The sequence below is a fragment of the Oenanthe melanoleuca genome, chromosome 3, assembly GCF_029582105.1.
Source record: "Oenanthe melanoleuca isolate GR-GAL-2019-014 chromosome 3, OMel1.0, whole genome shotgun sequence".
Classification (NCBI taxonomy): domain Eukaryota; kingdom Metazoa; phylum Chordata; class Aves; order Passeriformes; family Muscicapidae; genus Oenanthe; species Oenanthe melanoleuca.
This window is the reverse complement of record NC_079336.1, coordinates 13,754,969-13,898,663: the sequence shown is the minus strand read 5'-3', so window position 1 is coordinate 13,898,663 and position 143,695 is coordinate 13,754,969. Positions and strand designations below refer to the sequence as shown.

The window sequence follows — 143,695 nt, the reverse complement described above, 5'->3', positions numbered from 1 at the left end:
GATGCATTGTGGTCTCTTAAAAATGTAAATTGAATAATCCACTGATGAATCTGTGGTGCAGATTTAGCATATTGATGAAGAGGATTTCAGGTGCATCACTGAAGCAATTTCTTTTTTACAGCATGCATTTGGTTATTACTGATTCTTGGTGAGGAAAGGCTGTATGGTGGGATCTCCTTGGTCATCATGGCAAGTTCCACATCAATGGCTTTGCCTGCATTCAGCTGGGTTGCAGTCTAAGGATCAAACATCATACCCAGCCCCAACAGGACACCTGAGATCTGCACATCTGTTTTAGAATCAGCCCTCTGTGCCCTCTGAATGTCTGAGCCAGTGTAGTCTAATGCAGCTAGGTGAGTTTAATAGACATTTGATCTTTGGCTACTATTGGGTCTTCCCTGACTTCCATATCTTTGAATTTGGATATTTTTCTGCCTATCCATAGGTGCTGTCTAGTAAGAAGTAAATTTCCTAATCTTCCCACATAGTCAGTGGAACAGGAAAAGACTTGACTCCTTCTCAAACTGCTTTTATCTCCATTATCTCTGTTGTGATCCTAAGAGAGGTGCAATCCTACTTTAGGTACTTAAAGATTACATTGGATGCATTTAGACTTGATTTCCATTCTCTCTTTGGTCACAGCATTTCACCCTCTAAAGAATGAAAGATTTCTGTTAGAGTGCTAATATTGTAGCACATCCTTTAGGAGAAACTGAAAGGCAGAAAACAACAGTGATCACAAATGAAAAAGGAAAGCACAGTTGCTAGCAGCAGAAAAATAACTTCCACCCATCCTCCCATCCTGAGTTGTCAGCCTGCCACTAGACCTCCCTGCCCACTCACTTCTGCCTCCTCTGCTGGGCTGGGCAGCAGTTTTCCTTCTTTTCTTTATTTTTTCAGTAGAGTTACAGAAATCAGTGCAGTAAGAAAAGGAAGAGAGAGAAGGAAATGATGAAGAGACATGGGTGACAGTTAGAGGGTGGAAGTGAAAGTGTGGGTGTGAATGCTAGAATGAGAAAAAGAAAGAGATTGCCTTTTAAAAACAGGAAAGAGCAGATAAATAACCCTGAGTAAAGCCATGAGTACAGGAAAGAGTAGAGTAGAGATGGAGAACACAGATCAAATGAAGAAGAAAATAAATTCAAATGAAGAATTAATAAGAAGAGTAAGACAAGAAAACTGAGTTTGGATCAGCGAATTTTATTTACACTTCCAAATAAAACGTCCTGAAGACGTCCTACATCACAGTTAAAAACAACAAACAAAGCAAACAAGTGATGTCAGGCAGATAAGGATGACAACTCACACTGCCTGCCTTCTTCAGTCTTCACAATAAACATATGCAAATGGCTCTAAGCATGGAAATCCTTCTGCAGAAATCCACTTCTGCCAGAAGCCCTGCAGTGGAGAGACTGCAACACGGATAAGCCAGGCATGTATCCCACTTCATCTTGCCTCCTTTTTCAGGTACATCTATAAAAATGATTGAGAGGAACATGGGGGCAGATGGATACAAGAAATCAATACTTTGATAGAAAGCCGTGGCTTGTGGCTGGGTGTATTTATCTCAGCTCCCTGGGCTTTCAGAGACTTTCCTCTTCCAACCTGCTTTTGCTGCTGCTTTTCCCTTGAAGGAATGCTAGGTTACTGCTGCAGATTTTTTAAAACAGTGGTGTGAAATATCCTGCTTCTGTCACTATTGCCTAGTTGATGCTTTTCCTAAGACTCCTTGAATTAGTTGGAGCAGGGCCAGCTGGGACTTATTGACAATTATTCTGAGGGAAGAATTGAATTCTTCCCATCTTCCCTCACTACAAATAAAGCTGGCCAGAGGGAAAGGGAGCTATTTATGTATCAGGTAACAGTGTTTGATGAAAGATAAGCAGAAACAATCAGAGTTTCTATTTCTTGAAAGAAAAGTAGCCTTGTCTACCAGCTTTTACTAACTATAGGACATTGGCTCCAAAAAATTACCTCCATAAAGATCTGCTCCAGACACACTGTAAACATCTGCAGATCATGCAGAAACAAGAAATAATGCCAGGGAAGAGGGAAACAAATGGCACCCTCTTTCATCTGGAAAAATGAAGAGAATGAGTAAAATTTTGCAACCCTTGGTAAAATGGTGCAGGAAAGATGAAGATTAAATATCACCCATAAAAATAAGCAAGACAAGCATAGAAGCAAAAAATTAATAACTAAATTCCTCTGATCTTGCCAAGCGCCTTTCATTTATGGTGTTTAGCCTTAGAAAAAAAAGGAGTCTATAATAAGAGGATAAGCCAATCTAGAATGCCTACAGCAGCTTTCCTGATATCAGTAGAAGATCTGCTCTGAGGAATGTGCCATGTTTTCCTGTGGTGACAAGCTGGTCATGACAATCCAACTGGAAGTTTGTTTGGTCTGGGGGTGGTGTGTTGAAAACCCTGTCTGTGGCAGGGGAACTCTGCTGCTCCCCTGTCAGCAGGCTGCTGGTCTCCTCCTAGGTGTGAGAAGCATGCACTTCAGTGTGTGTTCAACCTTCCCATGCATTAAACAGTCATACTTCCTCCTCCCAGGAAGTAAAAAGCAGGCTGCAAGCAGGCTTCTGTTCAGCCAGTTGAATTTTACCAGTTCTGTTTAAAAGATTGCCCCTACATCTTCTGAATTAGCTGGTTCGGGGGTCAGTGAGGCTTGTAAGGAGAACTGCTTTGGTTGGGTGACTTACCAAAAAGACAGTAACTACAGATTAGTTGTGTGTAAGATATGAATGGGAACATATTGACAAATTCCTCATGCATGGCTACAGTCCTGTTTCTTCCAGCAAAGCCACATGATAGTCGAGTTGCTGCTAAAACAATCCACATAGAGCTGGAGTCTTGGGATGATGGATTTGGGCAGATGTGCTCAGCATATCCAAGCCATTTGGAAAGGGTGATCTGTAGGTAGTTGTGAAATAAAGTGTTAAATCCAGCAAGTGCCAGCATGTAGGCTGGTGGGAGTCTGCTATTCTGGAATTCCTAGACACTCATTTTGTGGGCCACTCTTCCCCTGAAAATATCCTCACAGATCCTTGTTGATGCCATATTGATACATCTTGAATTCCAGCTCGGTTTGTCAGATGGTATCACATGCTATGCAGTCCAGGGAGACAGCCATGTTTTAATTTGTTCCCTCTTTCTCCTGCCCTCCCCACCTCCCAAAAAAGATATTCTTTACACTGCAGTCACCCCTTAAGTTTTTCATGATACTTTACTTTATTGTGCCTTTCAAGTAAGAAATCATGAGGACAAGCAGTTAATTTGGCTTTTATTTTAATGAGCTGACAAAACATTCTCATCTTCATCCATTCCTTTGGACTGTACCATGGAAATTTTATACTGATGCCATTTTTTCCCCCTTCTGGCTCTTCTAGTGTTTATTTTTGTCCCTTCTAGAGAGTATGAGCAGAGATCCCTTCTGTTGATATGTCTCAGGTTTTGTGCTGCACCAAACTTCTTTGTGAGGGTCTCTTCTTCCACATCATTTTAGCATGCATATGATTTAGCTGAATTTTCTCAAAGTTGCAATTTGAGCTGTGTTGATTCACATTCACTTCTGAGTTGTGTATGTGCAGAGATGAAGCTGTGCATTTTTTTTTCAAGACATGTTTATAGTTGTTTTTCTGACCGCAGATAGCTGACGGGGAGATTTCCTTGGAGATTGTTTAACTTTGAATGTGGTCAGTGGTGACACTGCAAGAGATGCAGACAACATACTGAGCTCTAACACAGTTGCTACAGCTCCCACAAGTGCAATTACTGAGTAATCTCAGTGTTAGCTGCTGTAAGCAGAGTAAGCTTGGTGTGGATGTGCCTAAAGCGAGTCCAAGTGCTGATGAGCACACCCAGGTTTGTATCACAAATGCTGTAATTACCAGCCAGGAGGAATTGGAACTGCTGACAGTGAACTGAGTCAACCCAATACTGCTAAGTGTGGACATGGATATGGCTGTGTGTTGGCATCAGAGCTGCAAGTCAACTTCTGAAAATACTGAGCTTTTGGAAATAGTTCTGTGACATGAAACTAGAATAGGAGAGAATTCAGAGCTTCTGAAGATGGATGAAAATTGGCAGCTTATACCTGGTTTCAATCTCCTAAATTACAGCTTACAGAATTGCTGTAGCTGAACCAATTAAGCAAGGCCTGACTTTGCTTAGAACATAGAAATAATCTGTGTCTGCCTGGTGTGGTGGCAGTCTTGGCTTTCTCCTGTTGGTTGTCCCAGCAAGCCTCCACATGTGCTGGGAACTTTAGCTGCCCCTGATGTCTCTAAAATATGTAGAAACTCAGCTCTCATGATGTGCTGGCTGAGTCCAGGTGATTAAAATAGAGCAGGAATTTCTGCTGTCCTGGGATCAGTGAATACAGATTATCCTGCTGCAAAGCAAGTTATCAAAAATCAGGGATGTGGTTTACTAATGTACAAGTAAAAAGCCTCAAACTGGATTTCTCTGGGGCAGAAGGAGTGATTAGTGTAAATTAATTGTGTGATGTCACCAAAGCTTAGAGGCTTGAAAAATAAGGGAAAGGAGGGGAAATATTTGGTTGCCACCAGACTAATAACTACAGTACTGCTACTGCAAGACAAGAAACTAAACCTGCACTATGCAGGGTGTAGATGTTTCAATCAAAGGGGAGTTTCATGCTCTCAGCACAGAGGTGGGATATGCTCTTTGCCTGACAGATACTGAGAGGGATAATTCCCTAGCAGCTTCCAAGTAAACAGAGGTGAAATTGAAGTTTGCACTGGGAGATCAAGCTGTATTAAGCAATAAAGTTTGTTCTGACACACTGTGAGTGCCTGTGCAGCCCCCAGGTGGGTGAGCACCACGGGGCAGCGCTGGGGCTGGGTGCCACCACTGCACCTTGTTTGTTCCTGTCACCATTCTTCCTGTCTCCCAAGCACTAAAGCCAACAGCAAATTAACCAAGAGTGACAAAAGTCACTTTGGCATGTCTCCAAATCCCTCCCACCAGCTGTAACTCATTGTGGCTTAATTTTGGGCCAATATTTCCTTCATGTTGAAAAATTGCCCAATTGCCCTACCTACCTTTGACCTATGGCTCAAAAAGCAGCAGCCTTGGTGCACTGGCACTTGATGAAGAGCTCTCCAAACAAAACTCTGTGCCTAAGCAGACAAAAGATACATATCTAAATAAAGCCTCTCCTGCTGCTTTTTTTTTTTTTTATTTTTTTTTTTTTTTGTGAAGTTTATTTAAAATGTAGGATTATTGATTTCTCTTCACATTAATTAGATTGAAAGGCAGTGGGTATTTTTCTCTTTTTTTTCCCCCCCAGAGTTATTATCCAAATTTCATCTAGATTCTTGTCAACTCAGTCCTGCTTCACATATTGGCTAGAATTTTTCATCCTCTTTGCACCACAGATTGCTGCACTCCTCAATGCCTCTTGCATTTCACTGGTTGCAACAAGTTGGAAAGCATAAGTAAAGAAATATTTTTGCTTCATTAAACTTGATTGCTGTTCAAACATAACCAACCATGCTGTTTGTTTAAGACACTATTGTTAGCATGACCTCATTAACTACAAATTTGTTTGTTATGTTCTCAGAAATCTGAAAAATCAATAGGTAAGGACCATGAACTCTGTTCATGTGGCACAGGATGGAAAAGCTGAAAATTGAGTAGTCTGGGGGATGTCAGAAATTAGGAAGTTCCCCCTCAAAAAAACTTTTCTAAAAATCTTTCTTGTGAAATGTTAAAACTTCTTTATCTTCTTTCCAGAAAATTTGAAAGAGGAAAAAAAAACTTTTTTAATTAAACATGACCTAATCAATGCATATGGAGAAGGGGAAAAATAGAAGAAAACATTAAAGGAATTTGATGAAGACACTAGAAAAATGGAATGTCTTAAAAGGTGTAAGCATGGGGTCAGAGGTTGCCATGCTTGTGAAAGTTTGGCTGTAAATGGCTAAAGGTAGGGAGAAGCAAGCTGGTTTTGTTTTGATTTGGTTTGTCTTTTCTATACTGAGAGCAGTCATAGTAAGAGTGAATTCACTGAAAAATGTAGCAACACATTGCATGAAAACTGTTTCTATTAAAATTTAGTTTTCTGAAAATTCTGTTGATCTGACCTGTAAAATAGGTGGGTGCTGAAAAAACAGGAAATCTTCTGGTTTGTGTTTTTCCCCCTCAAATGCTATCAAGACCCCCAAATTTTCAAAAGGAAGAGTGGTGGTAGTGCCAATGTGGTAACACACCACCCAGATGGTTCTTTCTAAAAACATTGATGCTGCATATATTACTATCCATAGCACATATTCTCATTCTGCTCTAGACACTTTCATTTGCTGCAGCTTCTTATAATAACCATGTGCTACTTGGGATTCTGTTACATGATGTGACTTATACGAATCACACTTCACTACTTCTTCTGTTCTTTTCTAAGGCAAGACACTTAGAGAGTAGGAGTTTTGCATATTGTGCTGCATACAGAGCATGAGGCTGTTGCAAAGCATTTCACAGGCAGTGCAGCCTGTGGAGTTGGTGGTTTGATAAAGGCTTCATTTTGTCCTGAACTAGCCCCAGAAATTTCCCTTTCTTCAACAGAGGAGGCTGTCACCAGTGAAGATGCCCTGGCTGGAGGTTCTCTGGGTTGGAGGAAGAAGGTGAATAGAGGTCTGCAGCCCAGAGCCCTACAGGAGGTTGCTCAGATGCCCTGAAGCACCTGCAGCATGAGTGATTAGGGTTTGGTGTGGGGAAGTTATTGTGTTTTGCTTGTTTGGTTGGTTGGTTTGGTTTGTTTTCCATCCAGTGAATATTGCAGAATGGAATAGTCTCAGTTGTGCCTACAACAAAAACGAGCTGTGCTGTAGGCATTGTTGAAATTAGCCTGACTATTATAAACCAGCTGAATAAACCTATCCAGTTTGTCTACTGAGGTACTGAGCATCAACAGAGATTTGTTGTGATCCTTCAGCATCATTCCTCTTTATTTGGGTTGTCTCAACTCTTTATGATCTTGCAGCTTTCCTGTGCTGTTACATATACCAGTATAAACTGTTACACCATGGAATGTCTGGGATGATGGTGTCATGAATAAATTGACAACATTTTCATGAAAATACACAAGGAAAGGTGTTTATGGAGAACTTGCCTTGCACAAACTGAAAATATTCTGGAGCACTGTGCTGGGAAGAGAAAGCAAGATATTAGTAGTATAGTTAGAGCAAACCTAGTCTAATCTGAATTTTTCTTGGATAGAGAAGGAAAGTTCTGTAGATGGTAACAAGTCCTTTGGCTTGGCACCAAGTGTGGACATAATATGGGTCCATGCTAGAACTATAACTGCTCTAGGTACAGGCATTTCTTTCCACTGAAGCTTTGTTGAACATTGCAAATTTAGAGTTGATTCCCAGCTGTGGAATTTGTGCTTCCTTTCTATGCAGACACAAAGTCCATCAGACAAAACAAATGTAAAATAAGGTAAACATCAAATTGGAAACATCATCTGTATTTCTTAGAAGCTACTCCCTCTCCTAACCTGAAGAGATAATGTTTTTCCTTTGGCCAATTATTTAAACTATTTATCCCATATTTGACCTCAGTAAAGCACTTGTATTTATTATATTGATTTTGTCTGTATTACTAGCTGTGAAGCTACAACACTGAATTACATCATATAGAAATTTCTAATTTTCTTTCCTGAAGACTTCTGTCCTGAACACTATCTCTGGCTCACAGGTTATCAACATATATTATTACTATGGGATTAGTTGGAAATTGTTCAGCAGATAATATATCATCATCTTAGATCACTTCAGTGGTTAAAGCTACCTTTCAGTTCTGCAGCATTTAAAGGATTTTCACAGTTCACTTCTAGGCATACCCAGTCCCTTTTCTTATCTTTATACAGCCATGGTTATAAATTGTGCAAGTCAGATCAATAAAAAAGGATTTTGAAGAAGGGTGAAAATAAATGTCATGCTTCGTAATTTCTTTTAAGACATCGCTATCTTTATTATTGTCACACCTACACTTTGCTAAAAATAAGCACAGGTTAGAAGCCAGAGTTAAATTCATTTTCAGATATGTCCTTTTCAGGTGTTCCCAAAGAAATGTTTGAAACTGATATTATGCACCACCACTTCTCCAAGTTATATGCCTTCAAAAACTCAGAAGCAAATCTTCTCCAGGCTTCCAGCCCAAAGGATTCGTGACACTATCACTCACTGTGAAATCCCCTGTGAGCCTTTCAGGCCCTAAAGCACTCTCAGAGGAGAAAACAGAGCCTGCTGCTGAATTTGGGGAGTAAAGTTGCTGGTGGTTCTTTTGGGTTTTCATGTTATAAACACCTGCTGGGAAGGAAGACAGAGGGGAGTAAGGAAGAGAAAGCCAGATGCTGATAGTGCAGGAGGCACTGGGTGGTCAAACTCTGGCACAGGTTGCCCAGAGAGGCTGTGGAGATACTGTGTTGGTGGAGACACTCAAAACCTGACTGCATATAGTCCTGAGCATCCTGCTCTGAAAAGGTGAGGTTGGATGAGGAGGATTCCAGGTACAAGGGGCTGAGGACAATTCCAGCCTCATCCATTTTGTGAGTCTGGAATTTCCCACTCCAGGAGCTGCATGTGTCTTGCAGATACCTTAACACATTGAAAGGGAAAGTGGAATTCAGCATCCCTTAAGAGAAATCTGTCAGTGAGTCTCCTTTCACAGGTGTGTGGAAACCTGTTTCCTTTGGAATACACAGCACACAGACTGAACACTTGCAGAGCTCATGTCTGAATGTACAAATATAAAAGCAGGGAGGGAAGAGGGAAATCTTGCTGGGCTGAAAGCTTTATTGTGAGTTATCATCTCCTGCAGTGATCAATGAAAGCAGAGGGAAGCCTCTCCCTGTTAGGAATTACCAGGTCAACCCCTTCATCTGTGAAGACTAAAGCTGTTGAGAGAAGCTGCAGAGGTTATATTAGAGTTATGGATTGATATCCCTTGTGTGACAGCTGGATACCTTTAGGTTTGCAGAGACATCTAATTTATAACATCAGGATTACATTCTTCTGAATATTCTTTGTGATCCAACTGCTGAGATGTAGTACAAATGCAAAAAAAAAAAAAAAAAAAAAAAAAAAAGAGATCTCAGCTCATTTAAATGCTCTTTTGGTGATTTTTCTGTCTTTTAAGGAAGGTAGGTTGATGTATGTATGTGGATACTTTTTGTTTTGAAGAGCCCTTCCTATACTTTTGTTACAGGTTTTATTGTGGTTTTACAGATGATGGGATAAAATAAAGTTTATTGAGTCTGGAAGAAAAATGAAAGCTAGAGAAACAGCACTTACTGGTGCTTCCTTGGTGGGTTCATGCCTGCTGCCCTGGTCTGGGGCACTGCTGTGTCCAGCAGCCTCACCAGACTGTTCCCAGCCCAGATGCTGCCTGTACAACACCAGGGTTGGAGGGGTGTGGAAAACAGACCTATGTGGGGACAGTGATGTGGGGGATGATTTGGAAATGTTTAGGAAGCTCTGCCTTCTTTAGTTTTACTTCCCATCTTTCTTTGTCCCAGGTAATCAATTGTGTCTGTTGCATTTGCTTTGCCAGGGGAAGTATTCCTCCCTGGAGTGCAGTGCAAGGAGAGATTCATGTCTTTGGTGGGGCTTGGCTGTCAGAATTTATTGGCTGAGGTGTGGGAGCATTTATCCTCACACCCCATTGTAATGGCAATTTCTGCATTTTCACACATGCTGCCCCCATTTGAGGTCATCTTGATGCACCTGATACATCTGACAGGCCATCAAAACAAGCCTTCAAATGACATCATCAGACAACTTGTCAGCTTCTGCAAATAATTATTTTGAGAATATCTTATGCACAAGGACTACTAATTAGGAGAAATTGAGACAGAGATGGGGAAGGAGGCATCAGATTGAGAGGCTGGGAGTGAAAGATGGATCCAAAGCAAACAGATGCCACCCATGCTGCCAAATTGTTTGTTTTAAGGAGGGGTTGGGATTTAGCATGTGTGAAAGCACAATACCCCTTCCACCTTGATAAACAATTCTGTTGTCTCCAGTAGACAAAGTTGGAGGGAATTCAGTGCACAGCAAGCCCACAAAATTGTCTGAAAATTAAGCCTGAGTGGAAAAGCCGAGAAATCCAGGATTGATCACAACACCCTGAGCTTAAATAAGATGGTCTGAGAGGAAATGTGATGGCTACAGGTACACAACAGGAAACAGTGAAGAGGTCAGGGATGGAGTATCACCATTAATGAGTGAACAGAACAAGGAATAATGGGCTCAGTGTGTGGCTGGACTCAAAGGTGACTACAAAAATGGCACAGTATCCAGGCAGTCTCTTTGTTTGTGATGTCTGAATGACTTTCCCAGGCACATAACTGCAGAGCAGGCTTTTACAGCGAGCTGATGCAGCCTCACTCTCTGCTCTGGCAGGATTTATTTGCAGCAGAGGCTCCCTTGGCAGGGGAACCTCTCAGCTTTTGCTGCTAGGCTGGATCTGCAAGAAGGCACAGGGTAGTGAGGGAGCAGGAGCCTGGCAAGGGGCAGGGGAGAGGGGGTGCCCTGTCCCCCAGATCAGCACATCACAGGGTGTAGACAGAGGTATACTGCAGAAGCCATGGAAAGAAGAAAAGAGGGAAATGGGCAGAGGGAGGGAAGAGAGGAGATAGCTTTAGGAAGGACAGCCAAGGGGACTGAATGGAGGGAGCTGGACAGCCCAGGAATAGGATGATTCCTGTGTAGGAATAGGATGATTCCTCTGTGTGTGTACACATTGCACTGCTTGGGGGGCTGAACTTGCTTTACACCAGGGCTCCTGGTGCTTACAGCAAAGCTGGGTGGGCAGCACTGGATGCAGAATTTAGTGCTGCTCTTTCCTCACTCCCCAGGGTCCAGGCTCCAATGGCGGGTTCAGAGATGGGTAGTCAGAATGCTCCTTGGGAGGTGGGCAAGCTCCCATTTTAGAAGCTTGGAATTACACTTTCTGAAAGCTTGTTTCCAGCTTCAGTAGCACTTAGTTGGGTTTCTTCCTATAGCAGACAATAGTGTCTCATTATTAAATACACTGATTGCTTTATATGGAGATGGGTGTTCCTTAGCTTGGCTACCCTGTCTCCAGGACTGGTAATCACTTACTTTTACACTATAAAATACTTTCCTTCTCTTTATGACTTGTCCTGTGATGTATTTATTTAGAAAGGGCAATCATATTTCTTCTCAGTCCAGGGTGAGCAAAACAAACCATCCTTTTTCACTCTTCATGACAAATTGTAATCTCCTGCTCATACCAGTTAACCTCCCTTTAAAACTACCTTGGTTTTAGCCCTTCTCTTCTGTGTGCAGTGGGCAAAACAAAGGTGCAGATTAAAGTTCATTTTCTAGTTCACAAACCAAAGGTTGTGAACCTGATGTATGGACTATGGAAATAATAATGGAAAATAGCAGAGCGTAGAGCTATTGGGGGCAGGGTGTCTAACTCCACAAACTGAGAATTTAAGGTAATTGGAGACTTTAAAGAGGAGTCTCAGACAGACTCAGTGGCATCTGCCAAGTTGTGTGTGCTGCCCAGTATGTTGTACAATAGTTCTTCCATATTCCCATTATTTTTCTGTGAGGAAAAGGAATGTTGTCCTTGCCATGTGATCTGTGTCTGGCTGGGCTCCTGTGGGGCTCTGAGCAGACAGGAAATCCCACTTCTACATGGAGCCCCTGGCCTGAACCAAGACATCTGATATCACCAGCAAGTGGCTGCATGGTACCTCCAGCAGCCAGGAAGCAGCTGCTTATCCTGAAGGAGATGGAAGACTCCAGGATGTAAAGCAATGCTCTTGCCAGGCTTGCCCTTTGGTGCACTTCAGCACTGCTTTCACAAATGCATAACTTAGGTCTCCAGTTCTAGAAATTCACTTTTCCAATATTTCCAATTATTTTAAAATAATTGTTTCTTTTTGGGAGGGTATTCTTTCTTGTTAATATTTCCCAGTAAGGTGGCACCTGGCCATATTTTAAGTCATTCTCAGGAGTGCAGGATCAACCAAAATACCTTCTGCAAAGTATGACTACACTATGCAATGTGATGCAATTTGATTCCCACTCTAGTGTCATCCTGAACAAACTTTTAATAAAGGAGAGCAGAGCTTGAAAAAAACCCAAAACCACATTCCCATTTCAGATTCTCCTGCACTACACATCCACAAAAAATTCAGGGTGTAGTTTTAGATGGGAGATGTGACCAGGGGTAAATGTTTTCTGGCATGTGCATGTGGTTTGTTTACCTGCATCCAGAGGAAGGACATGCCTAAAGAGATCAATTTGTGGCTGTGCAGACATCAGTAGATGCTTGTGTTTCCATTGCAAAGTTTTAGTGGTTCTGTATTGGACAGGTCCTTGAGTAATGGCAGGCAATCTCTTCCTCTGGGGAGGGTACTAATGGAGCTGCAATAAATTTTCCTCCCAGATTTTTGCTCCCAGAGCAGCCTATGAACATGGAGATAGTTGAGCTGCTGGTGCCTCCACCACAGCCAAGGGCATTGGAGCAGGATGGTGGCACAGCCTTCAGATGGAGCTTCCATGAATCTGGGATGAGGGCTGGAGGAGAAAGGCAGGTAAAAGTCTCTGGGAAACCAAGACATACTAGGAAAGAGGTTCTGGCAAATGTCCACCAAGGCTGCTGTTAGAAGGATGAGGACTGTGATCAGATTGAAGTAAAGATCTGAGATGACTGACATACCCCTGGGAGAGGAAATACTAATTTTTGAATGACTCAGTCTGTAATAGTATTGCCAATGGCTGTTTTGTTTCCTTAAACAACTGTTTGAATTTATGCAATACATTTAAAATCAGCTTTATGTAGAAATTATTTTAACAGCCATCAAAAGGCAAACAGGTACACCTAAAATATTTTTACAGGGTGAGTCATCTGCCTGTAAGGATGACCAATATAATATGACCATTTGGTAGCTGAAGGTATTATTGATTCAAACCCCTGTACCACATCCTGGATGTTGGCTGTACAAGGGACCATCTCCAGGATCTCCTGGCCTGGAATGATGAAGGTGCTGAACTGAGAGAACAGTCACAATCTAGGTTTGAGTTATATTCTTAGTCATTGAAATTACAGCCCCACCTAAATGATGACCATGACACTGGTAGTTGTAGCAGCATCTGAAGATACACCTCCTGAAAGGAGAGGAGACTTACACTTTTCTGTGAGTTGAGAAATCTCATACAGACCTGTAAAAAAAGGAATAATTTAATTTATGCAAATTTTACCCACTAATTTGCTCATTGTAGACTTCCAAGTGTAAGAATATCCCAAAAGGACAGATGATAATTCTATTGTAATATAAGACATAAACTCTTGCATCTTTTTGTTGAGCAATGTGAATGTACAAAAAATAATGAGTTGCAGAAACAGTGGAAGGCTGCCTCAGATATTTCCCCTTTTTAATATATATATCACTGGATTGTGGCAGTAAATTTAAAATTGATCTTCCTATATACACAACAGCATGAGTCAAACATCTTGGCAGGGCAATCCCCTCAAAATTACAAGGGAATTGATATTTTCAGCTCTTGAACTTGTGAAAATGTTGAGGCATGTCCAGGCAAAAGGTTGTTAAATGTCTTTTATCAGACAGGCTTTTAGGTGAACTTATTCACCACAATATTAGTTCGTTGAAGATTTTTTTCCTTCTCTAAGAGCATGCAAAACAATAGGGATGATGGACAGATACTTCATTCCTGAGTACTGTTAGCTTTTTCACAATAACCTGAGTACTTTCCTGTTATCATGTTCAATTTAGAAAAAAACCTGAATGTATGTGCTAAAATTTGACATGAAAATTAAGTTGAGTAAAGAAATGTTAGAAAAATACCCATTTAATGAGGCATATATTAGCTCTCCAATTCTGACTTCACATTTTCTTTTCAACAGTGTTCATACGTTTCAGGAATCTTTGGGTTAGAAGTGATTTGGTATTTTTATCTTCAGCTCCTGGCTGTCTCCACTTCTCAGAACTAATGGAAGTTGCTCCTCATTTCTTCTTGAAATTTGACAATGGAGAGACCTTTTTGCTTGTGTGTTAACCGAGTTCGACAGATCTTACAAACCTGCAAAATATTGATTTTGCAAATGGAGGGTGTCAAATTAATTTGAATTATCCCTTTGAAGAGCTTAGACACTGATTAAATATACTAAGTGACATTTAAAATAATATATTGCAGCTTTTTACAATTGCATATATTAATATAGCTGCATATTTTATGGTGGTAGAAAGGCATGCACAGCCATAGAAATGCACCCTCACTTAAGAGGAGTGGTTCAGCTTTGGTTTTAAGAGGTGTTCCTCATCCACACCCCAGAGATTTGAAGATGATACAGATGAGTGATCATGCATTATTTTGGACTGGAGAGGGTTACAAAGCCCAAGTCCACACTCAGCTCTCAGCAGCAGGGGTGTAGCTCTCCCTTCCTCTGCCCTGGCCCCTGCTCATGAAGGTCCCCACTGCTGCAGAGGCTTGCCCAGCTGGACTGCTTTGCAAGACAGGGCCCTTCCTATAAAACAATAAGGAGCAGTCCCATATCTGCCACAATTTCAATTTTTGATGCAAAAACCTGCACTTTGATGAATAGCTGCATAAAAACACCTTGAGTAGCTGAGCTGGTGTAAACCCAGTCCCCCTGGATGTGACCACTGGACCTTGCTGTTCCAGCACTGCAGACTCTCTGGGGTGCACCTGGGGTGCAGAGCTGAGCTGGAGAGCACAGCTGGCACCCTTAGGGTGAGGTCATGCTTGGCTCTCCGGTGTGGCTGTGTGTGCCACACCTGAAAGAACACTGCTGGCACTTGTCTGCATCAGCAGATGGCTGGAGCTGCCCAGGGATGCACATCCCCCTGTTGGCACAGACAGGGCAGCACTAATGGGATGGGGACTGCATCAGCTGGCTCTGGGTGTCCCACCCAGGCACGACAGATCCCAATGATTCTCTTGTGCTCTGTGCAAGAGAACTGATGCTTCTCACTGGATGATGCTGCAGGACAAAAACATAGCCATAGTCAAGGGCAGGAGGAGTCTGAATTGTCTTCTTGGTAGCTCTGCAATAAAGCACAGGGCAAGGCATAAGCATGAATGCTCTGTGTAGGACATTTATTCAGGCTGGTGGAGCTTTGTCCTCTTACTGTCATTATCTCTCTGATGTGCATTTGTACTATGGCTCCTCTTTGATACTGAGGACTTTGTGCTCTCTAAAGTTCTTGAGTGTGTCTTTTACAAGTGGAAACTAATGTTAAATACTCCCCTGACTTGGCTTGTCAGCATCTTAATGAGTCAGGAGAAGAAGGGCTGCAAAATGTTTCTGCCAGTGGAGTTTAGCCACTGGCTTTCCAGATTAGTGCAGAGCTGCTGGGATATCAGCCCACTGGCTGGTCTGGCAAACTGGTCTGGCTGTGATGTTCTGGTTTGAACCAAAGTGCTGGCATAGAATGTCATGTCACCGTGAAGCAGAGGAAATAGGTTTAGATTATACAGAAAGCCTCGCAAAAATATACCTCCTTTTTGTGATAAATATTTTCTAGCTTTCACTTCTTTGTAATTAAAATATATTCTCCAATTTCTAGCCCTCTCCTCCACCTAGTGCCTATTTTTCTATCTATCCAATATGACATTGTTCCTTAAGTAAATAAAAAGATTTAATGAAGTGCTATTCAGAGTAATCCCTTTCCCTTTGATGCCCCACTGTAATTTTCTTATGGAAAGAATATAATTAGGCCAAATAATATTCTTCTGACTCCTTCACATGTGATTGAGTTGTAACAATACCAAGTTTGTGGCGTGTGAGATGTCCCTTTGAGTCAATAAAGGAATGAAGTAAAGAGGAAAAAATAAATTATTCAGTGTGGTTCAGATTTGCTCATGCAAGCGAATAAGCTCAGAGCTCTGAAGTGTAGTAGCAGTCAGAAGTCCTGCTGCCAGCCTTCCTCTCTTAAAATCATCTGGTTTTTCCTCCCTGTATTCAATGTTGCATATAATGTGCACAGATTGGCAAGAAAACACTGCCTGCAAGGCTGAAAGCAGAGCATTGTGTGCACTAAAGTGCTTACTGAGCACTTTTAGGAGTATTTGAGTTCTTGACTCTTGCAGGTGATCTGTGGGAACTGAGTGTTGGATTCCCATATGCCCATTCCAGAGAGAGGGAAGGACCCTTAAAGAGATAGGCTAAAGCTGCTTTCCTTCCTTTTCCAAATTTTGGGAGCAGTGACTTTGCTTTGGAAGTAGGTGAAATTAGGTCTGCTCTCACTATAGATGGGGACACCTGTGGTGAGTAGACACCACCACCCTGGAGTCCAGGTTTGAAGGAAATTGAAGGGAGGGAAATAGGTTTCCTGTAGTATGGCCAGGAGAAAAAATGTCAGGAATGGTGTGGAAGGGGCTGACAAGGAATGAACCATTCAACAGTCCCTAACTAGAGCTTGTACTAGGGAAAAGACTAGGGTTCTCCCATATGGATTCCAAGGAAACTGGTTTAGAAATTCTGCAGGATGTGAGGGATGAAGCAGTATTTCAAAGTTAAAGCATGGACACAGTAGGAAGTGCTATGCCTTTGCTTACTCTTGCTAAAGAGCAACTCAGTCAGAGGAGCCAGCCATTTTCAGATCCATCTACTGTGATGGATCCCTCCAAAATCATGGGCCAGAATATCTGGAGCTCAAAGACTGGGTAGGGAGACGACAGCTCCCTACTCTCAAACCTTCATGGTGGCTTTAACTACTGCTCAATGGTACTTCTGGGAATCACAGAACTGAGAATATACTGAGTTGGAAGGGTCACACAAGTATTATCAAGTCCAGGTCCAAGGCCTGCACAGCCAAAAAACACACCAAAAACAGGACAGTCCAGAAAACCACATCACTGCCTGAGAGTATTGTGCAAGAGCTTGTTGAATTCCCTCAGGCTTGGTGCTGTGATCACTTCCCTGGGGAGCCTGTTCCAGTTCCTAACCCTCTGGATGAAGAACCTTTTTCTGACTATCAAACCTAAACCTGCCCTGACACAGCTTCAGGCCATTCCCCTGGGTTCTGTCCCTGTCACCCCAGAGCAGAGATCAGTGCCTGCCCCTCCTCTTCCCCTCCCAATGGAGCTGTAACTGCAGTGAGGTCTCCCCTCAGTCTCCTCCAGGCTGAACAGACCAAGCGACCTCAGCTGCTCCTCAAAATATTGAGTAGTTACATCTCTTCTGAAGATGAAGGTCAAAGTTTTATTTCTTTTCTATCATCTTTTGCAGATGGCATTCTGGCTTAATTCTGGTATTATTCCAACTTATGTGGCAGAGAATCACAGTTGACATTTACTCTGCAGAGAAGCCACATACAAGGAGCTAATTGAGAATAGCAGTTTAGTGTGAAGTTTGTCTTCCAATGAAGTTTGATGAGCTTCAAGACAAATGTGTGTGTGTGTGTGTGTGTGTATGTGAGAAAGGGTCCATTTAAATGTCTTATCAACCATGAACAGTGTAGGGTGAACATCTGCCTTCCAATCCCAGGTTAGCTGGTCCAAATCATGCTGCTTTACTGGGGCTTGAGAGGGCAGCTCAAGCCCCTCTGCAGAAAAGAAAGTATTTTCAGTCTCCAAGGGTGGCATCTCAGTATTTTTTGTAACATTTATTTAAATCACTTTAAAAGGTCTTTAAGAATTTACAGTAAGCCCTTGAGTTCTTCCACAAGCCACAAATTAATTAGCTGGCTCCTTAAATTCCAGCAAGTTAAGTGGAAATGCTTCAGAGGTTCGTTTCCTGGAAAATGTAAAGCATCCTTTGATTAACTCCCCACTTCATGATAATGAAGGCCTGGGGTTTTTTCAAAGAGCTTGATGTGATTTTTAAATTTAAGTATCAAAGTAGGGTTTTAGTCAGTGTTTGAGATTAAACTGGTACTTTACTCGAAGTTGGAGGGAAAGAATTTAGTTAGCCACCAACAAGGAGAGACCCTTCTGCCAATGAGAGATGGGCTATCCAGCTCTGCCTGCTGGCTGAGGCAGCTTGCAAAAAAAGCCCAAAGCAATGTACAAGTTACAGATAGAGACAGACCAGAGACTGGGGCTGCAAACCTTGGGGGTAGACAATATCATAGAAACATAGAATGGTTTGGGTTGAGAGGGACCTTAAAGATCACCCAGTCCTGACCCCCCTGCCATGGGCAGGGACACATTCCACTAGACCAGGTGGTTCAGATGCCCATCCAACCTGGCCTTGAGCACTTCCAGGGGTGGGGCATCCACTGTATCAAATCCACCTGTTAGCTCAGTCCTCACTCATGTCTGTGTCTGTCATGAGTCTAGAGAATGACCCATGGCTCAGCAGACTTTCCCCAGGACCAGACTACCCACATGTTCTATCAAACCATTTCATTACCCTGGTGGCCAGTCAAACCTCTTTCTTGACAGCCTCTGGAGATTTCAGGATCCTGATGTCTCCTCCTTGGGCTGCCTTTCCTTTAATGCTGTCCTAGGTTACAATGTAAAGGTGTGCCCAAAAGTACATATTCTACCACCATCTGCTGAAACCAGGTGGGGCAGTGATTTTCATCTCTGTGGGAGATATCTTCTGCTAATGGGTCATCTTTAAAACCAGGTGGGGCAATGTTCTTTATCTTTCCCATAACACATCCTCCCTCCAGGAAGATATCTTCTGTTAATGGGCCATTGAGTCCCACTGCATGACTGATAAAATTACATCATCCCATTGTGAGATGCTCCACCCAGGGGAAGGAGCCAAGCACTTCCTACCTAGATAAAAAACTGAGATTTGGAACACCAAAGCAGCCCTTATCCAATGGTTTCCAGAGGACAAGAGCTACCAGACCTTTCTACAGGATCACTGTGTCAAGAAGACCACTTCATCTGGACTGCTACCACCACCCTAACTAGCAGGGTGTCAGGTTGTATTCAGACTCTGTGGTTTTTCTTTTGTATTATCGCATGGATTTTATTTTTCTCTTTTTTCCTATTAAATTGTATTTCTGCCTTGGAGTCTCTCACTTTTGCTTTCAAAACCATTATAAGTGCACACACAATTGTCCATCTTTTTAAACTGCTCTCAATGGTACTGCCTTCCCTTCCCTTGGTGCTTGTTTCTATGTCCTGCTTGCTGGATCCCCTGCCTGGCAGATTTGAAGTCAGATCTCCTTATAGATGATAGTAAAGGGAAAATAAGCCTGTTGCTTAGGAAGCTGCTAAATGAAAAGGTCAGATAATATCTAAAGGGATTTGGGAGACTACAGAGTGAGAATGGTCTCCACACAGGTGCTGAAAAACACAAGCTGGCCCAGTTCCTGAGCAAAGAAATCATATTGTCATTTACCTGGAGATAAAATAGTGATGGGAAGGTGTTCTTTCTCGCAGAAGGTCTAATTCTAGCCATCCAGCTGAGGTAAGTTAATTGCCAGCTCCTCAGAGTAGGTCCTGTGGGTTTGGATCATGCATCCACAGAAACAGAGGTTGGACATTACACCAGTCCTGATACTGAAGCTTTCTCAGGCATGGCCTTGGAAGAGCTCTGCGGGCATACAGTGCAGTAGGGAATTGTCAGCAAGTGCAGATATGGCATATTTGTGCCAAAATACACAGCTTCACTGTACAACAGGCAGTGAGAACCATATATGGTCCTTGAGCCAGGGAATGGCTTCAAGCAAGGTCTGAAAGGGTTAGCAGAGTTTAAAAATGAAGTTTTCCCCACTACAGCCCTGTTCTCAGCACCTCTCTGCAGTGAGAGGTATGTCTATGGACTTCTGCATCCATGTTTACTTAATAACCTCAGTTCCAAGTCCTGGGGTCCCCAGTTCACTTCCACTAAATTCTGACAAGAAAATCTTCTGAGTTAACTGACATTTTTTGCTTTGTAAATCCTGAAATCCTTCCTGAGTTAGCATTATTACATTTCCAAAGTGGTAATATTTATTTTGTGCCAGTGAGCCCTGATTGTAGAAGACGACTCCACAAAACTAGGTGTATACCATTATGACCAGCTAGCTGAATTTGGAAAATAGGAGGTACTCTACAGTTCCTAAATGCTTAACATTCCTGCTGCCTCACAGGATCCAAATACATGTGTGCCCCCGTGACATAGGAGGGCTCATTCCCACTGTCTGAATGGTGATTGCCTTGCAGCCCATCACACTGCTCACCTCTCAACAGGCCCTGGGTGAGATATCCCTTGTCTCCTCCTTGCCCTTGTCTGCTTGATCCTCACCCCAGGTATTACATTTTTATCTTATGAAGTTGCAGGAGTGACTAGGCCTCACATTTTTGCCATCTCACTGAGATGATGAGTTTGCTTTCCTAGTATTAGCAAAACCTTTCTAACAATGCGTGGATCCTACCTGTCAATAACCTTGTTTTGGTTATGTAGTTTAATTTGGACAAGGCAAATCTTGGCCTTGATTTGTTCACTGTTAAGGAATGCTTGTTGTGTGTGCAGAGTGGGAAAACCTCTACAAACTCTACTGGTTGTTGTATCCTTAATGCACAAGTTACCATAGTATGGTGTCCAAAAAGGCTGTGTTGTTTTGCATGATGTTGGCTACTTAACACTAAAATCTCATTTCTGTAGAGGGGCAGTTTGGTTGAGTAAAGCAACTAACAACTAAACTTCAACTAAAGATTCTTCTAGTTACTTCATATGCCACAGAATTAAAAATGTGATGATTATCTGGCTCATATTAGACTTGCAGGAGGGAAATTTTTTATACCTGATCTTTGTTCATAGCTACCTAACAGATGATTTTGTTTTCTAGAGGAAACTAAGTAGGAAGTTGCAAAGGATGAAAAGATCTGGACAAAATACAGTTGAGGGGAAAGACAAGAGTGTAATAAACTGAAGCCTAATGAAAAGGTATCCTTAGAGAGTAGACAGAACAAATACTTGTGCAGTAGGTTATGAAAGCCTGGGGAAGATGATCAGCCCAGCAAAACACTGCTGCAAGGTGGTTGTTTCTGAATTACAGCTGTTTAGGCACTTTCATCCATCTTCAAAGTAGGGATAATGTAAACCTCTTTCATGCTCTCAGGTCAAAATGTACTGCCTTATTTTTCCTTCAGTGGAGACATTATGGAAAGTTATGAAGTAGAAAACATTGCCATGTTACTGCAGGAGAATTGAGTTCCTCTCCCTCTAATGACAGTTTTATAGTACATCTATGGTTTTATACCAGCCTACTGTTTTTTTTTATTTAGGCTATGACATAAGGCAGGATACAGATTGTGTATTTCAATGACTGTAGTACTATTTAAGGAGATAACAAAAGCCAAAGTAGTTGAGTGTAAAATACTCAACCTTATTTTAAAGGGAAAGCTTGCAAAGCAAGCGTGCTACAAGGAAAGGCAGTTCTATAGTCTCAGAAAGTAGGTTAGGGTACCCCAGAGACAATTTAAATGAGCTAGTAAGAAAAAACAGATCTGGGACTATTTTGAGATATTCCTCCGATAATATTGTAGAAATGAGTAAATCTAAGGGAAAAACCCAACACATTTCATATATACTGTTTCATTTTATTCTGTTGTGCTGATTTCTCAAGACCTCAGTGAAATGCTTTTATGTGAACTGTGGGAAGAGAGGATGCCAGGAGGAGACTAACATCTGTGACCCATACTATAGCACAATTTACAAGGAAAGACTGGGTTTTGTTTCTTATGATTGAATGTAGGAGAACCTTTTGGGGGTCTTTGTTTTTGCTGTGCCCAGTCTGCATCCCTGCTAAACTGTTATTGTTGCTATTAAGGTGGAAGAATAAAAGCCTGCCCTGACTGTGATGTCACAGTTTAGCAAGAACACAATTTATTGGGAGGGTGCAGGAGAAGGAGAGAATCATGGCACAAGTGAGATGAGGAACATGATTTGGGCATGTGGGCTGGCAAAAGCTCTGGCTAGGGCTGCTCTGAGCAGTGTCCTGTACAGAAACTCACGCTGTGTGAGTAGCAGACAAAAAGTGAAGCACTGCAAAATGCAAGCCATCAGTTTAGGCTCTTGCAAGCCAAAGGCAAGTCTCTGCCTGAGGCTGCTGATGGAGGGGGATTTAGGCAGTCCCTGCTGCAGTTTCTGGGGGTCTGGTGCTCTGGATGCTCTCATTCAGCAGAACAGGAGGAGTTCACAGCACAGTCAAGACTCAAATCTTTTAGGTCAGCAAGATGGTAATCTTTTCTCTTAATGCAGAAAGGATCCTTCATTTCAGACACAATAAATTGCTGACAGAATACAGGCAGAATATCCAGTGGTCCTAGAGCAGCTTTTATGCCTCTGTTCAGTTACGCTCTAATTGTTCCATCAGCTGAGAACCTGCCATAGGGGAAAACACCACTTATGCCCTGTCCTTATTCCTTTGTAGCGTCCCCAGGTGAACAACACAGTTTAAAAAAGCCCTCAGTATGACCTTCTATCTTCTTTATGACATGGCTCACTCACCTGAAAATAAGATTTTATCTGTTGGTAAAATTAAAAACATTTGTGTGAAGTCAAATTTATTTCTACAGCATTTTGTAATGACATTTATTTCATTTGGGATTAAATTCTGCAATTTCCAAAGCAGTAACTGTGAATACTGCTGAACCTTATATATCAGAACTACAATTCTAAGCCCACACAGGCTATGATAAAATTCCCAAATCAGCTGGGGCTAGATTTACAATATAGGAACAGGAACAACATACAGATTTTTATCCAGATGTCACCAGTTTTAACCATTTGGTCGTGTAACTATAGCGAAAGAAAGGGTGTGTGTATGCAAGTTTGCTTGCAAATGTTGATACTGATGTAAAAAACAGAATTCAAAAATTTGAATAAAAATCTTGAGGGAAAGCAGAGGTTAAAACCAGAGGAAGAACTCTGTCCAGCAGTGACAATCAGACTGATTTTCTTCAGGATTTCCAGAATCAAGTACTATTTATATTTCTACCTACTGGATGATAAGAAGGAGCAAGCAATTTTGTGGAAACCTGGTTTTCAGTGTACTTGTCTGCTGGTTGCCTGCTGGCCCAGTGGATGCCTTATCCTTAGGGAACAGAGGGACCTCATAGAAAGGCTCATGCAGCTGGCATTGAGTTGTGGGTGTGGACAACAGCTTTTCCATTTGTCAAGGCACTTACAGCATGTTTTCTTTCTTCACTAATTGCTCAGCCCTTGTACTTATGATACCCCAGGAACTGGAATCTCTCTGCACTTTTTCTCTTCTGTCAACTTCCGACTGGGATGAGCCAAAGGGTTCCGAAGTTATTAGAAGGAGACAAGAAGAAAGTGTGGAAGCATTAAGCCTTGTTCCCATAGAAACCTGTCTAAAAAGCATTTTTGTTGTCAGATGGCAGGCAGGGAGAGCTGGCTCGCTGCTCCTGAGAGCCCAGCCACAGGCAGGGGATATGCAGGTGCTCTCAGATTTGTGTCTTCAGTTCGTGTCAGTGAGTTGGGGGTCTCTGAATTCTTAAGAGAGAAATCAGAGTGCAGGGATTGAATTAAAGCTTTTGGATGGATTGCAGTATATTAAGCCACTCACACATAAGGTAGAGGTGTAAGTTGAAGTTTTAGGATAAGTGAGTCAGTAAGTTTTAGTATGAGCTCTAATGCTTTTAATAAGTAAAAGGTTTAGATACCAAAGCAGAAGTGTGAGTTCTAGTGAAGGCTGAAAAACATGCTGGTGTTTTCAGTGGAGGCTCCAGGACTGTAGTTTTAGACAGTGCTTAGACATAATAGAGCTATAGTAAGAATATTGCTTACATTTTTTGGATAGAAAAAGATAGATTGTGTGTGTAGTCTATACGTAACCTGGCATGTTAAGAAACTAGAATTCCAATAGGTTAAGGAGTGGTGGTCTGTGTTTTTGTCTTAGCTTGTTGGGAAGATTCTATGTAAGAGTTGGTATTGGAGAGAGTTAGTGCTTTTCTGCTTTTCCTGCCATTGCTTTTTTTTGCTTTTGCTCACCATCATGAGTCAACACCCAAGGAAAAGAGAGGAGCTGCTGCAGCAACATCAGCTTCCTGGTACCCTGACAAGGGCAGCTTCTGCTTCTATTTGGGATATTATACCAAAACTTAGCATGGACTTTGATGTCTGTGACTGTGCCGTATGAGACTGATGTGCTTCTGCAATAAATAACTTCTAGCAACTATTAGCTACTTTGCTTATTTTAGAAGATAACCCAATGAAGTTGGTCCTAGAGCACTGGAGGTTGTAACCTCACATCTTCATCTGCTCAATTCCATGTGCTGTCAGCAGGGCAAAACTAGCACCAGGATACTTCCTCTCCTTGCCTTCTTCTGGCTGCTGGTCCTGGGTGAGGTGGGGACCATGTTTTGGAAAAGGACTGCATGCCTGCACTCAGGTAAGGAAGGTGTGTTTTCAGCACAGCCTCACAGAGAGCCAGGAGTGGCCAAAGAGACCAGGCAACTACTGAGATAAGCATGTTTCCAACTGGATTCAGAGAAGAGAGACAGACTTCTCCTTAGGGCTCAGAGGGACTGCACAGAACTGCAAACTAAGAGCCTTGCTGAGGAGACCAAAGCTAGCCCAGAGGCTGGGATAGAACCACAGAATGGCCTGGATTGGAAGATCACCCACTTGCAACCCTCCCACAAGTGAAAGGACACCTTCACTAGACCAGATGGCTCAAAGCCCCATCCAATCTGGTCTTGAACTCATCCAGGAATGGAGCATCCACAACTTTTTTGGGCAACCTGTACAAGTGCCTCATCACCCTCACAGTAAAGAATTTCTTCCCAACATCCAACCTACACCTACTCTCTTTCAGTCTGAAGCCATTCCCTCTTGTCCTATCACTTCATGCCCTTGTAAAGCTCTCCTCCTATTCTCTTGTAGGAGCCCTTTGGGTTCTGGAGGGCTGCAATAATCTTACACCAGAACCTTCTCTTCAGGCTGAACAATCACAATTCTTTCAGCCTTTCTTTATAGGAGAGGTGTTCCATTCCCCTAATCATCTGACCTGCAAGGTCATGGATGGCACGGAAAATACTGGCTGACATCTTACCTGAAAGTTGATTTTTGCTACATACAATCTTATTTTGCACATGAAACAAAGTCTCAGAGTTGACACTCTCTTGTTGGTTTTGAGATCCACCTTTTAGTTTGTACTGTTTTGTGGTGAGCCAGTGCTTTGCCACTGCAGGGTTTCATTCCACTTGTCACTTAGCTTTAGCATAAAGAGGCACAGCAGCAGAGCATGGCTGCTTTGAGCTGGCAGAGGGAATGGTTTCACTGTGCCTTGTGTGGAGGACTCTGTTCCTAGTGAACACATTCTGCATGGGTGCCCTGTGGTCATTATGCTCTGTCACTGGGAATCTGGGGACTTTTCTCACTGTTTGTTGAGGTACACCAAGTGGAAGTTGGCCAGAATGAACAGAGTCTCTAAAAATTTGGGCCAAAGTCACATATTTCATCATTTGGTCTTTTAGAAAATTATAATCCAATGTCCAAGTCTTCACGTTGTACCAGGCAGCATACAGTGGCATTATGGAGAAACTTCTTTCCTCTAGGTCCTTCCACATTATTTCCCTCTAAGTCCTTCCACATTATTTCTCCTTGCCAAGCACAATATGCCCTAAAGTGTCTCATCTTGTTCTGCACACTGAGGGTCTCCTTTGCACTGCTGGCCACCTCATGTGCTGGGTCACTGAGCAGAGCAAAAAGATTATCTATTGAAGATGCAGGTTGTCAGCTCAGTTGAAAAGATTCTACTTGGGTCTGCATGAAGGGTATTTTCTGAAAAACCTGTGTAGGGTCTTCCCTGAACCCTTTAATAATGAGGAAAGAAAGGGAAACAAAGCCCAGACGAAATCTCCGAGAGGAGCACCACATTTTGTGTTTCCTCCATTGCTTTGCTGAATATCTATTTCCATGTATTACTAAAACCTTCTGGGGCCACATCCTGCTCAGTAAGCTCCTCATTTTGCCATCTACAGCAGGATTTCAGCTCTTAAATGTACTGCACTTAATATAAGTTGGCATTCTTGTACAAATCTGAGCTGACATTCCTGTACACGAGTGGTTACTGTGGTCATCTGGGCTCCTTTTGAAAACATTGTTCTTAAAGAACAGAGCAGCTGCAGTCTTGGAAATATGAGAAAGAGATGTGGAAGAATAATTAAAATGATAATTTAAAATCATAACAAGCCCAGTTCATGGTTTGAGGTGACTCCTGTTTCAATTTTGACAGTGTGATTCTCTTACAAATGTTCCTTTCTCTTTCCTCACTGGAATGATGTTACAGTCTGGTGCTGATCCAAGCTGGCAGGATTGAAATGCTGGACATTTCTATTCTCCTTACTTGCAGTACTGCATCAAAGATAAAGCCTTCCACGTATGTATATGTAGCTGTGGCTGACAGGTGAGCAGTTTGCACTCTGCTAAAGGCCTGATAATGCTGGGCCAATTAAAGATAATTCAGAATGTCTAGGTTTTGATTCAGCTACTGCAGGATGCCAACAGTTTCTGCAGTAAAGGAATAAATTTTCTTCCTCAACTATTTGAAGTTGTTGGGAAATTTGAAATTATTTTTGAAACAATTTCTTTAAGCATTGATCATTTTTTCCATCCATGTCAGTTGAATCTGATAGCTGCAGATTTATGTCAGACAAATTCTTGCTGCTTTACATTAAAGTTCTTGTAATGTGTTCTGTTGGTCTCTTTGAACCCTGAGGTTTTTTGTAACCTGCCTAAACTTGAGAAACTGAAGAAGACAACCAATTTAAATTTGCTTAGAGAAAATCTGGGTCAAAAGTTTTCACCTAAAATGTGCTGCTCCTTTTAAAAGTAATTTTTCCTTTATTAAATTCTCTAAAACATTGAAATGGAAATTTTAAGACTTCCAGAATGGCATTTCAAAGGCACAATGCTTTCTTAATATCAACAGTTGTTTTTGGGTGCAACTTGCATGTTTTGGAAAATTAGTTCACTTTCTTCCACAAGAGAATGTCTACAGTTTCCTCATGTAATGAAATGTGAAGCAAATACTGGAGAGAAAAGTCTTGCAGAAGGAGATGAAGTGAGTCACTTGTGTTGTGCCATTGGCCTGGATGCTTAGCTCTGGAGGGTCTCACCAATGCAGCTCCTTCAGTTCCCAGCTTGAATTGATGGATTTTAACTATAACTTCCAGCTGGAAAAAAGTGGATGGCTGTATCCTGTTGTGCTTCTGGAGGTGGTAGCAGCTTGGCAGGGCTGAGGGCAGTGTTGTTCTAATGCAAATTTTGGGGGTGTCATCTTTTGGTGTTTTAATTGTTTTCCTGTTAAGGGGTGTGCTGTGTGATCCATGGCTGAATGTAGCCACAGACCCATCTCATCAGCATTTCTACCCACCAACATCTTTAGTCTGCACTCAGAAATGGGAGCTATTTTAAAAATAGCCTATGAATACAGATTCCGTGATGTTGTTGTAATTACTGTACCAGACAAGATGGCTCATTTCAGGAAGGGGAAAGTAGTTAGAAATACAGCATTTCATAAAAGACTTTAATTAAGTTGAGAGGCAAAATATAATAACAGTCTTCTTAATGTAGACATGCTGTATCAAAAATCCTCTGATTCACAAGATTAAACTGGTTAAGGTTTCTACATCAACATAACTTTTGAATTCAGCACTTGCCAAAATAAGTAGGATCATAAAATAGGCAGGTTCTTATATAGCAAACTATGGAACGTTTACAGGATTCATTTTTTAATTTTAATTTGGATTAAGAAAGTTTTATTCACTGTGAATTGTGTACTAGTACATGCATTGGTATAATGAGAGATAAAAGATCCCTGAATTAATGAAAATTATACAGGTTCTACCTCACTTTTTCCTAACAGAGCTCAATCCTGGCCATATCTTTTTATTCATTTATACAGTGCTATTTATATGCAGACTACTCCCACTAAAGCACTGCCAGTCATAGTAGCAACTTCAGTGGCTTTTCCCATGTCCAGTGTGAATCCTTCAGTGGTGGTCCTGTGATGTTCCACACTAAAAATCTCACTGACCTTCCCAAAGTTCTCCAGCTCTTGTGCCTCTCTGGAGGTATCTTCACACCCTACCCCAGCTTGTACATGTTGAATTCTTTCATCTGTCTCTCAGTTTTTATTTATTCTCCATCTTTACAAAGTAACAGGGCTTCTCTTTGGAACTTGGAATACAAAAATAATCTCAGTGGAAGCAAATGAATTTTTTTCCAAATTCTTATTCTCCACATAAGAAACAGATTCCTTGTGTTATTTAGAAAGCCAGGCTGTGTTGGTTTGATCCCTAGGACTGCCCTTGGCATGAATGATCAATCTGGGCCAACTCTTGGGTGTCCCTTCTCCTTCTGTGACATTGTTGAAGCCCCTGGCCTTGGGTGCTCTAGCAGCAGATGGGAACATCAGGGACCAACACTGGAGCTTCTACCCCAGGAAGGAAAGGGTGAACTTTTCTGATCAAATAAGCACCAAGAGCCTCTTGTGCTCTGGACTGGTGCTGCCAAGTCTTTTAAACCTTGGACTTAAATCACAGACATCAATTCCCATCTTTGACACAGACTTTTTTCTAAGTCAGGTAGGTCTATGTCACTAAGGATAACTTTATAAGCCTGATTCCACTTGCAATGATAATTTCTGGTTAACTTCAGTGTGACTTAAGCATTTGGATCTAAATTTTCTATATTTATGAGATGTGGATCCTTAGCTTTCTATTTGCCAAAGTTGGCAAGTGTGTTCTTCTGTGCACATGAAATAATTTGTATATTAGGACACTGCTACAGTAATGCTGTTAAATTTTAGTGAAACTCTGGCACAGAATAGTAAATGAGGATTTTGAATCCCTATTTCCTTCAAGAACTTCACTGGGGCTTTAAAGTGGGGAGCAAACCAAGACTAAGATGCTCAATTTGATGCTTGACTGTCATTTCATGATAATTTTAATTATAATGGCCCTTTTGGATGAAATATATTTTGTGAATCAAAATATTATATGTAATCATTCAATATTTCAGAGCTACCCTGCTATTGCTGACTGTCATTACTGGGAAGAAGCAGGCCTTTTGGAATTCAGATGATATACAGAGAGCATCATTCACTGGGAGGGCTCCACTTTTGTTGGCAATCTATCAAATCTGCTGTCAGTGGGAGTCCAATTCTGTGAGATGAAGAACAGACAAATCCACTGCACCCCACACTGGTTTTCATCCAGGTTTGAGGATGGGTTCCCAAACATCCATTCTCAGTCACGGCTGGTGGTGGGGTTGATCGTGGCTGCTTGAAATTCTTTCAAAGGTGGGAATGTTTCACTGGCAACAGGAAAGATGCTGAAGGCTCCTGGACAAGGGTCTTGTTGCTACAGCATTTTCAGAAACATCCCCAGAAAAGCATTTTCTCTACCTGTAATATTTTAGTTGCTTGGGGTCTTTTTTGCTCATCAGGTTTGTTGGTAATGATCAGGTTTTTAATAATAATGTAAATAGCATCTCTTTTCACTATACTATGTGCACAGTACACTTGGGAGATAAGTGGCCTTTGTATGGTTAAGGGTTTGGTTTTATCTACATTTAAATAAGAATTTATAGGGTGCATTGTCTTGGTCTGGAGCCAGGAAGCAGTTTCCCTGGGCTGGGGTTTTCTGCATGTTTGGGTCCCACAGACAGGGACTCTTTAGGGCCTCTGGTTTCATGCAAAGGCTTCTCTGAATGACCCTTTACTGGGCTACCTGGGAAATCTCTCCTCAATCTGGCTGCTCTGCAGCTTTCATTCAGCTGTTTAACTTCTGGGGCTGGGTATGCCATGAGCATCTCTTTCCTGCTCTCCTTGGGGGGCCACATCCACCAGCTCACTCACATCCCCCCTGTCCCAGAGCCCCCTTTCCCAAACTGCCAGGAAAGCAAGGTCATGGCAAGGAAGGGGGAGGAAATGTTTTTCTTCCTATCTGTCAATCTCCACATTATTAACCTCTGAACTGTGTCCAGTGGTGGACAGTCTAGCTCATCTGAATTGGTTTCAGGCAAGTGCTTCTTGTTTTTCAGACCTAAATGCAGAGATCACTGTTCAGTTGTCTGTTTCCCTGACAGCAAAACACTAATTTTGTGAGCAGGGAAACACTTGAGAAGATTTAGATTGGGAACCTTTTGGCTATTAAACTTGCTGCATAAACAGTGTTTTGTTCCTGGCAGATGTTCTTAGCACAAGTCTTTAAGATGTGAAGTTGGGCTGTCACCAATGCCTGGGTGGTGCAGGGTGCTGCAGTGCCCTGGCAGAAATTGGGCTGGAGGAGAGGTGGCTCTGCCTCTCTGCAAAAAGTGCTTGAGAATTGATGAAAGAAAGAGCTAAATATGAGCCTGGTGATATTGTTCATGTTGTGAATGACACAGAACCAGAAAAAATTGAGAGAGTGAGGCACTCCTTTCTGTCCCTTACCCTCTCTCTTTGCCATCTTTGGCTGCCCTCTGCTCATCATGCCCTCCTGTCACACCCAGCAAACAGCTGCAGGCTCTGGCAGCCTTCCCAGCCCTCCTCCCCAGTCCTGCCACTGCAGCTGGACTGCAGCAAGGCTGCTGCTGGCCACACTGCCTGGATAAATACACTGCAGTCAATCAAGACTAGGTTATAACATTCTTTAAAAATAATGAGACTTAGATATGAAAGATCTTCTTGTGTCTCCAGCTGCACTTGCAGCTCTACAAATCCTTAAGCAGCAACGTGTCCCAGTGCTTGCTGTGGTAAGGTGTAGAAATAGCTCACTAATTTAAAGATGCAAACCCATTGCAATATTGCTAGGTTGTGTTTCTTATGGCTAAAAGCTGTTTTTATGTACTGTTGTCCATTTGGTTAATATTAATGCCTGGGTAGGTGAAAGGCAGTGTTGAGTTTCTGTTTTTCTAAGTTCCTTCTAAATTGCTGTCAGTTTGGAAATTTAAATACCATATGTGGGTAGAATTCCAGTCAAGCTGTAGAAGTCCCATTTTGGATGCTGAGTATCAGGGTTATTTTCTGATCTATGCAGATACTAAAATGTGCTTTGTGTGAGGGAGGCAGGCAGTGGTCAAGAATACTTGAATATTTTATGACTTATTTGATAACTGAATCTTTTCTTCCTATAGCAGCAATCAGACTAATATATTCAGTTTTCTGATTACTTTCTGAAACCATTCAGCAATTGCAAATGCTTAAGCACCTTCACAGATTTTGTTATCTGCAATACCAGAATTAAATGTATTAAATAGAAAAGTAAACATTGTGCTCTTCTCCATTAGAAGTATTCTCTATTTAATTTCTGAGATGCCACCAGTATCTGCATGATGCTGGTATCATACTTAGAGAATGGATTTTCCTGGTAAAACAAATAATAGCACAATACAGGTTACAGTTTCAGGCACAAGGAATTGCTCAAGTCCATAAACCAGCCTAGCTGATGATCCAGCCCTTCCCAGAAACTGGTTATTTTCAAAGTTATAGAAGAGTGAAGCAACAGAGTGAGCATGTGGTAACATGCTGACACCTTCTCTCCATCTGCACCTCCCATCTGTTAGAGGCACAGGTGGTATTTCTCCAGGTTGATACTCTTCAGTGGGCTCTTGTCCTCCTCCAGATTTGTGTAACCCCATTCTTTTTTTTGCACCCACAAGCTTTTCATAACCTGTGGCAAGGAGCTCTAGACATGTTGCATAATCAGGTATTTTCTGCTCTTTCAAAATTTTGTCCAGCTGAAGAGCATTAAATAAAACTGAGAGGAGAAATTATCACCCTTCTTGTCTTCTCTGTCCCACCTGAGCTTTGGAGCTCTCTGTGTGCCTCTGCTCTGTTGTCTCACTGACCTGAACACAACCAGTGTCTCCAGCCTCCCTGGCCCTGCCTGTGTCCCTCCCAGCTCACCAGTGCCCCTGACCCACACACCATCACCTGGAGCTGCTTTCTGCACTGCCCCAGCCCCACCAGGACAATTTATTTACTGTTCTTTGCTTCTCTCCTTATTTTTATGATCACTAATTCTAACTGTGACTGTGCTGAATTGTCCAAAAACTATCCCATCTATTAACCATAGGGAAAAAATAATTTAAAATTCATCTTTCGCAGGATTAGAATTTTTTCCATGTGTGCCACAATGTATTTTTCCATTAATCACCTACCAGCTTACTGCCCAAGTACTGCTCAGTGAGATCCTTCTGAAATGCTTCAATTTTTTCTTGTTCTAAATAACTCTGTGTCAGCAGCAACATTTTTTAATATCTTTATTCAAGCTCTTTACAGCTCATTACATCTATTATAACTTCAGCATCCTTTTCCTGAGCAGTAATGGATTGTTCAGAAACCACTATCATGGAAGTAAAGCAAGAGCTGTTCTTCTCTTGTCTGTTTATCCACATTGAATTTAATTTGTCATTACAGAAAATTATGTTGCGTTAAAAAACAGAAGATATGTATTTAAACCAGATTGTTTGAAGAAGCAAATAATGAAGTAGAAGATCTGTTTTGAGATATAGAATTGACAAGTGTATTAGGGCAGAACTTGCTATAATAGCTGAGAATTTAAGTTGATATAAATTAAATAGACTATTTAAGAAGGCCATTGCTTATTTTCAAAGCTAGAAGAAGAAAGATCATACAGCTCATAAAAATCACCACATAAGCATCTAAAACAAGGGGGGTTTTTGTCAAAAAAAAAGACAGTTTTAACAATTATTCCATCTCAGCAGGAATTCAGTAGGTTTTTTCAGCATGTTCATCTAGTTGAGCTCAAAGACAAATTAATTGAAAGCTGAAAAACTGTTTCAAAATAGGAAAAAACAAGTGTGATTTTTCTGTATTCTCATAGAAGTGGGATGTGAGGAGAGCAGTTTTAATGGTTTCAGTGTCTTGACAGACCCTGTGATTACTGATGGCCTGTTCAATTAATTTACCATAGAAAATGCCTATGTTTATAAATAAGAAATGTTTTCAATAGAAATCATGTTTCATTAAGGATTTAAGGACTATACAACCTAAATAATTTGTTTGGTTTTTATTTTTAAGTTGCTATTGTGCTATGTAGACAAATAAACTTGATCCAAATTATCTAGGAAAAAAAAGTCGCATGCAAAGAACAAATCTTCAACTCATATTTTAAAATAGGACATTATGAGCTACAATAAAAATTTACAAGCCAGATGTACAGGTAAAATTTATCTACTAGTCCTCAGATAGTACCTCATGTATCTCAATCTTTTGTTAAGTTTTAAAATGTTATATCCTGATGAATGCTAAAAAATAACATTTTTTTTAAGTTTAAGTAACTTATGCAAGATATGAATAAAATTGTTTCAATCTGCAGTTGACAGAACCTATTGAAACTGATGAAAATTGCAAATGGTCAGAGCCCACCCTTTAGGAAAGAGCTGTCACTGTGGTATCCTAATCTCATAATCTTGCTTCCAAGTCCTTGAGCATGGTATCACTAGAGCCAGAGTCACACACAATATTGGTTTATGGCAATAGGTTAAATAAAGGCAAGTGGCTGGGTACTCGAGTGTATTCTGGCTAAATCTTGATGCAATTTAGCAGCTATTCCAGCTAAACTTTGTAATTCATAACAGAGGTCTCCTGGTTTGGAACAAACCAGGTTTCCCTTCTTGGTAATGCCTCTGACACTCTGAACTTGGGCAAGGTTTGATTTCTAGGGACCTTGGCAGTGACATGCAAATGGCCATCAAGTGCTGCAGCTTCTGCTGGGTGAGCTCTGGCACTAAGAGCTCCCTTAACTTCCAGGGAATTTCCATGGGCTGCTCCTGGGCTCCTTCAGCACTGATCTGACTCTCAGTCAGAACAATTCCAGAACAAATCCAGAACCCCACTGATGGCAAGGAGGCTCATTGACAGCAGCATGGACTGAGCCTTGTTTGTGCACATGTGTGTTTTACCTCTAACATGAAAGAAACATGATAATTGTTCATTTTGGTAATTGCTCCTTTTGGTAATGGCTGCCCTTTTTCACCTACCCCCTGTGAGGTATGAATTGGCTTTCTTGCTTCTTCTCTGATGAGCTTAACAGGGTGGCCTTCCTGGAGGAGGATTCAATTAACATGCAAATATCAGATTGCATGGAGAATAGATGACACCTCTGTCTCAACCTTTGTGAACTTAATTCATAAAGCATTGTAAGCAAAATAATTGCTTCTTTTCTGAGTCTGTAATTGCCAAGTACACTATATTTGGTGTTCAGGAAGAAATTATCACTGTGCTATCAGATAAAAATCTGGAACTAATAGGGAACACAAAATTTCATGTCAGGGAAATACAAAACAAGGTCATGTAATTTCTGCACATAATTGTGATAATGTAAGGCCTAATTCTGCAAGACCATTGAATTTATCCACTGAACAGAAGTCCTGATCAGACAGGTAATTCTAGGAGTGGGTTCCTATTAAAATAACAATTGTGAATAACATTCCTAACTAGATTTCAGTTGGGATAACAAGGCACTGTGGTAAGCATCCAGATAAGACATGTTACATTTGATCATGAGATTCATATGTAGATAGGAATTTAAAAGTCTCAGTGAGTCAGCTGACTTGTTTTTGTCACATATGGCTTTTTAAAGCAACATATAAGAGACTGCCTGATTAGGGAGATAGTATCTCAGCTGCTGATTTGAGGCAGAACTTGGGAGCAGATGTTCTCACCCCAAATCAGTGATGTAGTACAGTCAGGCAGATTTCTTTTGACTGTGGTGTTTTTGTGGATGGACCAGATCAAGGAGATGGAGCTTCTCTTAAAAAGCAGATTAAACATGTAAAAACAAAAAACAAAACAAAAATTAAAAAAACACCCCACCTTTTAATCAAAGAAAATATGACTAGAATCAATGTGAAGGAAGGGTGCTAAATGCTGAAATTTCATGCACTAAACTTGCAAAAGCAAAAATACCTGTAATGGTGTTACCAGCTTCAAAACAAGCCTTGTGCTGGCAGTGTTGCCTCCTGAGTTAATGCAGTGCTCCTGCAACAGCTCAGGCAGCAGAACACTGACAAGGCTGATGTTTAAAAATATGAAATGAGGAGGAGAAAAAAAATCTCCCTTAATGCAAAACAGGAACAAGTAATGGCGTGGGATAAAATGAGAGGTAAGGACTAGAGTTCTGCACAGGTTCTGCCATTCAGAAAGGACCATGCCCTTCCCTGGGGGCAGCCCCCACCAGGCAGCAGCAAGGGATAGGTCCAAGTGCATGAGGATGTGTAAATGGATGTGGGGACAGGTGGAATCACAGCTGTGGTGGGAGCACTGCTGGAAACTCCCCATGTCCAGCTCTCCCAGCTGTGCCAGGGAGGGGACAGCTGCTAGCAAAGGGACCAGCCTGGCCACACATGGCTTGGCCCTTGAGGATCAGGTGAAGGTGCTTTGCAAGGGTGGATAAAAGCCAGGTGTCTGTGTCCACACCAAAGACACAATCTGCCACAGCAGCTGGGAGCCAGTAACTGAGCCAGCTTGGTGCCCAGCACTGAGCCCACCTGTCTTAGTGCAGAAATGTGCTCTGTGATGCCCTGATGTGCCACAGCTGCATTCCTTTTGGCAGGAGGCAGAAGCACCTCCTTTACTTTTCTTTTATTGATACAGCTTATAGAAGTGAGCAGGATCTTGCCTTGAACTAGGTGAGTAAGCAAGCTCTGCCACAAATGCTGCCAATTGAGAGCTAAGATTATGCCATGAGAGAGATTTTCATTGCTGTTAGATAAATCTAGCTAGGTTTCCTTGTGCTTGCCTATATGAGTGTGTTTGGATGGAGAAAAGACATGCTCCTTTTTCAGGATTCTCTTGCTGCTTGGCTCTGTGTGTGTCTGCCTGTCCTTCACCCACGTGTTGGTACCTGCTGGGAGCAGCCACAGCCTTTGCCAGCTGAAACTGCAGCTTCTCACACCACAGAGCCCCAAGTCAGGGCATCTGCGTGCTGCCACAGGGTCAACAGCAGCATATGGGTGGAGGTGCACAACGTAAGATTTGGGGAAAAGAGATGTTAATATGGGACATCCACCGTTGCACTCGTGAATTTCAGAAGCTGATACCATCTGCATATGCACACCATTCTGTAACTGGGATTATTGACAGCACTGACAGTGCTCTCAGAGTATTGGAGTGACATTGCAGTCATTTTCATCTCTTTCATTACCAACTCCAGAAAGAAAGGCTATCTCATGTCAGCATCTGCATTATTTGTAAGATGTTCTCACTATTCATCACTATAATTTTGTTCCTTCTCTCTTTCTGTGTATAAATGCAGCATATTAGCTTGGTTCCATGATTTTCTTTCTCTTATTGTTTCTTGGAATTGTATTTCTCTTCCACATAAGACTGACCGTGCAGTTTGATATTGCTTCCTTTCTGAGAGTATTAGATTTCTCAACAGATGAAATATAGACCCTATTAGATGGCATTGACTTTTGTAAAGCTGTAAGTAGTGGCTGATAAAATCAGTAACACAGATCATTTTAAGTGACCTTTCATCCTAATAATTCTTTGGCTTTGTCTGATACGGAAATTAATTTTACATAATGTGAGAAGATATATGTATGGAGTCTTGAACGGGCATATTTCCTTCTGAGTTACTGAAACTTGCAGCTGTATTTCCTCTTTGAAGTTTCTGTCATTCTTTGTGGTAAATGACTGAAGATGCTGTCAGGCTCTCTGTGCTAATATTCTGTGCAGTGGAAGATGTGGCTGTGCTGCAGTCACACTGTGTGAGTTTCACAGCTCTGTGGGGTCTGCAAGAGCCCATCTGCAGCTGTGTGAAGGGGAGGGTTCTCAGGGCTTTACTGTCAGAGACACCAACACCTACTCACCACAGAGATGTCAGCAAGGATGAAATCATGGAGGTGGAGTGGCAAAGGGGTCCCTGCAGTGCTGCAGTCCTCTCCAGGGCTGTGGCAGCAGCTGGAGAAAGTGTGTGTGGCTGAGGATGAGTGTGGTGGGATGAAACTGCCTGCCCAGGGGCTGTGCTGTGTAAAGAGCAAACTCAGGCACATGCATTTGGGGATGGTCCAGCAACCTGTGATCTGCAAGGAGAGAGGTTTGCATAGACAGCTGAAACAAGGTCCAGCAGATCCCTAGGCCAGAGGTACTGGGTTTTTCATTTACCATAGCAGGATGGGTAGAGTAGATCCCCAAATCCAGAAAAGCCAGTGCCCCAGCCTCCCCTGGAAAGGAGCTGCAGGTTCTCACTAAGTGGGAGACAGAGCTCCCACTCTTGTTCAGAGACTTTTGTCTCTGTCTGCACATGTGGGTTGGGAAAAGCATCCTGTGGCATTGGGATTGGGGTGGACATGGAGCCAGAGAGTGCAGCATTGCTGCTGTTGTGAGAGACTAATGGCACCTGCTTTGTATGAACCATGGAGATGGAAAGAGTGAGCTGGGGAAAAGCTGTGCTGCTGATAAAACAGAGATATTGTTGATTCATATTGTTGTAACATCCAGAGAGCAACTTTTGGGCGTTTCTCTGTTGGAGGCTGGATAAACATGTAATTGCCATCACCAAATGAGAGTAAATGTCAGCTTATTTGAGGAGAAAATCCCTTCCTAACTGAGGGTAAACTAAAGACATGAAAGGGCCACATTACTTGAAAATGTGGTGTTCTGCAGTATGGTGCAGGGTAATACAGAGAAACATGTTTTGTGAGTAACTGGGCATGGGATCCTGGAGCTGTAACACATGACCATGGCAGGTCTTCCATTGGCTTCTAAATCAATCTTAAACTTTTTTCTTTCAGAAACTGTAACTGGGAATTTAGGAGGGGCTAAAGATAACTGCTGACCAAAATCTGACTTTTTTTAATGACACTTGGGATAAACCTTGTTTAGTGTCTAATCTTTTATTTTACTAAATATGAAGATTATTACTTAGTAACTTTTATTTCATTACCTTTTCTCTGTGCTTCCGGACTCTTGGAAGAAAAGAACATTTTCATTTTCACAGCTGTGTGAATTTAGAATTACTGAACAATTTCCATTCTCAACTCCTGTTTTCAGTTGATTCTGCCTTGTCAAATAAGATTGAATCCAAATTAATTACAAATTATACTACCTTTCCCAGAGGTTGGTGGCTTTGCAAGCTTCAGCAAATTTGATCCATCAAATTTGGAAAAAGTCTGACACAAACCCGTTTAATTTCCTTAAGTCAGAATTCTTGGACCTCTTTAGCCTGAACTGCAGTGCCTCATTTTGGAGCAGGAAATGAAGCTCAGTAGGAGGGTTTGATTTGCAACTGGATCAGTTTTCATTTTTCCCTCTCCTCAAATCTGGCCAAGACATAAACCTCTGAAAAAAAAAAAAAATAAATCACTATTTCACTTACACTTTAGATATATGGTGCTGCAGATAAGTTCTCAGATGATTTCATCTCCAGACTTAAGGCTCCAGCCCAACACAGTCTCAGGAATCTTCCTCTGTAACTGGGCATTGGAGCCAAGGATGAAGGAATGCCACACTTGCAGTTCAAGCATATGGATGCATAAGGCTAAGCTGAGAAAATCAGGTGGAGACAGACTAGGGAGGGGAGAACAGATGTAGAGACAGACAGGGTAATCTGGATGGTAGGAATAGGAGCAGGGCAAAAAAGCACAGTAAGGAGCTGGGTTGTGAAACAAGAGAAGGTGGTGGAGGAGGTGGGTTTGTAATCAATGGAACATATGACCTTCTAGGATCAAATTCAGCATAGGTGAGTTTTTCAGCATCTTCCCCAACAAAAGGACTAGAAATAACATCAAGTAAAATGTGAATGTCTTCCTACACAGAAGGCGAGGGTTTGCTGTCAGCTCCATGAGCTGAGTTTGAAGGGATTCACAAATCAGCCCAGTGGGGTAAGGACTGCTTTGGGGTGGAGCACAGAGGGGATTGGGGTGCCTCACACACACAAGAGATGATGGGCTAGTGCATCAGAGGGAAGCAGAAAAGCACTGAGACATTTCAGTACAAGGTCTCCTACCCACTGAGTAGGACAAGCCACCACAGAGGAGCACTGCTGCCACATTAAGCAGACTAGTCTCTAGTGATAGCTTTTGAACAATACCATCAAAATGCTGGCAGACATGTTTCAGAACAATCTAATATCTTGTATAATGTCAGCTAAGGAATGAATTGCTTTTCCAAGCTTCATCAAGAGAGCTGGGACAGATTGGCAGAGCACATCATACTGCAGGATCTGTGACACTTTGAAGGAGAGCAGTACAGGAGACAGGATATACTGAACTTAACACCTTTTGTCTTAACCCTGACAGCAGAAAACAGAGTTCTGTGTGTGTCTATGCTAAACCTGAAGTGATCCATTCACCATGTATAATGAACCCTAGCATTTATTACCATCTGGGCTAAGGGTCTGTTTTCTCCTCGAGGAAAGGACTGAGAAGGGTTGTCAGCATTTGAGCAGGGTTGATGCAGAGACAAGCACAAGGCAGGTATTAAAATTAGTGTGTAGCTACAGGGCACTGATCACAGGAAAGTGACAGTCCTGCAGCTGGAGCACAGACTGAGTGTGATATCTTGGCTGGGAGAAGAAGTGGAAAGCTGGCAGAGGTGAGGGATGCAGCTGAGTCATGAAGGAAGGAGGATGGAGGGGTGTTGGGGTGCTTTGTGCTTCCACTCAGTGCCAGGGAGATGTGAGCAGCAGCATTTCAGCTGTGGATGACTGATGCAGGTTTGGTTTGAAGAAGTAGCCTTGAATCTCTGCAAAGTATTTTTTTGAGGTAACATTTGCAAGAGCCATACATTTCCAATATGAGCTCAGTGCTCTCAAATCCAGCTGTAGAGGCTTTTGTGGAAGATGATTCTCCTTGCAGGGAGTTCAGGTGCATCCTTGCTGGGGAATGAGGGCCAGGGACCACTGAGCAGTGTCAGCAGGCCCCAGAGCAGCAGCTGGGGGGATGCTGTCTCTCAGACCTCTCCTGAGTGCAGTCATGGCATTTGTACAGGGAAGGAACCTCCCCTGTGCTGCCATCCTGAGTTTGACCACCTTGATGGGATGCAATACAAACCCTCCCATGGTCACTGAATGGTTGTTTGTAGACTGTCAAAAAAAAAAAAAAAAAAAAAATTGGAAGAGCCAACTCAGTTAATTGAATTTACTCATTTGGAAATTTTTCCTGAAGCCTCATCTGAGATCTGCATGCATTTAGCATATGCATGTCTTGTAAGTGGCAGAAGAAATTGAATATGCAGGTCATGAAACAGACCTTTGGATGGCCTTTCAGGGAAACAAAGGCATATTTCAAGCAAGAGCAGTTTTCCCCAGGGCAATGTTTTTCTGGCAGAGATGGCCTAAACTGCCCTTTTTGATCACCATATCAATACAAAGGAGTGTGTTTAAAACTGGGGAGGTTTCAAAACCCTCAAATACTGGATTTAGCAGAAACATGTAATTTAACAATTTAATGTTAGTAATGTAAATTTCATATTGAGTGCTGCCTCTCCTCACTTAGACTAACTGGAGCAGTTCCTTGGCCCTGTCCCCTCCAGTCCCAGTCCCCAGGCTGGGAGCAAGCTCAGGGTTTCCTTCCTGCAGCTGGCATGAACCAGAGCATGGACTTGGACAATCTCTTAGTCCCTCCACACCCAACAGAGCCTTACAGATACTGTGTGCAGCACTCTGGGCATTTTCTTGCCTTGCAAAGGTCTGCATTAGAAAAACCAGCCTCAAGACACATTTTCAGTGTGGAAATATTGTGCTTAACATATCCAGAGAATAGGATTCATCCCTAAGTAACACTTCCCTGAAAACAGTTTCCATGGGACAGACTTTTCTTTGGAAATGTGATTCTAAAATTTTACTCATGTTCTTCATGTAAGTAAAAGAACATAAATTATGAGCTTTGGAGTGTGAGCCAGGGCAGAAAGGGAACACTTGAGAGGGTTTGCAAACTGGTTCTCCTGGTGGCTGCATCATATTTCTATAAATGCTGGTTTCAGTGCTGATATCATCAACATAGGCCTAATGAAGCAACATTGGGAAGGAAAAAAAAGAGAGAAGGGGAAAAAGAACTTCAGTTTGGAGATGAAATTTACTTTTCTTTCTTCTTCAAGGCTCATTGTTTTTGTATTGCTCATTTAATTCTGTGGTCACTTTTCAAGATCTCCTGCAGAGGATTTTGCTTCCTCCCCTTCCCTGGGAAGAAGGTTATGCAGGAATTTTCCAGCTATGCTCAAGTACTGAGCAAATATGAAATTTAAAAATGACAAATCCATCTTTTTAAAGGGTGAGAGCCAGATATCTTTGCACAGAGTTGCAGGAAATGATGGATGAAGTTTGGAAGGTTGTTATGAACATGAGTGGTGCTGCTGCCTGATCTATTTGTTATGTACTTAATTTGTGGCTTAGCTTTAAATGAAGCTAAATGCCAGAGCTGTCAATCTAGCTCAGAAATGGTACAAAATCTGGGATTCTGGCTGTAAAACTCGTGTTGCTCAAGGCAACCTGCATTAATAGTCTAAGGTAGCCCATCTAGCTTCTCCTACAACACAGTCAGCCATTTGGGTGATGTATGTGCTCCTGTCTACTGTAAGTGTTGGTGATACTTCCATGTAGAAAATGCTATCAGTGTGACAGATACTCACTGCCAGCACATCAAAATGGAAAGCCTGCTGCAATTCAAATAGAAAGATCCTGGGATGTTCTCAGTATGTTTGAGTTAAGGCAGGAAGAATAGATCAAATGTTTTTTTTCTTAGCTCAGTTAACTCCATGAGAACAGGACACAGCTGTGAGTCCCTTCAAGGCAGTACACTTGTCTGCCAAGTTAGAAGGCAATTATTCTTCATAAATCTGTCTTTTTAAATTCAAGCAGATCGATTGTCTCGTCCATCCTTTGCCTGTGCAAGCACCCTGAAAGGCTCTTTAGAACCACCTCTGACTAAGCACCCCTCTTTCAGAGAGCCACACCACGGAGCTGATGGAAGCCCTGGCAGCCCTGCATACTCCTTTACAATGGTGGATGTAAAGGTATGTTCATTTTTTGTGCTCTAACCAGGAAGTCTCTGTGCTGGTTTTAAACATCATCTTGGCTTTAGATATCTGACCTCTATGCAAAGAAATAGAACACTCCTAAAAATTTATTGTCTAGCTAACAGGCAGAAAAGTGTTGCAAGAAGACAGGGTGGTTTCCTTACGTGTACTGTCATGGTTGCATCAGTGTAGAGCTCCCAGAGCTGCACTAAAATTGGCTTGGTTACAAGGCAGTCATCTCCTAATAGCCCTATTCTGCCAAATCACTCAGGCTCTGAAAGTCAAAATGGCTTCTGCCCTTCCTGGTGACCTGTAATCACAGCTAGACATCCAGCAGATCCAGTGAAAGCAAAAGCTGTTTGCTGCAGTTGCAAGCCATATAAAAATATGTGCTCATTTTGATCTGAGTAACACACCAGTGATTTTCACTTTTTTTTTTTTATTCTTTCTGATAGAGAGAATGCTTTCAGTATTTGCAAAGTGCATCTTGAGATTGTTCTGACTACAGCCATTACTGCTGTGGTGTGTCTTCTCTGGCTGACATTTGGCCCTAAAACCCCAGCAAATGCTATAAGAAAGTGAGAGGAGTTGGCATAAATTGTTCTCTCCCATGCTGCTGTGGTGCAGCAATGAAAAAAAGGGTGTTCATTTTTATTTTCTTTAAATTTTATTTTAAAGACCATATTGATATATGTATCTATTCTGTTATCACAAAACAAAGTAAGGAAATGAGATGTTTGTCCTTATTAACAAGCCTCCAGACAGAATCCAGCAGGACAAATGAGCCAAGGAGAGGTGGGGGTGGGATGTGGTGTGGAACAGATTCAGCAGCAAAACCTGGGCCAGCTGCTCTGTGGCACTGGGTATGACTGGGGGAGCCTGGAGACACACCCTAACCACTGGCAATGTAAATACAGAGGAAAAGTATGTTCTAGGTATGAAAAAGTATGGGAAATTCTGCTGGCACTTAGGATTTTTCTGGTTTAACTCTGTTGGCATCATAGAACAGTCCTCTGCAGTCTTTGTCCCACCTCTGATCACAGCATGGCCAACTTAAAAGTTAGGTGAGATTGTCCACACCCTCATTCCACTGAATTTTGAAACTCTAGGGTGGAGAAAACATTTCTTCCCTGGGTAACATGCCCCATGCTGGACAATTCACCCTCATGATGAAAATATCTTGTTTGATTCCCCTGCTGCATCTCTGACCACTCTCCTTTATCCTTTTGAGGTGTATCTGTGAAGAGGTGAAGCACCTTCTGAGATGCTTTGTCTTTCCCTGTAACCCACCATGCTATTAAGCAGCAGGAGGCTGCTTCCCTCCAGAAAACCAAATGAAGAAATTAGACCTGAGCCAATATATTCATAATAGCTTCTGGGAGACTAAAAGGCCACATGAATCTCAATTTGTGAATCATTTCTGCTGCAAAAGCAGAACAAATTCACAAAAGTGAACAGCTTGGCATTGGCACCTCCAGAAGAAGAATTTGAGGGGGTTTTCTTTAATCTTGACTTTGAATAGACTTAGAGATTGACCAGGAATGATGAAAGAAAGAAGAGTTAAACAACGTGGAAGCTGAACAGAAACACTGCTCTTATTTTGACCCATCTGTAATTTGGTGTTTATATTTCAGCTCCACAAAAACAGAGAAAAGCTAGGAGCATTACTTTCTCATCTCCAGAGGAGACCAGAGCAGAACCTGCTGGTGGCTTCATGGGGGCTTTTCTCCTAAGGTTGTGAGGTGTCACTGGGCTTGGACAAGAGGGCTTTCACTTTCTCCCAGCATCTCCACTGTGGTGTAGGACAGTGGAACTACATTTTTAAACCATGACAATGTGGAAAACTGCAGCTGTGAATCCTCTGATAAATCACAGCAAAACAGGGCTAGAAAGAGTCACAAGGGCTCATTTCTTTTTTTCTCCAGCCTCAAGGCAGGTTGTAATTTTATACCACTTTATAATTTCTAACCACCCCCTGTCTGACCTGTATGTAGGATGGTGGAAATTTCAATCTCCCTAACTGCTCTCCTTACCTGCAGGATTTTTTCCCCCATGCATGCTCTGAATTTTTGCTTGCTTTAATTCAAGCTCATTGCCCCTGCTTATGGTAGACATCCATTTATGACAATATTTTACGTAGATGGAGGATTATGTTTCCCTTCAGGCTTCACATATTTAGGCTAAACCCCTATTCAGTCAGCCTCTGCTCCTGGGGTGTTTTCCACCTCTGCTTGGCAGCTGGGCTCTCTACAAGCCCCACTCCATGAGACACAGCTCATCACTCTGTCTGGTGTGGAAGGGTGATTTCCCATTGTATGGGCTCTTCTCCTATATATCCACACTAGGACATCTATGTTCTGCACAACAACATGAAATTGTTAAACCATGTTCACTCTGCAATCCACAACCACCCTCTCATCTCTTTTTTTGGCAGCTGAACCCAGGCTGTGTTTGCACAGCTGATTGTTCCTGCCTACCTCACACGCGTCTCTACTGAGCTGCATCCTTTTCCCAGGCCTTTTCCCCATCTTTTCATCATTGTTTTGAATTGTCATTCTGCCCTTTTCCTGCCCACAGCTCCCACCTACTTTGCTTTATCCATAAGCTGACAGGCATACTCTCCATCTCTCCATCATCTGAACGCTCAGCAGATGCTCTTCCCTTTAACTGACCCTAATGTTTTTGGACACAAGGGAAAAATATGTGATGCTTTACCTGCCACCCACTTCAGAGCTCTAAAAAGCTGACTTCCAGAGAAATGGATTTTGTTCTCTTTGGAGCAGGAACCCCACAGCAGAGCTGGAAGCATTTTTGACTGATACAGTAATTCTTGCTTCCTCTCTCCAGTTGCTTCAGGTCATGTCAAATAACTCCTGCACTTGCAAATGGAGGAGAGGATATCTGCTTATAATACATACCCCTCTTGTGCACATGGAATGGCAAGGGCACATAGGAGAGCCTTTTGCTTTGGAGGACACCAGTGCTCTTAGTATAAATGAAGTCTCTGGAAAATCACAGTTCACCACTATGAAAAGAGTCCTTGTTTGACAGTGTGCTATGGCAGTGCCCAGTAACTTTGGATTGGTAATGAATAATGCCATGGCAGGGAGCCTGTGGGAGCAGGAGCTGACACAGGACAGACCCCTCTGCCAATTCACACATATCTTCAGTCAGGAGGCATGACTGAAGTGCCTGGTGCCAAACAGAACACTGGAGAGTAAAACAGCTCCTCTGAAGATGTGATCATCTCCTTGTTGGTCTGTGAGTAGCCTGACACTTCTGGCTTGCATAAAACTGTATTCTGAGGTGATCAGCTGCTGTTACTAAGAAAAAACCAACAAGCTCCTGGCTCTCTGTGGGTATGTTCTTTTATCAGAAAACAAATAAAGGCAGACTTGGTCTGGGGGATCCTGTGCAGAGTATTGTGGGGTCCTCTGAGATGCTGAGGGCTCTGGGATTGCATGATGTCTGATAAACTAATCACTCAACACTGGCTCCTCCAGCACTCAATAAAACATGCCCAGTACACAGGCTGAGAACATGTGCTAGCACATAAACTATAAAAATCCCACATCTCCCTGCCTGAGGGGGATGAGTTAAATGGGCAGTCCCAAAGATTCAGCACCTAACTGTGCACTGTAATGACTGGCTTTAAACTTAGGAAAATGAAAAAAACTTCTGTGTTTGCTTGCTGGTGACTCAGGGCTCAGGATTTATGTTTTCAAACTTGCCATGAAAAATATGGACTAGAAGTATAACTGGTTAGGAAATTGAGGGTCTGTGTCTGCAAGCAACACATGAATCCCAGCATCTGGGGCTTTGAAGAAAAAAAAGTCTACATGTGATATGCTCCACAAACAAACTGGGATTTTGTGAACCAGTGGTAATGCAGTAGACAGGGCAGTACAAGCAGTGTAGAAGGGAAACAGGTTACACTAGCAAAATATATATATATAACAAAATATTTCAGAAAATATCACTCCCTATTTACAGCTGGGACATGAATGCTAACCTGAAACAATTGTACTCCTTTCTTTCATGCCTTCCCTACTACGAGGTGTTATTTTAGATTTCTACTCACTGTAGGGGCTTCTTTCTCTGCCTGGGCTGAATCCACCCCAGGAGGAGCTGTCTATAAGACTAGGCAGTTCTGCCAAGTCTGAATTTGATCCACTATGCTCAGCTGTCCTACTAATGCATCTGTCTTGGGTCCAAGTGCTCTCCTGGTTTGAACTATAATTATCTTAAAACTAGATTTTTCTAAATTTCATTCCCTTGTAGCTTTTTATAGTTCTGTGAATTAATTATTCAGAGCTGTAGAAGTTCTCAGCAGTGCTTTTCCATAGCTTTTATGGACATGGATGCATTTCACTCATGCAGAGCAGAGCATGCACTGGAACTTCAGGTGGGGACAAGGGAAAGACTTTGTCCAAATGTCAAACACTCTGAGTTCAGCATGTCCTCCTCCAACACCATCTCCTTGAATCTTTTGAGGCACAGACAATCTCTGAGGCTATTTGTATTCCCTCCCTGGCTTTTTTAGGGTTTAAAGTCCCCTTTTCCTGTTACAGGTTGGTGCTCCTGTAGCACTGTGGGGCTGCTGTGAGCATGAGGAGCAGTGTGGCTGCAGAGCTGAGCACTGCCAAAAACACCTCCACATTTTGGCTGACATGGGGTGAGGTGCAGCTGGGGTGCAGTGGAGACTGGAGGACACAGACTTCTAGCCTGGAACCAGAAGCTGGGGAGAAGTCAGCAAGCTCATTTTGCTGCTGAGTGAGTGGGTGTGTGTTTGGGGATGGCTGGGCACCTGGGCACATGTGAGAGGGCTGTCTCCAGCATGCAGGCTGGGGAAGATGAGTCCAAATAAAGCATAAAGCTTTGTTTGAATTTCACCTGAACAGGAAGTTAGTAGGAATAATTGAAGGTTGTGAGGGCATCAAATCACAGACCTGTGGGGCTGCTACTGGCACAGTTCTGGCTTGCTGTGGCCTGGCAGCCCCCAAAGCAGGTGTGTGAGGAGATGTGCCCACACTGAGGTGTAGCCCACCCCATCTTCCCAGAGACTCTTCTTTCACTGGACCCTTTCCTGGAAGGGCCACTCACACACTGGGGATTTCCATCACACAGAGCAGTGCAGGGAAAGGCTGTGCTGCAGCTGCCAGGCTCTGAGCAGGACTCTGGTTTCTCTGCTTTTGGCTCTGCAGAGGCAATACAGCAGCACCAGCACAGAGACTGAGCCTCTTCTGCCTCCCACACCCTCCTTTGGGTAAATGCAGAGTGTGTACTTTAATTAGTGATGGTACATGAGGGAGACAGGAGATCAAGCAACATTCAAATTAAGTATCTGCAGAGCTGGTAAGAAGGTAAATATGAGCTCCCAGACTTGGGGGAATTTTTTAGTCACTTCTTTTGCCAAAACAATTTTAATTTTGATTCAAAAAGCAAACAAGTCATTGTTGCAACATTTTTTTCCACCAAAAAGCATCTTTGAGGTCCACCTTGCAGGCCTCTGAGGTTTATGGCACTGCAAAGCCCAGGATAGGTTAGTGGGGTCCCCACTGCAGCTGGGGCCAGGCACAGCATCCCATCAGGCAAAGGGTTGTTCCAAACCCACAGTGAGGGTGGTGGGCTGACACCTGCACCAACCACCAGCCCTCTGACAGAGGCAAACCACTGCAGGTTTGGAGCTTGTCCTCAGCAGTAGAGGCTTTAGTGACCTGCTAGCTAGCCTGACTCCTCTCCATCCCTTTGCCCTGCCAGGGGGGCTGTGAGGGCACCTCTGCCCCCACCTCTGCCTGTATTTCTGCTCCCATGGTCAGGAATCAGTGCTCACAGTTCTGCACTTTGTACTTCTGCCCATCCTGGGACACCTGAACAGCTCACACTGCACACTGAGCATCCTCTTCCCTGCAGCCATGGACAAGCCTTCAGACTGAAAGGGTGTGGGATGCTGAGCACAAACATTACACAGGTGCCAGAAGGATAAATGAAGGCTTATTGAAGAATAAATTAACCTTACATCAAAAAATTATTTTCATAACTGCTAAACTTCATCTGTGTCCTATATGACATTTATATGATTTTTGTTTTCTTTTGTAAGTAATCTGGTATTTAATTATTAGACAAAGCATATTTCATAGCAAAATATGGGTTTTTTAAAGCATTTTGAACTGATAAACACCAAGTATTCACACCCCCTTTGCTATGATTTCACTTTAATAATGATTTTGGTGTTTCAGTATGAGTCAGGCAACAACAGAGGAATTGCTGAAGAAATTTTGCTAAAAAACCTCTCTGAAAAAGCATTTATGAGTCAGAGGAAACACAACTGAATTTTACTGGCTCAGGGCTGGCTTGGTTGAATCTGTAATTTCAGAAACCAAATTCCACATCTGGAGCTGTCTACAGTTTAGCTATTAATAGGATGTCTGTGTTTTTATTTCAATGCCACCACTGGGAGATGGGTCCTGCCCTGAGGAAAGGGTGGCTGACAGTGGCACAGAGAACCCCACTACAACAGGAGATTTCCTGCAGTCATGACTCAAAAGAAGCAGCCTTTTCTCCAATGGAAAAATGCATTGTCAGTGTGAAAGAAAAACTTAATTAGTAGATGCCAGAAAAGGAAGACACTGGAAGACCCCAAAAGCTCCAGAGCCCCTACTTTTGCTTTCTGCTCCTGCCAGTATAATTCATTTACCTATCTTTTTGTTACCAAAAATTAAATTTTATGTGCCATTAAAGGCTGATTGTTTCTGACAGGATCTCAAAGAAAATCAGCAGTTGTGTCATTCTTGTGTGGAAGGACAGATACATACTCTTTGCCTAGTTGAAGCCAAATTGTACATTAATTAATCAGTGCTGAAACTTTTATAGGAAAGGTGACCCAGTCCAACATTTTTAGGAATACACCTGATTTAGGAACTTATTGGGTGTTCTTTATCATTTCTCAGTCACTGCCAGCATAAAGGCATGCCTCTAAAACCTCTGTCAGAATAAAGTTAGCTCAGATACCACCAGCATGGAGTAAATATCTGAATTTCTCCTACTGGATATAATTTGATATGAAACAGGACACCTGGTATCATGATAATAAAAAATTGGGTGGTGTTTGCATGGCAATTGGAGCTCAGAGGAGCTGCTGTGGCTCCAGCAAGCTGTGCCTTTGAATGCTGCCAGGAGGATCAGCTGAGCTTGGCTGTACCTCACCAGAGCACTGATGGGATGCTGATAAACACAGTGTCACACACTGTCCAGGATCCTGCTAGTGGGCTCTTCTATTGGATTATTGTCTGTTTGGAGAAGGGAAAATATCCTCTGCTTGAGGCAGACTGCCTCGTGGTTTGTGTTGTGATAAAAGGTGGTCAAACATCCATGGAACTGTCAGACTTTTTAGCTGCAAAGTTTCTGCCTCTCTCTGTTGGTTTTGTGAAGAAAGGGCACGTTTTGGCAGTGCTGTGGCAAAGGCAGTGCAGGATGCTTGGCAAGGCTAGAAAGCAGCCTGCCCTGGGGAGAAGTGCTGCCATTCCAGCTGGGATCCTCCAGGCTTGGCTGTCCTGTCCCAGCAGGGCTCTGCTCCCCATGTGCCTGACACAAACTGCTGGGAAACACACATGAACCTTTCAGGCCAGTGGGTGAACGTGGCTGTCTGCATGCTTGGAATTAAGTGTCTTTGTCACTACTTGAAGTCAAAGCTTGAGGCAGGAGATTTGGGATATGCCTGCAAGAGCATGGAGGATCTGGTGATTATCTAAATGTGTAATCAATACCTCCATTTACTTACTAGTGTGCATTTGTCAAATGTCCAACAGTGTGATTACCCTATTTAAGTATTTTCTTCAGGCAAAAAGCAACCTTTCCAAAATTACTAACTTTTTTCTCATTGAAAGTGTTGTTAATTAATACTTTTAGTGTCCTCCCCTGTGATTTGCTTTCTCTTAATTACCAACAGGAGCAATACAAGAGTGCTCCACTGCCAGTGCCAAAATTAAACTGACTTTTTCCAAATTGCACTGAATGATCCACATGGTTGTGCCTTCAGGTACTAAGCAGGAGACCTCAATCCCATGGGAAGTGCTGCTTTACTAGGCATTGTTTTCACAGAATCACAGATTGATTTGGGTTGGAAGGGGCCTTTAAAAGTCATCTAGTCAAATCCCTTGAAATAAACAGGGACATCTTCAACTAGATCAGGTTGCTCAGAGCCCCATTCAAGCCCCATTTACAGGGATGGGGCATCCACCCTCTCTCTGATGGATGTGCCAGTGTCTCACCATCCTTGTTGTCAAACATGATTCCTTGTATCTATCTGAACATGCCTTCTTTTAGTTTAAAACCATGACCCCAAGTCCTGCTGCAGGCCCTGCTAAAGGGTCTGTCCCCACCTTTCTATGATCCCACCTAAAGAATGGAAATTAATTTCAACAGTGAGTATTTCAGGGTGGTTTCATGCAGATGGGAGCAGCATGAGGACATGGTGTCCCAGCAGCAAGGTTGAGCCCTGGATAAGTGCAAACATGGAAAGTGCAAAGTCCTTGAACCCCAGGGTGCTGGGGAAGCAGCATCCTGATTCCAGTGGAATGCCCTGGCTTTTGCAGGGCTCTGGAAGGCATCCCAGAGCACACAGGCTGGAAGAGCACTATGGTATCATCTTGCTGGCCCCAGCATCCCAGGAAGCACTGTCAGATTTATCTTTCTCTTTTGTTCAGCCATATGAAAAATGTGGTCTCAGCAAAACTAAAAGTTGCTGTGGGGAAATACCAGGCTTAGAATATTATTTTTCATTGTCCTGATTGAACAAATATACTTGGCATTACAAAAGCATTGCAAAGCAAAAACTAATTTTCATTTAGACACACCAGTACTTTTTCTTACTTATTTTCTGACTTTAGCATTCTCCTGTCATGTTTTAGAATAGAAACAAGTAATAGTATTGGTACTTTCTGCTGCACTGGAACACTTGAGTCTTCTTATTCTGTTCCCCCTTTCTCAGCATAAATTTGCCATGTTGAACAACAAAACCAGAGTTTGCTCTGTTACATCTCACAGAAACGAGTTTTTCAATGGCTACTTCTCTCTGTGGGAACTCATCCATTTCAAGGGCTCTCTGCTATTTTCTGCTCAGACAAATTAGACATGTCATTTTGTGTTTTGAAATTGCTGCTGCTGCCAGCATGAGGAAAGAGCCTGGGTGGGAATGCCAAGCCAGGTGGGAATGCCAGGGGATTAGGGGCAGACACCCAAGGTCCTGCTGCTCTGCCCTGATGTGGATATCCTTGTGCAGAGACCCTGTGGGACAACAGGGTTGGTGGGAGATGCAACTGAAAATAATCACGAGCAGGCTATGGGGTATAGGAAATTTCCTTTTTTTTTTTTTTTTTTTTTTTTTTTTTTTTCTAATAGATACAATTAAAATGCCCCTGGCCCCAAGTTTGTTTTATGATGAATACCAGCAAATATTGTGGCAAACACCAGAGTGAAAAACTCTAGCAAAGCACCAGAGTAAGAAATTAGGCTTTTAATTTTTTCCTTATTTAGCAAAGTCTTTCTCTTTGTGCATGAGAAACTTTAATATTCAAATCTTGTCTAAAACACCTAACTTTAGTGTCTGACATAGCAACTGCAGCCTGGGAGGCAAAATCAGGTCCTTTTTAGGTTTCCATGTAATAAATGGGTAGACAACAGTAAATTAAATGAAAACGTGTCAGTTTAATTCATAAATTCTTCACCTCTGTCAAGCCTAATTTTTTTTAATATCTCCACCCTCAGTCTTTCTATTATGGGAGAGAAAAACCACGCAGCCAATTTTCCTCTGTGTTGGTTTAATTGTTGCTCTTTTTGACTTTGAAAAGGATACCAAGTGTTCTCATATATGTAAATGTGCCTGGTGGCTTTGGCTGTTCAAGTTCTCAGGCCCCTGTAGGCACTGGGGTATCCCTGGGGCAACCTTAATACAAATGTGGGTAGAAAGGGTATTTTTGTATTTGTCCAGCTGTGCAGGCTCACATCTGCTGCTCTCAGGCTTGCTGCCAATCATTGCAGCTCTTACCATTTATTTTTCCTTGCAGGGGAAGAAAGAACCCAAGACAATCCTACTAAGAGAAAGAAGAGCTATCGTGCAAAGGTGGACAATTGACACTATTTCTGTTACTTTCTTTTTTCATCTATCTGATGTTACTGGCATAGTGGTAGGCGTAGCAAGTAAGTTGCAAATAAAAAAAACATGCAAAAATTACATTAAATATTGTGTTGTAGCTGCATTCTCTGAACACTCATTTTCCCTTGCTCTATGTCATATTATTCAAACTAGACAAAGAGCTTTTGGAGGTAACCAGCAGATTCTCTTCTCCTGCCTCTCCCCATCCCACAAGGTCACCTAAAATAGGTCAGGGAACTACACTAGAAAATACTGCAGGGAACAGTCTTGGTTTGGCAGGAGAATGCATTGTAAAAGTCTACCTGCTTTTTTTCACTTCCAGTTTCTGTGGTCCAGATGACTGGCAAAACCCCTTGGCATATTAGTTTTGGTAGTCCATTAAATACTGGGTCTGCCTGTTCAGATGCTGCTTGCCTGTGCAGAAGGTAAGAACCATGGATGCAGCTGGCATTCCCCAAGTTATGTTTGTCTGGCTAGTCTGACTTGGAGATGCAAAGAAAAACAAAGAGGGGCTAAATCCCTTAAACAAAAATTCAAGCCCCAGCATCCAGCAGCAAAAACAGGAGGCTTTATAGATGAGTATCCAGAGGTTTATCACTGGAATTCAAAATTTATCAAAGAAAATAGTTCTGATAAACAATTTTCCCTCTTATTTCCCCAAGCACTTGCCAACCAGCTTGGTTTTATCACAAATAATACTGGCTCATGTCTCCATTGCTGTTCCCATTTGAACTTATCCAAAGTGATCCCTCATTGAGGGATTTCCAAAAACAAGATTAAAAGAGGATTTAAAAAAAAATAAATTACATTGTCTTTTGAAACATTGCTTTCTTCTTCATCAAATGTACATTGTGAGGAAGTTCAGTGATGGGAGAGGGTCTCAGGGCTGCTCCTCCAACCCCTCCTGCAAGGTTATTCTGCAGATGGCCCAGCCAGGCAGGAGCTCCTTCCCAGGCAAACTGCTGACCAGAAGCTTCCCTTGGGAAGTGCCATGTGCTTCCAGGACCACGGTGAGGGGATGGCCAGGATGATCATTCCCCAGCTCAAAGCCAGAACACATGCTTTTGCTGTCACTGTCTGCAGAGGAGACAAGCCCTGGCTCTTCTGGAGAGGCAGGTCAGAGACAGCCTGACCCACAACAATCTTCCTTGCCAGATGCCTGGCAGAGCCTGGAGCAACTTGTCACCTTCAAGGACACTGCCAGCACTTTCCATCCCAACAATCATGCCAGATATCAGAAGACCAATGGGAAAAGAGGACCTCAGTCTTTAATCCTTGCCAGAATTTTCTTCCTTCGCTTTTTTGGTGCTGGGCTGGCCAGGTCAAGTCGATAAACTGCTCAAAAAAGGCAAATACCATTTTAATCTCTTCCTCCAGTTAATCATGGCAAACCACAGGAAGGCAGATAGTAATTCAAGATTAGCAATAGCCTTATGAAGCTCACATTATTACCAAAGAAATTTAAAAAGCCACACACCTCAAATACCTTAGTTTCCATCTAATCCCTTGATAATTAAACCCCAGACAGCAAAAAAAATGTCCACACATTATCTTCAAATTCAGCATAGTTGGAATGATGCAAATGAATCTAATTTAATCTCCCTTTGTTTCTTACTCCTGACTGTGGAAACAGAATGAAAAGCAGAAAGAAAAATCAAACAAAAGGTGAGATGTCAGGATAGTTGTGGATTTAAGTTTGTGAAGGTCCATGCTGGATCATCATGAGATTATTACAGATAGGCTTAATAAATATACACCCTCAAAAGAAGAACTTCAAATAAGCCAAATGTACCCAGTGGGACCAATTTTGCAAATGCCTTCACAGAATCAGAGAATCATTTAGGTTGGAAAAGACCTCTAAGATCATCAAGTCCAGTAATTAACCTAACAGTGCCAAGTCCACCACTAAACCATACCCCTAAATGCTACATCTACACATCTTTTAAATACCTCCAGGAATGGTGACTCCACCCAGGGCAGCCCATTCCAGTGCTTGACAATGCTTTCTGTGAAGAAATTTTTCCTGACATCCATTTTAAATCTTCCCTAGCACAGCTTGAGGCCATTTCCTCTTACTCTACCACTTATAATCCTGGAGAAGAGATCAACCTCCACCTAGCTACAATCTTCTTTCAGGTAGTTGCAGGAAGTGATAAGTGATTTTCTTCTGGCTAAACAACTCAGCTCCCTCAGAAATAAGAAATATTTTCTTATTTCTGGAAAATAAGATATATTTTCTAGATCCTTCACCAGCTCCATTGCTCTTCTGGGAAGGGAGAAGCAGCCCTCAGAAACTCATTGCAGGAGTGGATGTGCATCTTTTTATCTCAGATTGTTTGTGAGCAGTTGTCATCTTTCTATGGCCATTTTTCTTCATTTCCTCAGGGATTTCTGCAACTCAGGAATTTATCATTAGCAAGCATTATGACTCTAAATCAGCTGATATTTTGGTGGTATTTCTCTGGTTGGCTGTCTATCCAGATTGAACCATCTTGCATGCTGGAAAGCTGCAATTCTTGGAGAAAGAAGCTGGGCATAAATGATAGCAACACCTCGTCTGGATCTTGTGTGTTCCCCAGTCGTTGTTGAATACAGAAATGTTTTCAGTGTTTATGAAATTTCTTGTGGGATAGTACACAGAACATTAGAGGGCTCAAAGAGAGCAGCAGCTGCAGGCACTTCTCAAGTGAGTACCCAGTGACCACAGAATGTCCCTGAGCCTCAGACACCGAGTTCAGAGCTGTGCTGAGCCGGGTGCAGGGCAGCACAGACCCACCCGAGGATCTCCCCACGCAGAACTCAGCTCTCAGAGCTCCAATGCCCGCTGAACCTGAGCCTCAGAAATGGCTGCAGGTCTCATCCCAAAACCTGCCCACCAGAGGACACAGGGCAGTGCCACACAGCAGGAAACCTTTCATTTAACAATGAAAGTGGGCTTGAGCACATTTAACTGAGGAGGCCTCAAGCAGCTGCTTGCTCTGTGTCACCCATTCCTGGGTGGGTGGTGTCACCTGTGCCACCGCCCTGGCCGGAGAGGCACAGCAGAGCCACAGCGCCAGCCTGGAGTCCTGCCAGCGCTGGCACAGGGACGGGTGTGCTGGGAAATCAAGGGGGTACCCACAGATCTCCTGCCAGGAGAACCCAGCTTCAAGCACATGAACGCCGGTGGTTAGACAGAGTTTCCCATTATGTGCTCCTGGTTGAGTGCTTCTAGTTTAAACTGTTCAGGTTCTTTAATTTCCAAGTTTGTTCTTTTCCTTGGGCTGACATTTTTGTTATTTTCTTTTGAAACTGGCAGAATGGTTCAACTGTTTTTGAAGGGCCTTGGAAAAAGTGGTTATTGCTAAGTAACATTTTAATCTCTGTAGCAGTTTCTTCTCTTTGCATCAGTGTATCCAGTTTCAAGGTATTCCAGCTTTGGAGTACGTGTGAAAGGTTTGGTTTCTTTGTGTATTTCTTATTTGTTTGTTTGGATGGGTTTTTTCCCCCCGTCCCTATGAAAATCTGTTGGACTTACTGCAAAGATAAGCTTTGAAAACTGCTTTGATGGTGATGACATTTCTCTGTTTGTTTTCCCCCCCTCATCCCCGTTTTGTCACTTAGATCTTTTAGTATCGTTTTCCTGGTGTAGCCTTGATTTCAGCTCTATTCAGTTCTTATCTCAAGACAGCACTGAATGTGCTTATGGTGTCTCCTATAAGGGGAGGTAGAGTGAAAGCTACTGATAAGGCACAGTGACAACTACATTAAATTCTCCATATATTTTTGATTTGAAAATGTGCTGGGCAGGAGCTGGGAGGGGGCGGGCGGGGAGAAATATGCTAACAGGAAGATTCACTTCTTTGTGCTACATGCCATATTTCTGAGCAACGCTTCCAATCACCTCCCTCAGGAAGCAGATCAGCATCAATCCCCAGATCCCCTCCATTTTGCGATGGGGTACGCGGAGAGGCTCTGCAAGTTCGTGTCTTGCACGGAGCAGCGAGGGAAGGGTGGGCGCCTGTCGGCAGCCGTGCGGGCTCAGCCGACGGCAGCAAGTTCAGCTGCGCCGCTCCCCGCCCTGCTGGGGCACTGCCGGCCCGGGATGGGGCGCAGCGGTGGCAGCGCTTGTCCCATTGCCGGGCTCAGCGGGAAGCGTGGGCTCCCTGCGCTCGCTTCCAGCGGCCACTGCTGCCGCCGTCCTCCCTCCGTCCCCATGCGCCCCGCCGCTCCACAGGATGGTGCGGGGTCTGGAGCAGCGGGAGAGGTCCTTGTCCGGAGTTCCCTTATTTGTTTTGGGGGTAAAAAACACAGTAACATCCCCACCACTCTACCCCCCACACCCCCCACCCCCCCTCCAAAAAAAAAAAAAAAAAAACAAAAACCAGGAAAAAATAAAATGGGTGGGTGTGGGGGGGAACTCTCCAACATCAAAAATCAGAACTTTTCCCTGCCCGCTGCCCATGCCCGCGGTGCCGGCAGGGAGCCCACGGGGCGCGCAGCTCTGCGCGCTCCCCCGGCCCCGCACTTCCTGCCCGCGGCGGCCCCGGCGGGGCCGGGCAGGGCGATACCAAGTGTCCGGAGCGGCGGAAGCGGCGGGAGAGGCGGCGGGCGGCCCCTGCGCAGGGCCCGGCGCTGCGCACGCCGCGGGGCGGCCGCGGAGCGGCGGAACGGAGCGCTCCGCCCCCCGGCGCGCCCGCTGCCCCGCCGGGGAAGTTGCGCTCCGTCCCTCGCTCTCCCTGGTCCCTCGGCGACGGCTCCTTCCTCCCCCTCCCTCCCTCCAATGCGCCTCCCGCTCATTTCCTCTTTTCCTCCCCGCTCGCCGCCGCTCCGCAGGCGCGCGGCTCGCCCGGGCGCCGCCGCGGAGTTGTAGCTCCCAGGAAGCCGCCGCGCCCCCGCCGCCGCTCCAGGGCCGCCCGGGACCCCGCTCCGCCAGCCGGGTAAGGCGCCGGGGCCGCTCCGCCGCCGCCCGCGGAGCGCCGCGGAAACTTCGGGAGGGCTGCGGGAGGGCTGCGCGCTCTCCCTGCTGCGGGGACTGGCCGAGAGCGAAGCTGAAGGGAAGGGGGAGATTTCTGGCTTTTGGCGGAGGTATTTTCGGGGAGAGAGGGCTCGAACCGTCCCGCTTGGATTGCGGGCGCGGGGCTCTCCGCGCATCTCTTCCATCCCCGCGGGCGCGGAGCGGGGCGCTGCTCCGCTCGCCGCCAGAGATGCGGAGCGGATCCAGGCGCCCTCTTCGCTCCGGGGGGATGCGAGCGGATCCCCTCTGCCGCCGCGGGGCTGCGGCGCAGCGCTCGCCTCGCCCCGAGCACTGGGAATTGCCAGCGTTTCCCCTGCCCTCAGAAAACCCCGAGCCGTGTGTAGCCGTGTCCTTGTGCGTCTGTCGGTGTATGGATATCTGTACATCTGTCTGCGCAGAGCCCCGTGCAGCCCGCGTGTGCGCTCGGCTGTGCGGGAGCCTCCCCGATGGTGAGGGGCATTTCGCAGCTCTGCTTTATGGTGGTTAATGGTTTACCCGGAGAAGTTCCCGACGCATGAATGTTGCCTTTGAGTCAACTCCTACAGACCCGGACTTCCTATTGCCAACCTTCCCAAACGGCCTTTAAAAAATACTGGTTTGCCTTTGGTGAGCCGGCTTTTTTGTCTGTCTGCTCGCCCGGGAGATGTCTGGGGCTGTGCTGGAAGCCGGATGGCTGCGGCCAAGGTCACCCCAGTTCCCTGAAAGCCGAGCAAAGGGGGACACCCCATTCCTGCGAGGTTGTGGCAGCAGAGGCATCTGCCAGCCGGGGCTTGTATCAGGCTGCTGGGGGACCTGCTGGAGCACATGGCTCCAGCACACACTAGCAGCTGAAGTAGGGACAATTACAAGAAATAAGAAATAAAACAAGGCAAGTGAATTGACAAGTAAGTTTCTATATAAATAAGTTCCTGCTCGGTTTGGGAAAAGGTCATCTAATGCATCATCAGGAATGAAAGTTTGCTGAGAAAAACAGCTGAGTGCTCAGTGGGTCTGTGTCTCCTGCTCATAGCTGGGTGATTTATACCTATGTGACAAAATCCTGAGCTTTTTCACAGGAATGCTTGTAGGCAAGCACTGCAGCTGAGCATTGTCCTGTAATCCCATTCGCAAGTGAAAATCTGGTAGGAAGATAAAATTTTCTCTGTGGGAGGAAGAAAGGAGGAAACAATCACTCCCTCCCCAAAATATTTCCCGTTTTTCCTAATGGAAACCGTTTGTCGTAATTTCAGGTTTGAAAGCTCTTCTTGCCTGAGATGAAATTTGAGTAAAGGCTGGGGGACTATTTCGGCAGCCACTGATATCCACTGATTAAATGCTGTCTTGCATGGGGTCCTCCAGCACTGTTGGGTACTTTTGGCCAGGGAGCAGAGCCATGAGGAGCCTTGCTGCTTGTTCTAGGGCCGAGTATCTACCTTGCTTCTGACCCCTCAACTCTTCTCAGGTGCTTGGATTGGGAACCCTTTGATTCATGTGAACGGATCTGAGTGTGTTTGGCTTCATGTAGTGCAGTGGGGCTTGGGGAAGAAGGCAGATCATCTCACATTTTCCTTAGGTTCACTGAGGAGGTGCTGGCCAGCCAGCAGGACACGCATCACCTCATCCTCACACCTATTTTCTGCATTTCTTTGTTTCTTGCCTTTCTCTGTGTAGAGGTGGAAGTGTAGGAAACTGTAAGGGGAAAAAATGGGTGCCACTATAGAGTGGCTGTTGCAACGCTGTCAGGAGCTGTGCTGAGGAGTCAGCTCTGCTGGCAGAAAAAGTGCTTTTGTTGGCATAGCTTAGTCTGTTCAGGGAATTGCCACGGTGCTGGAGCGGGGTTTGCTCTTGCAGCTGGCTGCTTGCACCGGCAGGAACTTGTGTAGACAAACCTCTCTGACTCTCAGATGAGGCTGCCACTGCCGATGCAGGCGATGCTCTGCTCGCAGCTGGTGCTGTGGTGCCCCCATTCTACCACCCGAGCTCGTGGGCATGGGAGCAACCTGGGCCAGTTGTTGGGAGCTGGGGATAGAGATTAATTTGTAGCCTAAGCAAAATTAAACTTGGATTATGACTCCACCAAAAGGGAAAAAAAAAAAAGCAAAAAAAAAAAAAGCATATAATCTGGGCTTAGAAACGTTGCGAATAAAAATGCGCATGCACTGTCATTTTATATTTTTTGACAAGCAAGGCAACATTCTTTTGAGTGTTGATTACTTTGACATGAGGGACACATGAATGCTGGTAGATCAAGGGGGCAGTGTGAATTAAAATCCTGTATCACTGAGCTTTTTACTTCCTTTTAGTGATGTGAAATTAAGCAGTGATGTTGCACTGTTTGCATGTGCAAGATGCACTGATACTCATGGGAAGAGGATCTCACACATTTCCAAAGAACTGCTGGAATTTCCTTCAAGCATGACTTTTAGGTCAGATTCAGGAGCAAATGCAATGTGTTTTCCAGTTAATGGAAGAAATGCAGACTTTTTTTGAATTTGTTTTCTGAATGTGTTTTCCATCGTGTTCCTAGGGTGCTTTCCATAATGTCTATATGTGAGATCAGTTTCTTTGTTCATTATCTGTATTAGAAAATTGTTTGTGTTCAACATCTGCATCTCAATTGAGCTTAATTTGGACGGAAGTTAAATTTCTTTTGGCAAGAGGTTTATCTTATATTGTGTTAACAGTGTTACTGTATTTTGTGGGATCCTACCCATGGATAATGAAAGGATTTGCTTTTGCAAAATTGTTGAAATTTAGCTTTAATGAACACAACTTGTTTTTCAATCAGTGCCTAAAATTTCCCTTGCTCCGATAATCCTCTACCAGCCGGAGAGTATAACAAATGCAAACAGTTATCTTCATTTCATCAGTCTTTTGCTGCATAAAAGGTTCCACAAGTCGGTTTTGTTTTGCTAACCTGCTAATTAACCCATTGATTTCTGCATTTCTCGACTTACCCAGATAAATATCTCTGCCTGTTGTCATGCTCTGCTAGCAAAGTAATTGTGGATCCTTGAACAGTGGGGGCAAATACTCCATGAGGAGCTCCTTACTTTACCTCTCAGAGTCTTGCAGTGGATAGAGAGAATTTTCAGCAGAATATCCTGGAAGTGTGACCTTTCTGGAAGTCTGGTGCTGCTTAATGACTGGGAGACCCATGATGACAGGGCTGACCACAGGATGAATTATGCATTCTCCTGCTCTGATTGTGCTGGAATTAGAAGGCAAGGGCTGGGGGGATGTGGGGGGGAGAGCAGATCAGCCTTAATCTAAGAAATATTGCAGTTCTTCTGGATTGCACTGCATGAAATATGCCTTTATTATTATTTTTTAAAAATGCCGCTTATCGTTTGCAGAGTAGGTTTGTAGATACCTGTGAGTAATCAGTGTTGAAGAAATGGCAGTGGTACTTGTGTTGTTTCAGTGTTTCTTGTCCTGTACGTGTGTATCTTTTTAAAATCAAAGAAAGCAGCAAGTAGTTTAAGGGATTCTCCCTAGTGATCAATGTTAGTTGAGATACTTGGAAACCCGTGCCAAGCAGCATTCCATTCAAAAGATGCCAGCTACAACCTGGCCAGCCTTTTACTTCCATTTCATGCAATGTATCTCCCAGTGATTAAGCTGCCTGTCTAAAGTGGCACAATCTACTTGAAAAAGCAGCAAGAAAACTTCCATGCACTTCAGGCATCAGCCTTTGAGACCTGCTGCCAGTTTTTTTGGTGACTCCTTCAAATATGTTTTAACCATTTTTCTTTTTCTGCCCTCTTTTTTTGAAGGAAATCAGGCTGCCTGATGGGGAAGAGTACAGCTGCATAATTGCACATTTCTCAGCTAGGAGAAAAAAAAGGATTCTTGCTAGTATTTCAGTTGCTGTAATCTTAATGTACTCAGAGAGGTGTTTAAGCTGATGGTATCCCTTTAAATATCCACTTGGGCTGGAAAACACTGGATTGGTGACAGGGACACTCAGAGACTTCAAGGGTGGAAGGCATGGCTTGCACCTAGAGAGATACTTGCTGAAAAACAGGCATACTGAGATCCTGATATGTTTGCCAAGAGCAACAGCTAAACTTGGGCAGCTGGTTTAGCAATTAAATAATGTTTTTGTTTTGGACAATGGGTTTATCGTAATGAATTAGCCTCTGGACTAGTCAGAGTGGCAAAGGGGTTTGTTTTTGGTTCCCCAACCATGCAGCATACCAGCATTGGGCATGTACCTCCCAGCAATGGGAGTGCAAGAAGCATTTCACACAAATGGTCTGGGAGTGGGAGCGTGCACACTTGTGTGTCCCTTGTGTGTAAACCCCACATTCTTGTCATCTCTTGAAAATAAAAACGTGATGGATGCTATAGCTCGGGCATGGAGTAAGGAAATGCATGATGCCTTGTGCTTAGAAGTTGGCGTGTGGCTCATGCAAAGTCATTTTAGAATAGTCGGGGGCGGCGGTGGGAGGAGGGAGGAGAAGAAATGCCTTCAGGGCTGGGAGCCAGCGTGGGTGTGCTGCAAGCCGTCCTCGCCAGCCCTCCACACTCCTCACTCACCTCTGCTCTGCAGCCAGCCTGGCTGGGCAGAAAGCAGCTCTTCCTTGCTGGAGGCAGCAGGAATTTTTTTCAGGTTTCTTTCTTTCTTTCAGAAGGGCATTTTGTGCAGGATGCTCTGTTCTTGGCAGCTCGCCCACTGTGCGAGGGGAGAAAGCTCGCTGGTTTGGTCACAGTGCAGATAGCCACTGTCAAAGCCAGTTAGCATTTGCAGGGCATCCTTTCCTTCTGCTCTTAAATAAAGCTTTTTTTTATTTAGCAGGCTAATTTTGTCTCTCCGAACACAATCACTTTCTTGAAATTTGTCTGGGGAGAAGCAGACTTTTCTTTGTAGAGCAGTTTGGGGCTGCTGGATGAAGGCTGCTTGTGTGTGAGAGGAGAGTGGGAGTTACATGGGAAGATGTTGTGGATGCATAACCATTACCACCAATTTTTATTATGAAATGTGTGTTCAAAAAATAAAAACAACCATACTTTGTAGTGCTTAGGAAAGGGCCTAGAAGCAACATCTGTTCAATGTGTTAGAAGATGCTTGAAAACCCTGTATTCTCCCTCGCCAGAGCTGAAGGAAAGGCAGCAGCTGAAACCTAGGCTTGGAGCAGGGGCCTGGCCTGTGGGTATCACAGGAGCTGCCTTTCATGGTGCTCTGCAGGGTGATCAAAGCACTGTCCTGGAACAACTGGGGTTTCTGCTTTTCCTTCTAGCTTCCAGTTAAAGATTCTTTTTCAACAGTCAATACCCCTGTGTCTTGATATCCCCTCCCTGGTGTCCACCCTCCTAAAGCTCTTGTACTGAGAGAGCTGGAGCTACTGTACAGGGCAGGGGGAAAGAAAGTGGGGTCAGCATGTAAGGCCCTCCATGGTTAGTCACCATGATTTTTGCTGGACTGAGTTTCATTGCTCTTGAGCTCATGTATGTCAGCTTTGCTTCAGAGGGGTTCTGGGAGGCTTTCCAGAAAATGGGTGCTCCTGTTGTAAGAGTTTATTAAAGGAGGCACTTATGCCAAGTGAAACATTTGTGGGTTGGAAACACAGGTATCTGACAGCCGTGGAATCACATGTGTTTCTGAAAGTCAGAACCATTTAAATGGGAATGAGCATGTGCTTGTGTCCAGCCTGTCTAGTGGCTTTGTGCAATGAACCCTAGATGGCTGCATCCAGGTGGAGGATGGCAGACCAAGACCACCCCTGATGTCAGAAGCCTGATTTCCCCAAATCCCATGGTGAATTATTTCCCTTGGCTTAAGCTTGATGTGAAGCAAACTGGCTGAAATCAGTTGTGGGAGACCTTTTCATTTCAAGTGGTTCCCCTGCTCATTGACTGGGGATGGTTCACTGGGTGCTGCACTCTCAGTGATGGCTGAAGCCCCTTCTCTGGATGTCAAGAGTTTGGTCACTGCATGTGCCTGTCCCCCAGGGAACAACTGTGAGCCTGAGGTACTGTGCCCCTCCATGCCAGGCTCATCCCAGGCAGCAGCTCTGCCAGGACCAGCCAGGGCTTCTTCTAGGGTTATCAGGTGATGCATCAAAAGATAATTTTTTTTTAATGGAAATTAGATTTCATTCCAGCTGAGGGTAATTGAAGTGGTGCTAATGGTCTGAAAGTAAATGAGATTCAGTTCTGTAGACTGAGGCCACAACTTTCTGTTCTCCTTGTGCTACGTTTCTTAAAATGGCATTCATTCCTAAATCTGGCCCTAAAGTTCTGTTACAAAGAGCTGCATTTGTCTCAGGAGATAGGAAAAGATCCTGCTTTAATTTTAATTCATTCTCTAGCCCTCCTCTCCCATCTCCTTAAGGATTCCCTGAACCTGCAGGCTGAATTTCCCAGCCAGATTTGTCCCCATGGGAAACCTTCTGACCCCAGTGGGATTTACAAGGGAGCAGAGTCCGTCTCATCCTGTTCAGCCTGTTCAGATGAACAGCCCTCCAAAGCAGCTTGTAGTTTCAGCCTGAATAATCTGTGACTCCAGTCACAAAGAAGAGAGGAATCTTTGCAGGAGGATATTCCATTGCTGAGGTACCACTGGGCTGTCCAGAGTGGAGGAAAGATGCAATTGCTGAGCCTGTCACAGGGGGGGAATATCCCTGTCTCTCTTCTGACACAATGTCTTGGTATACACGGGGTTTGCCAGATCTGATCTGCTCAGTCCCACCAACTGTGATTTCTCTCAGATCTCCTGGTGTCCTGGTGTCCTCTGTCCTTCATGGTCCCTGCTGGGGGCTGTTGGCAGGTTGCTCACATGGTGTGTGCTGTAGCTTCACAGAAGTCCTGAGCCTTGAGTGAGGTGAGCTGTTCTGAACTGATAGCACCAGAAACATCTGGATTTACTGAGTGCTTGCTTTTATGAGTGTAATTCAGAAGGCACAGTTTGGGAATGAAGGTGCACTTTCTGGCCATTTCCAGAGCTCTGATTTGTTGCAGGGCACATTCAAGGATGATCTTCCTCAGCATTAGGCTGAGCCATCACCTTCTGGGCACCAGGGGCTTCACAGCCAGGTGTTGGTTGGTCCCATTTGTGTTGGGGCATTTTCAATTAGCTGTACCAGCTTTGTTTCCAGATGCTTCATGCCCCTGATGGTGCTGGGGTCTTCTATGTGTCACTGATGGGTTTGATGGCTTTTTGTGCTTGGTGGGGAGACATGTTTCTAGCAAAAACGCTCTGCACTGCTTGCTCAGTTCCATAAAAGCATTGCAGAAACATTTTGGTGGAAGTTTTGATATTCTTAAGCTGTGTGGATGCAAAAGTCCAGGCTGACTATTGAATATTAATAGCTCCTCAGGAGCTTGTGAGAAGTGTGCCTTGAGGTGGAGTAGGCTTAGACAGAAAGATGAACTGTGAGTGGCATGTGAGCACCACGGGGTGTGATGCTGTGCCTGCTGCTTTCCAAGCAAGCACTCTCCCTGTGTAGTGCCTGTGCTGGAGTGCAGCAGGGCCTGAGGAAGATCTGCAGGTGCTGGGGCAGACTGGGGCTGCAGGCTGAGCTGCTCAGGCCAGCCAGCACTGCCATCTCTGTCTGTGACCGTGACATCCCCGTGCCAGGGTCTGTCTGTGGCTGTGGGGCTTGCAGGGTGCCAGTCTGACACTGCTTGTCTCCTCTCCTCCCCATCTCACCCTGCTGCCCACATCAAGCCATGGAGATGCCAGGCTCCTGCTCATGATATCAGCCTCCATTTAAACCCATTTCTTAACTGGTAGTCAGAAGTGGGTGAAATGAGAGGGAAAAAATCCCTGACTGGAGTAGCAGCGGTGACAGGTCACAAATCAATCAAGGTGGTCACAGTCAGACTTCTCCAGGAGCTTGGCTTCCCACAGGTCATGGCTCCCACTGAGAAAAAAGAGAGATTTCCAGCACTGTCACCCAGGTGTCCCTGTGGGTCCTGAGGAGGAGTTTGCCCAGCTGTGTTCCTGCTGCTGGCTGAACCCATCTGTGCCAAGGAAAGCTGTGGGCTGCAGCAGGGCTGCCTGTCCTGGCAGAGCTGAGGAGACCCCTCAGCTTAGAAAAATCTTGGTCACCTGAAGTTGATGTTTTACAGCCTCTGAAACTGTGATTGATGTGTGCTGGAAGTTTTGCCCTTAACATTGCTTTTCCAGCTCTCTGGAGGTTAATGAGACACTGGGGCATCTGGTTTTTGCTTTGCTTCCAAGGTGATTTTCCCCTCATAAAGATGAGAATGAGTAGATTTTTTTTTTTAAATGAATAAATGATCTGCCCAGGAGCACTACTTTGTGATAAACTTAATTTAAATCCAGCTGCATATTCTGTAGCTGGAGTGTGGCTTTATGTAGCATAAAAGAACCTCAATATGCAGAGAGGATTAAGGTTATGTGAGGCACCTTGGCTCTGCCATAACAGCTTATATCACTATAATTTGTGTTTTGAAATAATTCAGGCTTCATTCAGTCCGTGGAAAATGTTTGAACTTTTTCAACTATTGATCTCTTATGTCCCTCCATCCGGTATCTTAGCTAATATAAATTACAGTCTCCTGTAATTAAAAGGCAGTTGACACTAGGTCCTGTGTAGCTGCTTAGCAAATCTTATTTTAGCAGATACCTCCCTTCCCATGACCTTCCTCATTCATTCTAGCACTCCCAAATCTTTATTGTGTAACTTGAACGTAATGTTTAGTTTAGAGTATCCTGTGAAGCAGGGAAGTGCCACTGAAAGGGAGGCTAAAAAGGGGAAGAGAGAAACTTCCTGGCCAATGAATGTGTAATTGCACAATTTAGTTAATTGTATTGGAAAAAAAGTTTCGGAGAAAATAGGGTAAATAACTGGCACTGTTCTGTCCCCAACTGCCTGTACGCTGTTCAGCTGTAGGCTGACTGCTAGTGTGCAAGTCAAATCAGGCAGTATGTGGCATTTGCCAATAGTCTTCTTGGGAAAAAAAGCCCCAACATCTAAACAACTCTGTGATTCAGTAAGGGAAGTCAGGAGGGACAGGAGCCAAAACTGACATAGAATGCAGAAATGCAGTCTGGAAATTTGGGTCAGGGGAATTGCTTCTGCCTCCACCAAGATGAATTGTGGCAGAGTAGCCCATGATGTGTTTCATAAAAGGCCAGGTTAGCATGCAGGTTTCTCCTTTGCACAAGCTTCTGGCTTCTGTTGATTTCCCTGCTCTTTCACTGAATCTGGCAGGGATCTCCACTTGCTATGATAACATCAGTCAGAGATAAGGTTCTTCTACAGAAGGCTTCAGGCTGTCAATGGTTTAACTACCACATTGCAGCTGTGTTCAATAAATAAACCTTTGGGAATTCTCAGAATGGGGTTGCTGGAGGTGTGGAACAGTTAGTCATTGCAGACCTAAGCTACAAATGTAGGTCCCACCTTTATGGGGTCTGCTCCAAGTATTTCTGTGCTGTAAGGAGAGCTCCAGCACAGCAGATATGCAATGAGCATGTATAGGGCAGCATGGAGCATTTTCTAAAATCCCACAGGAAAAATCTAAGGCAATAGATGTATTCATTTGGTAGGATTTCTGTGGTTTCTGTTAGTCCAACTCTGATGTCTCACAATTAAGATGTGATGTTCCTGCTTGAGCAGGAGCATAAGTCACAGCCTTCCAAAGATGTCGGTCTCTTACTCACTTGGAGAGTTTAATTTGAACTGCCAGGTGAATATCTTGGTGTGCTCTCAAGGACTTGTTGACTTATCTAATAGACTAATTGCTAAGGGAAACAGAATGAAAACAGGGCAGAGATTATACCACCATCCCCCAGCTGACCCACTCTTTTTTGTTTTAAGCTGGTGTTTGTTTTTGTTTTGTTTTGTGTTTTGTTTGGGTTTTTTTGGAATTAGATTGTTTTGTTGTTTGTTTTTTTAATGGTTCAATATGGGGTGATGGTTTTAAACTGAAGGAAGGTTGCTGTAGACTAATGCAAGGAGCAAGTTTCTTACTATGGGAGTGGTGAATCATGACACAGGTTGCTCAGAGAGGTGATAGATGCCCCATCTGTGGGAACATTCAAGGTGAGGTTGGAAGGCATTCTGAGCAACCTGATCTAGTTGAAGATGTCCCTGCTCATTGCAGGGGTATTGGACTGTGTCACCTTAAAAGTGCCTTCCAACCCAAACTATTGTATGACTACATCCACAATTCTTTGTTTCTTCCCTACTGAGGGGTGGACCTGGCTTTGTGTTTCACTTCACTCTTAGAGGTTAAATTCACCAAGCAGTGTCAGGATGGCATTGTGAGCAGATGTAAGAACCAGCAACAGGCTTCAGGCTGCAAAAATTTATGCTGGAAGATTGTCTAAGTAAACTGCAGAAGGGAAACCCTGGAGGCAGAGAGCTGGCAGGATTTGGACACCTGCTAAAAATGCAGGCTGCTTTACAGCATGTGAAATCAAAGCAGCCTGGGAGCCTGCTGAAGCTGCTCAGTCAATAGGTGTAGAAGGTGTTCCAAATAAGCAATACATGGCCTCCAAGGAATGTTTTCAACTCCTTCCTGTTGCTGTTCCTTGATCCTGTCAGTGCTTGGTGTTTCCTCCATGCTCTGGCATTATTGCATATTGGTGAAATGGTAATGGGAGAGGTGCCACTAGAGGAATCTGAGGCAGAAAAAGGGGGGCAGCAGTTTATGCTGTGGACACAGCATCAGTCTCTCTCAGCAGTACCAGCCTCTCAGGTGATGCACAGTCCAAGGTATTTCTGCACTGCAGCCACAGCAGGGAATTGAGAACACTTGAATTAGCTTTTGCATTAATCAGTGTCTAATTCCCTATTTGTAGCACCCTGGAGGTCAGGAAGGGCTGGAAAACCTGTCCAGGAGCCTGTGCTGGGCTGCAATGGCAGCTGGGCTCTCTTGAGCGAGGTTGGCAGTGCTCTTGGGTAGTGACTGTCCCTTGATGGAGCGTGAACAACAGCTCTGCTGGAATGTGGGAACCTAGAGGCCTCTGTTTCTGCAGGGAGTTAGTTTCCTGGCATTCTGGGTTGAATCGTATGTTGAGGTAGGCTCCAGGCATGGTGGCTTATGGGCCTGGTGTGAAAGATGGGGAGAAGGAGGGGGTGAGATGTGAGTGAGATGAGACTGTGCATTGGAGGAAGGGGTGAGTGGACACAGTCCAGAGCAGCTGGTCAGCCAGCACAAGTGCTGTCAGGGCTGCATGTGCTGTCTGCATGCATCCACAAGCATGTGCACAAGTGAGCAGCCAAAGCTGAGGTGCAGTAGTGGGTGATGAGTGAGCTGGCTGGGGGGGAACTGGAGGAAAGTTAGAGTAGAATAGAGCAGTTCAGTTGTAAAGATCCTTCAATGATCATTGAGCCCAACTGCAAGGCAACAAGACAATGAGTTCTTGGCTGTCCATGGGTGTTGTTATCCCCAGATGAAGGGGATGGCAAAATTGTGTCCTACAAGCCTTCATCAGCTTTCATTGTAAGAAAAAGATAAAAAACCCTTATTTATAAAATAGCAGAGGCTGCTTGAAAGAGAAATTGCAAATAAAGGAGTGCAGAGAATTGATGCAGTCCTGGGAGTGTCTGTGCTGCTGCAGGCGGCGTTTGCAGGCAGGTCACGCCAGCCACAAACGTGGCAGTGTTAATAACAGTATTGATTTGTCTTAATGCAGTTATGAAAGCTGAACCTCAGAGGTGTGGGAGGGCCTTACTGCTAATTGGCACCAAGATTGATGGAGGATAGTATCAGCCAGAGGGGAGCAAAGGGAGGCAAGAACAGGGCAGGGTAAAATAGTGACCAAGAAAAATGGCCACAGCACTTGAGGCTTCTCCATTGAGTAGAAAGAAATCTGCTTAAAATGTAATGCCTGTGACTCAAAGTAAAGGAATGGGGTTAAAATCACTTTGAAAAAACAAGACAAAAGAAAAGTCAAGGTGTCTGCAGTGTCTTTGGTGCAAGCCAAGGCCTGTCTGAAGATTCTGCAGGAGTGGCAGAGCTGCAATGCCTGCAGGGCAGGCAGGGGTGGGGGACATCTGACCCCTCACAGGGAGTTTTACCCCTGTCAGGTCAAAATGTCTTCTGAAAAAAATAATTTGTCACCTTGGTATTCTCAAAAAAGATCTTGTAAGGAGGAGGATCTTTACACATTATTATTTGGAGCAGTCTTCTTAAGCTTTTTGCTAGCAGCTCTGAAAATACTAGACTGATGCACTCACCTCTTCCTGCCCAGCCTCCAAAAGTTTCTGACATCTCTTCCTTTAATTCTGCTTTGTAATTGAATTTCTGCCATGAGTTTCTTCTGCTAATTCATTTATAGCATACTTTTAATTGTCAGTGAATATGAATACTGCATGAACTGTAAACATAGAAATTAATGTGTGCTATCCAGTTACCCTCTACTCCTGCAGGTTGGAAGAAAGGTTTTATACGATTTCAGACATCCCTGAAAGTCTTTTGGGTTGCCAAAATCCAGCATCTGGACTGTGAAATTCCATTTACTTTGAGCATATAAATATGGCCAAATAATATTGCATTATTTGGCTTGCTGGATGTGGAAAGTACAGCAATTTTGTAGCAGCAACACAGAAGAGAAATTAAAAGAGTTTGTGGGTTGTGTTTGCTATTTTGCCATTGACCAAATTCAGTCCTTATCTTGTTTTTCCATTGGGGTTATTTTGTTTTGCAGCTGGAGAAATAACATCCATCACTCTGTTATATAAGGATACTAAGTTTTTGTCACAAAAAGATGTTGAATCTAAAATGATTAGCTTAAATGTTTTTGTTGCTCTCAGGCTGCAACATGTATGAGTGCCTGCCTAGGGATCTCAAGAGTAATAGAAAATTTCATGGTAACAGAAAATTTATTGGAATTTACTTCCTGGGACAGAAGACTGGTGTAATTAAAACCTGCAGTGATGAAGGATGCTACCAGGATAAAATAAGAACACAATCAATTAGGGGGCACACACTTCAGGGGTTTTCTCTTTGTCTTTATTTTTCCTTCCAGGCTCTTTGGGCCTTAGGGAAATTTGTTTGAAACTGCTCCCCAGATGATGGGAAGGTGCATGTGGGAAGGCTGGTGCTCAGTACAAGCCATTCAACCAGCATCACTCACCAGTGGTCAGGGGAGAGGGCACTCCAGGGGTGACTGGTGACCCCCTGCCAGGGCAGGATACCCTGGCCTCACTTCTGGGACACTTGTTTTGTTCTTGTGATTTGTAGAAGGAGCTGCATTTCAGCTGCCTGTTTGACTTCTTTTCAATTTCTTCTTGGTGTTTACTTCTGAAAACCTGTGGAGAATTTCTGAGGTTACTATAACAATCAAAAAGCAAAATATATAGTGCTAAATTTTTTAAAAGGAGGAGATGGAATTGCAGTGCAGTGCAGTCGCTCTGACTTTTATTACAGTGTTTTTCTGGAAGTTAATAAATTATTTCCCATCTAGTCATCTTCTGAGTGCTTATGAGTAACAGTCAGCATGGGTTAGTTTGGAACAAATAATGTCAGACCATCCTAATTACTCTCTGGAGCAGGCTGACAAGTCTTGTAGATAGAAAAAGAGCAGATTATATGATTTACTCCAATCCTCCTCCAAGTTAAGTTTTTGGTGATGTTTTGATAATCACAGCAAAAATAACTAAGGAAAATAAATTTTGTTGAAACTTATTAAGCTCAGGAGTAATGTTGGATGAGGATTTCCAAAAATGGACCCTAGGTCATGGGTCATTCTTATTGATGCATTTGATAAAATGCAGACTCAAGCAACACCAAACTAGGGGATGCTACAAGTACTTGGATGGAGAAAATTGATTTTCAAGTAGCTTTGGACAGAACCAGAAGATGATCTTGGAGGATCCATCATTCTTACCAAAAGCCTTTAGTGTGGGCTTGCATTTATCTCTGGTGAATGGGTTGGCTTTACAGAATACTCAGGGGTGGTTGGAAGGCCTCCACTGAAAACTGATACATCACTTTTCCAGCATCATCCTGCCCCAACTGCAGCAGACTCATGCTTCCATAAACAGGAGGATGGACTCCATGTCCAGTGTTGGGATCTCCTGGTGCTTTGGCATTGCTGGAGTACTAAAGCCTGCATGGGCCACTGCACCTGATAGAAAGTGTAAAAAAAAATGGAAAAGGCCAGTGAGGATCTGAATAACAGGACTCAAGATGGGAAGGTGTAAGGGTGTTTGGTCTGGAGAGAAGCTGTAGGATTGGCACAAGGAGTTTGCAGTGTCAGGAAACAGCAGCAGCTCGCTGTAAGGGCAGAAAATGAAACCCTGAATCTGTAGGGGTTAGGGCCAGTGGAAATGAGTGTGAGTGGTATCATGAAAAGCAGGAACTCCTGCTTGTAGGGATGAAGTGACAAAGGAGAACTGTTGGGGGACTTTGTCTGTCGTGTCTGTGGCTGGGATTTGGCACTGGGCAGAACACGTGTGTGTCAGTGTGGGCTGGAGGCACCTGGGAGCCAAACACAGTGGGACTTTGTTTGCAGAAGTTACAGGGTTACTGGGTCTGACAGAAAAGAAGTTTATATATTGGATTGGAGAAGATGAATTCTTCCCAGCTGAGCTTGACCTTGGTGGTGGAGGAAAATCATGGTCAGCTCTGTGAGACAGGGAATCAGAGCAAGTCACTTGCTTTCGATTTTCTAATCCACAGATTTTGAGAGATTAGGAATCACGGGAGAAGGTGAACCTTGCTCCTGGTGTGCTTATCTGTGACTCCTTAAAGGCTGATGAACCCTCAGCATTCAGAGCTGACAGATGCTGATGAGATGCAAATTATTATGTTCTTTTTCCTGAGAAACGTGCTCAGTTAAAGAGAAGTGATTCCTAAACTTTCAGAGCAATGCTTAGTGGCTGCAGTAAACTTGGAACTGGCTCTCTCATATTTTTCATTTATTTTGTTCCAGTTTTTACATCTTGGTGTAGTAATATTCTGTGGTATGAGCCAAGCAAACCCTCTGAATCTGAACTTGATACTTGCTTATTTTGAAAGATGACTTTTTACAAAAGAATATTTAAAGTGAGAAGGGTGGTGTCAACAGATTATTGAACATCAGAAGAGTTTGCTGTCTGAATTCAAGACAAATCTGTGCATTTTTAAGCATGGAAATGTTTCTTATTTCAGGACAAATAATAAAATGCAAATGCACAGCAAAGCTGTTTCCCATTGTAGGGTAAGAACTGGAGGAGGGTTTTTACGTGTTAAGACTATTTCTGGTTTTTCTTGAACTGGGAACAGTAGCTTTTACAGGAGAGGCCAAGAGTGTGAAGAATGTCACTTAGAGAAAAGCTGTGATGTAAAGCATGTTTAGTTTGTGTCTTCTCTTCCAGGTAATCAAGCCCCGTGGACTTTCTCTGAAGAGAATCCAAAATAGGTGGTGAGTACTTTGCAGAGCCTGCTCCTTTCAAGGCACTCTTTAATTTAATAATAGTAAAGCTAAATGAGAAATAGAAAATGCAAGCTTTTTTTTTTTTGTTCTGCATTGAGTGCAGAAGTTTGCATTTGCTGAGTTAATGGCATGCTTTAATTTCAAAGCTGGCAGGGCTAATCTTTGAGCAGGGGTTTGTTGTCAAAATGTTAAGCTTTGTACCTAATAATAACCTTTGCACTAAAAATAATTTCCTGAGATTAGATAAGTGAACTGTTACATTTTAAAAAATACTTGACTTTAAGGGAAACCTGTACAAATTACATTGTATTTTTTACGAAAAGCCTACACATCCCACTGGGGTTGTGTTTTCTGTGTCAGAAAGCAACCTTAGGATTTTTTCCCCTTCTGTTCTGTGCAAGGTGTTAATCTAAAGGAATGCAACTTCCAGAGTTAAATGAGCTGCATAACCCATGCTAATCTCTGCCACATGTGACTGATTTTGTGCAGCCTGCACCCAAGGCTTCCATGCATTTCATTTGCACGCCCTTGGTTAGGTTCTTACTTGTGAGTGAGTGAAACATTAAATCAGTCAGGAGCTGCAGGAGGATGAGGTGGCTGAGAGCTGCCAATGTGGTGCCATTGCAGCTGCAAAGCACCTCCTATGCTGATGCCAATCAGTGCAATTTCTTTTCCTCTGCTGGAGCTGGTCTCTCCAATGGTGCCAGCTGAGACCCTTTGCTGTTTGTTTTCCTTGTTTCTAGAGAAATACATACTCTGTTTCCTTTTTCAATTCTAGATTTCTTTCCCATGAGATTAACCAAATTATATAATTGCCCATTAATTCCTCAGGAAGTTCATTCTTTCGTTGCATTTCCCTAGTGCACAGGATACAAGCTATTAGAGCTCTTGTGTGCTCAGACTGACTAATGAACTATGGTGGAAAGCCCCACACCTCTAATGGATTTCTCTGCCTTCCAAATCCGTGTATTTCCCATAGATCAGATGCCTTTTGATACATATGGTCCCTGGTTGGTTTGAAGTGTCCATAGAGGGGAAATGTAGCCATTTGCACAGGTAATTTCTCAGGGAAGGGCAGGATGATGGAGTTTGGTGTGTCTGTCAACCTAAAAATGTATTCACTGTGCTAGAAAATGCTTACTTTGTATTTATAAGGGACTTACTTAACACCCCTTAAATGTATATGTTATCAACTACATCTTTCATCAATTAAAACATCCCTTAGTAAGCTGTGTTATCCTTATTTTCTGTATTGAGGCTTATGTTCCTAAAACTTGAGTTTTACAAGCCCAAATCACAAATCCCATGTGCCTTGCACCAAAATGCTCTTGTGAGCAGTAGCCTATGAACCCCTTCCCTTCCCCAGCCCTGCAGTAGGATGGGATCTGTGTTGTAAACCTGCATGGTTTGTATTGCTAATTTCTGTATTGGGACCGGAATATTCAGTGGATCTTTTCTGAGAGGCTGAAAAATGAAATAAAACTCTTCTTCTGAGGACAGAGAGGAGTATGAGATGGATGACAGTAATGCCATGTGTGTAAAATCCAGGTATTTAAATTAAATTTTAAACTGTCTCTTTACATTGTACTTAAAATTGGATTTTATTGTTGTCTTGTTTCAGGTAATACCTGAACAGGGTATAAGTAAAAAAATAATTGTCAATACTCCAGACTGTTTGTTAATATGTAATATGTCTTTCTTCTGGGTAGTCTCTTTGGGTAGTGCTTTGAAAAGCTCCTGTGGTCTTTTGGCAGAGCTTGGGCTCCTGATGCACTTTTACTAACAGATTAGAGTTGTTTGGTTTGTACATCACATTTTTTGATGCTTTAATGGTCTATATTCCTCATCTTTTCAAGTTCAGGTATGTCCTGATTTCAGTTTGGGAATTTATATGATCCATGCCAGAAGAAGGAACATCTCCAGAGCATAACTGCTCCTCTGTGGAGCCTTACTGTGGCCTGGCTGCATCAGTTCATCTTTAACATGTAGTGAGAGACAGACTTGAAGGCAGACCAGTGCTGAGCCTGATGGGCATTTTCCAGAATGTGATGTGTGGCCAGTGGCACATGGATGGCTTCAGAACAAAGCATGAAACTAAAATGTGTATGAACATGCCTGAAGGCAGCTTGAATTTTACCCCAGCAAAGCACATCTGGAAGTGAGGATGCTGGCCATGGAAAAAGGGAATTGGCATCTGGATGCTCTCCTGCTGGGATACCACAGGGTGTGATGCAGCAAGCTGCTTACCTGTGTTCCTGCCTGTAAGCACATAAGCAGCTCTGGGGAGCCAGACACATGATGGGAGATGCACCCAGCAAGGCACCCTGTGCAGGACACCTGAATGGACCATGCCTTGGTGGTTCCAGGGTGCTGGGACTTGGAGCTGGGATGTGCTCAGGATGTCTCTGTCCCAGGTCAATGCAGGGCAGCTGTGGTGGTGGCACTGCTGCAACCTCCTTGCTGTTCTGGGGGAGCACATAAGGGCCTGTGACCATGGCCAGGGAAGGCAGAGCATGGGACATGAGATGGTGTGAGCACCATTTCAGAAGCTGCCTGTTGCTTGCAGGGACGTGGGGCTGAGTCTGGTACAGGGCTCCTCACTTCTCTGGTCCAGAGCTGGTGTGTTTGATGCAACATGAAACTTTTTGCACCCAGACTGACAGATCTGTCCTACCAAACTGGCTTTGAGAAACATTCTACTTTTAAACTGAAGGCTGAGTTGAAATTCCTGCAGCCTTGGTATTTGTGGGAAATGGGGTTCCCCATTTGAATGGGAGGTTGCAAGAGGTGCTGGAGGGCTGAGGTTCTGAACATATCTCAGGATCACCTTTGGCAAGACATGGAAATCAGGAAATGTTCTTGCCATTGGAGTTGGGAAATTTGTTGGAACTGTGCTGTATGTTCTGTGCACAGAGCAAGGCCATGGGCATCTCCCCATGACCTGGCTCTGGCCATCACTAGAACATTCCCCCTCACCAGGATCTCCTCATCCTTGTGTCCTGGTGCCTTTCAGCCTGGCTGTGCCTCTACTGCCCTTTTCAGCATTTCCCTGCCTTCTCTGTAGCCCATCTGTGTCCCATATCCAGGGTCCCATGGGATCACCCTTCCTGTGAACATTCAGGCTCTGCAGGAAGCAAAAATCCCAGCAGCAGTGCCAGGCTGAGCACCAGGGCAGAGAAGGGGAGGGCAGGCAAGATAAGTGGGAATTTGAGGCTGTTTTCTCCTTCCCCTGGGCATCATGTGCAGCCTTGAAAATCTGCCGTGTTTCAGAGCTCAAACTCAAGTCCTCTTGGGGAAAGGGAGACCTTTCAGTTCTGGTAACTTGTCCTATTGCCTTTCCCTGCTGTCTGGAGGGAGCTGTGAGAGCCACATATCTGCCATACATAAAACTATATCATGGGTACAGGGGTGGGAAATAGAAGTGCAATTAACTGGAAAATGTGTCTTAAAAAAGAACAAATGGGGAGCACAGTAGCAAATGAAGTACCTTTTGTGAGTAGCTTATGTAACAAAGTAATTGAAAATAATTCATTATGGTTTAATGTGTCTTTAACCAAAGCTTCCAATTTTTTTCTTCACCACCTTTAAAAGTTGCTGTTTGAGTCTTTAGCTGTTACATTCTTGTTATAGATAAGTTTTACTGATGTCTCCTCTGTTGACACTTTTCTATGTTGTACTGTATGTTTGCTTTCCATATTCACTGTTTGCTCATTCAAGGATGTTAAGGAAAAAACCCCAGAATGGCTCTGCAACACTGCTGTTCAGCTGTTTGTTTTTATGAATGAATCTTCTGTGTGAGTGCTCACAGGCCTTGGGATTGCTCAATTTTCAAAAACTTCTAAAATTCAAACGTTTTCCTTAATTCTTTACTGTGATGGGGAAAAACTAAAGCAGGGCTTTCCTTAAAAAAAAAATAAACCTTTATCCAAGATTTCTAGCCAAGCTGGAAGATAGTGGGGCTCTATAATTGCCCTGATTTCCCCATTGTGCACTGTGCCTGTTCCATTTTGTAGAGATGTTGCTATATAGCATGAAAAAGGAGTGGCTCCTAATGCAAGTATCTCGTGTTGATTCACTGCTATACAACTGTTCATCCCATAAGAGTGTGGGATTACAAAGCATTATCATGCTCAGATTGACTCAGGTAGTACTATTTTTATTTAAGCTGTATTAAGGTATCGTTGTGAATCTTTGGTCTTGCAGCATGGGTGTAATACGATTTACTATTTTTATAAAAAAATCAACATGTCTGTACAAATCCTGCCCATGGCAAGAGCTGCAAAGATTAGTCATGAACTCAAATGGTTTTTTCCTTCCCCTCTCCTCTCCTCTACAGTGAGTTGTTACATTTTTCATTTTCCTGTGACCTCCATCATCTTGGCCAGGTTTGGAATAAAATAATGCCTTGGATTATGGTGTCAGGGACTTGGTACTTGCTGGGAGAAGCTTGGGTGTAAGTGGAAGCAAGATTTGGGGATGCTCAGTGGAGTTACCTGGGCAGTCACCAGGGGAGTGCAGTGGGTTTCACCCTCCTTAAGCCTTGAGGACCCTCTGATTCAAGCAAATGAGACCAGCAGTCCTGTCCATCCACCTTGCTGCCTTTTATATCAGGCCCCACCAGTTTTAATTTTAAAAAATGGTAATTTTGGAGTGGATCCTTGCCTTGCTCAGCTCCTTCTCATTGCCCTGCAGCAGCTTAGTACCCTGGTAATGCAAAGATAAGCATGCATCCTGGGGTGGAGGTTGGCTAAGGGATGCAGTCAGAAATATCTGCAGACAGCATGTCTGTCCATCTGCATGCCTGCAGGTTGGATAGACTGCCAACCACTGTGTTTCCAGAGGGGAAGGAAAAAAAATCATGGCCCTTCTTAAAGAGGGAATGCAATGAGATGAGGTGTGATTTTCCCCAACTGTAGACAGGTGATCCAAATAAGTTCTTTGCAATGGGTCTGACTGGAGTTACCACTAAAAGTCAGCATGGTTTGCAAAGGTGGTGGTGCAAAAACTGCTTCATTGCATTGCTTTGGTGATCTAGGAATTGCATAGCAGAGGTACAGTAGCCCAGGGAATATTCCCTGTAAGCTGCCTGGATGCAGCTCCCATTCTGGGGAACTCAGGAGAATTGACATTGCCACTCCTGGACTTCCCACCTCTGGGATTCACTGGGATGGGAGGTTGTTCCAGGGCAGGTAATGCAGCACTGTGTCCTGAGGAAGAACTTCTAGGAGTGTTTCTGGCCATCAGCATTTGGAGAAGAGGTGATGGAGAGAGAGGCTGAATGTGGGCATCCTCCTGGGCTCTGCATCTTGGGACAGCCTGGCTGGTGAGCAGCTGGATTGCTGGAACTGGCTCATGGCACCCAAAGGCAGCAGGGAGTAGCCATGGTTGTCTTGAGTGTGGTCTGCAGTTGTGTGAATATGAACATACAGAGACAGAGGAGCATTTCCATCCCCATCAAGCCTTCATTTGAAATGAAGGAGGCATTTAATATGGGTTTTTTTACATCCTTCTCCTTAATTACCAGGAAGGCAGAATAACATTCAATAACTGCTTGACTACCACTTAAATAGAAAAAGCCCCAGTGGCAGTGGCTGGATGCTGCATGGTTGGGTGTGGGCAGCACAGCATGTCCAGTGAATGGGGGAGAAGATGCTGTGGGTTTGCTGGGGCAGCTCCACAGCCAGGTTCCTGCTCAGTCCTGTTCCTGCTGACCAGGAGCTGTTGCAGCAGGAAGGGAAATCAGCTGGTGAAGTCTGGTCTCTGTTACACCATTTAGGGTAGAGGAACATAAAGTGCCAATTGTGCCATAACAAAATACATGGATAATTTTGACATGGGATGCACATTGCTTTATTAATGGTTTTGTTTGGCAGGCTTCATTTGGGACTTTTTTGGGATGGGGAGTTCCCCCAACGCCACCAAGGGTTGCACGTACATCTGCTGTCATGTCCAGACATTGCCCTCCTCCTGCAGGCTGTTCTGGTGATGTTCCAGCATCAGTGGGGCTGGTGGGGTGAAAACTTTTCAGTGTGAAGAAAGAGAGTCAATTTTGTTTTCTTCTCCCTATGCATTTGGTATTTAAAAATATCACCCTTTATCATAAAATCATAAAATAATTGTGGCTATCATAAAATCTGGTCTCCTAGCAAAGTCCCAGTTGTTCCTTTCCAGAGAACTGACGTGAATTCCCAGGAAAAGCAGACATAGCCCTTGTCCCTTGTCTAGATTTTGTTGCTGTCTGGAAGGAAGCATTGGGGTCTGTTGGACTAGATGATCAGTCTGGGTCTTTTTTCCAGCTAAACTACTTTGTTCTATTCAAGTGCAGACAGGATTGGAGAGCTGGAAGACTGGCCTGTAGATCCCAGCTGTAGCTGTATTCCTGCAGTACTAGGAGAGATTTTCTATGTTAGGTGCTTGCTGGCTGGCTATCTTACACCCTAAAGCCCAAGAATTCATTGTCTCAATATTGAATTCATTAGTAAATTGAGTGTAGTAAATCTGTTACAGTAAAAATGAAGTGAATTAAACTACAGAAATTTTTTCATTACACCAAAAAAAAAAAAAATCGTATTTGGCCTTCATTGAATTTCAAAGGGAATATAATTTGCAATTTTATTCAATGAAATGCTACAGGCAAAATAATTTAGGAGAAATGTTGCTTTTTGTAATTTGGGGAGGAAATTTCATTTGAGGTATTTACCATCTAGAAATTATTTTGTGGCACATCAGTATTAAGACATACATCCTTATGGATCTACATAATGTCTCATTGCTTGTTATTTACAATTACTGTATATATGTCAGAATAGTTAATTATCTTATTCTGGTAATTTATATTGGAATCACTAAGGCAGGTTGTTTTTAAGTACTTTTTTTTTTTTCTAGGTAAAAACACCTTCTCTCTGAATGATAATAAAATATTTTAACACTGCAACAAGGAGCACAATAGATAGGTATATTAATACAAGTGCCTGAAAATATAAACTAAGAATGTAAAATCTGTGCTCACTGGTTTCAGAATATATAGTACAGTATCTTCCTTGACTTTTCATGTGTTTTATAACTGGTTTGAATCTGAGGAAAATATTTTTTTCTTTTGTTTTGGTTGGTTATTTGTTTTAAGTTTGACCAAGCAGAGTTCATAGACTCAGGTCCTCAGTCACAGAGTGAGGTAAGAAGAGTGAGTGGTCTCTGTTCTTCACTATAAAAGTAGTGGGAAGTGAATTTACCTGCAAAGTGGCAGCTGAGTGGAGGACTGATAGAAGATAGAAGGTGCAAAAGGAATTTCACAGCAGGCAGGTACTAAATTATGTATTTTGTGTGGTACCTGGGGAGTGACTTCAGAGTGTCCTCCTGAATGTGTGTTTAAAGATCATAGCCTGGGACTCTAGGAAAAAGGTTTGGTTTTGCAGGTTATCTGGTTCTTCAGTTGTTTACAAATGTTTAACAGCTTTGTGGTAGTGTTCCCCTCCAGCCTCTGCACCCTGCATAAAGTGTGACTTAGGAGAGTGGACCTTATCATGCTTTCCACCCCTTCTGAATCCTTCCCATGATGATAAAGAATATCTAAACAAATGTACAGGTTTTATTTTATTTCTCCTTGCATCTCAAGCATCCTTCTCCCAAGCTCTGCAAGATGCCCCAGCTGGGGTGATGATGCCTGTGCCTGGACAGCCAGGCATCCTGGGGGAATTGAGCAGCATCCACCTCCATGACAGCACCAGGCAGAATACAGGATTTGTTACGCCTAAACACAAGTCAAAACTTGTAAGAAGTGGTTTAATAATGGGAAGATCAGCAGACCCTTGAGTATAATGCTGCTGCTGTATGCTTTCATAAATCTAAGGTTTAGGGATGACAGTTATGATGCATGGCATTGGGAGTATGTGAAACAGCAGTCATTAAACAAAAATGGGCTTTTAAACTAATGACAGCTACCTAAATGGCTTTGCAGTGCAACAGATTCCCTGAGGCTACCATTCTTCAAATAATATGTGTCTTATTGACTTTAAAAAAAGCAGGAAAATATTTTGTTTTCATGCTGTAGTAGTGCTTTTACATTCATGCCAAAGGTCAAGCTGTGCAGCCTTCACTAGGCTTTAAACTGGAGGTGTTAGGAAATAATGAATGGCAATATTTCCAGTAATTCATTCACTGTGATTGCCCTGAATTAAGCCACGTGCCATAGCAGGGATTCACACCTGTTTCCAAGATGGGTTTAGAAGTGAGTCTGGCAACATTTTTCTCCATCTAAATTCAGCTTAGTGTTTAACCCAGTAGGTAGTTCTGCACAATATCTCTGTTATACAGAATTGTATTCAAATGTCTTTATCAAAACCTCTTCCAGCTCCTGCTGGTTTAAAATTACACACAATAAAGCAGCTTGTTGCTTTGTCTCCTTTGAGGACATCATTCCCAGCCTAAAGCCAAAGGTTTAAAGATGCATGTTGTCATTTCCTTCATGCCAGATGTCCTGACAGACAATGGCTGCCCATAGCTGAAATGCACTGGCCTTGTGAAGACACATTTTAAGCAGGTTGCTGGTTGCAACCATCCTATTCTCAGTCAACCACTTCCACATGTTTTTAACTTTTGCTTTTCCCCTGCCCAAGTTTGGTTTCTTCCTGAAAGTGCTTGTTTGGCCTCTGTCTTCCTGTCCCCCTCATTCTTCACCTTTATCAGAACTCATGGGTTTTTTGTTCTCCTTTTATTACCAGGAACAGAGGAGAGGAGAGAATAACCCAGACTGTGAAAGGATGTCAAACAACAGAATTTGGTTGTTTTGCATCACATCTCTTCATGCCATACACAACCTGGAGCTCACTTCTTGCTCTATAAACCCATTTCAGCCATCAAGCCTTCACTTGCTGAATAACTCCAGATAATTCCAATTTTTTGTAAAGCAAGCAGTTCCACTACAAATGTATGTGAAATCTGTTGAGAGCAATCATATTTCACCTTCTCCCTGTCATGAGATGACAGTTTAAAGCTGAATGTTGAAGTGCTCTCTGATATTTCTTGGAATTCTGCAAGACTGAGCAGAGGTTAGGAAGGATGGGATGGAGGGTGGGCCAGAGGTCCAGAGGTCTCCTGACAAGCCAGGGATGTTGAGTGCAGCTTTCAGAACCTGACAAATTCTCTTCAAATGTCACCAGAAACCCTGGCACTCTGCAGGGAAAATATTCTTTCCTTTTCTTGCTTGCCTCCATAGTCTGTCCTAACCACCAATGTGCTTTCTGATCTCAATGGAAGAGGAGGGCTGTCTAGCTGTGGTGACTTCAGCCATATTCTCCTCTTCCTAGGGAGTCATACCCTCTTCTTCCTAGGGAGTATGCTTGAGTCAGGAGAGAAGAGTGGAAAAAGACTTATATTAACTAAAACATGAACATTTGAGCAGATGGCTGACCTCTGTAACACCAAGAACTGTTTAATTTTAGAAATTTGCAGACTGTTTCAAGTTTGTCATGCTCCTCACAACCATCTGAGCACAGATACACGATTTATTAGCTTACTGCAAAGCTCTGTTGTTTAATTTCCCTGCTGTTTGAAACACTGAGCTTTAGGTTGAGTAAGCAAGATCCTGGATCATCAATGGCATTGGTTCCCTTTGTGACAATTTCTTCTAAGCCACTGAAGGCTGAGGGAGAAGAGATGCTCCCAGTCATGGTTTTTCTGGCTTGCCCAGCATGCTCAGCCCCAGCACAGACAGGGGCTGTGGAACAGTTAATTGTGGGCAGGGAGGACACAGATGATCATCCTGCCCCAAATCACTTAAACTCCTTAGGAGTCCACCCTTGTCTGAATGAGCCAACTAATCTTTCAGTGAGCTGCACAAGTGAGCACTGAGTTATATATGGTACAAAGAGGGAGATGACACAAAATGATCAAATTACCCTATCCTGCCTCTACCACAGCAAAAATTGCACATCCTTTGCTTGCTTAATAGTAGAAAAACATCACTGTTTGAAGAAAATTGCTTCTGGCTATGGGGGATTCTCATTCTCTGGAAGCTTTTAGAGTTGCCTATCTTTTGAAAACAGGTGTATAGGCCAAATGGGTGGTGGCTGGGTGCCAAAATTCTTGGAGAAATTATTTGAATGAAAAGGTATTGGACTAGATCAGTGGCTCTCAATGCTTTTTGTGAGATTGCAGTGAATTCCCAAGAACCATGCTTCAGGCACTTGTGTGGCAATTTGAAAGAGCAGTATCTGCCTGGTGCCCACACATGAAGTCTTTGGTGCTGTCCTGGAGACCTGCTGGGATGAGTGATGCCAAGGGTCCCATCTGGGATTCAGTGAGTCAACACTGGAGGAATAACTGTGAAGGACTTGAAAAATGTCTTTATAAGGAATGTACCATGTTAGTTCACCAAAAACTGAAAGAAAAAAATAAACCTGTATCAGTGCAGCATGTATTTTTTTTATAGACATCTGGCTTATCACTATGGTTGGCTCTTCTTAATTACTGCTAATGCTTCTGAAGGCTGTGCAGTTGGAGGTGGAATGTGGCTGGCCCAGAGTCAGGGCACAGCAGCTTTTGTCAGGGCCACTCAGAGACAGACCATCTGCAAAATGTATTTATTTTTTTCCTTGGTTGTCTTCTCTAAATAAAAATGTGATGCTGTGAGAATGTTCATTCCATCCTATTCCTACACTCCACCAAAGTTGCCACATTCTGACAAATTGTTTTTAAAAGTTGTATTTGGCAAATATCTGTTTACTTAATTCCTCTCCTGTCGTTGCAGCTTGTCCATGAAACCCAAATCTCTTTGCATGCAAGCTCAGCTGTAGCTCAGTTCAGAGTATTCTTTATGCTCATTTGTTTTTTGTTAGCTCCCTTCCTTTGGCCATGGAGGAACTGCAGGTACTTCACATCTGATGGGGGCAAACCCAGGAGCTGCAGAGCCAAGGGCTGTTGGAGAAGGTGTGACAGGAGTGGTCAGGTCTGCTTGCTCACCCCAGGTGTTGGGGCTTCAGCACCTTGGCCCCCATCCTCTAACACAGGGTTTAATGGGGTTAGCTTTGCAGGAGTGAGAGGAGACTTCATCATTACCTTCAACAAAATTGTCTTGTCAGGAGAAGACTTGGAAGATGTAGCTCTTTTTCTCTTTTTCTTTTTTTTTCTTTTTCTTTTTCTTTTTCTTTTTCTTTTTCTTTTTCTTTTTCTTTTTCTTTTTCTTTTTCTTTTTCTTTTTCTTTTTCTTTTTCTTTTTCTTTTTCTTTTTCTTTTTCTTTTTCTTTTTCTTTTTCTTTTTCTTTTTCTTTTTCTTTTTCTTTTTCATTTCCCTGGTCTTAGTGCCTCTGAAGTGAACTTAGCTGGGTTTTGTTTTAGAAATAAAATAGTGCTTCACCATAGAGCTCTCTCAGTACTTTCTTCAAATCAGTGGGGAGGAAGGGATAGTCCCTCTGTGACATTGATTTTACAGCATTTTTTTTTTTTAACTGATAAACTTAAGGCTTTCCCAGAAAAAAGTGATCTTAAGCAAATCATAAGATGTTTCCCCCTAGTTACAGTGATGAAATCTAGCTTTGGCCATCTTTGCCTGGCAGTGGGTGTTTCTGGAGGAAGGTAGAGAATAGGGACTGTAGTTAGAAAGGCAAATGTAATTACAAGAACAAACAGTTGTTTATATTCTATAAAATTGGTACTCATTGCTCTCAGGTTCACCTTCCTTGCCTTAAGGTTTTCTCATTAGAAGCAGTTTCTGTAAATACCATCTCTTTCTTTCCCCTTGGAGAGATCTCAAAAAGCTGGGCTGGAATTAGTGTCTTGGTAATCAATAAACTCTAATCTACATTATGGGGTTTTTTTTCCCTTTAAGTTGGTTTTTTCTGTACTGGAGAAGACATGTCTAAAGCAAATATGAAATTAAGAAGGGTTAGATTTGACTTGATTCACTGTTACTATATGCACTTACAGTTTTGCAATATGAATGTCTTCCAAGACAATTACTGTTATTTCAAGGTTGACAACTAAATGATTAATCTACTGCCAGACAGCCAGTGCAGTAGTGTATTTGAAGCAATTTTTGAGCCTCTTCCCTGCTGTTCTTTCCCTGCAAGTCTGATTTAAAGATAAGACACTGACCATAAAATAAATCGTCATGTGTGGCCTGCTTCTTTTTCAGTCTCCTCCTTTGCTTCAGCATTCTGCTCTGTCTTGCATTGAAAAGTGTGTAGTGAAAGGATCTGAAGTCTGCCCTGAGCCAGAACATCCAGTCTTGTATTTAGTTTGAGGCATATGCTTAAAATACCTTGGGGTTGGCAGGATTTATTTGTGCATGTAAATGCAAGTGCATGCTTAATCCAGGTGAATAATGATACTTGAAAGATTTTGGTGATGAGAGGTCACAAGTGTTTTGGTTTGTGTTAGTAGTGTAGGTGCACATGTGGAAATATTCATTGGTCATCTCATTGTCTGGAGCAGTCCTTGTAATGGGAATACCTGGTTATATTCTGGTTTTCTTCTCAGGTCTCTGCTTTTGGCTATGAAGTGTAGAGGGAGAACTTTTCATGCTTAGTTAAGGAGCTGAATCTGCAGCTGTATTTAGGGAGGTGACTAAACACTGTAAAATCCAATAGGTTGTGAGAGAAAAGGCAAGACCACAAAAATATTCCAGTTTGGTTCTTCATGCATTCTACAAACTTGTACATTTTTAACATTTTACAGCTACAGGTCTTAACACTGTCTACTATTCTGCATGGAGACAACTGGCTCAGAGGAACCCTCCAACCCCTGTTGATGCTGTGGACCTGCCTGTGTGCTAGTTCTGGTTTTTAGTTCTGGTCTTGCTGTTTAAAGAGATGTCCCCAGATGTGACCTGAGGATAGAGGTTGAGCAATTCCTCATTGCTCTGAATAGCAATGATACATTTGGTTTTATGCCCCATTGAGGAGCTTGGAGCTGATGAGCAGCAGCAGAGCTGGGCATAAATCATGGAGTTACTCACAGCTTCTTAAGTTGTTTTGGCTGATAATACAATGAAATAATAATTCTGGACAATAATAGGTTTGCTTGCTGGCTTGTGTGATGCCAGTTCTGTTGCTGCAGAGGTTTTGCCTTTAGCTCTCAATAAACACCAGGCACAAAGCCAGTTACTGTGTGCATGGTCAACCATGACTTGATGAAGCTATAGCACATTTTGTCTGCACTTGGAAATATTTCCTTGTCCCTTAAAGGCAACTCTGTGCTCTGGCAGTGACACTTTCATTGGAGAATGAGAAAACTTTGACACTGGCTCCTGCTGCCCACTTTTACAGCCCCAGCTTTCTCAGGTACATTAATCACCTTTCTTAATTCCATACAGTGGAAGAAACAGTCCTGAAGTTCTTATAAATTATGTAGTTTGCCTTGCTCAGTATGCTGAAATTTGGGAGTGAGCTCTAGGGAGGTATCTGTGCTATGTTAAGGTTATTCAGAGCAAAACTTGGTTTTGGTAGCCTTTGCTACCAAATTTTAGCAGGTAAAAGTGAGACAGACTGCTCCAGCCCAGCAAGAGGTTATTATTGTTCTGGTGGGGCAGCTTTGCTGCCTCTTCAGAAATGACTCAAATGACCAGTGTTTATAAATAAGCAGCCTCCCTTCCTCTCGACCTCCAAGTGTGGGTGACCTGTGAGAAGTGAGAAAAGGGATGGAAGGGGAGCATCAAGGGCACCCTTGCCTCTGGCTGCTGTGGGATGAGGCTACAAGTGGCAATTGATCCCATTTAACCTTATTTTTAAGATATTTTTCTACACTTTCATCATCACACATCATCACACACTCGTCATCCTCTTGTTTAGGTTTCTCTGTGAGCTGGTTGTGGTCAGCATGTTTCAAAATAGCAGATTTCATGAGCTGTGCTGATTGCAAAGCCCAGCCTCGTGTTGTTGCAGGGAGTAGGCTCCAGCCAAAACAAATTGCTCCCCTCTTGGATGCTCTGCCCTGGGGATGGGCTGTTCACCTCCACCCTGACTTAGAAACACTTTCAGTTTCAACTTGATCTTGGGCTGTTTAATAGCTTGAAGGGGCTTTTTGTCAGTGCTGTGAGTTTATATTTTTCCATCTGCTGTTCCCCATCCTGATGCAGTAACAATAAAAACTCCTCTCCCTTGTGCTTTTGTTTTAAGATATTTCAGCCAAGTGCTGCTAGTTTCCACTTTCTGTACTTTTTAAAAAAAATATATCATTGAGGAACATTTTAATCTTTGTTCTTTATTTTTATTTGCATGACCAAATTCAGATTGACTTTGGCAATATCTCTTTCCCCCTTTGTTTCCTGACCTCTGACACAGATGTCTTTGGTGAGCTTCTTTTCCATTCCTCACATACACTGTGCTTAGCCCTAAAAATCCCTTTTTTGGTGATTTTTTTTTCCATTTAGATTGGGACTCATTCCCTAGATTCCCCCCACTTTGTTTGGGGCTGCTCTGTACCAACTTTTTTTTTCCCAACTTTGCCATACAGGTATTCTGAGCCTCTTAGAAGTGTGTTTTTGAGCACTTCCACCCAGTTGATTTCCATGCCAAGTTCCTTAGATTCCTCAAAGCTTATAGGAAATTGAAAAGATGAATTTCTGTGTTTCCCTAAATCACCTCTCCATGATTCCAATTGCCTCCAGAGTTGCTTTCATCGAGGACTTTCAGCTACTTACAGTGTCTAAATTAGAACTGCCCTTTTCTAGTTCAGCAGCTGGAGGATTACAGTTGTTGTCTTCTGCTTCCAGGAATATCTGTGGTCAGCTCTTTACGTTAAAAGTGGGTTCTTCAGTTGAGTATTTTGGGAAGTTGCAGTCCCACAGTAAGATAAGCCCTGTTGGCACTTCTGTCTTGCTGTGACCCTTGCAACCTTCAGTGCTCTGCCACGCAGACTCTGTAGGGTGTAGGATAATCTGTGGTGTGGCCCCTCCTTCTTCCAAGCAGAGTTGACCCCATACCACTGCAGTCCTTTGGGGTTTCTTATTCTGCTATCTCAGTTTTCTCTTGCAGTGCCCTTTCTCTTGGTATCAGTATGTTGATCCGTGCTCTTGTTTCTTACTCATCATCTGTGATTTCTGGCTAATTATCTAGCATCCTATCTGACTGCTGCTATTAATGTTCATATGCTCTTTGCTCTCATAAGTTTGGATATTATGTGCTTTTTTGTCCATATTTACCAATCCCCCATCTGTTTATTAAATGTGGGAATTAACTGATTTTCCTGGTATCCTGTCTCTAGAGGTGTTTTTTTCTGTAGTTTAAAACTCTTGGCTGTGCCTGCTGTGATCACAGAAGGACATATCTCATACACAGAGAAACATCCTCTTTTTCCATGAATGCCTTCTGCTGGTGGAACACCCTAAAACTTCCCTTCCAGTGTCAGCTCTTGAACATATGGATGATATTAACTTGTAGCAGCTTTTCCTTCCTTTTGTAGCATCAAAAGGTCCTCAGGGATGATGCTCAGAGTCTAAGGCTGGTCTCCCCAGCCTCTCTCTATAGCCTAGAGGGAGGCAGACACTGTCAGAGAGCATCCAAAATAGGCTCCTGCTCCAAATTGCCTTCCTGGCCTACCAGCAGAAAGTCTATCCTCTTCTGGGCTAAATTTAGTCCTGAGCCTGGTTCATGCCTGTGGTTGAGTTCTCCATCTGCACACTGAGACCAAGAGCCCTTCTCTTACTGGAAGGCCAGAGATAAACCTCTGGGGGGAAAAGGAACTAGAATACTCTTAGTAAGAAGAATGAAGTGAAGTGGTATAAATAAACAGAGAGCTGAGGACAGCCAGGGCACACAGAATGGAAAAGGAGATGGGGAAGTGGAATATGATGGAGAAGAGTCAGGCTTCCAACATGTGAGCTATGGCCTTGCCATCAGAAGCAGCTGAAAGACTTTCCTGGTGCAAAGACATCTTGCATCATCTCTCCAAGCAGGAAAAGTGAGCTCAGATTGCTGTGTCTAAAGAATTATTGTTTTATTTCCCATTAAGATAGGAGACACAAAATCAGATTTCCACTCCAAGTTGTCTCATATTTTTAGCCTGTGATTGGATTGCAAACGCTCACTGGATATTTACATTTCTGGAAGCAGATTCTGGTGCTGTTGTCTTAACCAGGATCCAAGTTAATTTGCTGAGCTTCCAGATGGGAGCCATTTGTTTCTCTATTACACATTTGCAGGAATGCTTGATTTAATCTAGATTTTCTAGTTCAGTAATTTGCCTATTTTAGCATTCAAGCATTTTCCCTACCTTCCCCTCTGCTTTTCCTTTCCCCCCTTATCCACTGTGCAGAGTAAAGAAAATGGGTTTTGCAAAAGGAGCCACCTGTCCATCATCCATGCAGTGTGGAAGCTCTTGGGGAGCTGATTGTCCTTCCACCTCCTACAAAAGGTTTCCTAAGTGCAAGACACAGCTGGTAGAGCCTCTTAGCCCTGTTTCACTTTGTTGAGGCTCATCACACTTTGCTGTCTTTGTTTTAAACTATTTAATTGTCACCTTATTCTGGTCTAGTCCATGTGCTGAATATAGATGTTGCTACACTATTGGCTCTTTCTCTGTTGTGGGTAAATAAGGATATTTGTAGGAGGAGGTTCATAATTTTCCTTAGCAACATTCAGCCTCCAGTGCATTGAGTGGCTTGTGATTGTATTATAGCCATTTCTTTAATGAAATTTTGAACTACATGTCTCTCTTGCAATCACTTCTGCCTGGGGTCCTTAGCCAGGCAAGCACTCTGTGTAGCATTGCTGTGGTGTACTGAGCATACTGAAGGAGCAGATGAGGTGCAGACAGGTAATGTTAGCTCATGAGGCAGCTCTTTCCTTCATTGCTGCATTTTCCATAACAGCTAAGACTGTGGTAGGAAAAAATGATGCACCATGTTCTAGCTACTTTAGTTTCAGAATGACTGTATTGAACCAGCTTGAGGTCAACTTTATTATTTCTTCTTCTTGTATTACAAATTCCCAGTGCTCCAAATAGCCAAATGTCATTCCAGAAAAACACAGAAGTGCTGCACAGAGAGTTTGCATCCCTAAGGCCTGGTGACACAGCCTGCCTGGGGCGACAGGCACGACTGAGAGCTCAGCTTGAGCAGGTTGGGCTGGCACTGTGCAGCACTTAGCACGTAGATGGATGTGCACAATTACCCTGTGTGGTTTCTGTGTTGCTTGTGGTGATGGAGCAGCTGAAGGAAGCTGGGGCTGGCAGGGAATAGGCAATAGACAACTGTCCTACATCATTCCTTGCTGAGGTGAGTTGTACTTGTACCTTTTGGGCATGAAAGGGTGAACATTGCACATGAGCAGACAGGTTGTGGAATGCTTTATCAGGGGGAGGTGAGGCAGGGCAGTGAAGCAATAGTGTGGCTGTACCTGGGAAGGGGACACAGGCTCAGGATGTGGCTCATCCTCAGCACGAGGGCAGGGGATACATCTTGTACATGCTCAGAGCATCAGGGCAAAACTTGGGCATGATTCCCAGCACCACAGAGGCAAAGGTGATGTAGTGGAAATGTCACAGTAAAACATTATTTGGTTGCCAGTTCTCAGGCCAGCCTGTCAGGTTACAGTAACTCAAACAGGGTGGGACTTCTTTAGAAGGAATAAAGTAGTATAAGAGATGTTTAAATTCTTATATTACATATTTGAAGATAATAATGAGCCATTAATGGGAGAACTGGTTTAATTTACTTACAGGAACTGAAATGACATTATATATTTGAATAGGAAAATAATATTTTATATTATTTGATTTAAGATATATTGTACCTTTTATTAGAGCATTGTTTCTTGTCTTTCTCTACCACTGTAAAAAAGAATGAATAAAGAAGAAAAATATTGCATTTTTAGTAAGATCTGATATGTAGCTGGGAGATAAGCTTGCTGCATCAAGAAGGCCATCCTGGAAGTTTTCTCCCTATTAAGCTGTGCATCCAAACTCATTACAACCCTCTAGGAGTTTCTCAGAGTCTTTTCCTGCCTTAGAGTGATCAGGACACTGAAAACATGGGATTGTCCCCTCTGCTCCCCCCAGTCACAGCAGTGTGCATGTGTTGTGGAAATGGCTCAGCGAGCACCCGAGCTGTTCAGGCTACCTAGGAAATCCTATTAAGTCAGAAGTGTCAATACAGTATGCACAACTTTGGTGCAGGGGGGCTATTTATAGCTTCAGTAAGAGTATTGTGTGCACAGGGCTTTTCTTTCACACCTAATCAGGGACCTTGACAGACTCCATCCCTTTTACCTGCTCAGCAGCTCGGTGCAGACCTCTGGGAGCAGCTGTGTTTTAGCTGGAAATCCTCATCATCTTCTAGGAGCAGCTGAGGGCTGTTGTGGAGGAGGAGGCCATGATTTTCCACCTGCCTCTCTGCACATCATCTCCTCCTCTCCTGCCTCACTGGGTTCAGCCCTCTGGTCTCTGGGGCATGCAGTGCCCTGCTGTCAGCATGTGGGAACAGGAGGGGTGCCATATCCATGTCAGTGGTGTCATTGCATCTCTGAAACTTCTCAGTGATGGCTGAGCTTTGTGGGGCACAGTGTGTAGGATCAGGAGGCTGGAAGGACAGGATGTGGCAGAGCTGCAGGGTTGGTAACAAGGTGAGGTGCTGGGCTTTCATGGGAAAAGGTGATTTTCACACCCCACTGGCAATGTCAGTTCATGTTTTTTTCGGGTCTGCCTGGGGAGGTAGGAAGGACTCACCTTTTAGAAGTTTCCAGGCTGGGATAATCCAGTGGTGCAGCAAGAACCTCATTGGTGAGTGTGTGTTCACACTCCAGTTTTAAGCTTTGGCATTTGGCAAGCACACTAATGGTATGTCAAGGAATTACCATGAATTAGTTTCAAAATACCATAGCATTGAGTGGAGCACAAAGAACAGAGAGGAACATGTTCTTTCCAGCAGCTGGCCTGAGCTGGGGTCCCCCCACTGCTGCCAGCCCCCTGAGATCCTGCACAAAGTGCAATCCAGTGTGTGGGAGCTTCTGCAGGCTTGCTGCATCAAGGGAGTTGGTTAGAGAGACTCTTGATTTTACTGGGTTTTTGTGTTCTTGTTGGCAGCCATTTGTCAGTCTGCACAGAAATCTGATTAGCTGAGAATTGCTGGTTCTCTAGTATATGTTGACCTGTAAAGTGAAGGATGCAGCAATAAACACAGTTAGCTGAGCTGCTGGAGGGATCTGTAGGATTCTTTGGAGGCTGGGAAGGAGAGTTCTTGACACTTTAATGCTTTTCCTTTGGGAACTTGATGATGTTTGACCTGGGGGTTCTGTGCCAGCATTCCTTGAGGGGGCTGGCAGCATGTTTCAGCCCTCTGGTGCTGCTCTGTGGGGTATCTGTGTCCACCCCTTGGTGAGACAAGAGGGAGCTGCCTTGTTCTGGGTGTTCTTGTGTGGGAGGGGAGCAGGAGGCTGCTGCTACTGCAGTGTCAAATCTACCCTGTTGGCAAAGAGGTGGGGCAGAGCCTCAGGCAGTGGGAAAGGGAACATGCTGCTTCTGCACAGCAGGGAAATAGTAGCTGGCTGTGGTGTTTCTGACATGTTTCCTAACAATAAGCACACTGCTCCTTGCACAGTGTGGCTAGTTAGTAAAGTAGATTTAAATTCCAGTCTCCTTCAGGAAATGGGGCACAGTATAAGGTTTTCCCTTCTCCCAGCAAACATACCTCTCCATTGCTCTGTGTAAAATAACCTGCCTCCTTAAGCAAGGGGATAATTAAACTTGGCACCAGGCACCTTGGTGCATTTTCAGAGGGTGCTGGTTGGGCACTGCCAGTAATTGGATAAAGCATGGACAAGGTAGCTAATGACACCTGCAAGAACCAACAATGAGCTGTTTTGAAAACCCAGTTTGGCTGGTTGAGATGGGCCAAGAGGGCTGAGCAAGAGTGAAGCAAGGGAGGGTTATTAGCTAACATAATCTACTGTCCTAAAGCCAACAGCTTACCATGTGTTTGTTGGGTTGGACTGGGAGATGTTCCACTTCAGCTCTGCTTCCTAAAATACACAAAAATGGTTGACAGCTTTTCCAACAGATTTTTGAATTAATTAAGGTATCTGCAGGGCTGCATTGAATCTACTTTTTATCCTAGTGTAGAGGAACACAGTGGTTGGAGTGACCCAACTGTCTTAGTTGTGGAGCAAAGCTTGTGTCTTCAAGTCTTGTAATGCTTGAAGCTGTCCAGTCCATCCTTTAGCTGCTGTGCAAACTCACCAAATTCTTCTTGTCTTGGAGGTAAAAGTCAGTAGGGAGATATTAAAATTGAGGCAGATGCCTTATGTTTTCAGGTGCCTTGTTTTATGTCCCAAGTTTTCATTCATCAAAACTGATGGCTTACACTTGCTGTCCAACAGTATGGCATTCAGCAAGTAGTGAGGACATTTTTCTGCTTGGGATGAGGCACTGCCAGCAATCTCAGGGTGGTGCAGAACTGGCATGGCATTTGCAAATGATCACTCATAAAGGCAGTGCTGTGATTAATTAGTGTTTTCAGAGCTCTGAAGCAGGCATTTCTGTATTAATAATGTTCATGTCTAAATGGCACTCTGCTGGTATGGAGTTTCTCTTTGAACAGAAGTTGAAAACAGGTAATTTTGCCATTAGAGCCTGAATGTAGCCACATCAGACTGTGGGCACAAACTGGGTCTTGTGTTAATGTATTTGCTCCTTGAAAGTTTCTCACTTTGATTCAGAAGTCTTGCTGCTCAAGGTGTAGATATGTGTGTACTGACCTAGTGCCCCCCTTCCTTTTAAAGAAGGTGAAGTTTCAATAGACAATTTGGAAAATTGTCTATTGACAATAATTTGAACTTTGAGGGAATTTAAGTTCTGTGCTGAACGTTCCCATGGTGAATGGGTGGTCTCCTCTTAGCTCCAAAAATTCAACGTGATGACTGCAAAACTATCTGCTGCTGGGAAACTCTTTAACTCTTTCCACCTGCACCTCTGAAACTAGTTTGAGGAGTCACTTAAGGTCCTGTAACTTGTTTATCTGAAACACTCAAAGTTAGGTTACACAAAAGGTTACAAGTAATGACATCTGCAGAGGAGAAGCAAGAGCCAGCTTCTGGTTAGTAGGGATTCAAAGCTGTGGTTGAACTCATGGGAAGGGACTCATAATCCCACACTAGCTCTTCTTTCTCTGAGAGTCTGCAGTGAAGTTTTGGAATTGTGAGCTGCAGCTTCTGCCAGTGCTCCTGGATGTCCTGCATGGGTTTTGGGATGGAGGGAAAGGGGGACACGCTGAGAGCAGAGACTTAATTCAGTGTTTGAGAGACTCTTCTGCCAGTGTAGGAGCAGGGATACTGAGGGGCACAATGGAAATCTGTGGGGTGGTGTTGGAAGGATGCAAAAAGTAAAACCCGTCACTGGGTGGAGTGAGTGCGAACATGTGGTTTGTGCATGCGGTTTTGCTTTTTATTTAAGGGAGAAAAAAAAAAGTTAAAAATAAACTGCTGGCTTGCCTCCACTTCCTGGTTCACACAGGGCTGTGAAGGAGCAGCCAAAGGGATGGGGTGGCCAGTCCTGAGCCCAGGGCATCTGCAGGGCTGAGGTGAGGGGGTGAGTGCAGGGCAGCCAGTGAGGAGTGGGGCTGGTGATGTGGGGCTGTTCCTTCTCTGGGTGCCAGGGGTGACCCTGCAGTCAGTTGGTGTCTGTCCCACTTGCCATGGCTGCACAAAGTTCTTCTACACCCATAAACATCTGTTGTGGGGCAATGTTTAGGTCCTCCATCAGTGCCAAGTGTATGTTTTGGCAGTGAGGGAAGAGGTTGGCTTTAAACCCTAAATCCCAGAGAGTAGTTTTGAGGTCTGGAATGGCTTAGAGGTCTGGGTGAAATGGGTGAGCAAGCAGAGAAATGGCGAAGCCATCAAAAATGTGTACTGTAATGGCAGCCCCATGTGCCAACACAGCAGTGTGGTGACAGAGTGATGTAACTGGTGCCAAAACTGGGCTTGAGAGCCACTGGGCACTGTGTGACACCAGCCATGGCAGCTGCAGAGGGCTTTGCTCTCCAGCCAGGGAGGAGCAGTGAGTGCTGGGGTGGTTTGCTGAGCTGGTTCTGGGAGAGCTGCAGGGAAGGGAGAAAGGCATCTCCTGGCTGGAGGGATGGTGCAGCTGTGTTTGTCAAGAGCTGCCCTGGGAGTTTATCTTTGCATGGAGGATACTACATTTTTTTTTGTTTGTTTGTTTTGAAAGAAAATCTAATGACACTGTAGACAGTGCACAGGTGATTAAAATGTTCATAATACTAAGATGTTTATGAATAAGTTGACAAAAGCAATTGAAGTTGCATTGTGTTCTTTGCTCTTTACAAGCAGGATTGAAATTCCCCAAGGTTGTCATCAGTAAGGTGTTGTGGAGCCTGGTTCTGGCACAAGCTGCCAGCAGAGACATTTATGTTACCCATGTTAGCTAAATTTGTTTTACTCCACCTTGTTTGAACCTCCATGAGCCTGCCTCATTTGTCCTAAATCCAGAAGCAAATGATTTGGAAACATTTGTCTGAAAATCCTCCTAAATTTTATCAGTGATTTCATGTCATTAGTCCTAACAATGTCTCTGTATTTACATTGCATATTTATACTTCACTGCTTTGTAGTTCACAGAGGTTAAGAAACCTCTTGGAAAAATTTGTGTCAAGCAGTGAAGTAACCTGATGGAGTAATCAGTGGCTTTGGTCCTTTGTGATCTCGATTTTCTGGCCTGTATGAATGTGTTTCTCCCAGAACTTGGAGGAGATGGTGCTGGAGGTTCAGCTGTGGGCTGGTGGAGTGGCACCAGGAAGGTGTGGACTTGCTGAGCAGCGGGTTGCACATCTGGGGTGCCTAATGAGAAGCATTTTAAAAGCATTAGAGGACAATGGATATTACATCTGTATGTAAAAGGTACTTTAAACAGTGTCTGGAGGGGTTGCAGGTCACCCATCTAGCTGTCAAAGCATCTGAATGTCAGAGCTGCATGGAGAAGCATCTTGCCATACTTGGGACTTTTCTGAAAAAGATTAAAATTGATGGATGTAACTTTGTGGAAAGAGAAACGTGGCTGGTGTGGTGCAATTGGGCAATCTGTGTTTCTTTCCACCTATTTTTTTCCCTAAAGCAAGTCCCAGCCCTGGTGGCTGCATCTCTGTTGCATGGCCCTGTGGGGATGCTCTGGGCTGTGGCCACTGAGCCCCAAAGCACCCAGGGAAGAGGTGTCCAGGGGAAGAGATGCTCCTGCATTGACTGGAGTGGTGGCACAAGGGCTGGGAGTTTGGCTGCCATTACCTTGTCCTTGCTGGTGCTGCAGCCCAGGGATGGTTGTGGCTTTTTTTGAGCTGCAGGTTGTGCATCTGCTTGGTTTGCCTCGGTGGGGAAGAATTGATTCTAGCACAGGGATGTTCTTGTGTATCTGACAGTTTCAGCTTGCCTTGACTTTTGTGACTAATTGCTGCAGCAATTGAATTTGGTGTCTGAAGGCAGCACTGCAGTCATGCATGATGGGAGGGGACAAAACTAATTTTTCTGTTTTTCTTCTTTGAACACTTCTTTTAATCCAGCCAGTTTGGCCAGTTTAGTTGTTGGATGTTTGGTTGGGTTTTTGTTATTTTGAGGTGTGTATGTGTTTGTGGTTCTTTTGTTCTTAGGAAAAAATAATAGCCTCTTGCCTCTTTAATGTAATGTAATTAGATGGCAGAGCAAACTATTGAATGGCTCTGGCTAAAGCCGTGAAAAAAGTATTTTTAACTTCATGCTGTTGTATGAAGGGTTTTCCTTTTTCTGCCTTTATGATGCTGACTGCCCTTTTATATTTTGGCATCTGTTCCTGTAAGAATGTGAAAGGAAATGAGCTGGCTCAGCAGAAACTGAAACCCAAACTAATCTCACACTGTAGTAAATGCTCAATAGTCTCATTGTCCATGGGGACTTCAGCAGTGAATCCAGGGGGGGAAATGCAAAACCAGCATTAAAACCTGAAATAGATGGCAGAGAAAGCAGCAAAGCCCTTTTGTTGTTTTCCCCAGCATCCCACAGGCTGCACTGCTGTGGTCCATGAGCACAAAGCAGCAGCAGAGCACTGTCTGTGGCTGGGGTGCAGGCTGGTGCTGCCCAGGTGCTGGAGCTGCTCCTGTCCCCTGCCCAGCCCGGGCAGCTCCTGCCAAAGCTCCTTATGAGCTTTCCGAGGCTGGCTGCCACACGTCCCACTGAGTCCTGCTGTCCTTTCACCCCGTGCTTCCCTGCTTACATAACTGCCTTAGGTATTACATCCTGCCCTCCCTGCCTCCAGCACTCCTGCAGCACTCAGCCTTTTGTTCCAATAAATAGCTTCCCAGCCAAGTCACTCCTTAGGTGAGGCTGCAAGTGTTTTGAGGCAGAGACACCAAGTTTACATTCTTGCCTATTTTGTTTTGCAGATCTGTTTCATACCTAAATTCACTGGGATTATTTACTGAAAGTATATGGAGAATAACATTTCTCATTTAAAAAAAAAAAAAAATCCTGGTAGCTTGTGAACCCATGGTGCTTTCTCTGGTCAGAAACTGAAAGTGAAATGGATTGTTTTTAATTGCTTTATCAGACTGAGAGAAGTGTAGAGATTACTAGAGCATACACAGAAGGAAGTAAAGTGTTTTAATGATCTGAGTGGCTAATTTGTTTAGTATGAGTTGTCACTGAACCTTCAATTTGGCACTTAGGGTTTTAGTTTGTTAAATACAAATAAATAAAGCATAGAAATGGAGTTTCTAACTATTGTGGTCCAGTTTAGCTGTGCATCCCCTGGAGGAAAGGCTGAGAGAGCTGGAGCTGCTAAGCCTGGAGGAGGTTCCAAGGACACCTCATTGCAGTCTTTTGATATGAAGGGGCTTATAAAAATTATGGAGAAAGGTGGGGTATTTTCAGGGACCTGTAGTGACAAGGAGCAATGGTTTTAGACTGAAAGAGGGTAAGTTTAGATTGAACAAAAGGAACAAATTTGCTGTGAGGGTGGTGAGAACCTGGAGCAGGTTGCCCAGAATTATGGATGCCCCATGTTTTGAGGTGCTCTAGGCCAGGTTTGGCTGGAGCTTGGAGCAACGTAGTCTGGTGTGACGTGTCCCTGACCATGGCAGGGGGTTGAGCTGGATGATCTTTAAAGGTCTCTTCTGAGTCAAACCATTCTCTGATTATGTGATTATTTCAGTCTGATCTGGTGCCAAACTTTGCATTTGTTTACTGGCAAGGGCTAATATTTATACTGTACTATAACAACTGTTGGCACTACTGCTTGATGAAGGTAAGCAAAATTCCTCTGAGTGGAAAAAATGTTCTTCAAATTAAGGACAGGAGACCTCTAATGTTTTCAGTCAGGGCAAATTTAATGATATTTAAGAGACTGGGAGGCAGCAGTAGGAAAAAGGATCATAACCTTTTGAAGAGAGGAAGCCTTTTTTTTTTTTTTTTTTTTTTTTTCTTGTCAAGCATTGCCATTTATCAGGCAGCTCCTCTATCTCTAGCCCATCTTTAGAGCTGCTGAGGACTGACTTGAAAGGACTCTGCACCTCATCAGTGGAGGGTAATGTTTGCTGCTGCAAAATGTGTTTCTGCAGCCAGCTGCCTGGCAAAGCAGGGAAGTCCCATCAGCTGCCTTTCAGCTTGAATTACTCACTTTTGGCACAGCAGCAGGCTCTTTTTGGCCCAGTATATGGTGCCTGGCACAGCAGAAGCAAGATCTCAGCTGCCACTTCTCTGCATCGCAGCAGGAGCCCTTCAGCATCTTGCTTCAGTGTTGGGGCAGCCTCTGGCAGGTGTTCCCCCTGCAGAGCTGGAGCAGTAGGCTTTCCACTGGTTAACTTTAACTAGTACTAGCCTAAGATGTGCTCACAGTGAAAAAATGGGAGCTCCCACTGCTTGTATGGATGTTTGAAACCAGGCTACTCGTGTCACATGTAGCACGGTCTGGAGTGCGTGCGTGCCATGGATTTCTCCTGGAAAGCTGCAGCCTTGGAAATCCTGGCAGCAACAGCAGCATCAAGAAATGGGATGTGTTTTAGTGGGGTTATTTGTGGGCAGAGTGGTGCTGTGTTTGAGGAGCTCTGTGAGCTTTGCCTGAGGTGCTCCTAGCAAGCAGCCCCTGTGAGCTGATGGTGCAGCCTCCAGGAACGTGCTCCTGCAGCTTCCTCCCTGCTGGAATGAGCAGTGCCAGTGGAAGAGTCAATATGGGGAGTTCATGCACACACAAATTTTATTCAGTGGCATGGTGAGACATTTTTAGTGACTGACACGTCAGCAGTGATGGGCCATCAGAGTGAGTGCCAGCTAGGCAGAGCTGTGCCTGCCCAAAGATCCCTGCATGCCCCAGTGTACATCCAAATGCCATTATGGCATAGCCCAGAGTTCTGGAAAACTTGGGGTATTTTTGCACAGCTTCTCCCCATCCATTGGTTTGCATAGTGATCCAGTCCAGAGGGACTTTCTGCTTTGCATTCACATTCTGGTGTGAATGCTGCTTGGAGCAAGGGGAAGAGTTGTGCAAGATCCCTGTGGGTCCACCCATGGGTTAGAGCAGCAAACACACACTTCTTTTAATGTAAAATTTCTTTAGAAAGAGAGAAAAAAAGTGGTTTTCTCAGCAGCAAATCTCTCACTGATTGCAAGCACCATGGATCTGTAAATGTGCATGAATATTTGCTGAACTGCTTCTGCTGCCCCTACAGTGGATCCTGAGGATCCTCACACTCCAAGGGGGCTACAGCCTGCTTGTAGCACTCAGGGATATTTTCAGTCACCTTTTTCACTGCTTAGTAAGGGGGGATTTTTTTACTGTATTTTCAGAGCAAACTGATGTTTGTTTATGTTTGTTTCAGCTGTTCCTCTGATATTCCAGATCTGAATTTTACCCTTTATGAGGAAAAAAAAAAAGCTTTATTTTGAATAAAATAGAAATAAATATATGTGTGTAGTACACAGATCCTACTGAATAGGAAATAGAGAGTGATTGTGGTCTCCCCTACTTGAGGGTGTGGTTACATTTGGTTGGTTGGTTGGCTTTGTATAACCCTGCTGTTTTATTTTTAAAACAAATAGGCTATTATTCCCTGTTCTTGCACTGGATGAGTGATAAAAGTGGTCCTCCTCATTCACCTGACACTGAGAGCTAGAGAAGAAACTGGAAAAATCCTTGTGTGTCTCGCACTACTAGGCTTTACATGTGGAGGTGTTCCAGGAATGTGCTGGATCACTTTCTTCTTGGCATTATTTTTCCTCTGAGCTTTACATCTCATCCATTAGACCTTCTCAGCAGATGGGTTTTGAATCTCCACAGTCAGGGGTGCACAGGTCACGTATCTGAGCCATGACCCCGCCATTTGCCATCAGCTTGGAAAGAGATCAGGATGTCATTCTGAGAGAGCAGGGTGCCCCTTTGGATGGCAGGACAGAAAAGGCATGAAACAGGTTGGTCTGTCCCTGAACAGGGGAGAAGCTGCTCGCTGGGAGTGCAGAGCTGAACACAGATTGACCCAAGGCACTGAGGTCAAAAGGCAAATCCCCTCCTTGGAAGAGTGCCCAGTGCAGATAAGGAAACAGTGTTGAGGAGGTGCGTGCGGTGCAGGGGTCAGGAGGCTGTCACTGCCTGCAGGGCAGGATTTCTGACACGGGGAAAGGACACTCTGTGTCTGAGAGAGGCAGGAGGAGCCTGGGCAGCCAGACCAGGAAAGCCAAGGCTGATGTGGCAGTGGTGGCTCTCTGTCCCTGTGTGCAGCAGAGGGGAAGTTACAGAGAAGATGGTGTTGGGACCAGAGCAAATATACTTACCAGCACTGACTACATTTGAGCTCAAATTAGAAGATGATTTTGAGCCAGTAGAGGATTGACTTGACTGGGGTGGTGGGAGCAAAGCCTGGCTGGCTTTTGGGATAAAGCTCAGGAAGAAAGCCAGTGACTGATGCTACATCTGCCATATCAGGGCCTGAACACAGTTTTGCTGAAAGGAGCAGCTCATCTTCAGGAATATTGAAAATAATGAGTATTGACTGCATTCAAGTACAAGTATATTAAGATACATCCACTCTGACATAGCTCTGTACTGAAGCCATTAGGGCAAAGCTGAGTAACAGAAGCTAATAGGACATTAGGACAGCTTGGAAACAACAAGAAATACAGAAATAACCTGTAATAGCCATGTTGAATTTACAGGAACAGAGGCATTCATCATCTTTGCTACTGTGCATGCCACTGGTGGATATGCCTTTCCAGGGCTGGCACTTCTCACTCTTGGCTGCAAATTTGCTGTTGGCATGGGCTGCTTCTTACTGCACTTTGCCTTATTTCAGCCCAACAGAGTCACCTCTCCAGCAGAGTGCTAACCAGATTGCCATGGGGTGTGAACTAGTAGAGAAAATATAGGAATTTTATAAGAGCAGTACACTTATTGATAGCAGTTTGCTGTCTAGTGAAGCCAGAGCCCAGCAGATAATTGCTACAAGTAGTTTCACTCCTTTCATTCCTTTGTAAAGCAGGACAGGAGTTGAGAACTTTCCCAAATTTAGACCAAGTGCAGTTTCAATGGTTGTCTCAGCAGGTCAATATCACAGATGTCTATTCCAAACTGGTGGGTAATTGCTTTGTGCAAAGCCATTCATGAAATAATTTTTTCCTCCAGGACTGTGAAATCTGCTTATTCCATCCCATTGCAGAGCAAAGCCATTTCTTACTGTAGCAGAAATATATGCACAACTCAGTTCTTTCTGACCTGCCTATAGCTTTGTTTTATTGTTGTGAGAATATAATTTGGAGTATATTTTTTCCACATTGCCTCTTAATCTGTCTAGCCTGATATTTTCCAAACCAGTGGTTTCCTTCCTTCTCTCTCTTATTTTCTGTTATTAAGTCTTCCAGACCACTGAAAATATCTGAGGTGTAAATTTTAGCAATTTTGGCACAGCATGAGTCTTCTTTTGGGTTTAAGCAATGGGTGCTCTAGCAGAGTAAGGACAGGCTGGAAAACAACAAACAGGCTTCTTGCTGTGGGCTGATGCTCAGGGTGGAGAACAGGGAAGATGGGGGTTATCACAACTGCATATGTACTCTAAAATGGATGGACAAGATAATTGATGTGGTACTGTACAGAGGAAAGATCAGGATGCTTTGCAAGTCTGTATTACTGTGTTTAAGGTCTGATTCTGTTACAACCAAGCAAAGTAAATTTTTCATTGGTATTTGTTAGGAGGGGGATGGTTTTTGTCAGTGCCAGTCATTTTTCATCAGTATTGCTGCCCGACCCTGGCTCCCATGGTCTGTGTGTGGGACCATGTGAGAGGCAGGAGGGAGGCAAGGGGGGAAGATCCCATGGGGCTGCAGAGGTGGGGAGGGTAGAAAGGAGCTGTGGGAGATGGAGCAGATTGAATGTCTCTGTCCATCAGAATAAAGGTGCTGCTGCAGCCTCATAGGCCACACAGGAAGGGCTAAAAGGTAAATGGGTCTGAGAATGGTGTGATGTTGAAATGGCATTGCAAAGTGTAAGCGTACACTTTGATTTACCTTTTTCTTCAAAAGATGTGCTTGACAGGCAAGTCTGGCTCTGCACCTTTGGTGGCAGAGCTGAGAGCACTGTCTTGAGGTTTTACAGGCTTTTTTTGTCTAGTTGATGCCAGTCACAGTGGGACCAGCCCAGCCCTCCCCCACTTCCCACCAGCATGTTGGAAACTGCAGCAGAGCAGCAGAATTCCCCAGGAGAGCCCCATCAGCTCAGCTGGGTCCCAGTCAGACAGGATTTTCTTCCAGCAGCAGCAGCCCTTTCAGTCTTCAGCAGAGCTCAGGAGGAGTTTATTTAAAGCCCCAGTCCTTTCTGTGGAGGAAGTAGGAAGCACTTCCTCCCTGTAGATCTCTATCCAAAGCTTTTGTCCATTTTCTTACAGTCCCACCCTGCTTGGAGTCGCTCCAAAACCCAGCACGCCAGGGCTGTGCTATTGTTCAGCAGGGTCATCCTTGGATGCAGCTCCTCTTCTTTTCTAAAACACAGAGTCTGGGCACCAAAATGCTGAAGAGCTCTGTCCTGGGCTATGGGATGTATAAATGCCCATCTGTCTACCCTGCCTCACCATCCTCCTGCAGCTGGAAGTTCAGTTGCTAAGGAAATACAAGGGTCGACATTCCTTTGGGAAGCTGATTTTTGCCACTGAGTTTTACTTGGGAAACTTAAAGGAGGTCTCAAAATAGGTCTGACAAGTCATGATCTCTGCAATAGAGGGTCAAGAATCTAAAAAAAATAGTGTTAACCACAAGAAAGTGAGGGCCTAAAATGCTTTTAAGGTACTAGTGCTTATTCTCTTCAGAGCAGGGGCGGGGAAATGTGGGATTATTTCTGTTATGATGCATTTATCTCAGAGAGGTCCAGCAGCAGGATCATGCCTGTGTTTGCAGGGGGGATAAGAAGAGTCTGAATGATAGGCTCAGGCAGGGGAGAGTATCAGTCAGAGGATTTACCTGGTTCTTCCACAGCCCAGCTTGGCAGCTTTATTCGCCTCAGCTGAGCAAATAAAATTTCATCTTTCCCTGGCAGGAACGTTTCCCCCAATGCCAGTGTGGCTCCAAACATCTCTATCAGTTGTGGAACTGACCCTGAGGATGGTACATTTGCTGGCCTTCCCTTTTCAAAGTGCATAGTGCCAACAAAGAGGTGTCAGCAGGCTTGAAGGCGAAGGGAAGCAGCCTTACTGTTGGGTGCTGAAAGATGATGTGTGCACACCCCAGGAGAAGGCTTCACTTCAGAAACCTTCAATTCCTGCACCATCCTCCACCATCAGAGCCCTCCTTTTAACCACTGCCGCAGCCTTTAAACACTTTTTTCCTGTTCCTTTCCAGAGGAAAAAATAAATGATAAATTATTGTGTGGATCTTACGCAAATGTTGCATTTACGGAAAGGTCTTGTTGACATGGTTCCTTGCACAGGATACCTTCTCCTCCTGCAGAAAAGTTGCTGAAAGCTTCCAAGGAAATAAAAAAAAAAAAAATGGCTGAGGTCAGTATTCAGCCACCTGCTGTGGCCATACCCAGGAAAGCTTATCTGTCCATGGCCTGATACGTTAAAACCTTACGGATTAGGTGCTCTTTTTGCATTTGCTAAAATAAAGTTCATTAAGATCTTTCCACCTGAGAGAACAATTTTAAGGGGGTATCAGTAGGTTTTCTCCCTCATCCCCTTTTCCTCATGTGAACATCAAAGTCCATCTCCTGCACCACTGTTGAGAGAAGGCACATTTCCTGTTTTTGCAATCGGCCTTCACCCATGCAGCACCAAGGCTGTGGGACAGGATGTGCCCCATATGTGGTCTCAGGTGGAGGTCAGCTCTTCTCACCCCTCTTGGGATGCTTCCTGCTTCAAAACCATCACATCTTCCTGTGAATATACCCAGTTAGGGAAGAAAATGCACCCATTTGGCCACTACTGGCATCAAATAGATATAAATATAAAATTCAGCATGATTTGATTTTCCATTTGTTTCTTACCCAGCCTGCTAACTGAGGCTCAGCTCCAGCTCTCACACACAGAAAAACACATTTGGTGTGGGTATTGCTGGGGATGGAGCCCTGTGGTGGAGGTTAATGAGAAAAGTGATGTCTGGAGTGCAGATTGCATGATTTGCTTCCAAGATGATTTGCATTGAGGTGTCAAATGCTACACAGAAATGCCAGAAGAGAAAAAGAATTTTTATAGGGCTATTCTTGGTGCCCCTAAAATTACCATTGTCTCTTCTTTCTCCTCTGATATGAAGCACTCCCTTTCTTGGAGACAGTCATATTGTTCTTCTGCATAATTCATAGTGAATGCACTTAAGAGCAAATCAAACTCTTGAGTGTTCAGAATTAATGGAAGTTGCAGCTACTAAATGTGTGGGCTGGTACTGGAGGTGTCCTGCTGTGCTGCTGCTCCAGCCTTCTCTTGCCTTGGTCTTGACTGCTGGGAGAGTCCAGTCAGTGCTGTCTCTGACAGCTCAGTGAAGGGGTGGTGCCCATTTTTATAGGGATTTTAGAGGAACTAGTCACAAAATCATATGGTTTGCTGTTTTCTGGGGATAACTCTCCCATTTTTAATGGTGGAAGCTGAAGTGAGAGGTGAGAGAAGGTGTTACTGTACCCCTGAGCCTCGTGCATGGCCAGAGAGAAGGTCTGTCACATAACTGCTGGTCAAAAGGGCCCATTGTGTTGAGGATCCAGCTAACAGCAGCACCAGTGCTCTGCTCATCCCCGTGATCATTTGGAGCTCACACCACCAAGGCACTGCCCTGCCTGTGGGGAGCCACCAGCCTGGCTGTGCCTTGGCATGGGCAGTCCTTGGCACACAGGGAGGGCAGCAGGACAGGGCAGGGCAGCTGGGTGTCCACATCCCATCCCAGCATCCACGTTGCTGCAATCCAACACAAGGTGCTGCCATTGTGTTCTCAAGGGCTGCCCTGATAATAACCTGAACACAAACCTGGCATCATGTTCCTGGTGTGATGCTTTGTCCAGGGTGTGTCCTGGGTCCATGGCTTTCCTGCACAGGATAGTAGTCACTGTAATTTTGGCTCCTTGATTCTAAAAATGAATTTTGAAAAACCCCTGTACACAACTTGAGTAATATCCTTAGCTGTTGTAGAGCTTGGGCTGATTCCTGCCAGCAGATTTGGTCTTCTGCTCCTTGAATTGGTTCCTTCCTTATGGGTGGGATGCTGTTCTCATGTAGTTATTTCACTCTCAGTTTTTAATCTCTGTAAGGAAAAAAATCCAAGGAAGTTAAAATCTAGGTTTGCTATTAGATTTGAAACTTCAGTGTTTTTTTTTGTTTTTGTTTTTTTTTTTTTTTCATTCAACAGACAGGAAAATAAAGGTGTGAAACAGTTTGATTACTGTTATTAGTGGTTACCACTGAAGGGGAAATAGAACACTGTTTTAAGAAAAATTTTGGTTTAGTGGAGTGTATTTTTGCAAGGAATTTAACTTATGGCTTTTGTGCTATTTTGAAATGAGAATCAATTTTTAAAAACAGGTACTTTAGAAATCTAGATTAATAAAATAAATGGGTACATATATATTAGATTTAATATTTTTTAACAAAACCAACCCATGTATTAGTTGTAGAAATTGTTAGCAATAGCTGTGTGTTTGGAGGTTGAACCTGTTGGTAATAAAGAACTTTTCTCTTTTGGCTGATTTTTTTTTCCTCCAGTATATCTTAATACTTTTAGTTAACTATTAATTTTTGTTAGAGATAGATGGTTGGCAAATCTCCAAAGCCACATTTTGGAGCATTTTTTTTGATGTTTTAAGTTTTAGTATTCATGTATTTCAGATTCTATACTTCATTAGTATATAACTCTGAAGTTCATATAAAATGTTGGCAAGTTCTCCTCACAGTTTAGTAGACAAAACAATCCTTTTCCAGCCAAGAACCAAGGACACCATTGCAGCTTCAGGTCCCAACAGTGTAAACAGTGAATTGAGGAGAGGATGGCACTTCATAACCTGAAGCTGTAATTGGACAATTAACCCCAATATGTAAATGCACCAAAACTTATAAAAGTGTGAAAACTCATGATCAGTTGTCCATCTTGGGTGCAGCCTTGGCCAGGCTCTTGTGCTGCCCAAGGTGTATTCTTTGAAAACCTTTTAATAAATACCTACTTTATTCCTTTAACTCTGTCTAGCCTCTGTCCTAGGTAGCTTCTCAAGGAATCATTTTCACTGCTAAAGAATGCTTTTTTAGTTAAATAAAAAGGTTTCTTTCCACTCTTTGAAAGCAAACCCAGCTCTCTTCCCTGCTATTTCAAAGTAGCTACCCTGAAACCCCTTTGATTCCTCCAAACCCCACCTCTCAGCACAGTACCTGCAGCTGGGGAAGGGAAGGATGTCAGAGCTTTTCCTTGTTTTTTTTTTATTTAGGCATCATTAGCCTAAATGAGACCATGCCTGAGGGCTGTGTATCATCTGTCATTGTCTGGTTAGCTGGTGTCATTGTCCCCAAACTCTCCATCTTCTCCACAGGAGTGGCTCTGATGCTGCAGAATTTGCTCAGGTGCCATTGGCTGGCTCTTGTTACTGCCAGAGTTTGACTAATTCTTCTGAAATTTAATCTGGGTTCCTTTCTCCCAAGGCTGTGATTATTCTGTAGAGAATTTTTCTGTGATTTACCTTCATCAATTAAATAAATGCATCATAGGAAACTTGTAAAATCTAATGACAAAACAGCCCAACTGTGCTACTTCTGTGGTTTTAATTGTATTAACAACACAGTGCCTTGTGCTAATTTTTATCACTTTTCTTTCTCCATTCTAAAAATGTCCTCTCTGATTTCCCAGTTCCCATCAGGAGCCTTCCCCTGTCCTGCACTCATTGAGTTTTATTAAAAATTACGTATTACAGTACTATTTCAGTGAACATGACGTGGGTTTTTCCTCATGGAACCCAGCCTTCTCAGAAAAAGACCTTGTGCTCTAAGACATTGTGCAGGCATATTTTCCTTGATCTGCAATATTGTGTAAACAAACTGTAACTTTTTTAAGCCTTGCCAACTTTGCACAGTGTCTGAAAAAATAGGACTGGCTGCTTCTCCCTTGGTTTTGTTTAAAAAAAAGGACAAAGGGAGGAGATGAGGAAAATCCACTCATGATTTTCTTTTCCTGTCTGCAATCACAAGCTGCATTGCTGCCCAAACTGCTCCCACCCAAATTAACCCAATTTCCTAATTTACTTGAAATATTTCTGTGCTTTTCTTACTGCATTGGGAATATTTGCCCTTTACAGTAATAAGCTCTCCTCCCTGAGCTGGAGAACATCATGGAGAGCTCCCCAGAGAATTGCCATGTTTCTGGTCCCAACATGGGTCTCAATTATTACTGATTAGCAACAGTTCATGAATGTCTGGGGGTAGTTTGTGTTTCTTTTGCTCCTTTTCAGTAGTTTGTAACCATAAAAGCTCTCTTCTGCTGTGGGGGTCAGTGTTGGTGGGCACAGTGGGTGGCAATGGCTGCAGCAGGTGTCAGCATCCCCTGGCTCCTCACTGTGGCTCCAGTACTTGGGAAGATCTGCCACTGTGATCTGCAAACACCTCTTCACACACATTCGTGATCCCAGTGTAAAATGGTTCTCAGGGTAATGTACAGATGCTCGAGGTCAGTGACTAACTGCTTTTTCCCTGTAAATCAGGAATATAATCCTGAATAAAGTGACTTCAATAGCTGGGAGCAACCCAGACACCTGCAGCTGACTCCATTAAATGAATGTGCCGGCTTGGAAATATTTGTTTCACATAACCATATGCAGGGTTGGAGTATTTGTGATTTTATTCCTTCTTTGGCAAGGTGGGGGTAGGTGGTTATGTATCATGGATTTCATCCCAGGCATGGAATCAGTTTTCCAAGACCACACAGTTCCTGGGTATGTGTTCATGGATAAACTTACATGGTGAGGTGGCTCCAGCTCTATTTACCAATTCACTCCAGTATATTCATATATATAAGGATATTCAGTGAGCTATGTGAATTGTTACTGAGTTTTCTGAAACTGAAATGCAGGTGGTATGTGGAGTGGCCCTTCCCCTTCACCTGCTGTTTTTAATAAACTTCTGAAAAGGATTGAACTTGAAAGTAAGTTGCAAATTAGCAATGTTTCTTATATAAATAAAAGCAGAATTAATCATTGAAAGTGAAAAATTTAGAAAGAGAATTTATTTATTTAGAGAGGTCTTTTCTTCACTCGTCAGGTTTTGTTTTTCTTTGTTTCCCCGAAGGCAGCAGCAGAAGCAGCTTCAGCCCCTCCTGACACGAGCCTTTCGCATCTCAAACCCGGCAGGGTTTGGATTTTGTGCGGCGTTATTGATTGAGGTTTTTCTTTTATCTCGCTGCTTCCATTAGCTTTTCAAGAGGAACAGACACTCCTTTATGGAAAGGTGTTACTTTTGGCCCGGTGTCTGCAGCCTGGGGAATGAGGCAGGTGCTGCAGTGGCTGTGCGGGTGTCGCCTTTGCCGCAGGGCAGGAAAGAAGTTCACATGAGTTTACCAGGCAGGACCAGATATCTATAGCAACGTGTTTGTATATCCTGTGCCTTGTCTGTTGCAACGCTCGTTGCTTAGGATACTGACATTAAAACATGTAACAAAATCTGCTCTTCGCTCTGGAGTGCATTATCTGTCCCAGCCCATGTAACTGCGCATTTCCCCCAGCTCGGATCAGAGCCACTGACCAGCCCTCCGCAGAGCCTGCTTACAATCCTGTTTTGCAGCCTGTTGCTGCATGGTCGTTTTTTACCGGGGTGTCTGGGAACCCATCTCCCTCTTTCAGCCTGGCCCTCGGGAGCTGGAGGCTTCCTAAACACATCTGTGTGTTGGCCGAGTTGCTGCGAGCTGGTGCCACCCGTGCACAAAGTGTATGTTCAAGGGTGTGTTCCTAAACTGCAGCAGCACAGATCAGTGGCTGAGGCTTGCATTTGGGGAGTTTTTTGTAGGGTTTTGTTTGGTTGGTTTGGTTTGGTGTTTGTTTGTGGGGGTTTTGTTTGCTTTTTTGTTAGTTTGTTTTTTACTACAATGATCAAACTTTTAAAAATAGAGCCTCAGTGACAGATCTGATGCTTTAGCTATTTTAATGAAAAAAAAATCTTCCACCCCTGTTGACATGGTTTTTGCATTTCAGACCAGCCCAGAGCAGTGTTTGCTGCCTGGCTTATGCTGTTCATTTTCTTTGGGCTCCTGCAGTCCTGTGGCACTGTGCTACAGCTTCATGAAGCAGATTTGACACAGTTATTCTGCTTTACAAGTGAGCACTGCTAGAGAAATGATGCTGCACTTCTCCCCCGCAAAGCAGATAGCTCAGATAATACGAAGGGTATTTGTTCTGTTTCTCTGTGCACTGTCTTTCTCAGCTGGAGAGCACCTCTGTCCTACAGACAGGCATTTCATCAGTTTTCCTCTTTTTATTAGCACTAAATTAGTATCCAAGGGGGTTTGCACAGGGAAATACATCTCCAAGGAGTTATTCCTCCTTGTGCAGCCGTAACTGATTCACTGAGAGGATCCCATCACGGGCTCCTTCCAAGGCAGTTTTGCTTTCACAAGCTTTGCAGTAAAAGGCTGGTTTGGTCTCTGTCTCTCTGGGTTACATGGTCAGAGCCTGCTTCTACCGGCTGGAACTGGTGGGTGAGGGAGAGTTCTTGTAAAGTGGGATGCACTGAGCTTTGTTACAAGTATCTCAAGTAATTCAGTGCGTGGATGCTGACAGCCAGTCCATCTGTTGGTAAAAACACAGAACTGCTACTTTAGCTGTTTCAGACTTTCCTACAGTTACTCATCCCAGTGCTGCATAACCCAATGTTGTGGTTTAACCCCAGCCCCAGTGGGACGAGGAGGAGAATTGAGGGGAAAAAAGGTAAATCTGTGGGTTGAGATAAGAACTGTTTAATAACTGAAATAAAAGAAAATACTATTATAGTAATGATGACAACAATTGTAATGGAAAGGAAGATAATAAAAATAGAGAAAGAGGTCACATCCAAGAGAAACAAGGGATGCACAGTACAATTGCTCATCACCTGCTGACCAGTGCATCCCTGGGCAGTGATCAGCCCCCCACCCCAACAATCCCCCCCAGTTTATATTCTGACCATCATAGTATGGAGTATCCCTTTGTTCTGTTCAGGTCACCTGTCCTGGCTGTGCTCCCTCCAAATTTCTTGTGCACCTCCTCACTGGCATAGAATGGGAAACTGAAAGGTCTTTGACTTTGCTGAGCACAGCTCAGCACCAACTAAAACTTTAGTGTGTTATCAGTATTATTCTCATTCTCAAATCCTAAACACAGCCCTGTGCCAGCTACTAGGAAGAAAACAAACTCTGTGCCAGCTGAAACCAGGATACCAGTCTGTGTCTTGGCCTCAGTAAAAGACCTTTTGGCTCATTGCTGGACTTTTGTATGAGATTATTGCCAATTTTTTGTAAGCCTAGAAGGACAGAGGTTACACTCAGGTGGGATTTCTCTGGCAGCTCAGTTTTGAGCCTGGCTAGAATTAATTAGAGTTAGAACAGGCAGCAGCACCACATAATTTTAACAAAAATTTTGGTGTGAAACTGAAACAAAAGTGCATCTGCATTTCCCCTGTTTAAGCCTTCCATGGCCCAGCTCTCTTTCATGAGCAGTGATTGACTTGCTAAGCCCTGAGCTCTGCATTTAGACTATCAAGCTGTTCCTTGTCTGATCACCTCAAGGGCATTCCTGCGATTGTTTTTCTTACTGCAATGATAGTGCCAGATGCTCTGAGGGCTTTTGCTCATCAAGGTGAGCAGGGACAGACCTCGCTGCAGTGTATGTGGTACTGCTTCCCTGGATTTCACCTGGTGTGATGGAAATGAGGGAAAGGCAGGCTGTGCTGGAGTTAGGTCTCTGCTAGCTGCCCAGGACGATGTTGGGTGCAAGGATCCCTCTCCTGCCTTGCTTTCTACACCCACTGCAACAAGGGATTTAGCTGGTAAAGGCTCGTTAAAAAAAAAGCAACAAAACACAGCCCTAATCACAGGACTGACCAGAGCATCCCAGCCCTGCTCCCTGTGATTTCCATTAGCAGCCATCCTCTGAGTGGTCTTGTGGCTAAATCAGCTGCTGAGCCTCTGGAAGGTGATTTGATGAAAGCGTTTTATAGCAATCGAATGAAATGTCAGTTGGATGCCAGCAGCAGGGGTTGCTGTCATGATTAATGAGATATTTAGGCATTTCATTTTGAAGGAGCTACCTGCAACACAATTTACATCAAAGCTGGTTTTTTTAGATGGGCTTTAATAAATTAATGTTAATGTTGGTTATTTAATTATTCACATCAAATTGGTTACAACTGCAGGATTGTATTTGGGCTGAACATATTATGAAGCCTTTCAGAAAGCTCATATGCAAAAAAAGGTTGTTCAGAACATTGCATGTCTTCTGATATAAAGCAATGTGAAAGAGAAGAAAGGGTTGAAAAGGCCTGTAATCTTTTAAATGCAAAGATTGCTTGAATATAAAGCTTTTGAAGCTGATATTTAATGTGCATCTCTTCAAATAACAGGATGTATCTAGCACTAGGAGAAGTAGTGAAATCCAGTAAGTGGAGTTATTACCTTACCTCTCTGTTGTCTAGGAGTCTCTATTTTTAAGGGAACTAGAATAATAAATGTATTATAGGAAGAGGGAGAAATTATATTAAACCTTTTGAAACCTCTTTTAACTTTGAAAGTTTTGCAGTCCTTAACCCTGCGAGTCAATGGAGCTGAGGCAATTTCTGCTTAAAGCTCAGCTCCTGTGTTAAGTGGGCTCTGCTGTTCCTCCTGCCCCTCTCCCAGGGAATTCTGAGGCAGTGTTTGGTGAGGCAGGGACTGCTCTTAGACCCAGACCCTAGTTCCTACAAAGCACCTGGGAATCACAAAGTGAAGGGGCCCCCTGAAGGCTGGAAACTGCAGGCACCTCCTCACCCAAGGACGGGAACTTACAGTTAAAATTTCTGCTCTTTGATAAAAAGGACCACATCTGAGCCATTATTTGCTCCAAGCTGCTCTTTTCTGCAATTTGACTTCAGCAGACTAGAGTATTGTGTTTTCTGCCATCGGCACTGCAAGGATGACTGTCTGGAGCAGGGGAGATTCAGAGAGGCAGTGGCAATAGCTGAGAGTTAGTGGTTTAGCTGAAGGGCAGCCTGATGCTCTCCTAGGGGTGATGCTGGCAGGGACCAGGAGCTGTGGCATCCCTGCGTGTTGGGAGCAAGCAGAGAAAAGTCTGCAATATAATGGACAAAAATAAAGCTTTGGAGCTGAAATATTGGCAGCTTTTCTGGAAAACAGAAGTGCTAATGATAACACAGTTGTCAGTTAAGCTCGATGCACGGAACCACCGAGCAGCTGGCTGGGTTTTGTCTCTGAGCACTAAGCCACAGAGCAGGATGTGGATTTTTTACATTGCTGAGGCAGTGCACAGACTAAGTGGAATACAAATAAAACAAGCTTACATTTTGCTGTAGAGCAGCTTATTTTTTGCTGACCTTTAGCATTTTAAATTTTTTTGGGTTGTTATGCATGCTTGGAATTTTTATTCTCTGGGAAGTGCTTAGCCCCTGTTTTTCCTGGTCTCTGCATGCTTTGCAGCACAGCTCTTGCAGTTTCCAGGTAGTCTGCAGTGTTGGCTTATTACTAACCTGTCTTCTGCACTGGCTCTGAGCAAACCCAACAGGCAGAAGTCTGTGCAGAGAAATTTCATTTGTGCCAACCAGTCACAGGGGTTTGGCTGTGACCTTGTGCACACTTGTGAATAAACTTCTTGAATTTGGGGAAGGACATGCAGCTTAACCTCTAGCTTGCTAGCAGTTTGATATTGCTAGGTAGCCATGAAAGACTGCAAGAGATAAAAGCCAGAAATTATCAAGATTTTGGTTTTTTTCCTGTTGTTGCATAAGTGCAGATTGATCATCTTTCATTTTGCAGAAGGAGCTCTTCTGTTGCTGGGCAGTCTCACCTTGTGTGGCACAACACGGGCATTGTCAAGAGAGAGGACAGACCCAGCCCTCTCCTGATATCCTGATGAAATCCTGAATTTAAATGAGCTTTGGCCTTGTGGGGGAATATTGAACCTACTGAATAAGCTTCCCTAAAAGTATAAAGCCCAGTAAACCTGAAAAGACTTGCTTTGCCAAACATTTTGCTTTGAAAAGCCTTATTCTCTGATTCTCTGGAAGGGCTGGAAAGGATGAAATCCCTTGTGCTGGTGCTGCTATCACAGTGATCCATCTGCTTGTGCTGCCTCCACAGCTGAGAAAAAAAGAGAGGAGTCTTTTGGGGTGCTGCTGTTGAGCATGGGCTGTGCTGAGCTTACCCTTGCTGCACCCTCCTGTGACCCTCAGGTGCTATGAGGAGCACCAACCAAGCCCCACCACACAGGGGCAAGCCCCCACTGCTGTGGGGCAAGGGGTACAGGGAGGGAGGAGAAGCTGTGCAAGCCAAAGTGTTTCAAAGAGCATCTGGACAATGCAAACGTGACTGGCACGGAGCCACCTGTCCTTCCTGCTTCTTGTTCAGCTGCATTTACTTTCACTTTTGAATAGATGAATTTTTCTTTTCATCACTGCTGCTGTCCCTGCCCGCTCCTGCTCAGTCATTGCAGCAGATCAGCCTGTGTAGGAATCCAGAGCTGGGCATCACAACCCATGTGATGGAGGAGTGGGGTTGCAGCAGAGAACTAAAATACTGAGCTTTATTATTTCCCATATAATAAGAATTAATAATAAGAACTAGTATTTCCCAAATACTTCCTCCCTACCCTTCCACAGCATATTAGTCACTGGGAGAGCCTAGAGGAGAGGAAAGGAAGCCAAATTTCCTGGTGATTTATAGCATCCTTTTTCTCCTCTTTCCCCCTTGCCTCAGGGGGAGCCTCTGTTGCAGGGTTCTACCTCTCCCAGCCCCTCTCTGCCCAATGTGGCTGGAGCTCAGGCAGATTTCCTCTTGCTTTGCAGCTGCTGAACCCAGACCCAGAAGAGGATGGGGAAGCAGAACAGCAAGCTGCGCCCCGAGGTGCTCCAGGACCTGCGTGAGAACACTGAGTTCACAGACCATGAGCTGCAGGAGTGGTACAAGGGCTTCCTAAAAGATTGCCCCACGGGCCATTTGACTGTAGAAGAGTTTAAAAAAATATATGCAAATTTTTTTCCGTACGGCGACGCGTCGAAGTTTGCGGAGCACGTCTTCCGCACCTTTGACACCAACGGCGACGGGACGATCGACTTTAGGGAATTCATCATCGCCCTGAGCGTCACCTCCCGGGGCAAGCTGGAGCAGAAGCTGAAGTGGGCGTTCAGTATGTACGACCTGGATGGCAACGGGTACATCAGCCGTGGGGAAATGCTCGAAATAGTGCAGGTGAGGCGTTCTCTCTGTTGGACATCTCGTTTGCTGTAACCTCTCCACCCCCAGGCAGCTGGAGCTGGGGATGAGGGATGTGCTGAGCTGGGTCACTCCTGCCCCAGGGAAGTTCCTGAGACCATGGGACACATAGTGGGACCTACAAGATACAGATGGGGAAAGGGCCTGAGATATGAACAAGGCACATGTGCAGCTGGCCTGCAGCCAAAATCCTGCAGCTGTCCCTGGGGGTTTCTTAGTGGGATCAAAAAACCCTAAATGCAAATTCTATTGACCTGATTAATCTCAGAATTAATGCTTTGAATCTTCAAACCTGAGTCAATGTGAAGTCTGGATGAAAGGCTTTACATGCCTTTGTCTCCCAAAGGCAGAGGACACACAGACCTCAGGCTGTAGTGGGGGCAAGCAGCAGTCCCCTGTGCCCCTACCCCACATGCTGGCAGGGTTTGGCCTCGGCAGGGGCTGCTTGTCACCCACTGTGCAGCTGAGATGTGTGTCCTGTGCAGTGCAAGGGAGTCATGCATCAGCCAGTGCCCTGACGCTTGGTCCTCATGGCTGAGGTGGGATAATTTAGGTGAAAGGCTAGGGCTGCAGACACCCTAGAGAGGTCTTATCATGATTCATGTTCTTGTAAGTCTGAAGATGCATTTCCTCATCCATCCACAAAGAAAAAAAAACCCTGTTGTTGAATATTCATATTCACCATAATCGATGTAGCACCCCACATGCACATATGTAACTGGGTGGAGGGTGAGAGCCAAAGAGGTGATGGCTTAGCCTGGCTGCTGAAGAGAGGGTTTCACACCTTTGCCTCTTGTATTTTAGCTCAGTCCTGCTCATACACTAATCTAGACTCACTTTCAGTTAAACTGACCACATTTCTTTTGAAGCACGAATGAATGCAGGAAAGAAAAATAAGAAAGCTGCAGTCAGAAATTCCCATTCATTTTTGTTTATAAAGTCCTGCAGCTGCCTGCCAGGGTCAGTTGACTTTTTTTGTTGCTACAGGCTTAAATTCTTTTTCTCTGTCTCGTGCTTTATCATTTGGGTTGTGTTTTTCTTATATCTCCTTTTTAAAATTTTTTTTTAATACTCAGGCAATTTACAAAATGGTTTCATCAGTAATGAAAATGCCAGAGGATGAATCCACTCCTGAGAAGAGAACAGACAAGATCTTCAGACAGATGGACACAAACAATGACGGTAGGATTGCCACTAGTACCCCTTCCTAAGCTCTAGAAATAGAGGTTTTCTAGTCCAGCCTTGGTAGATGGCAGAATTTGGGGAGAGGGAAGAGAGGGTAGGGATGTCCCCACTGGTGCCTCAGGTCTCTGCCTGGCCTTGTTGAGCATCTCTGGTCTGTGATAAGTAGGGTGAATAAGTGAGCAGTGAACAGAGGGTGAATTCTCCTGCTGGGGGGCTGGTAGGGAAACAGTCCTTCCCTGACAGAAGGTGAATCCCTTTCTGCAAAGGCTCCTCTGAAATCCCCATGTCCATTGTCTTTGGGTTATTTTCTCTGGACATAGCACAAACTTGGCACAAGGTTTTGCTCTCACTGCCCTTGATAGGGTTGCACTGCTGGGCTTGTCATCAGTAACCTGAGTCCTGAATGTGGTTGGGCACCTGAAAGCAAAAATTCCCCTGTGCCCATAACATTTATTTTCTGTGCATGTTTATGGCATGTCCACATCCATGGTCACACACCTCTGTTGCACTGTGAGCATCAGGGAGATGTATCAGCTTCCAAACCAGGTTGTGGAGCTCCTTGATAAATTGTCTGACAGTGTGCCCATCACAGCCCCTCCACCTGTGCTGGCTCATTTCCTTGGGCTTGAAAAATACAGGCAAAAAATGATCAATTTCTTCTTCTCATCAGCCTGATGACATTTACTCTATTCCCAGCTGAGGTGAAGCTTTTCCCTGGGAATTGCCCTGTCAGAGGCTGAGGTGGCAACTATCCATATCAGTCAGGAGCTGTGTTCTACTGATGTGCTCAGTGGGAGCAAAGATTTGATTCTAGCACTCAGATATGGAGACCTGAAAAAATGCCATCTTATGTACAGAAAGGGTTTTATTTAAAAGAATTTTATGGCTTCATTTTGGTGTCTGCTGCTGCAGTCCCCAGGGCAAATTCCTGGCCTTGCTGAAGTCCTCAGGTATTTTGCCTTTGACTTCATCTAAACTAGCACTTCATCCCCTGGCTTGACATGTGGAAGGCCCTAAAATAACATGATTAAAAATTTTTTGGTCTGTGGAAAGTAGCAGTGCATGCAGATGTGTAATGGAATAGTGGTCCCAAAATCTGCTATATATACATGCATCCTCCATCTGTTGCACTTTGTTGCTGAAATAAAATCATCCTATTCCCAGTAAAATATCAGCCCTGCAAGCCATGCAGTGCCAAGGAATAACATCTGCATGTGTGTGTCTGGTGACTGAAAATGTTTCTTCCCCATCTGACTGTCGGGCATTGCAAATAGATTTTGATTTGGATTTTGCTTTTAAGTAATACAAGGCAAAGGGCAAACTAATAAGTATCCTGGTAATTAGGAGACCTCTGCTTTTGTTAAAAACACTTGATTTGGGAACATTAGCTTAAAAGCCAGAAATTAGTGTGCCATAGGTTTTTGAGCTTCTGTAATTTCTACAAGAGGAAGGCTTGCTCATTCCTGGAATCATAGAACTATGTCCCTAAGTGCCACATCTACACATCTTTTAAATGCCCTGGGCAGTCTGTTCCAATGCTTGGCAACCATTTGGGGAAGAATTTTTTCCTAATATCCAATCTAAACCTTGCTTGGTGCAGCTTGAGGCCATATCCTCTTGCCATATTGCTTGTTACTTGTGAGAGGCATTCCTATTCAGCCTGTTTTGGGTGCTGGCCACCAGGGCCATTGCTCTTCCATCCTCATAACAGGCTGGTAGCATCCTGGGGCTGGTGCAAACTGGCACAATGAGCTGGTGCCTCTCTCTCTTTGGGTGCATGTGGCCGAAAGTGGCAGCAGGCACCTCCCAAGTGCAAGATGTTTGTGTGTGGGTCCTGTCTCAAGCATAGCAGTTTGGGGTAGGTAAGGACAACCCTGGGGTGTTGTGTGAGGGTAGGGTAGGTGAATACACAAGCTAAATGGGAGATCACTAGACATGATATCTGGGATGCAGCAAATGCTTGTCTCCTCCTTTTCACAGAGAAAACTGTTTCATTTTTCATTAATATTGCCATCTCCTATTTCTGCTGAGGTTCTGAGTGCTGGAGTAGGGGAGTGTTAGTGCTAGCTACCTGCTAGGGGGCTGGGTCACCCCATGATGAGGTCTGAGAGACCAGATGAAATATTTCCTCCTTGCTGTACCATGCTCTGCCATGCCATTCCATGGAGCTGCTGGAGTCAGGGGATGCTGGAGTGGTTGCTCCTTCAGAGATCAGTTTTTAGACCCTCAGATTGTTACAAGGTCCATCCAAGTCAGTGTCTCTGGCCTAAACTAAAGATGTATAAACCAGAAATGCTCAGGAGTAACACATAGCAATAGGTGTGCCCCAGGGCTGGCTTTGTTTGTAAAGCAAGGAAAAACAAACCCCATCCTGTTCCTGTACACCCAGCAGGGCACAGCAAACGATTTCCAGAGTCATGGAATCATGGAATAGTTTGGGTTGGAAGTGGTCTTTAAAGGCCATCTAGCCCAACACCCCTGCCATGAGCAGGGACATCTTGAACTAGATCAGGTTGCTCAAACCCTGATCCAGCCTTGTAGGTGCCAGAGAAGCCATGCCAGCTCAGCCCTACATGTCACAAGAAACAAGAGGACCAAATGGGGATATTTGGAATATTTAGGTTTAAACAAGCATCATTTCAAAGCACACACGTGTTCAGGTACCATACTTGTGTTCATGTGTCACGTTATTCATATAGTCTGGTTCTGAGCAAAAAGCTGCCATATGGTGTTAGAACAGTTGTTTTTACATTTGGGACTGTCTTTCTAAATAAAATACAGCAATTATTATGCTGGATTGTTTTGCAGAAGAAAAATGCATTTGGGCTTAAAGGCTTGAGCAGGATTTAGCTGCACTAAATTCCCCTCGATGCCTTTGCGATAGATTAAATAGATGTTATGTTGCCCCGGTGAGGAGGGATTCTTTGCTACAGCAATGGTGACAGGACCAACTGCCTTTTAAAACACGATTTCCATGCTGGCTTTCCTCCCTGTCAGGTAAACTGTCGCTGGAAGAGTTCATCAAAGGTGCCAAGAGCGACCCCTCCATCGTGCGGTTGTTACAGTGCGACCCCAGCAGCGCGAGTCAATTCTGATAATCGGACAGTGCGCTCAGAGTCCCGGCTCGTGTCCTTCCAGCTTTGCTCGCAAACGGATGCCTTCTCAACCATCCCTCACACCTGGCGGGCCAGAGCCGCTGCCAGACCGTGTGTGCGTGTGCGTGTCCGAGCGAACCGGCCCTCGCTCCCCACTAACACCAGTGCAGCTCCCGCGGCAGCTCCGTCCCGCTCCCCCGTAACTCGCCCCTCACTGCACATTTCCAACATGCATCGAAAGGTTTGTTTACATGCTGCGAGAGTCCCATGGCTGGTGAGATACCGCTTCACTTAGTCCGTGAGAAAGGTGATGTTTCCATAGTTCCCGAGAAGATGCTAGGTAGGACTTTTACCCAAAATAGCAGATGGTAGATAATTTATTTTGCTTCAGAAATTACTATGTTGAAAAAAAAAATTAAAAAAAAAAGTGGACTGAATGGAGTAGAAAGCTAAAAAAAAAACAAAAGAAAAATAAAAAAAGGAAAAAAAAAAAAAAAGCAGCTTTCCTGGGCATGGTTCCAATTTTCTTTTTGAGGAAAATTGCTTGCACTTATCTAATGGTCTTTACTTTCTTTTAATATATATATAAATTATATATATATGGTGAAGTAAAATTTTAAATATTTAGGTCATCTATTTAAGGCATAAAATAGAATTCAAGCTTTGTTTCTTCTAGTTGTCTGTGATTTATTCAAATCTTGGAGATTGTTTTTTTGTGATATTTATGCATTAGCAAATTGCTGTTCCAAAAGAAATGCATGACTAGCAGTTTGTGGATATTTCACTCTGTTTAATTCCTGAATGCAAATATTTGTTCATTTTTACTGTCAGTCATTCCAGCATTACTGTATTAACAAAAGACCTGAAAGGAGTTCATCCTCATTTTGTATTTCTCAGTGGAGTCCTACTTTCTGGTGGTTGCTGCGTTAAATGGCTTTTGAGTGCCCCGAGGTGACGTGACTGGCACTGCTGTTCTCGACTTGGCTACACCTCCTCCCTTTTGCTGTCAATATGTTAATAGTCTTGTGCATTCCAGTGTTATTTAATATCTGCCTAATGCCAAGAAATGTTAATTGAAATAAAAGACTACTTTTCTTGTCTCTGCCTGTCTTGGTCTAAGCCATGCACCAAGTTCCTAGCATCAGATATTTGGAGAAGGGCAAGGATGGCTTCCTGCACAACATCTCCCAGTCTTGTCCGAGACATGTACACAGGGATTTTGGGAGGTGCCTGTTGTGGCTGGGTTAACGCAGTGGTATTGGTGCCTGTGGGATCCAGCTCCATTCCAGCTGAATCCAGGGTAAAGACTGCAGGAAGGTGACAACTCAATTTCTGCTGGATGCAGGGCACCCAAGGCAATGAAGGAAAAGCTGCTGGGCTACCGTGGCCACAGCTTTACAAAATAAAACTCCTGTCAGGTACCAGGTACTTGCTGTTGGACCAACATTTGACAATGATAGCTTGGGAAGCAGTTTTCTCCACATTCATCAGGTCTGCAAGTAGCTGCATAAGCCTGCCTTTTCTGCAAAATAAAAGTATCAAAAATTATTTGGCCTGAAGTTAATGCTGAACATGTAATGAAGGGATTTTTGCTGTGTATAATGTTTTAGTAGTGGTTACATGATAATACATTAATATTAAAAGAAAGAGAGAGAAGTGTTTGCCATATCCAAGCGGAAATACACTTAGTCAGACTTGGTCTACAATACAAACTTGTGTCAGTGCTGCCAAGCAAAAGCGTGTGTTCATTTCTCCCCCTGGAAATTCAAGTTTGAGCAATTAAACTAGCAATCCTTTCAACCACAACACCCTGCTGATGAGGCAACTCTGAAAGGGATGTTAATCAGAAGCCTGCCTGCTTTCCCAGGATGAGCCCAGCAAAAAAGCCCAACCATTAAAAAAAAAGTTAATTCCACATTTGCTGATAGCCTGTCTCCAGCTTGCTTGTGTTCATGCTGTCAGTCTGTCTGCCAGGAGATGCTGGGCTGTTAGATGTGCTGCAGATGTTCTTACACTAATGACTCTTCTTGCATGGGCTGGGTCCACAAACAGTTTAAATCTGAATAGGCCACCGTGGGCTTTATAATTTCTGTATTATTCTGAGAGTGTGAAAAAATGTCTTTGACTTTGTCCTAGGATGGTACCTCTGAGGTGGACCACAACATTTGAATCTTGTTTTGTGCATTCTTAAAATGAGTCAGGCATATCTTCAGTCATGCACTGCATGGTATCTTGGGTATTAAAGATGTAAAAATTGTTTTGCTGCAGCATTCATAAATGCAGCAGTTCTTCTTCCATTTGCTCCTCTAAGTGGAAATATTACTGCCTTTTCCTGGCATCTCACTTCTTCTGGTTTGCTTTGCTCTCTGTAGTGAATAGCAAGTTTAAGTAGCTGTTTAACAAAGCCCAGACTCTTCTCATTTGGGGTAAAAGAATCTCCTTACAGAAGCTTATTTTGATAAATAAGCTTAACTTGTTTTTGCAGAAAGAAAGTGAAAGAATATAAATTTTAGAGGTTAGAAAGTTCCCATTTCATTGATGTTACAACTTTTTCTCTGAATGAGCCAAGGTATCCATGATGGAATTTGCTTCCTACCACAGTCTGACAAGCTCCTACACAGCCCTGTACAGACACTGGGATTGTGTCCTGTTTCATCAAACCCAATTTCTACTGTCTTACCTCTTCTTACTGTCTTGCCTCTTCAAACTTTCCAATCCCAAATTTGGGGTTTTTCAGTTATCCCTCACTGTTTTCATAGCTTTTAAGAAGTTTCTTCTTTTCAGGGCAAGATGATTTCATTTCAGACTGGGACTGACACAGATTGTGTGAGTAAGATGCTCCCAGCTTGCCTTTCAGGAAGAAGTGAAGGAAGATGCCCAGGAAAGGTGGTTGTGCATGGCATCTCAGGGAAAATGAGAGATGCTCTGAAGCCCAACCAAGCTGAGCTTTTCAAAGGTGGCTTCTGATATGGGGAACCCTTTAATTAAAAGGCCAGCTAAGTACTGGAAAGGGTTTTATCTGCTGTTGCCAAGCAGCTCTCTTAAAATCAGACCTGCTTCAGAGGCTGAGGTTGTGCATCCACAGTCACTGGGTAACTTTGATCACCTGAGCTGCTTGAGCAGCTCCTTGGAGGATATCTCTGCTTTCCTGACTGGTAACAGGACTCAGAGGGGAGAACATTTCCAGGCTCCTTCTCCAGGATGTCATTTGCATGTTGATACAGGCAGAGTTCAAAACCGATGGAGAAATCAAGAAAAGATAAGAGAGCTTTACTACTTGTTGGGCTGCCAGGAATGTCTCTCATAGAGGGACTGTTGTGTAGAGGGGTAAATCATTTGGGAAATGAAGTCCAGGTGATTAACTGAAAACCCAACTTGTTAAGTGGTTTAAGTATTTTTCTGGATTGCGTTTTTAGTCAAAAATGGAGTCAAACGCAGCAAAAGTACTTCAGCATGAAAAAATCTCACCACTGTGTCCAATTTTACCTTGCTTTAATAACCTATGTGATTATTTTCTCACCATGGAGGTATCTAACACTCTGAGAGCTCTGGCTAATTACTACATATATTCAGGCTTTTCTGTATGAATTGCAGTATGAATTCAGAATTGTGCCATTGCCTTTCAGATAAAGTCTGTCTGGTTGCAGCCTAACTCCAGTGTGGTTCACGAAGTTGCTTGGGTTCAGCCTTGGTGTCTCCGTTGCCAAGTTTGAATTGGCCTTTTGTTTTTAAATCAGGTCCTTTGCAATGTATTTTTAGCATTAGCCTCTGAGTAATAAACTCCTGTGAAGAACAACGAGAACATTTCTGCAAGCACGGGGCAGATGGTCTCCATGGATAGTCCTGATCCATTATGCAGGGCTCTTCTATTTAAAGGTTAGGAACAGCCATTGACTTTAATGGTCCAGTGGGCAGACTGGCATTTTGAGCTCCCTGTGCTGCACCATGGCAGGATGCAGTGCTGATGAACCTGGTAATTGCTGTTATCTCTTAGGGGAGGAGGCATGCTTTATTGAAAAGAAGGGAAAGGGTGGGAGAGGAGAGCAGAGCATCTCTCTGTGTAGGAGCTTTGGAGATGTGCCTGCATCTCTGGGAGCAGCGTGCCTGCAAGCAGACCCTACCTTTGCTCACGTGTGTCCAGTGTGAGGGTTTGGATGCAGACACACTTCTGAACACTCTCATGTTCATGTTCTCATGTGGCTAAAGGGCAACCAGTGCACCACCAGAGGGTCAGGTTAATGCCAGGCTTTCAGCCGTGTCACACGAGTCAAATCACTGCCAGAAGGAGGCAAGGAACTGTCCTGGCAGCTGCCTGGTGTCTTTGGAGACAGACAGGCAAGGTCACCACCACCAGTGGGTGAGTTATTTTAAGGGCTAGTTTGCTCTTCCTGATGGAGGAACAATTTATCACAAACACAATCTGTATTGATTGGGCTGCCACTAGAGGGAATTTTCTCTCACATGAAAGTGAGAAGCAGGATGCCCTCCTTGCTCCTCTCCACGCACATTCCCACACTTTGGTGTTTGGTGTTGCTGGGGCCTGTGAGCCATGCTCAGCTCCCTCAAATCCTTCCTGCCTGTGGACTGGAGCTTTGAACACATCTTTAGTGTCTTCTCTACCCTGTACCTGGCACTGGGAGCTGCATCACTAAACCTCTGGGCACTGCCAGCTCACAGCTGTGCTCCCAGGACACACACCCCAGCTTTTTTTTTTTTTAGCTTTCCAAAACAATGCAACTCTTTTGCCCAGGACTTTGGCAGCCTCCTTTGCCTTAACTTTTTTTTTTCCATTACATAGACTGTTCCATGCAGAGTATGGGAACTTAGTGCAGAAGGTGGGTCACACTCTAAAATCCAAGTTGGTCACAGATATATATTACAGCAAATATGACAAATTACATGCTGGGTGAAATTTGCCTCTGCAGTGTCACCCAGGTCACTGTGCAGGAAGTGAGGTGTAGGCAAGGGAGCCTGTTTTTCCCTTGGCACTTGGCTGTGCCTTCTCTTTCCCATCTGGGGATGGGGTTGCACTGCAGCAGAGAACAGGAGCAGGGACAAGTCCTGCCTAAGTGTCCCATTGTGTCAAAGTCACCCACAACAAAAACTCTCATTGTTTTTCCCAGGTCAGGACACAGACACCTTTTCAGTCACTATTTGCATTTTGGTTTTTAGTTTCTGAGTAAGTACTATCCTTAAAGCCTAATGTGAGTATATATACATCGAGACATGATTGAATTCAGATTTTCCTAAGCAACATTTGGAGAAAAGTAGCCTGAGAAGAGACCTTATTGCTTTCTACAACTATCTGAAAGGAGGTTGTAGCCAGGTGGGAATGACTAACAAGTAACAGGATGAGAGGAAATGGCCTGAAGTTGCACCAGGAGAGGCTTAGGAATATTAGGAAAAATTTCTTCACTGAAAAGGTAATCAAGCATTGGAACAGGCTGCCCAGGGAAGTGAATGAGTCATCATCCCTGGAGGTATTTAAAAAATGTGTAGATGTGGCCATGGTTTAGTGGTGTACTCTATGACCTTACAGGTCTTTTCCAACCTAAATGATTGCATAATTCTGTGACTGTGCTGTGGCTGTGCATGGTTCTGCTCCAGCTTTTCCTCACTCAGGAGAGCAGCCATGTTATTTCTTCTATGTATTAAAGCACCTCTAATCCTTCCTTGACTTGTTTGCTGGAGAAGAAGATGCAAACTGCTATGTTCCTCTGGTGTCTCCACTGTGGGTACATGCAAGAAGAAACATCTTGTTCCTCCCGTGTGGGGTTTGGGTTGTAACCAGTGCTGTTCTGAGCCTGCACCAGTGATTGTGAGCTCCAAAGGAGATATCTGGCAGGCAACCTGTCCTTTTCATCTCTGTAGGACCCTTGTTCTTGTTTCTAAGAACTGTTCTACTGCATCTCCCACCCCCCATTTTCTGCTCAAAGCCATGAGCCTCCATGCTGGAGATCCAGGGCTGGATCACCCAGGTCTTAAACAAAACATGAATAATGGGCAATGAGAGAAATCAGGCCTGTTTGAAGAAATGCTGAGATGCCCAGGCTCAGAGGAGAGTGCCAGCTGATTCACTAGGATTGGCCCATCCTCTCTTATGGAGAAACAGAACTGAGTTAGGGAGAAACAGAGCTGGTACAGATAATCCTCTGCTTGAAGCTGGAATTTGTCTTCCATTTGGGTTGTTTGGAAGCAAGATGTCTTTGTGAATGGTTTTTAAAGTGTGTTGGGAGCAGCCAGGGGAAGTGCTATGTGCTGAGCATCACAGCATGGAGCTGGGAGCATCATCCTCTTGGGGACAGCGAGCTCTCATTTGCTGCAGCTTGTAAGAGCAGCAGCTTCCCGTCTCTGGGATGCTGTGTGGGAGCTTCAGTCTCCCTGCTCCAGTGCAAGGGTTCAGTCACAAAGCAGGGGAGGGAGATGAGACCCCTCCTCCCAGCAGACCCAGCTGGTGTGAGCAAACACCCTGATCCTGGGGCTGCAGCAATGACTGAGCATGTGTTTTTCCTCTTTATTCTTTAATATTTTCCTGGACCCTTTTTAGGGCAAATTCCACTGCTGAGTGGATGCCACGGGCAGCAGGAGCAGTGCTGGCTCCTCAGGGAAAAGGTAAGTGCACTGACTGTGCCTTAATTAATGATCAGGAAAAAAGCACAAACATTACAGACACTTTCCTAGGAGAAAATAAAATAAACTCAGCTAATTTAGATGTTACTGTTGCACAGCCATGGCGACTCCTTTGCTGCTTTCCTCATGAATTATAAATACACATGAGACTCAGGAGAAGCAGGTTTGATGCCTGCTGAAGGACACAGGCAGTGCATTGCAGGTGTGGAGACACGGAGGAGCAGGGCTGCCTGCATGCTAGGGACAGTGCTGCTGCTTGAAATGGGTTTCACTGCCAGGTTTACCCACACTGCACCATCCTCCAGCTCACCAGCATCGTGTGCAGTGATGCCTGAGGGAGCTGAGGCTGCCAGACACCCTGACCACTCTGCAGAAACCTGATCTTTGGGGAAACTGGCTTTTGTAGCCTTGCTCTGCCCCACCTGGGTAGCCCTGGTGGCTAAAGATAATCCTGTGTAAAAGAACTTCACTTTTAAGCAGGAGTGGCTTAAGTCAGCTTTAAAAGCAGCTGTTGAACCCTTCTGAATTACTTGGCAGGGAATTCCACATCCACTTCTCACCGAGCTGCTGGTGCTTCAGGTGTGTCCCAGCCTGTGGGACCTGCTGGCAGCTGCATGTAGAGCAGGGCTCCTCGAGCAGCCCCCTGTGGGACTCCAGCTGTCCCATGAGGATCCCAGTGCCTTTTGGGACCAAGGCATCATGGGCCACATTGTGAAACCTTCAGGACTGCTGTCTTGATTAAACTCACCAACACCAAGTCTGCTCAGGCCTTTAATAACTGCCAGCACTGCTAAACTGTGTGAAAACAACAACAGCAACAAAGAAAAAGAAAAAAACCAGGCTTTTCTCTTTTTGCCTTTGAGTGTGATGCTTTCCTGGGATGCCTGTGAGGGAGATGCTGGCCACCTGGCTGCAACCCCATGTGACCCCTCCTGTGCCCACCACATGGCATCCCAATGATGGTCTCCACACAGCAGAGGCCAGGGCCCCCTCTGTTGCTATGACAACACAAAAAAGGAGCCAGGAGTTTAATTTTTTTTTTTCTTTCAAAGAAAAGCAATTTGCTTGAAACCCCACTTTCTATTTTGGGTGACTTTGCAGCCCTCCATGTTCACCTTTTCTGCACTGTTCACAGGATCCACACTGGACAGGATGCTTGAAAGGACCAAACATCCCTGCCCAGCAGCATGAGTGCAACCATGCAGGGGATGGTCTGGTGACCAAGGCAATGGGAGGGACCCAAGCCTTCTCTTTCTCTTCTGCCTTCTAGCAATTGTCTGGCAAAGTTACTCTCTAGGCATTTGTGCTTTGCACTCCCCTGCATTTTTGGTTGGAATTTGGAACCACCTAGAATACAAGGAAAGAGAGAAAGAGAACGGTGAAGGACAATTATGATGAATTTCCATATTCTGGTAGCTGATTCTCAAAACAAATCTCACTGTACCAAGCCTGGCAGAGCTCAAGAAGTGTTTGGACAATGCCATTGAGCACATGGTGAGTCTTGGGAATGGTCCTGTGCAAGGCTGGGAGTTGGACTTGAGGATCCTTGTGGGACCCTTCCAACTCAGAATATTCTGTGATTCTACCATCAACCAGCAAGGTTTGTGCTGTTTCTTGCATTTACATCATAATTTTTCTAATTTTAGTTTCTTCTGTGCCACCTGCCTTTGTTAGCCTTCTTCCACCCAGCTACAAGTTTCAGTGCTGTTATGTGGCACGTGTGTTTAAACTTCCTTTTCATGCTTGAGCCAGCACCAATTGACAGTAACTCCCCCAGCAAGTCATGCTTGATTGCTTTGGGTGTCCCACAAATCCCAGCAAGCCACCTTGCAGCTGGCATGGCAGGCAGGCAGCAGGCACCGGTGGCAAGGAGACTTTCTTGAGAATGTCCTCTCTTGGCTGATGCCACCAGCAGAGCACGAAGCTGATGGCACTGACAGTGTGGTTCCTTACTGTGCTGCTTCATACTCACAAGCACTTTCCTAAGGATAAAGCTAAATGTCCTGCCTCTGGGTTGCCTTGTTCTTCCCGGGAATGAGCAATTCCACCTTTGTCCTGAAGTCTGAGTCACTTCAAAATTTTCACCTCCATCAGCAGCATAGTTCTGTCTTAAAGGCTTTTTCAGAAGCTAGACTGCTGAAGCTGATTCCTTCCTCAGTAATGTGATTTAAATCACCCTTCAATCACTAGTCATTTCCTCACCTTGTGGCAATAGGGACAAATTAGCACCTTAAATAAGAGAAACATGCTTCTAGGAAATGGGTTCCATTTGGAGTGGGTTTTTGAGACTGCTAAGCTTGGGTCAGTCGGTTTCTCTGCTGTGAGTGTGTGAAGGAAAAGGGCACAAGCAGGAAAAAGAGCACATTCCCATGTTGTGCATGACAATGACACAGAAGGAAAGGGATTCTGAGCTCTGTAGGGGGTGCTACCAGAGCACTGTAGTCATCCCTGCTTGCACCCTCTCTTCACCTGCACCAGCAGCTCATGGTGACAGTGGGGAGACTTTTCTGGTTGGCCAGCACCCTCTGAAAGAAAGAGATTTCAGTGCTTAATCAAGTCCTAAGGGGTGAGGGAGTCTGTCCCACTGTTGGTATGTAGCCACCTGCATCATCGAGCACCAATGCCTCCAGGGTCATGCCTTTTCCTAAAAATAGGGGGAAATTATTTTAATATGAAAAAGAGTGATTTTGGGAGGTGTTAAGATCCAGTTGACATGGTGGGCTTGCCTCTGGAAACAAAGTTCACTTGCTCTGCCCATGAGATTGAGAGGATTATTGGTACCTCAGAGAATTGACCACAGCCTTACCAGGCTGGCTGGCTTGGATGACTAATTAGTGATTTACAATCAGTTGGAGCCCACAGACATGCTCTGTTGTGTCCTGGAAGAGAGGATGGAGTTGCACAGTGAGTACCTGGGTAAGATGGTTTCATACAAGTGAGAAGAACTGAAGTGAATGCATTTGACCCAGGCAGGCTTTTAACATTATCCACATATCTTAAAGTAAAAAACCTTCTTTAAAAATTATTTTTTATCCCAGAATAGCATTATTTTATCCTTTATACCACCAGCATGGCAGTGAGAAGCCAAGCTATTAAATTTTTTTTCCTTAATCAATGTTGCAACCACTGCTATAGGTGACAGTGACCCAGGCTGAGGAGCTGCTGCCACCTGAAATGCCTCAGGAAGAGCTTCCCAGCAGTCTGCTAAATGAACAGAAAGAAATTGCTTGGATCAGGTGGAAGCCACTTGACTGCACCCAAAGAACAGAAGGATGAGAGTGTAACCTCTTTCTTAAATCAGGTTCCAGCAAACACAATGCCAAATTATTAGCTGGGGTTTCTTTTCATCACTCCAGGGCGTGGTCTGAGGAACTCCAAATCAGTAATCCTCTTGTCTGGACCAGAAAAAATCAGTGGAAACTATAGCAATGTACAGATATTGCAGATGCTAGATAAATATGATATATAAAGAGAAGAGATAAAATGAGTTCTTACAAACATAGTGCCTGGTAAATCTGTGATCTCTGCAGGAATGAAGAGGTAACACATTCTTACATTCTTAAATGGTCTGAAAAGAGATGGATGGATGGGTAGATAGATAGATAGATAGATAGATAGATAGATAGATAGATAGATGCATACATACATGCATACATACAAAGAAGTTTACTGGTGATACAACTTGTTTAGGATTATTAGAGGTTTGGGCAAAATATTGCAGAAGTTTTTCTCCATATCAATTTTCAGGCAGCAAAGCTACTACCCATTAACTAAACCTTAGTTATCTAATAATAACTAAAAGAGAAAAAGGACTCTAAAAAACAGTAGTTCTAACCATTCATACACTTTGAGGTCAAAAGTTAAATGGCATTGGGATCACTTTGGGTAGAGGTCTAAAAATATCAACTCAGTGCACACCTTACAAAACAAAGAAGCTTTTAGAGAGCCTTACAATATAGGATGTTCCTGACCTGGGTAAAATGGATCCCTGGGCATCACACTCATCATATGGGGTTACACTAGCTCCAGGACCTGCCATCCCTGCTCTGGCACAGCATGTCCCCCCTGTGCAGTCTGCATGCCCATGTTTCTGTGCCCTTAGCTCTTTGCTTGACAATTTAAACTGAAAACTCTCTACATGGCAGCTGGTACCTGGCTAAATCACTGTGTCAGCCATACCCGTGCAGAGCAGGGGCAAGAGGCTTCCCAGCTGCCTAATGCAGGCAGGGAACATTTTGATCAGCCCCTCTTGACCCTGCAGCTAATGCAGGCCAGTGAATTTGCCTTGATAATTTGTGTACCAGACTTGTACCTTTGGCCTGAGGCTGGAGATGATGTTAAACATCTGCTGCTGGACTCCTGAGGGTGACGTCAATACTCTTTTGTCCTAAGTCTGGTACTGGCTCAGCTGCATCCATCTCTCCCAAAGATAAATTGTACTTCATGTGGTATTGCTCAGGACAGAAAAAAAACTCATTAGGTACCAGAAATTCAGCACTTTACACTCATAGTAGTAAATAATGACCGGGGTAGCTTTTTTTCCTCCTTTTCACTTTTTCTTTCCTTTTTTCCTTTCTGCTTGTGCACAGGCTCTCATGAAGAATAGAGGGGCTGGCAGGATGGCAGAGGATGGTTGCAGAGTGTCCCTGTGCATTCCTGGGGACAGTATCAATAAGCCAGGGCAGCAGAGACGTGCTCTGCCTTGCTGCAGTCCCACTGGTATCCTCTGCCCAAGCAGGGTGGTTTTCTGCAGGAGACAACAGCAGTGGGAGAACTCAGGGCCTCTCCCAGGGCGTATCTTGGGGTGCATCCAGGGGCACACCCAGATTAGGCTGTCCAGCCCTGGGGAAGGAGTGACCTCCACCTCCCGCATGCAATAGGCACTGTAAGACGTGTCTCCAGCCTTCCTTGAGCCATGGGATGCTGTCTGGTCAGGAGTGCAGGGAGCTGGGCACAGCTGGACTCACCTCCTGCAGAGGTTTTTAGGGAACCCTCACTCCAGCAGCCTGCCCTTTTCTCTCATCAGCTGCAGACGCTTCAGGGAGTCTCTGCTGTGTCCCACTAACCCCTGGGCCTGGTGGCATTGGCAGAAGAACGCTGGGAGCTGCTGGCAGCCCCCCGGAGGGATGCACCCTGGGCAGGCCCCCTCTGCTGTGACCTCTTCCCTCCCAACCATCTTTCCTCGAGCTCAAAAGCCAAAGAGTTAAGGAGTTATGTCTTCCCTGCAAGCCCTGTTTCCCTCTCAGCTTGCCTCAGTGCCAGTCGATTTGTTTGCTGGTAATAAAGAAATTTCCTCTCTTCTCCCAGAAATGCAGTGTGCGGGCAGTGACCGCGGCCTGGGGAAGGCCGGGGAGCTGCAGGCCGTGTGAGGAGGAGCAGGCTCGTTGTCCCGCAGCCGGAGCCGCAGGTGGGATGGATGCGGCAGGCGCGGGAGGAGCGGGCGGCTGCTGCCACCTACCCACGGCACAGCCCGGCGCTCACACACTGCGCTCCTCGGGCCGTGTGCTGCCCACAGCACCGCGAACTGCCGCGATCCTCTCCTGTGCCACAGGGGAATGTGCCTTTAAGGTCTCTTCGCTTAGCCCACCCTTTCCAGGGGCACCCGGCAGTGCTGCAGCTCAGCGGTCACAGCGTGCTCTGCGCTGCTCCCCATAGCTCTGTGCTGTTCCCCACGGCTCTGTGCTGTTCCCCACGGCTCTGTGCTGCTCCCCACGGCTCTGTGCTGCTCCCCACGGCTCTCTCCTGCTCCCCATAGCTCTGCTCTGCTCCCCATAGCTCTGTGCTGCTCCCCACGGCTCTGCTCTGCTCCCCACGGCTCTGCGCTGCTCCCCATAGCTTTGTGCTGCTCCCCACAGCTCTGTGCTGCTCCCCATAGCTCTGTGCTGCTCCCCACGGCTCTGCTCTGCTCCCCACGGCTCTGCTCTGCTCCCCATAGCTCTGTGCTGCTCCCCACAGCTCTGTGCTGCTCCCCACGGCTCTGTTCTGCTCCCCACGGCTCTGTTCTGCTCCCCACGGCTCTGCGCTGCTCCCCACAGCTCTGTTCTGCTCCCCACGGCTCTGCGCTGCTCCCCACGGCTCTGTTCTGCTCCCCACGGCTCTGTGCTGCTCCCCATAGCTCTGTTCTGCTCCCCATAGCTCTGCTCTGCTCCCCACGGCTCTGTTCTGCTCCCCACAGCTCTGTGCTGCTCCCCACAGCTCTGTGCACTGCATCCTCCTCCCTGAGATTCACCTTTCCTGGGGAAGACACCCCAGTCCTTGGGGCTGGCACGATGTTGGATCCCACTATCCTGTCCTAAGGACACCACCAGTCCTAAACCTGCGGCTGGGAATGGGTCTCAGCTTTTGAAGCCTTTTGCTCCCTCCAACATCTGTAGCTCTCCCAGGAGGAAAAGCAAACAGTGATCAGCACATTCAGCTGGGGACACAGAAAACTGCTTTAGGAAGGTGGGAGGCCACCTTACAAGGGTCAGGGCTCCTGGGTGAGGAATCTTCTTCACAGGAGCCATGGAGCAGGATGAGACTCTTCCCTTTGTTCCAACAATGACACTGTCTCTTTGGTTTAAAATCCATTACCAGTTCTTCTCGTCTACTTTTTTTTTTTTTTTTTTTTTTTTTTTTTTTTTTTTTAAGCAGGAGTGGTTCCTCTCCCTTCAGCAGCTCCTCAGAGGCTGCTGCCCACTTTAGATCCATTTTAGCACTAGAGCACAAGCCCTCACCAAGCAGAGCCCCCATGGAGGGGCAGGCAGCCAAGGAGCTGGTGTGTTGGCAAATCCCATTGCTGAATTGAGGGAACTGTGCTGCAGGGCCCAGCCCATGGCACTGCCAGACCCACTAGGGAGCAGGGTGATGACAAGCACACGAGGACTTCAGGAGGTCTCTAGCCCAGGCTCCTGCTCCAAGCAGGATCAGTTCCAAGACCAGCTCAGGGCTGCTCAAGACCTTGATCTGTCAGGTCTCAAAAGCCTCCAGAGATGGAGCCTGGTCAACCCCACTAGTGCTGGCTGTCCCCATGAAGCAAGTTTCTCCTTGCATCCAGCCTGACTCCCAGGTTTCAGCTTGTGTCCACTGGAACTTGACATCAGCAATCCTGCAAAGCTGCTCTACAGAAGGTGGCATAAATCAGTTCCATGCACTTGCTGAAAAAAAGCCCCAAAACCCCTGACAACAACAAACCTAAACTAACCCCAGCAACAGAGAATAATACAAAACATCACAGAAATAGCTACTGAAAGAGCCAAGCCTCAGACTGAGCTCCAAGCAAGAAACTGGAAGCTGACATGATATTTGAGGTAATAGCCTTACTAAATAATTAAAGAAACCTTAGCTCTTTTTGAAGTCTTATGTATATTAAATAAAACCCTCACATCCTCTGTTTCCCCTCTCTGTGAATGGATGGGATGAGAGCTTTGTGGTTTTTTTGGTTTTTTTTTTTTTTTTTTGAGCTGTGCAATGGCTTAATTATTACTTTGTACATACTTTTTCCATGTACTTTCTTATTTGCATTTGTTCTCTCTAATAACATCTTGCTCATGCTGTGGTCTAACATGGGAGTGTGGTATTCATTTGAAAGCTTTCTGTTTCACTCCTTTCCTCCTCCTTCCCTGGCTCTGACCAACAGTTTCTTGCATGCATTTTTTTTGAGCTGAGCTCCATCTTGTGGGCTTTTTCGTGGCTAATTAGTCACCACATCCTTATCTCTGGAGGATCTCCTTTGGCTCCGGTCAGAGGAACGCCTCCCTGCTTTGCTTGCAGTCAGGTACAATCATAGAATCAATCACAGAGTTAGAAAATGGTTTGGTTGGAAGGGACCCTTAAAAACCAGCTAGTTCCAACACCCTGCCCCTGGAAGGGAGATCTTTCCACTAGACCATGCTGCCCAAATAACCCACAGGGGAGTGAAACCCAGATGGCAGAAGGTGAGTCCCATGGTGCCTGACTCATGAGGAGTTTGGGAGCCATTCTGGTGGGGTGCAGGACAAATCTCCCTCCCCTGAATAGCAGTCTCTGGCAAGTTGGATTTTCTTTTGCTTTCCACTTCAGTCAGATGGTTTAATTGTTTAATGCATGCTTTGACTGCAGAAAAGTGGGACAACCATTGCTGAGAAATATTTACAGCTGTTATAGTGAAATGCTGTTGCTACTGATGAACTAGAGCTAACAGCCAGTAAATGGAGTTCTTAAGCAGAACTTTTTTAAATCTAACAATGCAATAGATTATTTTCTTCTTATCTTCACAGTAAGGGCAGCAGCACTTCTGTTCTTACTGAAATCTACATCCATGTTATCCTGTTCAAGCATTGCAACTCTGTGCTTTGCAAGATTGCCAATATTTTCTCTTTTCCAGCTAGTGAGCTTAGTAGCCAAATATAAAAGATGATGCTTAAGCCAACTGAATGTCCAATTCCTGATCTCACAGGGTAGGCAACTGCTGCCTCAGGATAGGTTAAATAATGCCTGTAAAGTATTTTGGGAATTCTTTGTACTGAGCTGCTACAGTTGCCCTTTCTCAGCTCCTTGCTGAGAAACTCAGTGCTTGCTGAGTTCTCAAGGTACTCTGAGCCTCCTCATCCCTAGCAATAAGGTGTTGGGAGTAATCCAGCTGGGAGCATTGGTCTATGGATCACTGCCCTGAAAGTGTCTGCCTTTCCCTCCCTTCCTGAATTGCTGCACAGCCTTGCTGTCGTCTGGCTGCTCTCTGGACTGAACACAGCAGTTGGCTCTGTACCACAAACGCAGGGTGAACCAATTAGTCCTTTGCAAAGCAGTTCCAGAGCATGAACTGAAGAGACTATAACTGGGAGGCACTTCTTTTTTGTGGAAATACTGTGGGTAAGACTGGGACCAGCTCCCTAAAATGGGTGAGAAAGGGAAGGGCTGGATTCAGCATGCTAATGCTTTTGTCTTCAGGCAAAGACTAAGACATAGAGGAAAATTGTTTCTGCATTGTAAGCATCAAGAAACACATGCAAATAAGGGTCTAATATTTACTGGACTGTAACAACACTTACAAGACTACATGGACACACAAGACTTCAGTCTGTTCCCTTGAGGGAGCTCCTTTCATTTGCCAGTGATTCCCCTGTAATGCTTGTGGCTTCTCCATGCTGAAGTGGAGGGGACTCAAGGTGCCAGTGTTGCTCATGCCCAAGTGCTCCCCTTCACCCTGACTCATCCTGCAAAGGGCAACAACATCTTGGTGGCTGTTCCCCTCTGGGTGCTCACCATCAGCTTTCCAAAAGTGGCACCACAGTGGCTGAGTTGCTCTAAGCACCTCCTGTACTGAGAACTACAAAACCAACTCAAGAGCAAGGGCAAAGCTTGCCAAAACCAAAGTCCCAGCCCAAATATATGCTCCCTACTCTCAATAGGGTAGGTCAATAGGGCAGGTCAGGGTGGTCAAATATAGTGCTTTAATGAGCTTAAGACAGATTTGAATTGCAGGCAATTGTCACATGGTTACTGAGACCAGACCATGGCCATGGAGATATAAATTGGTTCAAACTGTAGAGAAAACCAGGTGATGCAATCAAAACCAGAGACACTCTCCAAAGCAAGTCACTCTCACTTGTTTTGGTACTGATCAGTGCTTCTTTCAAGAGAAAATGAAAAATAATAATTATTTAAATGATTGATGATATTTTAATTTTTGTCAATTAAATAATATTCATTAAGCTCCTCTTGCAATACTTGTGGATAATGACTTTTTTACTTTTTTTTTTTTTTTTTGTGGAAGAGGTTTAGTTTTGATCTGGAAATCTTACTACAAATTGATGCTGTGTTTAGCTTCTAAAACAACTATTTAAAGGATAGTTTCTGGGGATGAGGTCTGTGGCAGAAAAGCTCCCTCCAGCTCTAGGTTTGTTCCTGCTCCTGCAGGTGGAGTCATGGGGTCCCTGCTCAGTGCTGCTCCCAGCTCTGGGTTTCTCTGCTGGTGAAAGTGAGGTGGCAGAATTGACTCTGCCATGCCAAATACTGCACTGACCCTTTGTCTGCAAGGCCTATGTGGTAGCCTAGAAGACAGCAGCTTAAAAAGCAAGACATGACTTAAATGGCCATGCAGTAAAACAAGGGACACCTGCCCCATGGTACACTGCCAGCAGCAAATTCCCCTGGTCCCTTACTTCCTCTCACTCTGTGTCAGTATTCTCCAATCTCTCCCAAAACATTTCCACCTCATTTTCCATCTGATATAATTCCAGAGGACAAGGAATTTTCTGTTTCTCAGCTTTTTTTGGTATATGAAACTACCTTTGCAGCGAAGAATGTCAGCTGAACTCCAGTACAGGGTACATGAAGACTAAATGTAAGGTCTCAGCTAGACCTCAAGCTTGACCTAAAGTGGCCTCACTATTCAGAAAAATATAGTGATGAAAAGCCATCTCAGGCAGATGTCTTGGTATTTTCCTCAGACATTACTTTCTTTTTACATGTGATCCCAAAAGAATTGACATCAGCATCAGCAGTGCCATCGAGTGGAGTGAGCACCAGAGGCATTTGGAGCAGGGATGCCACAGCCCCTGCTAATGTGCCAGCAAAGCCCACAGTGAGACAGAGCACCACACACAGCAAGGCTAGCAAGGAGCAAGCTGAAAGGCAGAGGCTATTCTTGGCTCCAACTTTAATATTTGTTGAGCTAATTACATCAGACAGATGCAGCTGATCTCAATTTTTCTGGCATGCAGCTCCTCCCTTCCTCCTGTATCAGACAAGCCTGCCCCAGGGAGGAATAATTAAGATGTGCAGTTAGAACAACTGGATTTGATCAATAAAAACAGCAAAACAGAGCAAAGGCTTTACTGTCCCAAAAGGCCATCCAGGGGAGGTCAAATTAAACCATATGAGCACACTGCTTACTTTGTTACCATCTTTGCTGTCCTACATGCTCTCGCTCCAGCTACCAGTAATAAACAAATTTCCCTACTGTGGATTGTAGGAATACCCACAGTCACCCTAAGACCAAATGCTGTCACTTGGAGTATTTTAAAATCAATTAACAAATGGGCAGCTAAGATTCCATGGAAGCCAGGAGCCAGGCAGCAGTGAGATGAAGTATCCCAAAGCCCAGAACATCTGTTCAGTATAACCTGAGCTAAGTCTTGCTTAAAGACATACCAGCATTGCTGTAAACACTTATTACTCCCAGAAAGTACTTAAAGTCCCTTGGCAAAATCCACTGGGCTTTTTTTTTTATATAGAAGATGCTTCAGATTAGCCATTTTTAAACACCTGACACACTTGTTAGACAAGGCTTAGAGAGCATCAGCCAAGTCTATGACATACCTGACAAAGGAGAGAAAGGTAAAGAACTACAGCCAGCTACATCTCTTTTGGGGAGCATCATATTCATCAAAATGCTGATTAGCATGTTTCCACAGTCCTGGCCTCCAGCAGAGATGCAAATTTTGGATTTTTGAAACAGAACCCAGTGAAGTAGCTAAAATAACCAATCAAGTTAAATGCAGATGAAGAAATTAACTGGCAACCTGCCAAGTTCCTCTCAGTGAAGCTCACAAATTATTTTCCATAGGTGATTGCTTTTAAACTACCTGCTGGAGATGGTCTCCACTGGCTGTGAGTAGAAGAAGGCAGACTGTGCCACTTAACCCAGCAGGACACTAGGTCCTCGTGCAGGTATCACATAAGATCTCACTACACCTGAACTCCCTTCTGACTAAAACAGCCCCAGCCTTCAAATAGGCACTTAAAGAAAGTAGCTACAACTCCTTTAGACAACTGCAGCTTCTCAGAGTATACATATACACCTGCTCAAATGGCACTAAGCTCTTGCAGAGCGAGATTTAGATGTGGAATTATAACAGTATTAACTTTTGGTTGCCATTTACTACCTCTGTTTACATATAAGACTCATTAAGTTTGCAGTTGAATTTGGAAATCCTGGTTTGGATGTATTGAGTTTATATGAGATTAAGGCTACAGCTCCACTATGTGTATGCACTTAAGTTTGCCATAGGCATAAGAATAAAGGCAAGTGCTATTTCAATCACAAGCTTGAAGCTGGGAATAAAGCAAATAAAAAAGTCACTTGGGATGCTTAAGAGACTCAGGAATGAGATACCATCACTCTTGTTTACCCTGCTAATTCAGCTAATGGAGAGTTTCTGCTGGAAACACAGAATGGAGGTTAAACATTGCCTTTTAGAGCTGCTTGTACAAAAAATGCTTTACTTCTCATCTTGCTAGAGTCACTGTTTCTATCAGCAGTGCCAACCTTTGGACAACCCTTCAAATTTTAACACTCACTCCAAGTTATCTTAAGCTTTATCATATTTACTTGATACACTAAGATCCTTCTTTTTATACATCAGGCATCTGCTATGGCATGCCTGCAGCCCAGGATCTTCTGGCAAACAGATCTAATCCAGCTCTAGGACCAACTAGTTTATCAGAAACATTTTCTAATTTTAGTGCAAAAAGTGGCAGCTAACTAGCATAAACATAAGTCAGAATGCTTTGCTTCAATAAGCAGACTATTTTATCACCAACACCCCTGTATTAGCTCCTAGTATTTACTACTTAGTGTCATCTATCACATACAATCCAAAGTCAGAAGGGTAGCACATCTTTTCACAACATTAAATTAGAGCTTCTAATCCTATTGCACATACAAAAGATGTCAAGTCCCATTTCTCATCTCTTTTACACTAAAGCCCTAGGCAGCACAGGTCAGAGAGCTGTCAGCCACAGCATCAGCTTCCTGGGCTTTCCTCTAACATATTTTAGTTCTTGCACATGTAACAAGCAGTGTGTCAGTTGTGAAGCCTGTGCTGTCTTCTCTCATTAATGATGAGATATGTTTATTAACAGCCATCAGTGCTGGACACAGCACTTGTAGAGTAACTTGCAGAAAACCAGCACTGCACTGAGCTTGCAATATGCAACTTGTTACACACGTGTTCAGTAGTGAAAAACAAATGTGAATTCACGAGAATTCACACAGTATTCAATTTGTGACAGTCAACCTTCTTCTAATCACATATGAAAAAAGACAATTCAAAACCCTACCCATTGAGGGTTTCCTTCACTTCAGTTGGGAGGGCAAGGGTAGGGGAGATCCATTTATTAGTAAATTCTGGGCTTGCAGCATCTGGTCTGCCCTTCTATATGCTATAAGAGCCATCAATGACACAATTTTCTACTGATTAACAAAACACAGGACCAGTTATTTCAATATACTTTATTTTAAAACAGGTAGGTCACAAAGCACTAAGCTTAGCCCGTTCTGCCATACACAAGCTACAAATACTTGTTTGACAGTTGAGGGTCAGTCTTTAGTAGCATACATGAAAAGTGAATAAAAATCCATATAAAACAATATTCAAATAGTTTCCATAGGAACACAGATAATTGTGACCCATCTCCTAGTCATTTTTCCTGCATTTATGCCAAACCTAAATGTTAAAAAAACCACTTAAAAATTCTACCAAGAATTAAGTTAACAGTCCCCCAAATGCCCTAAATTCAGTGACTAACCTTGCACTTAATTACTAAATATTACCTATACATTAATACTAGCTGAAGCACAAGTTGCTGGATATTCAATTCCACTTTCCCAGGCACAAGAGACTGGCAGACTAACATCCTGCTCCTCCACCTCAGCTAGGAAACCTTGCTCCTTGATCTGCTGCATCAGTTGCCTAGAAAGAAAAAAAAAAAAATAAAGAGGGAGTCAAAAACTGTTTCACTGTAATCCACCTAAAAATGTGAGGTACATTTTCTTAATTGCCAGTGAATGAAATGAACTCTCTATGCATCACATGCAATCCAGACATTACTATCATAGGGGCAAAAAAATAAATAAAAGCAGAATCCATGCAGGTCACTTGTGGCTGGCTGGGCTTTAGAGTAAGTGCCAATACCAAGTTGATTTTACCATTTCTGTGTAAGATTTAGATCTGCAAAGATGCATTTATATATACAGCTGTAGCTACATCTGTGTACCTCATGCTATACAGATCTACTGACTTTGACCTCAATAGATCAGAATTTCAGATGTGAAAATCCCTGACAACTTTGACTGTCACTTATCCCACACCCTCACATTACTGGGTGACTCAAATCAAGAAAAGGTATGGATAACAGACTAGGAATAAAAAGGAGTTGACCAGTAAGAACCATGCAACTCTTTCCATACTCAGACAAGAGTTGTACTAAAATACAACCTCAGAAGAACTTCAGTTGGCTGAGGTTTTGGACTTGGTTTATAGATTCATAGAAAGGTTTAGGTTAGAAGGAGACATTGATGTTTTAGTTCTACCCCTCCTTGACACAGGTAGGGACATTTTCAACTAGACCAGACCAAGTTGCTCAGAGACACATCCAGCCCGGCCTTGAACAGTTCCAGGGATGGGACATCTCTTTCAGTTGGAAGCCATTAGCCCTTATCCTGTCACTATGTGCTTTTGCAAACAGTCTTGCCCAGTCTGTCCTGTAAGTCCCCCTCAGGTATGGGAAGGCTTAAATAAGGTCACCCACCCCAAAGTCTTCTCCAGGCTGAACAAATCCAGTTCTCTCAGTCTTTCCTCATAGCAGAAGTGCTCTATCCCTCTAATCAACTCACTCCAACAGCTCCATGTCCTTCCTGTGCTGGGGATCCCAGGGCTGGGTGCAGCTCTGCAGGTGGGGTCTCACCAGGGCAGAGCAGAGCAGAGGGGCAGAATTCCCTCCCTCCCCTGCTGCCCACGCTGCTTTGGATGCAGCCCAGGGCACTTTTGCCTTTCTGGGCTGCAAGGGCACATGGCTGGGTCATGTCCAGCCTCTCACCCACAGCACCCCCAAGTCCTTCTCAGCCAGGTTCTGGATCTGTTCATCCCCCAGCCTGGATTCATACCAGGGATTGCCACCATCCAGGTGCAGCACCTTGCACTTGGTCTTGTTAAACCTCATAACATTCCCACAGTCCCACTTCTCAAACCTGTGCTCAGGTGTTGGGTGACATCCCATCCCTCAGGTGTGTCAAAAACAGCACTCAGCTTGGAGTAATCTTATAGTTCTACTTATCCTAGGTATGCAAGGCAAACAGTTGTGCTACTGCATGGCTCCTCGTGTATTACTAGTTTTAACTTAGACACATGTAATCATCTTGTCCTTTATCTTTCACAGCCTCTAGCCACAAATTTAGGTGTACACCTTTACAACATGCAGATGACATTCCAAAAGACTTTTGCCCGTCCTAGAAAGATCTGCACCATAACATCACTGATGCATGCCTCTCAGTAAAGGACCAGCCTTTATCATAGAATTATCTTGCCAAAACAGAAAACAAACATAGGGCTGAAAAATGGCTGTACTATGATCTTGGATGACAGTTATGTTTGCATAATTAAGCTCAGTATGCCTCAGACCAATTATTAAATTTTAACAGCAACCTAGTGATACAGTGAAAAAGCTAATTATTCTCCTGCAGAGCCATTTTTAGTTCAATTAGACAGTTTTGGAGTGTTAAGGGAAGTCTAAAAGTTTCATGTGTTTTGAAAAATGTTTCAATCGACTGGAGGTTTCACTAAGGGAAAGAAACAATACAAGCCCTGCTCATACCAGCAGGGTTAGTAGAAAAATAGAAGAAGCTTCCTCTTACTTTTATGTCAGGAATTCCCCTAAACTTAAAGATTTTCAATAAATTTGAAAAAAACCCCAGTAGCAGAGCTAATCATGATTTAGGGTAACACTTCTGCCCAAAAGCCCTTTGCCAGTTCAGCAGGCAGACACCAGGAGAGAGGTAAGGGCTTCCTCTTAGGGGAAACCCCACTTTTATAGAAGGTGCAATCCATTAACCTGTGTTGCACTGCAGAGCACCCCCAAGTTACTTTAAACTCCTTTTTAAGTTGCAGTTTCACAGTGTCCTTGCACTTAAAAGGTTGTCCTGCTTTCTTTGCTTACCTGTTTAATAACTTCCCATGGAGATCTAGCACTCTGCACTGAGCACTGAGCCAGAGCTCAACCTAAACCAAGGAATAGCTCTCAAACAAACATAGAGACCATACTGTGAAGAAATACTGTTGAATGTCCCTGCATCCTGCAGTCAGGATTAAGTAAGCTACTAATTTAGAAGACAACATAACTATGATTGACTGGTTTGATTAACTAGTCACAGAAGATGAATGTAAAGAATTCATAATGATTCTGTATGTTGTACAATAGTGAAAACACTAGCTAGAATCCAGATTAATGAAGTCTCCTAACATTACATCTTTAAAAGGATCTCTCCTGTAAGTGTGTATAACAGAGAAGAGTAATTAGTGGCATCAGCATTTTTCCTAAGCACACAGCAAAAACCTTCAGAGGTACTGCCTTCTTCCACACCAGGAGGTTTTTACAAGAGCTGTGGCAGCAAAACTACCCCTTCTTGCTAAGGGGCAGCCAACTGATACGAGCTATTTATTACAGTGATGTCAGAAGTACTGATGGATCAAGATATTTAGTCACTTACCATGCTGGTCTTGACATCACATAGTGTATTGTTGGCCTCTGGAATCCATTGAAAGTAGAGGCTGCTGCAACAGTATAGGCACCCATGTTTTCAAACAGGATCCAGTCACCAACTTGCAGCTCTGGCATATTAAACCGCTCCACAATCCGATCCAAGCCATCACAGGTTGGTCCCCAAATGCTGCAGGAGTAGCAGCTGTCATCTGGCTTGGGCCGCTAAAGGAGAGAGTGCAGCTCAATTATTTGACTGTGAAAACAGAGCTTCCAGAAGTAATATCATAGCTAGTGTAACATTCCACTTCTGAAGAAAAGAGCTGCTTGCAGGTTCTTCTTTACCTCTGGCTTTGAGTTAATTCCTCTGCATGCTTCAAAAATTAAATGCCAAAGTTTGACAACACAGAGGGAGCAGTGAGCTGAAAAGTGACTGCTGCAACAAGGATTCCCCTACATCCATGATATGTGACTAGTATGTGATACTTCTGAACAGACATACCTTTTGCAGGACTGGCTTAACATGTGCATGATCATACAAGATGCAGTTGAATGATCCATAGACCCCATCATTCACATAGTACATAAGAGTTTTATCATTTGCATCATCTTCATCTGGAAGAAGTTGAGACACCAGTGAGAAAAAGTCTTGGAAAGAAACACACAGTTGGCTAGATCTAAGAGTAGGTCTCAATTTACATACCATCAGAACCTGTTTGCTCCTTTAACACAATTTTCTTTGCAATGATGTTGACTGCCAGCGTGAATGCTGATGCAACATAGTATCTCCCTGGCTCTGCAATAATATTTATTCCAGAATCTGAAGGGAAGTATTTATCCAGTGCTGGGTTGATTACACTTGTGATCTAGGGAAAAACCAGATGCCAGTATTAAAATTTCAGCAGCTACTCAGGTGCTACTTTAGAAGTTTGAGACAAATTAAGACCCTGAAATTCAAAATTATTTACTAGTGAAACATATAACATCTATTGTAATTTCTATTGACTGCTTTTGCTTTTTTCCTCATTCAAAATCTTGTTTGGAATTATATTTATATAAAGCAACAAAAGCAGACATCACTTGCAACCTAAAGTTTAAGTAACAAAACAGGTCATGTTTGAGGCTGAAGATCACCCTTCCTAGGGTCACTAAACTATCATTAATGCCCTGCAAGTCCCCACACTTCAAATCTGATTTGCAGTCACTTGTAGTGCTGCTACTTATGCATTATTCTACAGCTTACTAAACCCTAAAGAAGTCATCTCATGGGATCATAAGCATACAGAGGACTTTACTATCATACTTGAAATTCAGTTCATGAACAGTTATTTCCAGGTTCTGAAGTTATCACAAAGCTACAACATGGCTATATCATGCCCTGGAGCCCAATGACATAATTTGCTTTTGATGCCTCACCTATGCCCATACTGCACTATGAGAAGCCAGACTTCATTAGGAGGTACCAGAATGCTACAATGTTAGCCCAAACCATTACAAGAAAACTTTTTATGTAACTTACTGTATCCTTCTGTTAATATAATACAATGTTTAACACCTCCTTGGGTTAGAAGGCAAGGTGTTCTTACAACACTGCTTTAAATGGAAGTCATATCACTATTCAGCCCCCTTGTCTCTTCTGAAAGCAGAGCTATTGCTCAGGTAAAGTAGACTGGAAAACACTGAACAACTTAAAAATTATCTAAAAGTTAGTCCTAAATCAAATCAGACACTACCCTCGTATGCTGCCACCCCTAAGGACAGAATGGGTTCAGGACTTCCTTTCACCCTATTTGGGAGCAGTGCCAATCTATTCAGTCTGAAGTACAGCACCAACTGGAAGAAGTCCATGCCAGTAAGAATCAAGCCCGTAGTTAAAACTGGCTTTACTTGTTTGAGACTTCTGAATGTTTGTGCAGTCATTTAGCTACGTATCTAATAAGCTTATATAATTTTTATTTTTCAGATTATTTCCTCTTTTCCTCTCCATTAGATTTCTGACCAAGCACACATGTTTTTGCAAATGTGTCTGCATACAAACAGAAAAAGCAAGACTTTATTTAATCCAGATCAACACTCAAGCAGACTCCACAACCTGAGAAC

The 143,695-nt window shown here is 43.9% G+C and overlaps 2 protein-coding genes across 5 annotated transcripts in view; one reads left to right on the top strand and one right to left on the bottom strand.

Annotated features, from left to right (window-relative positions):
* The first annotated feature begins 56,690 nt into the window (after positions 1 to 56,690).
* On the top strand, positions 56,691 to 119,628 carry HPCAL1 (hippocalcin like 1). 2 transcript variants are annotated; one of them, XM_056487045.1, is made up of 5 exons: positions 56,691 to 57,015; positions 72,356 to 72,402; positions 113,822 to 114,224; positions 115,325 to 115,430; positions 118,431 to 119,628. In XM_056487045.1, the coding sequence occupies exons 3-5, from the start codon at positions 113,847 to 113,849 to the stop codon at positions 118,526 to 118,528; spliced, it is 582 nt and encodes a 193-aa protein (XP_056343020.1). In that variant the 5' UTR covers positions 56,691 to 57,015; positions 72,356 to 72,402; positions 113,822 to 113,846; the 3' UTR covers positions 118,529 to 119,628. The 2 variants fall into 2 exon arrangements, with proteins under 2 accessions (XP_056343020.1, XP_056343021.1); XM_056487046.1 differs by lacking the exon at positions 72,356 to 72,402.
* An 18,710-nt stretch (positions 119,629 to 138,338) lies between these two features.
* Positions 138,339 to 143,695, bottom strand: part of ODC1 (ornithine decarboxylase 1) — a 10,873-nt gene continuing 5,516 nt past the window's right edge. For all 3 annotated transcript variants that reach the window (XM_056487043.1, XM_056487042.1, XM_056487044.1), the window contains exons 8-11: positions 142,299 to 142,461; positions 142,098 to 142,210; positions 141,606 to 141,820; positions 138,339 to 138,813 (exon numbers count right to left, since the gene is read on the bottom strand). In XM_056487043.1, coding sequence (XP_056343018.1) covers positions 138,675 to 138,813; positions 141,606 to 141,820; positions 142,098 to 142,210; positions 142,299 to 142,461 — 630 coding nt within the window. In that variant the 3' untranslated portion in view covers positions 138,339 to 138,674. The remainder of the gene's footprint in view (positions 138,814 to 141,605; positions 141,821 to 142,097; positions 142,211 to 142,298; positions 142,462 to 143,695) is intronic.

Excerpts from the sequence above, each read along its gene's own strand:
- HPCAL1 (XM_056487046.1), top strand. The coding sequence starts at position 113,847 with ATGGGGAAGCAGAACAGCAAGCTGCGCCCCGAGGTGCTCCAGGACCTG. Across the intron at positions 114,225-115,324 it reads AAATGCTCGAAATAGTGCAG|GCAATTTACAAAATGGTTTC; the intron begins GTGAGGCGTTCT and ends TTTAATACTCAG. Across the intron at positions 115,431-118,430 it reads GATGGACACAAACAATGACG|GTAAACTGTCGCTGGAAGAG; the intron begins GTAGGATTGCCA and ends CCTCCCTGTCAG.